The 144,179-nt window shown below is 40.7% G+C and overlaps 4 protein-coding genes across 11 annotated transcripts in view; 2 read left to right on the top strand and 2 right to left on the bottom strand.

Moving 5' to 3' along the window:
* Positions 1–15,063, bottom strand: part of LOC107311682 (p53 apoptosis effector related to PMP-22-like) — a 16,007-nt gene extending 944 nt beyond the window's left edge. Inside the window, exons 1-3 of the mRNA XM_015858428.3 lie at positions 14,723–15,063; positions 1,183–1,326; positions 1–931 (exon numbers count right to left, since the gene is read on the bottom strand). The exon at positions 1–931 is cut by the window's left edge and continues 944 nt beyond it. Of these exons, the coding sequence (XP_015713914.1) occupies positions 717–931; positions 1,183–1,326; positions 14,723–14,933 (570 nt within the window). The 5' untranslated portion in view covers positions 14,934–15,063 and the 3' untranslated portion in view covers positions 1–716. The remainder of the gene's footprint in view (positions 932–1,182; positions 1,327–14,722) is intronic.
* Positions 15,064–21,690: 6,627 nt separating this feature from the next.
* PERP (p53 apoptosis effector related to PMP22) lies at positions 21,691–31,858 on the bottom strand. The gene is made up of 3 exons (XM_015858420.3): positions 31,560–31,858; positions 24,657–24,800; positions 21,691–24,060 (listed from the first exon to the last, which is right to left on the bottom strand). The coding sequence occupies exons 1-3, from the start codon at positions 31,768–31,770 to the stop codon at positions 23,825–23,827; spliced, it is 591 nt and encodes a 196-aa protein (XP_015713906.1). The 5' UTR covers positions 31,771–31,858; the 3' UTR covers positions 21,691–23,824.
* Positions 31,859–52,955: 21,097 nt separating this feature from the next.
* Positions 52,956–130,152, top strand: ARFGEF3 (ARFGEF family member 3). Of its 8 annotated transcripts, XM_015858405.3 has the most exons (36): positions 52,956–53,260; positions 54,322–54,373; positions 68,453–68,534; positions 70,087–70,218; positions 82,050–82,118; positions 83,910–84,041; positions 86,629–86,751; positions 88,263–88,305; positions 89,295–89,373; positions 92,126–92,230; positions 94,249–94,573; positions 95,883–95,995; positions 96,734–97,644; positions 100,941–101,024; positions 102,319–102,485; positions 103,387–103,552; positions 105,057–105,164; positions 105,420–105,635; positions 105,890–106,000; positions 106,966–107,116; positions 107,561–107,875; positions 108,918–109,051; positions 110,092–110,237; positions 110,750–110,929; positions 111,623–111,767; positions 112,622–112,744; positions 113,644–113,747; positions 114,138–114,282; positions 114,804–114,932; positions 115,473–115,649; positions 116,221–116,335; positions 116,921–117,023; positions 117,611–117,742; positions 119,066–119,196; positions 122,246–123,470; positions 124,202–130,152. In XM_015858405.3, the coding sequence occupies exons 1-36, from the start codon at positions 53,176–53,178 to the stop codon at positions 124,391–124,393; spliced, it is 6,750 nt and encodes a 2,249-aa protein (XP_015713891.2). In that variant the 5' UTR covers positions 52,956–53,175; the 3' UTR covers positions 124,394–130,152. The 8 variants fall into 8 exon arrangements, with proteins under 8 accessions (XP_015713891.2, XP_085397712.1, XP_085397711.1 ...); XM_085541586.1 differs by lacking the exon at positions 83,910–84,041; XM_085541585.1 differs by lacking the exon at positions 86,629–86,751.
* A 5,593-nt stretch (positions 130,153–135,745) lies between these two features.
* SMIM28 (small integral membrane protein 28) lies at positions 135,746–143,265 on the top strand. Its single transcript, XM_032443274.2, has 2 exons — positions 135,746–136,428; positions 140,618–143,265. The coding sequence occupies exons 1-2, from the start codon at positions 136,318–136,320 to the stop codon at positions 141,014–141,016; spliced, it is 510 nt and encodes a 169-aa protein (XP_032299165.1). The 5' UTR covers positions 135,746–136,317; the 3' UTR covers positions 141,017–143,265.
* Positions 143,266–144,179: the final 914 nt, after the last annotated feature.

The raw sequence follows: 144,179 nt of genomic DNA, 5'->3' as shown, positions 1-144,179 counted from the left end.
GAAATCCCCTCCACCTTTGCCTCCTCTGTGCTGGCACCAACAACAGAATGCCAGAATTCTTAAGGGTGCCTGGATTACTGATGGTCTTATCTTACCGATGCTAACATCCAGGAATACTTACATTCCAAATGGATGGGTTAAAGTCAGGATGCTAGCTTGGGTAGTGAGTGTCTCCCTTGCCCTGTCCTTACTGTAGCCCTACAGCTTAAAGCAAAATTGGAAGTAAAATCATGAAGTGCTGTTTGACTAATTTGCTGCTCCGACAGTCGGTAGATTAAGGCATTTTGTTTCTTGAAAAATGCACAAAGTCTTCAGGTTAGAGAAAACTGAAACATATGGAATGGGATTTCTGTGGGCTGATTTTCTTCAGAAAGATGATAGGTGTTGTTTTGCTTACTGATAGGTTTTTTTCTGAATTTAACTGGAAATGTAAAAGCATATAATATTTACTGCAATCCATATGCACCCACATTCATGGGAATGAATGGGGAAACACAAGGATTTTGTAATTTTTAATATCAGTCTTCTAAGCAATCCACATCAGATACGAAGGTTCAGAAAATAGTAAATAACTTTATTGTAAAATGCCAATGCTGTTTTTCTGTATATATTTTTAAAGTTTCCAACTTTTTCTACTAGCATCTGATGATACTATTCTGGAAAATGTAGATGGTCTGTCAGATATCTCTTGAATACAAATATATTTTTCCTGGTGTTTACGGGGAAGAGTAAAAATATGTGGGCTTCACATTACCCAAGATTTGATCTTCATAGTTAGGAAGGCAGCAGAAGAAGAATCCCAAGCATATTTCCATAATGGCAGTGGTCCAGCCAAAGCCGTAGGCCCAGCTGAACATATTGATTCCTGTCATTTCAATTTCACTGGAGAACTTCACTGGATAAATGACCAGGCCCATGACGGAGAACACAGCTGAAGAAACAGGAGGGGAAAAGTGGATTAAGCTTGCACCCATCACACTGCTCACCTCCATAATAGTTGCAGCTAAATCCACTCATGTTTTGGAGGATTTGGAAATTGATCCACTGCCATGACAGATTTTATGTTATTTTACACTGAGTTCCAATGCATACTGATGGAGAACTGAGCATAGAAGCAGATAAGGAAAATACCAGTTCTAGTATATCTGCATGAGCTAAACTTTGCTTCACATATTGTCTTACCTGCAACAAAAAGCAATCCTCCAATCCCTCTTATGAAGTTGAACCGAAGTGTATCAATGGCAAACGCTATGATGGCCAGAGCAAAACAGATGACAAGGAGAATGAAGCCAACAAGGTATGTGGCAGCTGCAGCTCTTCCCCAAGCTGAAATCAGAGGGAAAGCATATTAGAAATAAAAAAAAGATGTGTTTTTCTCAGGCATATAATGAAAGGCTAATTTCAAACAAACACAAAAAGAAGAACATGAAGAAAAGCATGGTAACTTTCTTTCCTCTTTTAAAATTGTGTTTGTAAATAGAAAAAGCAGTTAATTTCTGCTGGGCATTTACAGACCTCACTCCCTCGCCTACACTGTGTGTTTGTAAGGTATTGGCTTACAATCAAATGCATACAACATTAATGCTGTAATATTACCACAGCACAAACAAGCCCGGTGATGGTTATAACTCAAATGTTCACTATGATCAGTTGTGGAATCAAGCTACTTGATATTTCTAGTATTCAAAAATCTACTAACCTGTCTGCTTCAATCATAAGACAATACTGAATGTGCCAAACACTGCCAGGCCACATTTTCAGTATGTGCTCCATCAGTGCTGTTCATGCTTCTGACATTAGAAGTACTGACCAGCAGCTGGACAGTCACCATTAGGCTGACAACAAAATAATAGATTTGATTTATTCACTTTCTAGTGCAACTATCTTCTCTGAACCACAGAATATACCATGTTGGAAGGGACCCAAAAGGATCATTGGGTCCAACCCATAATCACTTGGCATTTATTGAAAAAGATAATACCTAATTTATCTTTTGCATGGGAATTCAGGGTCTTCATTCCCTAGCATACCTAGTCTTGGGACTGTGGAAGAAAGAGCTACCCTGAATTTCTGCTATCAAAAGATTTCAAAAATAATCAGGTTGGAGTAGACAAAAGTCCAAGTTAACACTAACTTGCTGAACTGGAATGAAGAAACTTGTTTTGAGCATGTGTATTTATCCTTTCTCTTTGTCTGATGGATGGCTGAAAGATTTGCAGTTAGTGTAGCTGCTGGCCATTCAGTCTGATCTTTGGTCCAGGGGAGCTTGGAAAAGCTTTAAAACTAACAGCTTTAAAAACAAAAACTGTTGAAAAGATGGGAACAGAAAGATTTGTGTCTTTTCTGTGAAATGTGGCTGCTTGTTTCTGCTGCAATAGAAGCTCTTACCAAATCGGTAACATTTCAGGTTATATCATTTGCTAATTTCATAATGAATAGCCTTCCCTTTGCTTGTAATCCAACTTGTACTACATAGCGAGCAAAGGAAATGGCACTGATGACTCGGGACTCAAACAGAAGCCAATACTTTACAGCGTATTATCCTTGGTAATAGCAACTGCATTGGTCATAAAGTGGTAAATGATCGTGATGCAACTTCTCCCACACAGAAGATTGTCTCCAGGTCCAATGGAGCTTCCCTTATAGTCTTGTATCAAGATTTTTCCTTAGGTAGGCCTAAGGAGGTCACACAGTCATAGAGTTTAGGTTTATTGGGAGTTGAAAGGGACCCACAGAGATCACCATGTCCAACCCCTGTCTCCACACAGGACCACCCAAAATCCAAACCCTATGTCTGAGAGCACTGCTCAAACGCTTCTTGAACTCTGGCAGCTTGGGACCATGAGCTCTGCCCTGGGCAGCCTGTGCCATGCCCACCTCTCTCTGGTGAAGAACCTTTTCCTAACACCCAACTTGGCCCTCCCTTGACACAGCTCCAACAAGACAAGGCACCTCAGGTGCTCTTCTTGTCATATTCTCCAAACCCTTCAGCTTTTCTGTAGCCCATCTTTGGTTGCTCTCTAATATTTTTATGTCTTTCATGTATTGTGGCACCAAAACCTGCATCCAGTCCTGGAGGTGAGGTAAGACAGCGTAATGTTGAATGGGACAACCACTTACCTCACCTGGCTGGCAGTACTGATGCAACCCCTGGGTACAGTTGGCCCTTTTGGCTAGAGATTTTCCATCTTTACTTTTGTTTCCATTGACCCATCAAAACCAATTTATCTTTCTGTTTACTTTTCAAAATTCTTCTCTGCTCTATGACTTTTGCTCCATTCTAGCAATTGCACTACATTTTCTGTCTTATGTTATATGCCGTTTCTTCCTCTTGCCAAAGAGTTTCTATCTGCTGTAGATGACCTTTCAACAGTATTATTCTTCTTGTACACAGGCAGCTGCCTGAGAAAAAATGGAGGCAGCAAAGGTGTGCCTGTATCTTAGTACCTAGTTTGGTGTTTTAGCTCTAACTCTTTGGGGATTTTAGAGAATGCACAGAGGTATAGCACACAGGATGGAAAGGCAGGGTCTAGCTTGGAAGAGGAGCACCTCAGCTGACCTATTGAAGCCTTGCTTCCCATGAGTAGCTGATGACAATCAGCATCCAGCAGCTGGCAGCATTCACCAGGCTAAGGACTCAGAAAGGACCTGATGGCCGCATCAAAGTGTGGTGGTACCATGCCCATGCTGTCATCTCACTCCTCCTTTAGCCTTGCCCAGGTGTTTTTCGTGAAGTAGTATTACAAGTGCTGTGACTGTATGAAAGCAGATTGGGTGCATGCCCAGCCTGCAGGGCACTGGATATATTGCAAGAAGAGACATGTTTGCTACAGGATGCCTTCATACGACTCATTGCTTAATCGTGTAACAGCCAATTTCATGGTACTTTTAAAAAGAAAAAGAAAAAAATGTAGCTCAGAGTTGGAAGAAAACCAATATACAGCTCCTGTAAGGCAATAGGCTTCCACAGGAGAGCCACTGTTATAGGCTGTTGTTGGTATTTTTTTTTGAGGAACCCAACTTCATCTGTCTTTTTAAGCAGCAGTTTTTAGTAGTCTGAGACCACAGTGTACAAACACCTTAACTTCCTGAGGTAAAAGGTAGCAAAACTTTATGTGGGTACAACTGCAACTGTTTTTGTTTCTGAGGTATTTATTTTTCCTTGTGCCAGACAGAACTAGAGTACCTTAATGTCTTTACCAATATAAATAGTAATTACAATTCCTCAAAAATGCCAGAATTAGAAGAATTTCATTCATCAGAAAACACTAGTACAAATGGAGAATGTGCAATTCCAGCCATTACAATCACAAAAATGTCTTCTGCATCTCCAAAGTAGTCTCAAAGGCTTAGTAAACACCCTTCTCAAGGGTTTTTTCCAAGGCTGAAAAATACTTTGTTGAAAGTACATTTCAGAATAGGCGTTTTTATTAGGAATCACTTTTGAATGATCTTAGGAAATGATTTAATTGCAACCAAGCAGCTAAACTGTTCCCAAATATTGTCTTATTTTTCTTTAACATAATGCAAAAGTTAAAGCATGAATATATTTTATTAATAACCTCAAATCTTTTCTCATAAAAATGAGAAATCCAGATCACAGAATTATCATGGATGCTATGCCAACTCAACGAACATTTGACTCTAGAGGGAGAACAGTTGAAAGCTGAAAGTCCCCCTGTCATAAAATCAGAAATAGAGACAGAAGAAACAGAAGCTTAAATGACATCAAGCTTAATCAGTGAAAATATTCAGGAACTTGTGGGAACTGTTCTTATGTTCTCCACCTGTAAGTGATGGTCTGGCAGTTTAATAGTTAAAATGTGCTAGTTAGTTAGAAAAGAAATGTGTATTCATGTAAGTGTCCTGGAAAACCTGCAGGATACTGCAACACTTGCATGTTCATCCTACTTTGCCCTTATGGCCTCCTCTGTCAGCTGAAAAAATGCAAATAAACACTGTGAGAGAGTCTGTAGGTGACATGCCATCCTCTCAACGCTCTCTTTTAGCTGGCAATTTTCTGGGCAATTTTGTCTCACAGGAAAGGCCTTACAAGACCTTGCAATCCAACGTAGGTGAAACAACCACCCATTTTCATGCCCATCTCAAGCAGAGGAAAAAGTGCTTCTGTGTACAGTGTCTTGTGCATGAGTCAGTAATGACTCCTGAGAGTCCAAACAACCCACCACGAATGCAGCCATATGTGACTACTGGGAAATGAAAATAAGTGCCCTGCATCTTGCTGTGTGAGGAGAACCCCAGCTAATTTAGAGAACAGAAAGAGTCCACCAATGCCCAAGCAGAGCCTGCTTTAGCTTATGAGCAAGACAATTAGTTGAGACTGTTTAATAATAACACAGCTTTATTACAGTGCTATTAAAGCTAGGTTAGTTCAGGAGTAGCACGACTTCCTCTTGTATTCTTTCATCTAAACATATTCTAAATATCCTCTTGTTGACTGCAGCCATATGGAAGCTGACTGACTATAAGAAATCCAAGACTGTTTCCAATTCCCCGTCTCCCTGATTTCACATCCTTGTGCATTTTCTCAAAGTGCAAACACTGCTCACGGTTCACACATAAGGAAGCAAACTTCCTTGCTCAGCAGTAAGCTGAGTCAATACTTAGGACCACTAACTGCTGTTCTTAGCTTGCCATGTGTTTTGTGCTCCCAGCAGTGCCTTGAAAATAACATGTGAAGCCTACTTCACTCACGATAACAACAAAACCCTCTGATTTCACCATATATGTTTCAAGAATGTGAGAAAACGTTTACAGTGTTGTTCTCGTGTCTTTCTCGATGTGGTATCCCCAAGTGACACAAACCGCTGAGTGTCTCTGTTTGAGTCATATTTTCTGAAAGGAACCTTGGAAACTTCAGGAGTACTTCTAGTCAAACCAGTAAGGATATGTGTATTCAAATTTTCCTCCTAGCTTGAATCTAAATAGCATTAGAAAGAAAAACAGTTTGTTGTCAGCATGCAGAAATCAACAAATTATTGACGTATTCTTGCCAGCTGATCATGTTATCACATCAGCCTCTGCAATGATCTGTGCAGTTGAGGGATGAGAGTTTCAATACAAAGGAGAGGAAAAAAAGCAAGATTGCCTTGAAAACAACAACATTTACTTTGTTATCCCTCACAGCATCAGGGGAGGGAAACACTAATCCAGCTGTTCTAGCTCCAGTCTTACATAGCAATTCTCACAAGAAGTAAAATCTGCTATGTCGGTGATTCATCTCTGTGTTGTACGTAATGAGAATGCTTCTAGGCTGAGTTTGTAGAGCTCAACCTGTTTTATGACTGCCTGATTAAAGGGAAAGAGCATTATTTTGAAAACAAAGCTGAACTCACTCGGATTTCTCAACCCAATGTTTTTCATCAGGGTGTGGCAAACTCTGGACTCCTTGATTTGCTTCCATTGAAAGGATAAATTAAACTGTGTTTTCCTACTTTACATCTCCTCAACTTCCATCTTAAACTGACCCATCAAAGTCATTAATCCTAAACTGAGTTTATCAGCTGAAGGGTTGAGAACTGTTGTTGTATATATAAGCCACTGCCATACAGGACTCCGAGTTAAGTGGCGTGGTCAGAATTCTCTTTTAAAACTGCACGTCACAAAATCTTGTCTTCTGACAATTGTAATCAGGTAACCCGTAATAAGCAAACTATGAGAAAATTTGATGCTCTCTTTGAAAACGTTCTGCAAGCATTTGCTGATCACGAGCTAATTTTGAAATACTAGACTGTGTGTGTTTGTGTGCACAGCTAAAACTGAATCAGAAACTATTAAAAGTAGCTTCTTATGAATAAACAGTATATGCAGATAATTCACAAACAGAATAAAATGGGGAAAAAATTCAAAGGCTTGATTGGATGTGTGTTATTCTCTGAGCTTCTATATTCTGGTGCTCTTCATTAGTTCTGAATTGTTCTTAAAACAACTGATTTTTGAGTATGTTTCCCTAGGCAGGTCAGTACTGGTTGTTTTTCTTTGTTCTTTTGTGTGTGTGTTAAGTTTGAAGTGGAATACAAAATATGCAGTTTAGGTTCTTCTTTTTGATATCCTTTTTTGTGACTTTGCTCTTTCCCTCAGCATTACTTCAGAATTTATTGGCAGTCAATAAGAGTTTCTCATGTAATAACAGAGTATTATCTTATGATATGCAAGCTGTTTTTATGTGAGCAGGAATCAAATAAACCTTTAGCTTGCCACTACCTAGGAGTCAATCACTGTGGCAGAGAATGACCTACTTAGATTCACACTATGTAATTCCATTGCTAAAGTTTGTCAATGGTTAGCAGCAAGTCCATCATATAAATGGGAAAGAATTAGGGCTTCCAACTGCCATAAAATAACATCTTTAAATGAAAACAGTAAGGTAAATAACCTTCATGCGCAGATCAACTACCAGTAAAATACAATGTATATTAGCAGAAAGCAGAATATTAACCATAGCTTACAGCTAAAATAACACTTCAGTTCAGCTTGGTGGACTTTAACTCATTTAAAGCAAATAACTATTAACTTCCAACCACTGACTTTAATAATAAACATACACAGCCAACACCTGTGTTCAATGCTTTAGGTACTTCTGGAAACCTCTTCTCTTACTGAGGAAAGCAATCCAGTTTAGGAGCTATCCTGAATTGGATTTTGAGGCGAGGAGTAGTTAGACTTGAGGGAGTGGCTCAAATTAATCTCATCATAAGCCCAGACATGTACAAGCTTGACTTCAATGCTGGCTTCTGCAAATCCTATATTAATGAGGGCTTCTCCTCAGTGCTTACTTTGCGCTAGGGAGGCAGAAGAGGCAGAAGTGCTGTCATCAAAGGGATCACCGAGTGAGTAAGTTAGCTATTAAATTAATATGCACACTGTACCTCAAAATTAAAGGTTTGACCAGGGGAGAGACAGGGAATACCCCTAGCTCACATTATCTTCAGAAGCAGTTGCATACACTGCAAATACCTAGGGAGCTCTGTTAAATTTTATTCAGTTTAATACTACAATAGGTTTCCTCTTATTTTTCCTACTTATTTTAAACTAAGCCAGGATGACTTAAACTTGGATGCGTATATGGGGGTGGGCAAGGTCCAATAAACAATACAGGCAAATATAGTACATATGCATAGTAGTAAGATAAATCTGTTTCCTAACTGCTCTTGAGCTATAATATGGGTTAAAACATATAATGTGAGTTAAACGGAATAAACTTCTGTGACAACATATGCTATAAACTAGAACTTGGAATTGAAACAGGAGGGTGGAACCTTTCCAAAAAGCTCCTTTTAAGTTTGAATTTTCTCAGGGTCATTTGAGGCTGAAGAACATTGAATTTATATCTCATTTCTGTATGCACCAAGTATTGTTCTCCTTACTCTTGACCCCCATTTTTCACTGGACATGGTCAGAGACATCTGACAAAGACACAGACATCCTCACTCCACAAACCAATTTGAATTCTGGGAATATTTGACTGGTGAGAGAGATCTTGTGTTAGCGCTTAAGAAAGAAGAAATGTGGCATTAAAACATTCACTGACTGAACATGTTCAAAGTCACTCAGAACAATAAGAGCTGTCAGTGAGGAATCAAAATGTAAAAATAACAGTATTTAGAGAGGTTTGTTTCTTTTCCTGAGTAATTGCTTTCCTGCTTAAGTAATCTGGCTCTTTAATCCTATGGTAGAATTCATATTCAGCCTTACAGCTCTTAACACAATTCAGACTACCAAGAGAGTACTTTAGCCTTGTTACGTCAGATTACCTCAATAAACTAAAGGACATGCTGAGGAGAAACAAGAATATAGCCACGATTTTCAGCAGAGATGCCTTCTGTGTGTGTGAGTGAATGATATGCACTCCATGACTTCAGCTCCTGACTACTCAAAACACTGAAGATTTTTGCAAAGCCCTCAACACCAGCAGTTCAACTTCTCACAGGGAGATGAGAACCCTACACACAACTGATATTTTCCCACCCAATTTAACTGTAATTGTTAAAGTGCAGGCTGGATGATAAACAGTGGGGTGCCATCTGCAATTGCTTTCTGTAGAGTTAATTGCTGAAGAATATAACTACTACTTAAAAAGAGTCTGATTAAATGAATTTGCAGCTAAATATATAAAAGAACAAACCCTAAAATTACAAGGGAAAGCATGTTGACAATTGCAGAATTTCATTCACGAGGAATGAAAATAATCATGCTAATTAAATGCTCTAGGGTTGATTCCCTTCTTTACACCTCTATAGTAACAATGGAGTCTCTCAACAAACCGAGGAAAAAATGAAACTTGTTCTTTTGTTCTTCCATCAGAGTTCCTTAAATACTGCTGTTTATGTTTACATTCAATTAAGGCTGTATTCTCTAGCATTCTAAGTTTTGAATAACTATTGAATATTATAAGTTAATAAGTAACTAATCTTGTCATCATCTTTGTCACTGGCTAGTCCAAAGTAATTGGTAGGAAACTGGTGACTTATGAAGTGGTGTGCTGCCCTTCACACTGTCAGCAAAATACTCACAGTCACTGGATACAAATGTAACTGTTTCACACTCATGTGAAGTAGGAACAGCAAAAACATTTTGTTTTCATTTCCCCCTGTACCAGACCAGTGAAGACTTTACCCAGTAAATCAGATGACACACAGAGAATATAGCTGGCTCCAGCTCTCTCATGGCCTTCTTTGCACCGATCAGAAACCTCCCCTTTGTTTCCCATATTTAAGGGTATGTTGACAAATCTACCTGACTATAACTATCATCTAGAAGATTTTAAGTGCAGAACTTTGGCTTCAGGGAAAGTCTGCGACAATGGCGCTCTAACTTGAGACAGGCCCTGCTTCAAAGCACAAATATGTGCTTGCTTCACTCCTCTTCCTACATGCACACACCCAAGCAACAACTGGGCCAGGCAGCTTCTCCTCTCAGATCCTGCTGGGGTGGGCTGTGTCTCAGTCCAGCCCTCTGGAAATGTCCCTGTACCATTCTCCTCAGGGTGCCTGCTTGAGCCTGAACCAAGCAAAGGCTTCCCTGTGCCTGGCTGTCAGCCCTGATAGGCACGTGGAAGAAAGCAAAACAATTTTATGTAGGCAGAATGGCAATGGGGAAACTTCTGTCTGGTCTGTCCTGTGCCCTTGGTGTGATGAGTCACTGGCTGGAGAAGGTAATTTCCCAGAAGGAGATGTGGGGCCAGGCCATGTACCTCACCACTGTATCATTAGCTGGGGGAAGGTGGCAAGTAATTTCCACTCATGCATACTGCCTCTGGAATACTAAATGGGGCTTCAGTGTGACAAATGTTTCTCTGGACCCAAGAGCTCCATACAGGCAAAACAGAGAAGAAAATCTACTTACCAGTATGGTTCTTGTGAGACTACAGTAGAATATTTATTTCTTTGAGTGAATGCCTTTTGCAGCTTTCCTTTCTTCACTTATGCTGTAAACACAATCATCTGCTGCCATATTAGAACTAATGTTTTTCTACTATTATACTATATTAGCTACCCTATCTTGGAATATTGCACTAACATTCATAGCTCAAAATAATACTTTGTTACTCACTCTCTAGGAAGACAAGACAGAGAAAAGCGTCCTCTCCAGATGGAAAAGTCATTCAACCTTCTCCTACTCTCCACAAGCAATAGACTCCAAACATTGTAGGAAAAGGTTGGATACGATAATGTGAAAGTGATTGATGATCTGGATTTCATTTGTCATCATGCAAAAATGCCTTTTCCTAATGTTTTTCCAAGACTTCTATTTGCACCATCCAAATGAATCAACCACTTCAGAGGCCTGAGCTCACAGTTATTCTGAGGGCAGCATCTGCACACAGAAGGGCTGCAGAGCCAGGTAAAACATAAGATGGGACAAGTACCCTAAGTTTTTCATCTTATTGTGCATCATACTGAGACTAATAAAATCAGTTATTCCTCCCAACCAAGAACACACAAGTTTAAACATCTTTAGAGCCTGCAGTGGAACAGTACACTGAAAAATGGTCTCATGTCTGAGACACGCCTTGTACAAGAGAGGTCCTGTAGTCAAAAAATCAAGAAAAACAAAGGAGTGCCATGGCAGCTTCCATAAGGGACTTAACTTCTGCATTTTCTTTGCAAGCTCAGTCATGTCCCAAATGCTTACATTCCATATTGTGCCTGTTTCCAATCCATAAAGTCTTTGTCTTTGTAATGGTCTAATGCACAGAAGCTTAATGCACCAGTGAAGAGGTTACTCTGGCTTTCCAAAAAAGCACCATTGTGTAAGCCTCTTGTCTTCCCTGTGACGTCCTGAATTCTGTCAGCTTAAACAACAATTCAGGAGATTCCAAATGCTCCTAATGGTGCCACTGAAATGACAATGAAACTTTCAGCTTCCTTCCCTTCAAACACGACCAACCTCAAGGATGTTCGATTTTTTTTTCTTTGTCTAAGCCAAACAGCAGAGACACAGGGGAATTACAGACATTGTAGGTGGAAAATGTGATGTGAATTTGTGTGCTCTATCGAACAACTTACAAGTCCTTGATAATTATATCTACTTATAATGGAATGAAGATGTTTGTTGTGGATTAAGATATCTTACTGTCCGAGCCATGTTGGGCATATTCACTGACAGTCACTGTTGTAGACATGCACAGCAAGACTGAATTTCAGAATGTACCCAGCCTCGGAAGCTGTGAATAAAGCTCAGAGGAAAGCAAACAGGAACTGTGGGATAGAGGGGGGATGAAAGTATTAATCACTAGAAAATGTAAAACACTCCTGTCCTTGCCATTTACATCATGTCTTTTGTCTCTGTGCTCGGGAAGGCGTGTAATTACACTTTGTTTATCAAGCATGGTATTTAGCTTGGCACAAGAGAAAGATAAATATCCACAGAACATGACACTGAATGCTTGTTTTCTGTGACCTTGTGGATAAATGGAACTCCAGAATTATTAGAAACCTATGTTTCAGCAGCAAGGCATATAAAATCAGTCTTAATGCAAAACAAGTGAGATATATGCTTACAAGGTGTATGTTTCCAAGCAAGATGCTGTCACACAGCCTTGCCTTTTGAGTAGAATCCAAGATGAGCACCAGGCACTTGCATGCTGTGTGAGCAATGACAGGGCTCCCAGAAGAGATAATCTAACCCCACATGTACTGAGCAAGGATAGAAATACAGAGAGCAGAAGTGAATCTGAACACTCCCTTCCTCTGGAGATGAGCTGCCTGAAGGAAATCTGCCTAGAAAGCACCTCCATCCTCTCAGAGCCCAGAGCTGAGACCAGTTCTCAGAGACATGCAACTGGCTACATTTGCTTTTCAATTAAAAGAAAAAGAAACTGCAGTCCTTCCTTACTCTTCTGTGTTTCATCAAAGCATCCTGAAGTAGCAAAGAAAATGGTGTTTCCATATGCTACCTCCAGGTATCACCTGCACTGATAGCACACCCACATGAGAAGGGAAAGACATGGGTCCACTCCAGCCTGAGGGCTCAGTACAGATCTTCTTGTATTAGGTGCTGGTCCCCAGACAGTGGGTAGGAAAATCACATAGCCAGAAGAACAAGACACAAGAAGGACAACAGCTCTGCAGTATAGTGCCGCAGGCACAATGCTTGGATTAGGGGAAAGTAGGGACCTGCATCTGCAGGGCTGGAAAGGACCAGGACAGTGACTTTGCACCATGGCAAGCAGGTTTACAGTCTTCTCACCACTCCAGAGTAACCACACCTGCAACGGCCTAGATTTACTTTGGAAGGTCATCATCTTGAAAAGGGAAATTCACTGTCACTTGGTTTACATACATTTTTGTTTTTTACATCAAGCCTTGCCCTTTGTCCCATTGGCTAAATAACCATCTCAGCCATATTACCCTTTTCGACCTGGGATTTTTGTTTCAGGGAGATTTTTGAGTATCTGCCTGGGTTTTCTGGGTCTTTAGTAACCTTGATGAGGTGAAGTGGCAGATGCATTCCCATTGAGAGTGTGCTGCAGTCATGTAGCACATAACCAGCACTTCTAACTGTTTTAAAAGTGTCAGCTGACTCCTCAGAGAATGTGCTGGAGCATATTCTGGAGAAATGTACGTCTTAAGTCCAGCATGTTAGAAAAATAGGACTTACTGAAGTTGTAATTTGTGGTAACTCCGTAAGTGGTAGGATAGTCCAAACTGAAAAGGATGACCTACTTGGCTTTATATAGATGCTTCCCAGTGGGAAACTGTGCATACAGCTGCAGAATCTAAGCAGCATCTAGGCAGAATAAAAAAGGAAGTGAAATGCCAAACAACCATGTAGGACCTGGAAACATCTGTATTATCAAGAGAAGCATGGTGAAACTTCTGAAAAAGTTCTGCCTAGGTAAAACTGCCATTCATGACATAGACAGTGCCAACTGGACATCAGGACGAGGACTCACCTTTTGGTGATACTAACCAAGAAATGTCAGGCCTTTCTCCCTCTTTCCCCCCTGTAATTCACAGTCTGAGCACATATTTGGAGCTGGGCATCATCATTTCCTGCTCTCCAAACAGCAAGCTGCCTTAATCTATGCCCAGCCAAACAGTTGACATAGGAGCTCTGAGAACAGGACTGGGCAAGATGCTTGATGAAGCCATTTTTATCCTGGAGCCCTATATGCACACAAGCCTGCTACTGTTAACTCTTTACAGTTCAATTTTGGGCACAGGAGGTAAAGTTTGAACAAAGACAATAAAGTTTTAGAACAATTTTTAAAAGCTGTAATGAATAGCCTCTGAGACTGCTTCTGCAAGTGGTTTTACACTAATTTTCAGCCAAAGCAGCTGAGATTCTGAGCCTTAGAGAAAATGTTCTTCCTCAAAATTTCATAGAATCACTCAGGTTGGAAAAGACCTTAAGATCATTGAGTACAACCATACTATCCAAACTAACAGCTCTCTGCTAAATCATGTCCCTGAGCATTTGAATTAGTATCAGTATAAATCATAAGCTCGAATGTTTCTCCTAGCTCAGGCTATCAGCCAATAACTTATAACACATACCAGATAATACAGAAAACAACTAAGAAACAGTGCACAATTAGAATGATTTTTCTCTTGGCTTAGTCTCCCAGACACAGTGGTTTAAAGCTTTTCAAGTTGTCTCAACTTGTTTCATAGCACACAGCCTAAATTCAATGCAAGCATTTCTTTTCTCAGAGCTTTCTTTCATAATCACGAAAAGGTTCATTCACACGACCCACCTACTGGAGCAGCATTCTACAGGCTGACACTCCCTGGGGATATCTTTGTATCATCTTACATTTTTACTTCCCAACTTCTTCCTGACACTCAAGATTGCCTTACCCCACAGCCTGCTGCTTGGACATTTGTTCAGCGGTAGTTAAGTTCTGGAAAGTTGCGAATAGTGAGGAAAGGTTATTGTCTTCTTCTAAAAGAGGAAGAAAGTCTTAAATGCTCTAACAGTTCCTGCACTCATACACTACTACAATGTGTGTTTTTTGTACTACGCAAACCACGGTCTAAAGCAACCCGGCTTCCTTCTGCACAGAGGTGAGGACACGTGTTGTCTTTGTTCTGTTTCTTGAAAGCGTTGATGTATTTCAGCGCTGGTTCCCATTTCCCACAGCTTCTTAAACAAGGTCAGATATTAAGAGAAATGTTTGAGAGAGCTTAGAGGAGATGTGCTCAGAAAGGTGACCCACTGCTTCAGAGACCTCCCCACCACCCTTGCCAATGCTTACCATAACCCATGAGAGACTCGCAGTTCCATTCCCCACCCTGCGAAGGCCTTGTGCAGCTCTCCCATAGCGACGCTTGGTGCACATAGGGCAAGGTCTGTGACTCCAGCCAGCCCCTGCCCGCCAGTGCAATGATGCCAAAGATAACGCCAATGCCCAGGAGCAGGGGTAGGATCCATCTGCAGCGAGTGTAGTCAAGGCCGTACTTCACCATCTTGCTGGCGGAGCAGGGAGAGCGGAGTGTTACTGCCAAAGCACCAAGTAAAGGGTGCTTCTACAAAATGCCTTGAGTAGGAGCACCTTGCCAGCCAGCGTGCAGCTGTCTGAAAAAAAGCTTTTTAATCAGGACAGACACGAGAGGGAGGGAAGGAGTCAGCTCCACCTAAATTCAAATGAGTAAGAGCCACCGCTGAGCAATAACCAGTTGGGCCGGGGAAGGCTGCAAGGCTGGGTTTGTCTGTGGGATCCGCTCTGCTCTGCTGACTAGGTAACAAAGCAAATGCTGCTCACCCTTGGCACTTAACACTTTCCTTCCTGCCTCTCCCCAGCAGAAGGAGCGTGTCAGAGCTTCACTCCTGAATGAAGGAACCCGGGCAACTGTTTGCATTGGAGGGCAGTGGCTTCTTCTGAAACTTGCCATTTGCAGGTGGAAAGCTGCCTTTCTTGGACTCTGCTTAAAAATGAATGACAATCTTTGACAATCAATTAAAAAAAGAAATCCCCTAGCTTCTATTAAACAGAAACAAGAAAGAGCTTGTAAGTGCCTTCTCTATCATTTGTGGACATAGCTGCAGGGGAGAAAACATCATGAGAGTTAATCATTAAAAATACAGCATGGTAAAGGTATTGTGGGAGAATGAATACGAGGCTTTGGTTTGACTGTCCCTTGGGAAGTCTGCACGTGGATCCATCCATATACACGCTGCTCAGGGCCTGCCTCAGCCTGCCTGTGATGTGCTGGAAGTGCAACACAGAGATGAACCACGGCCTCCCTACAGGTTCAACTGTAAGGCAGTTCACAAGCAACACAGCCCACAAAGTTCTCCCTTTGAACTAATATGTGCCTCAGCCAAGTATTTTGGTTGCCTGTGAATCTGAAAGCAGCCACACCACTTGCAGACTGAAGCTGTTTTCTGTGAAATATGGTAAAGCAATGAGGATAAAAAGTGTCCTTTGGTCTCCTTGTGGATTTTGTCTGCCAGGTCTGCATCCAAGCCCAGACCTGATGTACTCATGGAGATCTGTAATTACACTGCAGCTTTCTTGGTGCAATGTGACATTTATACTAAATCACAAATTCCACATCATTTTTCTGAATTAATATTAATAAATTAGTAATGAACTAATATGAAGTAAATTCATAACTTACACTGAATTGATATGCTGTACAGGAGTGTGCACAAAAGGTCTTGAGCTTGCATAGACACAAACTGCGGCATCCACACCAGTGAGCTGCAGCTCAGTAAAGAAACATTAGCTCCATTGTGAAAGCAATTTGAATGTCAGTGTGACATCATGTCTTATCTACAAGTGGAGATAAATGATTAGCCTGGTGGTAGTTCAGCAGTGGTGTGGCTACTTTGCTCATCCAGCTGGTGCAGATCTGGCTAGCTGAGGCCTTATGGCAGTGGTTCCCTGCAGTACAGTTATGGTCCATGTTCTTGAGGTTGTGAAGAGTCCATAAAGGGGGTTTGACAGGTCTCTGTTAGAAAGGAGATGTCTTTACAGACTTGACATTTGAATTGGAGTGGCACTTAAAGCGAAAGCCAACTATCATGATATCTCAGCTGGTGTTTTGGGAAAGAAAGAAAGGACAATCTCAAGAGAAATGAGACTTTTTTTTTATAAAGGACGCTTTAGGGAGCCCTTGTGGTCTGTGTTTTTACAAGCCACAGATTCAGTTATCTTTAATGCTTAAAAGGTTGATTATCAGTTCTTACATGCTGCAGTGCATCTGTTTTTGTGCACAGAAATTTTATATTTACATTAAAACAGCTATTTGTAGCTCTGCCATAGTGCAACATTCTGGTGCCTGCAGCCTGTCCACATCTGTTTGTACATTCCTTCTGTTGCCACAGCTGAGGTAAAGATGATCACAAAATCTACAAAAGAGACAACGGAGGTTTGGATTTGGATGGTAGGTGGTTTCCAAATGATGATTTCAAAAGCACTCATGCATGTGGCAATAGAATGCTCAGTTGTCTATGTCTGGTCTCTTGTCAAGTCTCAATCTTTCAAGAGTAGTGTCAGTTTTCTATAAACTTGGCCTTTTTCTTTTCTTTTTTCTCAGAGAAAGCAACATTGCAGAATAAAATGATTTTCCCTTATTTATTGAGTGCTCAGCCATCTTCTATTTAGCCATTCATGACTGATGGATTTGTCATTACTTTTTGTCACAACATACCTTTGTTTGAAGGCATATTGTCCAAAAAGTTAACATCTGCAGGATGATACTGCAGAACGCAATTATCACACTGAAAGAAAGATGAGTAGTGTTCAGTCACAGAGGGTGTTCCCATGCCCTGCCCACCTTTGTCATCCTTAAGTATCTTAAAGTGACGAGCAATGCTCACGTTCAGTACAAGATTAATTTGTGACATATGGGACAAAAGAGATTAAGATGTATAAAAAGCTGGCAAAATGACGTATCACGTGTAATTCTGATACTCCTGTGGCAAACAGGGAAAAACGACTAAAACTTCCGTTGCATAGTCTGTGATTTGAAGTGATGGCTTGCCCATAACAGGCTTTGTATTTTGCATTGTATGAGCTGTGTGTAACCACATGGTTCTTTTGCTTTTCGATTGCATGTAGGTAGTCCCTCAGAGAAAACACCAGCATCATCTACTGAGACTTTAACTTCAGCATAGGAAGTTCCGCACAAGTGTGCAAAAGAACTTCTTTATGGTGAGGGTGACATAGCACTGGAACAGGCTGCCCAGGGAGGTGGTGGAGTCTCCTTCTCTGGAGATATTCAAGACCCGCCTGGTCGCCTACCTGTGTGACGTGGTGTAGGGAACCTGCTTTGGTAGGGGGGTTGGACTCGATGATCTCTAGAGGTCCCTTCCAAGCCCTACAATTCTGTGATTCTGTGAAAATTAAGACATACTAGCAGTGATAAAGTTGTTAGAGTATAGGACACTATCTGCACCTCAAAATATTCTTAACGAATTCTCACTACTATTGAAGTAATCAAGTAAGCAGTAAGATTTTGGTAATACAAAAAATTTAATATCCCTTTCAGCTGTGACACAGATGATTTTCTCAGTTGAAGGAGAAGCAAACAAAAGTCTGAGAGAACATTTCCATTTGTGTTTCATATAAAGTCATCTATATCTATGACTGTGGATTGACATGGACTCACGAGCCATGGGACATGTTCATGACTTTTACAGCAAGAGTATTTTCATTCTGTGGTATTCATACTTCCTATGAACAACTATCCAGACCTGTTTCTTTCAAAATCTTGATGAAATTATTTTATGATTCGTTCCCTCATGTTCTCTCTTATATCTGACAAGTTACCCTGAGCAACTGAAAAACATTTTCTGCATGAACTCTTACAAATCATATGGCAATTGTTTGTATTGTTATTGATCGATTCACAACCTTGGGTCCTTCTTTTCTGATAATGCCAATCTACTGTTACCCTTCAGAGACAAGTACATCTTGCCTTGCAAGCACAATTATTTATATAATATCAACTCATAGAGTGATGTAACTTGGCAAAATAATGGTTAGGCTAAAGCATCCCTTGTGGTCCTCTTTTTGCATCTTCTCTACACCAAGGCAATAGACATGGGTTCTGTTCTCAACATTCTCGGCCACCTAAATTTTAGGTGGTGCTGCATGTAGCCACAGGTTGGACAAGGTGATCCTTAAAGGTCCCTTCCAACTTGGGATATTCTATGATTCTGAGTCTTCATCCACAGTTACTTCCTACCAATGCTCTGCAGAGGTTGGATGAGTAAAGATTTCCTCTAGCACCAGCTGTTACAATCAATGGTGTCATGTAGAACAGCCACACAACTACAGCCAGGACCTAGGGATTTATAACTATGTGGAGGATCTGCAGATTCTTAGTGTGGTTGTCAGGAGTCAGCTCTTTTACATTAATAATTAAGTGATTGCTTTGGGGACAACAGCTTCCCTGTGGCAGACCAAGACAAACTAAATAGCTGTCCCAACTTAGTAGATGATAACTGTAACTCCTTGCAGATCATACAGGTCAGCTGCCTTAGGACAGAAGTAAAACCAGCGTCATACAGGTAATTCCCAGGTGCCACTCCCTTACTACTTACATTTCTCTGACAAAGAAATGGCTTCATTTACTGTGCCTTATGGGTCAGTGAGGAACAGCGCCTTACATTTCTGTAAGTACTCTGAGCCCCACAGATAGATAAGAAATGCATACCAAACATACTTTGAAGAGTTTCAGCTGTGAGCTTTCACTTCGAACTGTTTAGTCAAAAGTAGGGTTTTACTGAAACTAAAAATTTACATAGAAATGACCATTTCATTTTCAAGCACTCGATATGGAATGTCCTTGAGAAGCAGGCTGAAAAAGCTGGTCTGCTACCAGCATTTTCATATTTGCTCACTGTCTTCATACAAAATTCCTGTTATAGTTGTCTTGATCTGCATGTCAACCGCTCCAGACATGAACAGGCTCAAGCTCTTGGACTCACCATTTCCCACGTGAGATCTCATCTTGAACCTGTCTGAGCTCTCTCAGCTGTCTGTGTCTCAGGGAACTCTGATTTCCAATGTACACACCCAATGCTCTGCAATTTTCAGTACTTGCATTTCCATATTCACAAAGAGCGTTATGGAAAATAGTATGCATTGGCCTCATTGCCATAAATAAATAAAAGGCAAGAGTCATACCAATCCTTCTGGTAAATATTATCCAAAATCCATGAGAAATATTGTTCATGGAGAGGTTAACATTTATTATTTATGTCAGATAATGCATATTTCTTATCACACTTTATAATTTATTTATATTATTTGCATTTATATTATTTATGTTATAGAGCCCTAGACACTCCTGCATTTTTTCCACTACAATGTTTATTACAAATTCAGTCTCATAAAATTTCGACAATTCCTAAGACATCTAAATAAAATTGTATACAATAAAAAATAGAAATCTTTGGATGTTGAGCTCCATAGCCAGAAACAGCAAGGCCCACAGCTTTGGATACCAGCAAATTGCATACAAATGATGCTTACTGCACTGCTGCAGATCTACACAGGGGATGTATTGCTTCACATGCAAAACAGTTAGTGTATCCTTGGTCCATCAAACCTACACAAATGACTGCTGCACTTGTGCTGTGATGCTGGCGCATCCCAGGCACACTGAACCCAGATTTCATTACATCTGCACACATACTTGTTGCAGGAAACTCGGCCAGAAATTCCTGCCTTTGGGAAACATTTCATTATGCTTCATTCTGGTTGTAAGTATCAGCTTACAATTTCATTTCAAAATCTAGGCCGACTCACCCCCCAGCACTGAAAATCCCATGTTTTCAGATTACTATTCCTTATTGCCAGCAATCTCTACTGCTCTGTGTTGTGGCAGCAATACTCAGCTCTTTTGCCCGACACAAACATTCTTATGCATGATGGTTTCCACTGATGCACATCTGTGCTTGGTTCATCATTAATTTATAAATGCACAATGATCTCAGCAACTCTTTTTAATTCTTTTCTTTTTCCTTTCCCCCCTCCGCCCCTTTTCTTTTTTGGCAAGAAGTAAATGCCAGGTGAGTATTTCTTGAGAATTCCATCTCATCAAGCAATTGCCTACATGGTAACTCACCTGTTACGTCAATGAAAATACAAAATCACAGTGAGGTGTGGCAGGTGTTTCCCATGTCCGTGAGATTTAATTATTCCCCTCACCCCACTCAGGTGAGCTGATCTTCTTTTGCAGCCAGTCATGCTACTTGTTGAGTGCTCTTCACTCCTCTGAGAGAGTTGAGTGTTGGGCTGGAAGGGTAGATTGCAGCTTGGGAGTTAGTGTTTGGGTGTGTTTTTTTCCTCCACTTTTGTAGACTACAGACTACTGGGTAAGCAGGGGTAAAAGTGTCTTTGTGTTAAAAAGTGGATATTGTATGAACTAATTATTTTTAGGGTATTTGGGAAAATCTGAAGTAGGAAAGCAAGTATTTTCCTGATCTGGGTCTGTAAAACTAAGATAATAGAGGGGGGATGGGAAGGGAAGTTTGTAGGATCCAGAGTGGGTAGATGTGTTTTAAAATTAAGGTATTTAAGGAAAAAGGCAGCTAAAATATTATGAGGGTGATGAACCTGTCTTTCCAGAGATGAGAAGCCTCAGGTTGGTTTGCTGTAGCAGTGGCCAACACTGGGTTTGTGATCTGTATAAAGGCAGAGGGAGAGTTCTTTGTGACCAGTGCTTTCCATACAGGGCTATTTATGTGCTGTGCAAAATGTGAGGTTAGAAATGGGAAGGTTTCTAATCACGAGAGAAGTGCAGCTTTCCACTAAAAATGTTCAGTGGGTACTTCAACTTTGTCATCCTACTGACAGCGCTTGATCAGTGTATGAAAGTGACTTGTCAGCTTTAGTTACAAAGGACAAACTGACCACATGTGGGTTTTTCTGGGGCTTGTTGTTTTGGTTTTTTTTTTTCCCCTTTTGCACCATAACATGTGTAAAGTGTTTGGGGTTCCTCCTGAAGCTTTTAGGAGCTTTTGGCTTAGCAATGAGTTTTCTGTGCCAGGTGTGTCTGATGAAAGCAAGCAGATGTGTTTTGTAGAGCATACTCAAGCTTATTTGACTGGAAAATGCTGTTGTTGCATCCTGGATAGATACAGCCTTTTGAAGCCAACAGTTCATTGGTTTTTGGAGTTCATGTTAAGAGAAGAAAAGAATGGCTGTTTTCTGGAGTTCATGAAATGAATCCATGAAACAGAAACAACACAGAGTTTTTACACGTATTGATTAAAACAGTTTTAATTAAGCCACCATGGTTGAAAGGAGTGACGCATACATTAGTATCGCTTTAGATACATCTTAACTGCATAACATGCTGCTTATGCTTCCACCTATTATATTCAGTACCAAATTTATTCTACACTTGTGCTTCTTCTTATTTTATTTTTAATTTTTTTTTGAGACATAACAGTGCTTTTTAAGAAAAACATACCAAAGACTGAAGTTATGCTAAGTCCAATTTCTGTATCATTGTCATCCTTGTTAAGATGTCCATTTCCCTATGTCTTTTTGCCTTCTCAGCTTCAGCTGTGCAAGGACTTTCCAGACCTGAGATTCTCTCCAGTGATTCGCTGGAAAGGTGCTATCGGTATTTGTAACACAAACATCTATCCAGTAATACTCCTTCCTGTATTTACAGAAACAGCAGAGGGAGGCAGGAGGGGGAGAACAAAAAGACACATTTCTTACAGGTTGTCTTGTTCAGCAGGAGTTGCTAACACAGTTGATTCCATGTGCCATGTGTGACTGAGCATTTAACATAGTTCTGGAGCCTGGAGATATTTATGTTCTGTAAAATTATAAAATACAGGCCTGCAAGGGACCTTAATACATACACACATACAAAATGCAGAGTTATGAAATTAGAGAAGTGTTACGAAGTAGAATGTTAAACAAAGCACAATACCAAGACATACAGAGCATTAAAAAAAAGCTTAGTTCTAAATGCCTTAGTTTTACAGTATGCTGATTAGCACTTCCTATTTTGTATGTGTTTATGAATGGGCCCGTGCATTCTCTCCAAAGTACTGGGGTGACAATAAGGGGAAAGCAGCCCTGGAACACTGTGTTTAGCTTTTACCGCACCTGCAGCCCTCTTAGAAACCTGTCTCTGCCCCCACACCTGGCAGAGGAGCTGCCTTCTTCCCCAGCCTAGGAAAGCCCTGACAGAGATGACAGATCTCAAATAAATATCCATAAGCTGCTGCCAGTCCATAGCAGATGCAGATGTGGCTCTGTCTCACTGGAAAATTTACTTGGAGCCATTGGCTTCAAAAAGACAAGCTGGGAGCTCAGCAGGTTATTCCCCAAGATGTGTCTGTATGGGGTTTGCATACAGATATTGCTCGCAGGCTGCTTTTCTATTTATATCAGTTATCTCTAGTGACTTGCAAAGCATTCCCAGGTTTACTAGTCTGCCAGGCCACGCTGTCAATTATAGAAACTTCTGGAGGTTTTCAACATCACGTGTTAAGATTTCCTTCCAAGCCATGTCTGATAATTAAAACTGTGCAGTTTTAAAAGGGCAGATGTAAAGAGCAGTGTATGTATCTACTGGAAAGTATTTTTTAAACAAGCATCTCCCAAATACCATATAATAATGCGTGCAGTTCAACATCTGAAGATTTATTTGTTCTCTCTGTGACAAGGTATATTTAATTATGTATGTCTTTGTAGCACATCCTGCGGTGGTCACAAAAACTCCAATAAGTGTTCCGCTAGTCACTATTATACACATTGGCTCCATTTAACTGCAACAGATGGTGGAAAAAATAGACTTTATTTTTCCCTTAGTTCATAAACTCGATAGTCAACAATGGTCCAGTAACAGGAACAAGTAGTGATTCTTAGGCAGCATATGAATGTAAAAGACTCAGCGAAGTTCCTTCCTTGGGGCTGATTTTTGGCAAAAGAAAAAGCTTTCTTTGGAAGGGTTTTATTTTTTCCTAATTCTATGTAAAGCCATTTTGTCACAGGTGAAAAAATAAAAAACATGCAGGTCCCCCTGGTGGGTTGTTTAAAATCTCTCCTCCTTTCCAGCTTGAAAAGCTGTGCCTTTATTTGTGAGGATATGTCTGAATAAAAGAAGGATGACTTAGTTGGGAGGGAAAGGATTAAGTAAACCACCAAAACAGAACTGACATGAGAATATGTAAATAATACTTTAGGTTAAAGTTATTTGCTTACAGGTGCCAATGTTTTTTAATTTATTATTTTTTTAACCAGTGCTTGTAAGAAATATACTGCAGAAATAAGGTAGTTGGTTTTCTTTTTTCAGTCTCTTATAATCGCACCCACATTTGCAGCAAAGGTGCTCTTCTATTGCTTTGACAGTTGCTTGCAGTTGGATTTAACCTTTCAATTTAAGTATGGTGCTCTATCTGGGGAGGAGTAGTAATAGGTCGGCTTGATGTTTCCCAGGACTTCATCTTCCCAATTGGGCAGGCAGCAGAAGAAGAAAGCACAACCTATCACAACGACAGTGCTGGCCCAACCGAAACCATAGGCCCAGCTGAACATATTAGCTCCCATCAGTGGAATTTCTTCTGTGAATTTCACTGGATAGATGACCAACCCTATGATTTGGAATGCAGCTAAAGAAAACAAAGAAAGCCAAGAGTAAATGACAGTGAATGTTGTTATGTTCCCCACTGAAAAAAAGGCATCTTGAGAAAACTGTATTGCCCCCTCACGTACGTAACGATTAGCTCCAGTCCCATTCTTGCAGCAGTGTGTGATTCCTGGTCTGGGCAGGTCCCCAGCTGCCTAGTGGCAGCTACAGCTGGCATTGCTGCCTTGCTGAGAAACTCATCTGTGCCCAGAACAGCCCTATACCACAGCCAGGTGTCTGTCCTGGTGGGGCAGTCACCTCCTGCTTCTACCATACCCACAGCTTCTCCCTCCCTTGGGAAAGTGGGAGACCTGGGGCTCCCGGCTTCAAAGCCTTAGTATGTGACTTGCAGGGTCAAAGTTGTTTGCCCACATGCAATATTTTTGGGAACTCAGTGAAAGTTGCTGGAGCTTCCCTAACAATCATCCTCTCAGAGCATAAGTCAAATTTCTTGTTTTCCATGAAAATGACTCATAAACCAAAGACATATTATTTCACAAGGGAGGCTCCATCTAGCATGTTTTTCTGCTCATGCCTGTTTTACATCTAATACAACCTTATCTTTGCACCCAGCCTTACCAACAACAAAAAGCAAGCCTCCAATTCCTCGCACAAAGTTGAAGCGAAGTATTTCAATTGAGAATGCAATGACTGCGAGGGCAAAGCAGATGACCAGGATCACAAAGCCAACGAGGTATGTGGCAGCTGCTGCTCTCCCCCATCCTTGAAAAGAAAAGAGGAAAGGTGTCATGGGCAGCAGTGCACTGAGCCGTAGGTCACTGCTGGTCTTCTGTTTCGTTTAGTCATTCTTTGTTGAAATGCTTTGCTGTAAAAAGCAGGCTCTATGTCAAAGCAACACTGAATGTCTCCAAAGTGAGCTGCAGAGAAACATGATCATCAAAGAAGCAGCACCGAACTCTGCCTGCTAATCTGTCCTGCTGAAAAGAGAGACATAGCATAGGATGGTAATAACACCTCCAAACTCAGTATGCATGGGAGACCCACTGAACTCTGAGCAGACAGTGCACACAACCCCTCAGAATGCACTTTATCATTATCACTCCATTTTGATATGCAAATTTATGAAATCTTTTTCATGCACTGGAAAGTATGAGAGCAGACAAGAGAGTATAACTATAGAGAAAACTGATGGGAAATTATGATGTTGTCACCATACAGCTTCCTTTCTGCTTGCTTATGATGAGAACTTTGTAAGTGAATTAACATTAGCATGACCAAAAACAGGCACGGAGTAGTCGAGCTGAGACACTATGACAAAGAGAATGCTCTTGAAGATAAATATCTATTCACAGCCAAAACGACTTAGTAATAGGTAAAATATCATGGGTGGAGAAGTAGTGGAGTCAGAGGTAAAGTGGAAGAGTCCTCTGAATCATTATTTTGGGATTTGGTGGGGCTGAGCACTGCACAGAGTTCTTGGGAAACAGCCAGAAATTCAAATTTCATGGTATTGTGGGCTTGTGAAAGGTTCCCACTGTGGCAGACCTCATTCCCTTTAAAAATGAGCCAGGAGTCTGAGTGTGAATGCCACCTTTTACAGGTGTTTCCTGCCCTTGAGGCAGGACACCTACCCACAGGGGTAACCACATTGGTCCTCGGGTTCCAGTGAGCTGTCATCACAGCTCCCTTTCCAAGTCTACATAACACAGGTTCTGACTTTCACACATTCTGCAATAGGTAGGGGCCAGATCCTGAGATCCATTTAACACAGAAATAAAGGGAGCAGTGAGATCTAGGCCGGAGCATTTTCCAAATCTCCTTCATCAGAAGTAGTCTGTTCCAGCGTGACTGAAATGGTTCTGAAGAAACACTGTTTTTTTGCATAACCTCTATGTTAAGTCATTCCCCTGTAAAAGCTTAAAAATAAATAGTATGAGAGAACTTTTTCTAAAAATCTATAGTCTTTCACCTTAGCCCAATTTTCCCATGTGTTCTGCTGTTACATAAAAAGGAAAAGTATTAATTTGAGGCAGAGAATACAGTAAAGCTATCTCAGATACCTCCACTCCATACAGCAATTTACTGTTTGAAAGCAAAGCAGTATTTTATGGCTGTTTTCACTAGACCACTCTGATCTTGTTTCTCTCGCTCCCACTCAAAAATCAGAAATGAAACACTGCAGCTCCCTGCCAGAGAGTTTTCAGCCCCGAGCCCTCAGATGCCACCTCCTCCTGAATGAAGTCAAGCTGGAATGGAAAGGGTAAACAAAAAGCTTTTCTTGGAGCTACTTAAGACAGTAAAATCTTTTCAAACCAGTTCTTGTCAGCCTCCTGCAGCCAGTCCGGTGTGTTTTGTCTCCCTTCCCCAGGAGAGTGCTGCAGGGGGAGGAGGGAGGGAAGACACCCCACTGGCCTTTGGAGATGACAGTGGTGTCAGTAGTCCCATAACAGCTTTTCCATCAAAATATTATCTGACATGCCTAATGCAGGTTCTGGGCATCATCTCTGCAGAAGGATTTATTTAGGGATATGGAATGTAAAGGGATATATAGCCACTACACACAGCCAGCCTGGGAAAAGTAATTTGGACTAAACCAACTAGGAATGCTATTCACTGGTATCTCCTCTATTAGAAGAAAAACAATAACAAGGGCAACCAGGAACTCTTAGTTATCAAAGTGCTTTCCCCTACCGATGCATTATGTACACTGGCACAGTGCAGAGAGCCAGGCCTGGCATCTGTCTCATGCAGATTCAATTGCAAATCCAAAACTGCCAGCAAGCTGGATGCCTTGAAGTTTGCTACAGCACAAACAGGACTGCAAGAGATACAGGCTGCAAAGCCTCCTGTGCTATCTCTGCTCTTTCCAGGCTCTGTGTGCTTAGTTTACACGTATAACAAGCTTTGGGATACACATCAGCCCTGGTCCCACTCACAGTGGCTTATTTTTTTGTATCTGGCAGTATGAAAGTGATAGCCCACATAGCTACAAGAGGTATCTGATCAGGAACATTATCCTCAAACCCATCTTCTTTCAGATCTTCAGGAACAGGGCAGCAGCAGGCACCATCACTGTGACATTTACAGTGGTTTTTGTGCTCACACACTACAAAATTCAGTGCTGGTGAGCACATACCTCTCCTCCTCCCACTGGGTTATCTGCTCCAGCAGCACTTATCAGCACATAATACTGATAAGGCCTGATAAGATGAGCCGTTGGCGCTGGCCCCTGTGATGGATGGATCTGCTCAGGACACTGAAAGATAACAGCCGCAGAACAGCCAGCCCACCACATTAGCACTAAAGGGAATTCCAGGAAAAACAGGAATGTGTGGCTATATACAATGGAAGGGAAATCTCAAAAAACTTAACCCCATCATCCCCGAGCCTATTAAGATAGGCTTTCTGGATCTGTGTTCTCCAAAGAGCTGCTGTGCCTTTGCAGGCACCTGCCTCTCACCTGTGGCTGCTGTCTGCCAGGTGCAGAGGTAGGCACTGTGACTCTGCCTTAATTGTGGGAGAGATCCGCTCACAGCCTGAGAAGGACGGATCAGCCCCAACCTTTGGATGGCTTGTGCTCAGAGAACCTTGTAGAGTTAGCCGGGATTTATATATACCATAGAAATGAAAGAGTCTCTGGTCCCTTTATTTAATACAATTTCTAACTCAAAAGCAGGTACAAATATGACATCTGTCTATGAAATCAACCGACAATTCCAAAGTAATTTGGGTCTGTATATATAGAAAGTCAGAAGAATGAGAGAACAGCAGAGCCAAACAGTTTGAGGTATTTCTGTTACCCAGGTCAGCTTTACTCAATGAAGACTTGAGTTCTTTGCATCCAAGCAGCAGTGAAGCATTTAAAGAACATTTTGAGGAGGGGGGAAGAGGGGCAAATTGAAAAGATAAGAAAAAAAAAGCCTATATGAGAGCTATAATTGATGGAAAGGATTAAGAGTTTTATTATACAGCTTAATTAAGAATGACTATGCAAAAGAACAAAGCTGCAAATGTTAGCCTGCAAATAACTAAGAGAGCTCAGGATTACTTGAAGTTAATGGTGAGCATCATTAATAGGATGAAATTAAAAAGAAAACACAAACAATGACATACAAACACAGAAGTCTCAGTTTTAGCTGTACTTCCTGATTTTATTTGGCTCAGCCTCAGTTGGGCAGAGATGGGAGCTCTACAGGACATTTACATTGAGATTTCCCTGCAGAAATGAATGAAAGGACTGAGAAAATAGACTAGCAGGAAGATAAAGCACTATAGGATCTGAAGTAACAAACCCTTCTCATCTTGGTTCACTTATTTACCGAATTGGAAGCTGTTTTATCAGCTTGTGGATAACTGGAATCTTCGGGTAGAAGTTTTTACTATGACATGCTTAGTTGAGACAGACTTTTACTCTGTAGTTGTAATAGTTTTCTGTATATGAATGACAGTGGCAACTTTTCTTTGGTGTTGAGAGCTCACAGCATGGAAAGTCCAGAAAATATGCCTTTGTTGACAAAACAAAGGAGTAGCGGACTGCCAGCAAGAGAGCACTGCCAGAAATATTTTCTTGCTCTCATAACGCACAGATTTCCATGACGACATAAGCAGTGAAGGAAAAGTATGTGCACACCCATCAGGAGCCCAGGGCAGCCCAGAACTGAGGGTCTGCCTGAAGAGCCTGCTAGGAATTAACACTAGACATCCCAGCTCTCCCTTGGTTTTAGCAGTGTGGAAATTCCAATCGCTATACTACCAAAATGCTATATGAAAATCTGGTTGCAGCCTTTTGACTGCAAGTCAGGAGAGGCAAAATCCTGTTGGTTTCCAGTTTTTATTGCTTCCGTGCTGCTTGCAGTAAAGGTGTGCCTGCTTGCTGGCAGGAGTCAAGCCCATACTGCTGGTTGGGCTCTTGTGCTAGGGAGTTTCAAGACATGTCTGCTGGGTGTAGCCGGGCATGCCGACTGCTGCTTCTCTCTGTTAACATCTTTGGAGTGCCTTCACCTTGCACATTTATTTGCTAGGACACATCCTGCCAGTATAAATCAGACTAAACTATGCTTGAACAGAGGCGAGGGCATGGTGAATGTACCTGTAATGTTCCTCCTTTATTTACCTGGCCCCTTGGTGAAGGAGGCACATTCACACAATTCCACTAATGACCTGTGGTATCAAAGTCCAGTTGTTTGAGGCATGGGTACAGTAGCACAGCAGCAGGGAAACATGATTCACAGAGGCTGGCTCCTATTCCTAAGTCCCACCTCTTTTTCTTTTCTTTTTTTTCTTCCTTTCGGCTCTTACTGAAGATCCAGATGAATGCTTCCATTTTTCTAAGTCAGCTATTGTGTACTTAATGAATACCAACCAGCTGTTAGGAACGCAAGAAGGAGTTAACCACTTTTACTGCACAAGTACACACCCATCCCTCACTGTGACAACTCAAACCAAAGTCACCGAGACCAGGCGCTGAGGTCTTGGATGACGCTGTCGCCCACAAACACTGTCCCTAAACATATAGGATCATCACTGTAAAGACAAAGGTAACCGCCCTCTCCAGGAAACCACACAGCAAACAATCTTCCTCATATCTGATGGCTTACTGATATGTTTCAAACACGGTCACCACCACTGGGCCAAACAAAGTCATCTTGAGTCATACATTATGTAGTATGGCAGCTCTGTGTTGCAACGTGTTAATAAATACGCAGTTGCTGCCAGGCAGATACTTGCCAGATGCAAACCAGTAGAGATATCTAATAAAAATCCATTCCCCACCTCCCTACTGAAGGATATTCTACTTTTATTTTTCCCTTTTTATTTCTTCTATCTTATGTGGACTGTAAAATGTTCACTAAGAAGCAGTTCAGTGTAGGAGACATTCTTATTTGCAAAACTTTGTTCGTCTGTTCCTGCCACTCTTTCCCATTTAAAATAAGTGACCAAACTGCTTTTTCTCTCCCTCTCTCAGCATACATGCCTCAGCTCAATTAAGAATATGTCTAATGCGGCTTTCTACTAATGGGGACCACTCTGAAATTTTGTTTTCATCAGGAGGAGCAAGATGGTTAGTCTGAAGTAGTTAGCATATGCAAAACACAACTTGTGCATCTCAATTAATTTACTCCCCTGCAGCAGTGCTGTGAAGACCTGCTAGGCATTTCTTCCTTTGCAAATGCCCTCACCTACTTGGAGCCTGACTGCATTAGCATAGAAAAAAAGGAAACAAATCAAACCCAAACTCATATTTAACATCCTGTCTCTAGATGCAAATAGTCATTAAGCAGACAAGAGGTAAAGCCAAATTAGTCCAACTAAGCCAAAGATTTACATGAGCCTTGGTTTAAGGTTAAATAAGCAAAGTCAGGGATAGCATTCTCCTTTGACAGAACAGTTGAAAACTTCATAAAGTCACTCTTGCCCCAGAAGACACAAGGCCGAAACAAGGCACACACCCATCATCACTCATAGACGAGAGGCAGGGACACTACAGGAGAACGCAGACCTCAGCAGCTCTACTGCACAGGTGCTTCTTTATGCAACGCAGATTTCAGCCACTCTCCTGCATTAGGTTTTTGGCTCTGGGTAGTGGGACAACCAGATTTCTGCCACCTACAGTAAAGCCCACAGCAGTCACCATGCTGGTAAATGGTAGCAATGCTTTTGCAAAATGTTACGAATTTTACTGAGTCGCAATGACAAGTATGGTTCCAGGAGGAAGCCTCCCTGCCTCCCTTGTGCAGGCTGCAACCCTCCCTTCCAGCTTCCAGATGCAGTCCCCAAAGTACCCTCATCCAGGACGATAGGGCGGGTCTGTTTGTTTGTCCCAAAACGTTCTGTCTGTGAGAAAAACGAGATGCAAAACAGACCACAGCTAGGAAAAAAAAAAAATGATAAAAACAGAAAGTCCCTGAGAAAGTCAGACTGGGACTGTGTAGTAAGAATATTACACTGACAACGCCAGATATAAAGAAGTTGAGTAAGAAAGCCAAGGCACAGTCACTCCCTGATTTATGACTTTGTGCAGTAGAGAGGTATATACAGGAAGCTATATGTTTCCCATCTCCAAACTCAAGCTGCAGGTCGGGAGGTATTCCCTAGCCAGGCAGGGTTAAGGCCCCCCTCTCCCCTAGCAAGGAGGCAGCTTTGCTGTTGCCCAGGTTCAGGGAAACACAGTGCAAACTCTCCTGCAATGGGTCAGCGAGGGAGCTGCGTGCTGCAGGGTGAGGCTGCTGGCACTGCAGCGCACATAGAGCTGCTGAAAGCAGACTTATGGCCAGTTGGCTCTCTTCAGTTATAAAAGAAAATAAAAAGCAAGCCTTGTTCCTTACTCCTGATAGGAAAGATGCCTAAAGCACTCCGAGGTCCTGTTTCTTTGCCCAGCACTGGTTCTGTCTTGGAAAACCCCATCGCAGCCAGCAGCTACACTACCACAGAAGGGCTGACAGCCAGCCTTATCTCCCCTGAGGTGCAGCTGCCAGAGCACAGGGTCCCGGAGGGGCAGGGACAGGCGGGCTCCTCGCTTACCATAGTCCATGAGAGATTCACAGTTCCAGTTGAGGTCCTGCTCGCCCCGCGTGCAGCTCTCCCACAGCGAGGCTTGGTGCACATAGGGCTCCGACTCAGACTCCAGCCAGCCCCGGCCTGCCAATGCGATGATACCCATGATGATGGCCAGGCCCAGCAGCAGGGGCAAGAGCCAGCGGCACCGCCAGCAAGCGAGGCTGCACGCCACCATCCCGCCGGGCTGTTGGGGCACCTGTGAGCCCGAGCTGCTCGGGGAGGGAAGGGTGGGTGCCGCAAGGACGCTCCTCCAAGCAGAGTCTGGCTGTCTGGCTGTCGGATCTGAGTTTTAAAGCACGCTGGGAGGAGGGAGTCCCACCCACATTCCTGGGAGTGAGCGTGGCGGCGGCAACCTGTGGGGCTGGCGGAATGGAGAGCAGAGCATGAGGCTGGGTCTTGCTCCTCACTATGACCCTGCTCCCTCTATGCCAAGTGAATGTCCAGTTACGTTCCTGTCCCACACTTAACTCCTTATTAGCTGCTATCCTCCCGTGTCCAACTCCACTTCTTGATCATGGTTATGGTGTAGCCCTGTGTCCTTGCTTGTGAAAGCCCAGTCACAAGGAAAAAGCCACAACTGCCATGAGACCCCCAAACCTCCTGGATGGGCACCTCTAACACCAGGGTGTGTCACCATGCCTTATCCAAATGTCACTGTCCTAAAATACATAGTGCTGTATGTTGGTTAGGGGCATTCTCTCAATCAGATTCTTTCTGTCAGGTCTTCAGCACACATGAACCTTCTTTTAACCTTCATTTGTTACATGACCTCTGCATGGTACCCCTACATTATATCCTACAGATGCTCTCAAGTCTATCTGACTTTTTCCTCCCCTCTGCAGATGTTCTGTCAGCAACTGTAGCAAACAACAGCAAAAATTTCTGTTTCTCACTGTGTTTCACAAGTCCTGTCTTTTTGCATGGTATTTGGCTCATCTTTCTCCCCTCTGTTCATCGGACAAAGAAAGATCATCATTACCTAAACTCAATAACACTAATTATGGCAGCCACTTTAGGTACTAAACACTTATGGTATACCTTATTTCATGATGGAAATAGTCAATTCCTTGCTCAGTTTTTGGACAGCCTTAATGCAAATGAGAAGAAGAAATAAACGTGTTATTTGAGAATGAGAATATGACATTATTCACAAGGAAACTGTGCATCATGGCAGTAAGGTTAGCATTAAATGAATGTGTGGTTTTGAAATGCTTGATGGCTATTGTGCTCTGACGTTCAACCAGGCTGTGCCAGACACAATACAAGAGTGGTACTCAGGACCCCTATGCCCATGTATTTCCCCATTCCATGTCTGGAATTGCACCCCAAATATGAGAAAAATGAAGGTTTCCCCATTATATGGCACAGATGCTCATCCAATATTGCACTCACGGGAGAAAGACTTCTCCGCAGTAAGATGGACACATATCCCATTGTGTTAACCCTGTGTTATCCCGTTATCTAGCACCAATGGGAACTCTGTTCATATGGACAGATGTGCTGATCACATGGAATTCGTGCATTTTAGGCTTACAGTTGGTCACATCTTAAGAGCACCTTCAAGATTTCAACATAGAGGTTAGTAGGACAGCAAATGTTTGAGGTCTGAAGGGCTGAAAGAAATTATCGGGTATGGTGAATTACATGGAATTCTAGGAGGATGTGGACTGCAGCAAATGGGATTTTGTCACAGCTGTGTGGAATGTGTTCAAACTGACTGATGTCATAGAATCGCAGAATATCCTGAGTTGGAAGGGACTCATAATGATTACTGAGTCCAACCCCTGGCTCCATACAGGACCACTCAACGATCAAACCCTATGTCTGAGAGTGCTGTCCAAATGCCCCTTGAACTCCTACAGATTGGGCCTGTGCCCACTGCCCTGGGCAGCTTGTTCCATGCCCGCTGCCCTCTGGTAAAGAACCTTTTCCTAACACCCAACCTGACCCTCTCCTGATGCAGCTCCATGCCGTTCTAGTGAGGGGGTACAGTGAAATTCATTTGAGTGTTGTGATAATAAAAACACAACTACAAGATGGTATCACAATGAATAAGTTAAAAAAATCTCAGACAAGTTACCTCAAACCAGGTGAAATTTTACCAGGCCTCTCAGCATTCTCCTCAAAGTCCCCACCAGAAAAATCTATGAAGAAGGTATGTGTGTCTGGAAATAACGTATTTTTACATGATTCTTTGTGAGAAAAAATGGAATAGTGTGAACTTTTCGTTCTGTCAGTGACATTTGAGGTACATTATTTGTATTAAAAGTAGCTTTACAAGTTTATTTGCTTATTTTTTATATAGTGTGTGGCTTTCCGAAGAGTGCAAATGAAAAGCTGTAGCTATGGACAGATCCGTAATGGTTAGTGGAAACTGCAGAAAGGCATTTTTAAGTTGATGACTTTAAGATTATCCATTTCTGAATAGTGTGGAGAGACTAGTTAATTCCATGCCCACTGTTCAGATTTCATTCCAAACTGATAATTTTTGCTTGAACTACTCGCTTGCAAGCTTTACATGTCAACACATAATTTTTTGCATAGAGGAGAGGGAAGAATTAAGTTTTTAGCTCTAGAGAGGACTTTGTGTGCTCAGTGCTGAGAGACATTTTACCAGCAGCTCATTGCCAGCACTGAAGTCACCTCAGAAATAGGTACAGAAGCTGATTGCTTTAGCAGAAAACATAGGAGCTGTTGTCTGTTGCTGGAAGAGAAGGAAGGTTGAATTTCATCGATTTTGTGAGAAATAAGCAATGACACACTGCTCAGAAAATTGCTCACTTTGTTAGAAGGTCAGGCTTTAGAGAATTTCCCCAGCTCAGAAAGGCACATACAGCTGGTTGCTGTGTTTAATAATTGAATTAATAGGTTTCCTAAAACAGGGCATGCCCTGCAGTGGTATCCAGAGAGGCAAGTAGCCCACTGGGATGCTGGGGCAGTATGACCACACAGTGTCACACCATACTGAGCCCAACAAAGTCTTCCTTTGGCATCAACAGTCCTCATGGCTTGCCCACCACTCTCTGGTGACTGCATGAGGAGGGACATGAGCTCCTTCTTAGTAGTGAGCGTGGGGCTTTTTCAATGGAGATCCAAGATTGTCTTCATACCCACTTCCCTGTGCTTCATGTCTTGCCTTCTAGTGGCACTACCCTTTGTAGGCCAGCGGTTCCTGCAGTTGAGCACAGCATTACATTTACAGAGCAGCAGTAGCTTAAGGTGAAAATTCCCCTACAGTTCCTTGCATTTCTGGGTACTATTGATGGAAATGACAGTCCCTATGAGGAGGATATATACCAACATGCTATACAGATGACATGCAGGAAAAAACAACTGGAAAAATCCATCTGAAGTAAAGAGATAAGACACCAAAGACTTCCTTTCATGTGACCAAGGACCTAAAGCACAGAGAAGTCATCTGCATTCAGTTCCAGTGTTAATTTAATAATGAGAAAAGCTAGAAAACCAATAAACCAGTGCCTCCTGCTAGCAAAATAGGCAGTTCCAGCAGCATATGTAGTTTCTGTCACCTCCAGCTTGTGTAGCCAGCACAAACACAGGGACCAGATGGTAGTAGTCTGGGGGCTGCAAAAATATGTGCATGAAAAGCACGTAGCGCTATGATCATGAGGAGAAGATGCCCAGTATTTAATTACATGAACAGCCAATTGGAAAATCCAACTGAAGGTTTGCTTTACTACATGACTGAAGATGCCTGATTCTATTTGGGTATTTTGGATATGAACATAGTTACTGTTATTATGAAAATCTAAACCTCTGCTTCAAATTCTTTTACCATGGGGAAAAAAAAAAAAAAGAAAGAAAAAAAAAAAAAAAAAAGGAATTGTATACCTCTTACTTCTAGTTATTTATTATGCCAATAATTAGATCATTTAATAATCTCTGAGGCTCCATAGCTGTATTTTTCTCTTTGGTGAAACAAGGGATGTGCTTCTCGTGCAGACTGCTGCGCGTATAGTAAATCATTTACCACTGCCAGCAATTATTCACTGAGATATCAGAGAGAGCAAGGCAGTGCTGAGTGAAGGTCAGACATCGGCCCCAGCCCAGACGGGCACAGCAGGATTCTCATAGGTACAGCTTTGCAGAGGGTACGGGTGGGAACCTGCAGGCTGATTCCCAAGGGTGTGTGTTTGGGGGACATGGTGAGCAACAGAGAGCCAAGATCGTAGCTCAGCCCCCACATTGGCAGTCCTGGGGCAGGGCAGTGGTCTCCTTGGGGTCTCCCTGGGGCTGGAGCTCTCCTCTTTTTCCTATTTTACCTGAAGACATTTTTTTCTGTCCTGTTTACATCTTGTTTAAAGCCTTTAGGAAAAAAGTAATGTTCACAGACTGAACACCTGTTGTAAATCCAATTATTTTTTAATTCATGGGTGTTGTCCTTTTGCAGCGTCTTATGCTCACTTTCCGCAATGTTCAAGTGCCCTAATTCTGCATAATCTTTATTCAGGCATCACGGCAGTAAGACCTCTATTTAGACACTAATGAGCATAACCAAAACAAGGTAGTCACTCAAGCCATAAAACTGAATAGGGATGGGAGGTAGCGCAACCCCCATTGAACACTCCAGCAGTTTCCAAATCAAATTACTGCTTCCTTATCTGTGCTAAGACTTTGCCATTATTTGAATTTAAAAGCAATCTATTTTTTTCCTGACTTGCTTTTGTCAGGAGCTCTTGGTTGAATTCAGCTTATGTTAGAAACTCATCCAGCCCTGGATGTGCTCTTTGCAATTGATGTGCTGCTGAGACTGCTTCAAGTGCCATGCAGACATGTCAGGTTTTATGAGCAACACAAGAACATCAGCACGGCCTACAGAGGCTGACTAATTCTTTCTCATTCTAGCACATCCTTGTATAAATACAAAGAAGGTAAAGAGCCCTCCCTCTACTGCATGCATTGTACATGGTGGTGGTCATGAAGAGAGGTGCATGTGAGGGCACTGACTCAGCCACTGAAGTTTTCTGCATTTGAGTTGTGCAGAGATCTCTGTTCCATCTTGGAAGTGCACTGTATGAAATTCTGCCTCTAATGAAGGAAATGACAGGATCCCCCGTGGAAGAGATTTTAACCTAGAGCTCTATAGAGGCATCAAAATCACTTAGATCATGGTTGTACCATATCCGTTGAATGACCATCTTCATGCATGATGCTAAACAGTCATAACAGAGTCCTCAGTTTTGCCCATCTGACCCTGAAACCACTGCTTCAGAGATGGGAGCTGGGTATGACACGTGAGTCTTATATTCTCAAACTGAGAATAGTTCTTTTTTATCCACCCCCATCCCCAAGAAAACTCAAGGTAAGGTGTATTCTTATGCATGAGAGTTTGTAGGTTTTCATGGATTGTGCTTTGTGTGTTTGTTTGCTTATTTTTCCATTTTCTAGTTATTCACAGAGGTCCAGGGAAGGGTTACTAATTCTTGGAGAGCAGCATGATCATATTTGTTCTAAATTATGTGTTCACTTCAGATAAGTTGAGAGAATCTGTAGTTTAGAAAACCTAGAAGTGGAAATACTGTGTAGCTTGGCACGATCTATGGAGATACTGTCCACTTCTTGTGTCATTCTGAGAACTCTCCTCAGATGTGTTTAAGCAAGACCTGAGGCTCCTGCTGCCGTTCCAGCACTCTAACAGAAGAGGTGATGCACACACACCCACTGATGGCTGCGTTGCTCCAAACCTGGAGGAGCCATCGTTCCTGCTTCAGGCTCCAGTCGACTTTCACCCCATGGAGCAGCGTCCCGGGGACGGCTCTACCAGCAGGGGGCAGGAAACACCTCGGAAACTGGGGACATTTACAGAAGCTTGCTTTTACACTATATTTGCATTTCCTTGCTTCAATCTGTATTTCCCGTCTCGGTTCCACTCTCCTCTGTGTAAAGCCACCCACATCTCAAATCTGCTCACACAGGATTGCGGAAGATTGTCAGTTTTTTGCTCTTTTTAGCTCTTTTAAAATGATATCTTGTTTCCCAGCAGAGGCACCAGGGAGGAGCTTTTGGGATATATTTAATCTCCACGTGCATATGCAGAACCAGACAGGGTGCGTTTTGTTGCACGGCTCTACATTAAAGACCCTGATTAGCTTTTATAAATGACTCATGCAATAGCTGAGTCCACTGAAGCCTGATTTCCAAGTGACAATCTGGTCTTTAAGTACATGCTCAAATGAGCGATCACAAAACCAAATTAATAGTGCATGTGGACGTGGCACTGAATTCACTCAGCGTGCATGAACATCAGGATACTGAGTCATTATTTAAGGAGTATGTCAGGGGGGCTGTCTCTAATGCATCCTCTCCCAAGCCTTGTTAAAGCAGGAGCTGCTTCTGTGTTCCTCTCTGGCACTGACCCATTTTGCTGTTCTATTATGCAAAACAGTGGTTATAAATAATGCTGTTTTCTCTCCCACAGCACTGGACAGACAGAGAAATCTCTATTTGTTCCACTGCCAAATCTTCCTCAATTCAGCTTGGCCACACTTCGAGGATCATTTTTCCTTCGCAGAAACAGTGCTGTGCCTCTGATTTTAAAAGTATCTTTCTTGAGCATCTTGCTGTGATAGAATCAGAAGCAGCTGGATGCAGGTGGACAAAAAGGGATTTTGCAGAAGACAGTATCTGTAAACTACCAAAAATTTAGATGAAAAATAGATTTTAAATTACACATACATGCAGTTAAAACAACCACATACAATCAATAGTAACAGTTCTCAGTAGGAGAAGGCTGGGAGATGGGAAACAAGGAGAAAAGGGAGAAAACACTATGCTCAGGGTAAAGGTTTCTGTCTTGGTGCATTTCATTAGATCATGGAGTGGGACACTGCACGTTACTCTCAAGTGTTGGTGAGCATATTCTGTAAACACTTTTGCTCTTTGAAGTAGTAAACACTGAGCTGGAAGCTACAGATTTGAGTAGAAAAGAATGTAGATGAGGGATTTAGTTTAAATGCTGTCACCAATAATAAGAAAGCATTGATGATGTATGCTTATAGAGGAAGAGGGAAACGGCAGACAGGGGAAAAATACTCTCATCTTTCTGTTCCTCTCTTTCTGGTTTATACATCATATGGTAGTTAGCAATTAAATTGAAATATAACCTGCAGTGCAGTTTGATCAGTTGGAAAAGTGAGACCACGAGAGATTTCAAGTGATCACACAATAACAGATGGAGTAATAAAACCTGGGACAATAAGGGATATTTGCGGAACAAATGAAAGATCAACTTCCCTTCTGTTACAGAAGCAAGAAAATAGGCAAGTGTTAAAAAACAATCTAAAAGGCAAATTGATGAGAAGAGGAACATATGGCCAAGATGTAAAGTGTTAAATACACACAGAGGAAAATGTATGCTTTCGAAGCATCATTGCAGAATGATTGTTTCTAGCTTTTGCATTCTTTTCCTTGCCACCATTTTTGAAGAAACAGTTCCTTGGATCTTTGCAGTACAAAGTATGATGGTGTAGGTTAATCAAAAGCTTAAAGGAAAGCAAAACAGGCAGAGGAAAGAGGCTTTATCACTGCTGATCTTAATAAAAATGCTACCAAGATCTTTTTTTCTCTACACATGCTGCCATAAAGAGAGTGGTGCCACATACAGAAAGTGAATGCAATCAGAAACCGGAGGGGAGTCATCTCTGGTTTGGGCTCTGGTGCTATAATTTTCAGTTGCACCCACATAGTCATGTCCAGCGAATTCCATCATTCATATGGATGGAAAAAGAAGAAGAAACAATAATCATGGGAAACACTGATGAACTTCTCAAATACTGGCAACTCTTTCAGCTACCCAGAGTCTGATTTCAATAACACCAGGCACTCCTCTCACACTTTGAGACAAGCTGTTAGCCAGCCAGGCCCCGCTGAGCTCAGCAGGAGTGCCCTACATGTTAGACCTGTGAGTTATCCGCCAGCTGCAGGGACTGCAGAGGGTGGTGGAGCACCTCCCACCCATGTAACAGGCTCAGCAGCACAGATGGATGAATGTTCTCTGGGCCTCAGAGCTGGATTTCACCTTGTGCAGTTCTTTGCAACATCAAAAGTAGAACTGAACAGTACTGAGGTGAAGATCCTAAATTTAACAATAGTAACATCTTTTCCATATTACTATGTCTGTTTTACCTGTTTCTCTTCATGCTTTATTTCTGCTTTCTTCTGTCACTGTGGAAAAGATGAAAATAAGAAAATGAAATGGAGATATCCCTCCTTACAGCCTCATTTGAATAAATCACAGTGAATCTTGTCATTCCTGGTGGTACGAGGCTGACAACATGAAGACAACAACAGCGTGATTTTGCTTATCACCTGGGCACTGCTGCAAAGCACTGTAATCTGTATTCCTGGCAGCAACTTTTTCTGGGTTATGACTCATGCAGAGCCCTGCTTTTCCACTCCTGTTCAACCTGCTCTGACAAACAAGAGATCTGCAGGTAAATAAATAAATAGCCAGCTCTTGTCATCAACCAGAATATAATAAAGAAATTCAAGATACTAGTACATCTGTTGTGTGCCAGACACACCTGGATCCTGAATCCAACACCACACCTGTGCACTGACCAGGAGCCTTGTCCCCCTCCTGCTCTGAAGACCTAGAAAGAGTTCATCTTTTTCAGATCCTCTCATTTACAGTCATCTGCCTCTAGAGAGCAAGGAAGGGAGGCTTCTGGGGAAGAGTAGGTGGGGAGCTGAGAAGAGATGAAAAGACCAGATGATGCAAGCAGTAGGGTAATGCAAAGACAAGTCTGAGCAGTGGGTGAAAGCTTACCAACAGTAACACTATCACTGCACGCTGATTAAGATCTTTTCTATGATAAAGGTATGGTTTGGGGTTTGTAAGGGTTTCACTTTACTCCATTTGAAGGATAGCACATCTGCCTCTCAGCACAGTTAAAAGTAACCAAATGGAAAGTACGAGAGTGGGTGGAAGTGTATTCAGGTGAGGTGAGACTGCTCTTCAACTTATCGCAGTAGCAAAGTTGACTCTGCAGAGCTGTCAGAAGCTGAACTCCTGGTAGTGGACCAAGTAGTCCAATAGCATCTGGGTAACCTGGGCAGAGAGAATTAATACAGGGAGCATCCGGCAGCTGTGAGTCATGCATGGGTGCCCACTTTGTCTGTGCTGCATATTGTCTTGTCTTTTGGGCAGTTCAATGATGGAGCAAAATCTTGACATGATTCTAAATTCCTGACTACATGAATGCAGGAACTGCCTTTATGAGGCTCACAGGGAAAGGTCCTCAGTGTCTGCTTCAGATAACTAGGCACACTAATCACTACATGAATGTTCGGGGATGACACATTAGGATGCAGACAGCTTGACAACCAAGTGACTTAATCCTTTATGAAGATATTTTTATCAGGAGCCCATTAAAAAGCTGCCATAAATTCATCCCTTCGGCTGAACTGATGTATTAGCACCTCAGAATGTAGCAACAGCATTCCTTGAGCATTAGGCTTTTGTGCTCATCTTTTTGAAACACTTAGTTGGTTCTTCTCCCCCAGTCACTTCATGTTTGTTTTTGGTTTTGCCTCCCCCCCCTTTCTTTTTAAGTGGAAAAGATTTGTGTGTGTACACTAACAATACAGGAGTGAAGGTTTGCCCTTAGGCTGGTTTATTCTGCGGACATTAGGAACATTTGGGATCAGATTACATACTAGCAAGTAGGACAATGGCACTGCCATAATGAACCTGAGGCTAATTTATAGGCTGTGCAGCTGTGAATACATTAGCATGCAAATCATGAGCAGCCTCCACCTGTAAATAAAAGAACTTACCTTCACAAATAGATGGCTATCTCCAAAACATAGTAAGTATTATAAATTATAGATGCGTCAGATTTCAGCTTCCTTTGTATTCTTGTATATGTTTCTCTAAAGGAGAATTCAGTAATGCAGTGCACAGTACAGACAGTTATAATGTTTTCTACCCAGTGCTGTTATTACCTTTTGCTACTCCTTCATTTATAAGGAAAAGAGCCATTCTGATTCATCAGCAGCTTTGAATAATATGTTATTACGTGTTAGTACTCTGAAAAGCTAGGATGGCTGTGGCTCAGGAGTTCTCTGCCCACAGCTTTGCTTCAGACACAGCACTTCCTTAAGCTGTGTGTGGCTTTAGGCAAGTAATTTTAGCAATCTATGCCTTAATTTCTTTAGAGAAGAAATAAGAAATTGAACTCTGAACTCTGTTTAACCTGTGTTCTCTCTTTGAATAATATTTGGGGCAAAGCTGTTTACAGTCTGTGTATAAAGGACTGTGTATGTTGGTGCACTGGGCACTTCTGGCAGCAGAAATAACAAGTCTCTGTCATCCCTAGGCCTTAGTTGTATTTTTATAAGACATTTAGGAATTACCTCAGATCCCAAGGGAATAGAAATCGAAGGGGTTTTGTTTGTGGGTTTATGTGTGTGCATGTGCTCTTTGAAGGTCTGGGAGTTTTTTGAAACTTGATAAGAAGAACTAAATGAGGCAGCACTCATGTCATTGGCTCTGTCAAGTCCCAAACACACACAGTGCTGATGTCTGCATGAAAGCTTCCTGCCACTCCACACTTCTCAAACACATTTTTAATGATAGAAGAGCAAAAGCAGCAAAATTGAGGAACTCCTACAATTGTTCTCAGAATGCATTGCCTGGTGGAGGAGAGATCCCAAAGTATCACTTTCCTAAGGGAGAAGATCTACAGAGAACTGAAAGACAACTACAGAAGTGTTATATTCGGCTGCTCCTTTCTCCCTACAGTCACAATTCCTTGAGGTTCATTCCAGCTAAAGAAAAAGCCTCCTGGAAGTGAAATGAACTTCAGACAGAGGGAAAGCTCACTGACAGCTTATTTTATGGACATGTTCCACCAAGCTGAGCCCCTGACATCTGCTCTGTCCCCAATTGTAAATGTAAAAAAACCCAACAAAACAAAAAAAACAACCCCAAACCAAATCACAAGTGTAGCCAGGAAATAAAAGTGATTTATCTGCTTGTACGTGCTCCCCTGACAATGCAGCTTGCACTGAAGATGGTTATTCTCATGACTGAGAAACAAATCAGGAGAAAAACAGTTCACATGTAACACAGTAAATTTCCTTCGGAGCTGGAGATTTCTCGAAGCAAACCTCCACAAGGCTGTTCAACTGTACATATATGAAATTATGTGAGTTTTATGTAAAGGCTGCCCTTAAATATATTTTATGCTGTTTGCAGCTCGGGCAGTAAGGCACAATGGAGTGTGAATTATTTAAGGGATAATGCCCATGGTAGAGGAAAGCATAAAGCGATAAATGTTTTTCATATGTAACTGAGTACCACAGCAAGGCTGTGAGATATCTGAGGAGCACAGAAGGCATTCACTGAAAATGCGTCCCAGTGCCATGTTCAACGAGGAGAAAGTTAAACAAATATAAATGTGGGTTTCTGGTCTTGTAAGGATTTGAGAAACCTTTGCAGCTCCTTTTCTAGAGAATTGTCATCAGAAAGCACTGATTGCTGAGGTGAATAGATTAAAGGGGAAAGTAATCAGAAGTGTATATATATATGTGTGTGTGTGTGTGTATATAACTGATGAGACACATGTAGGTGTCAGTAAAGATGCATACATCCATAGGAAGCATACATCTTTCAATTTGAGACAAATCCTCATCTAGACATGCAGCTTTGTTACATGGCATTTTTGCTTCTTTTTGAACATAAAGAAAAAGGACACGAACCCTCCATGCAACATAACCTGAGTCACTATCATGCCTATATAAGGGCTTTCTCTCACTAAATATGATTGTAATCTAATGTCTTGCATTCGTGTGTGGAATGCAAATTACTGTAGAATTTGTTTCATTGCTAATTTAATGGGCAAAGATCATTAATGAAAAGATTAACAAGCAGTATGTCTATTCCTTGTATTTCTCTTCAATTTAATTAAGTTAATAAAATATAATTAACACCAAGGTGTTTTATTTTCTCTTTAGGTTATGAGACTACAGACTTTAAATTGTGGCATATATATGCTGCAGTGTAAAGCAGGATAGACCTAGTTCTTCTGTTGGTGTAACTCTACTGGATTATATTCTGTGACTTTAAATACCCTGTGTCAGACCAGAGCATCTGAGAAACTGATTCCTTATAGTACATTTCAGGGATGCGCATTGAATTTCCTTCTCAGAAGTGCATTTTGATCAATTATGAGACACATACAGAATACATACAGCCTTGCAAATACAGACACCAGCTATCCTGTGTAAAGCTGCAGTCTTTGGGAATGGAGGCAGAGAGGACAGAAATTACTTTTGCCCTCCCAAGAGAGTACATGCACTGAAGCATCCAGCAGCTGCACAAAATATGTGAAGTATGTTAACACATGTTGCTGGGGAAGGCTGCATGCTGAAGAGAAATCCTTTAATGGTGGTTGGCCTTTGTCTTGATTCATTGGTCAACAATTGCAAATCAATTTACAACATTTTGCACAAGGCTGAATCAAATCAAGTTCAGATTGAATATTAGGAAAAAATTCATCTCAGAAAGAGTGGCAATGCATTGAAACAGGCTGCCAAGGAAGGTGATGGAGTTACTGTCCCTGGAGGTGTTTGAGAAACACGTAGATGTGGCACTGAGGGACGTGTTTAGTGGGCATGGTGGGGACAGTTGAACTAGGTGATCTTAGAGGTCTTTTCCAATCGTAACGCTTCTATGATTCTGTGGTTCTATGAAATGGAGCTTAATTAAATGAGAAAGAATTATTTATATTTCATATGTGCTGCATTTGTGTATCTGTAAGCAACATGACTAAATTCTTTTATTATGATATCTGCATTGCTGTTCATAATGAGACAGCAATGTTCTGCTCTTCTGAACTATGAAGACCAGCTTTCCCTTGATGTGGGCAACCACTGGACTAATTTGTTCTTGAATGAAGAAATAATTAAAGTTAGGCACTTGGTATTTGTTATCATTCTCCAAACGGGTCAGAAATGCACCAGTAAATGAAATGAATGATATTGTTGTGGCTATATGAAACAAAGATTGTGTTTGTAAAACATAAGCATGTCTTCAGTTGGCTGGTGTTCAGGTGGGACAGTTTGAAGTTTACCCGGCAGCTGCCACAGTATGATCTCATTTTCATTAGCTTTGCCAAACAGTAACCAGGGCTGAAATCTTCCATCTGGTTAGGAGTGGGGGTGACTGCTCAGATTAGTTTCACTAGACAAAAGAAAGAAGATGTTTTGCCAGTGTCAACACGATGTGATAATCTTTCTATGAGAAGATGTGCTACCACTGTTAGTTGACATGAAGAATTAAAGTAAAATCTACATGAGGATTGTGAATTAGAGTTATGATTCTTGATGCATGTTTGAAAACTTGTCCAAATCTTGCCAAATTTCATAGTATCTGTCTACACAGGTTTTTATCAGCTGAAATTCTGGAGAGTCTTTTTATGCTTAAATATATTGTGAAGGACTAAATACAAATTTCCTTGTATTTGTAAGCCTGCACACCTGTGGGCTGTCATGAGTATGTGATGAAGATTTGCTTCTCTTGTACTCTAATGGTGTCCAGGTCAAGACCCAAACTAGACATAAATTGTCCTAAAAGGAGATTACTGAAGAAGCATGCAATTCTGCCCAGGTTAATCTAACCTAATTCAGAGTAGAACTGTCCCAGTTACTGGAGTATGTCATCTAACTTTAAGTATCTATGAAGGTATAGAATTGTTCTTCCTCTGAAAAAAGACAGAAGGGCTGTCTGAGATTAGTCATTGGCAAGGGGCAAGGCAGAGTAGCATTTATACAGGGCGAACTTTATCTGTTGTGGAGAGAAACATGGGACAGGAAGGCAAAGAGGATAGCTGAAAGTGTCTGTGCACAGAGAGGAGCTGTGATGAAGAAGCCATGGAAAAAGTGAGAAAAGAACAAAGAGGCTAGAACTGTGTGGAGGCATGAAACTGGATGAGTAACTAGACTTCATCATGATGCACAGGCTGTACCTCAGTGTTCTTTCAATAATTTTATTTTGGATCTATATTCTAACTAAATGCTAACAGTAGAGCATGAAGGTGGACAGAATTGCTAAGAGATGAAAAAGAAAAGAGGGCAGATTCATCATTACCTTTTGTTTAACTAGCTGTCAGGAAATCATAGTGTTATTAATTAAGAACATTATGAACTCAAACTAGAACTCAAATATTATGGTACATAACTGTACATTCATTGTTTTTTGAATTTTAGACAGGAGAATTTCCATGTTACAGTCTAATGTCTTCTCTTAAAATACGCCAATATACACAAAATTATTCTGAGGAATTAAACACTGAAAAGGCAAAAATTATCCTCAATTAAAAGAGCAGTTCTCCTCAGTCTGATGTCTGACTTCTTTGTCTTTCCTATCTCCCTATTCCCAGGTGTCCAAGAGACAAAAAGGGCAAATCAGTGTGGCTACTGTGCAGCAATGTAAGCACTTACAGATCAAATGACAGAGAGTATATTACAAAAGTAAAGGGCCAAGTCAGAAAAGGTCCTGTTTTTTCATATCAGTAAGACTTTAAATCAGAGAGTTCTGCTGGCTGCAATTGTGACAGTAACACGAGGTGAAAGAGTTCCATAGGTACAATCGTGTACCACTGCAATCAGTGAGACTTCCAATAGTAATGAAGCCAGGCTTCTGCTGTGTACAACTATGTTTAAGATCAAGCCAATTAAATAAATTCTGACAGTATAGTCATTGTTCTTTAAGGGGCCATCATTCTAATAATATCCAAGTCATCTGTTTTTATGTCTGGTTACCCTCAAGTACACAACAGATATGAAATAAACCAATTTGACTTCTATATACTGGAAGAATCTGTAGCCTTGTTCATTAGATCCCTATTTCCTCAAGATTTTTCATTTATATCTTCAGTGTAGCTGATCTGGAAGCTACAGAAATCACAGCATGGAAGTCTGCAATGACATCCTTTGAAATCCCCTTTCAAACTACATGTTAGTAAGCTCTGTCTTTCTGCTATGTTTCCCATTTAAATTGAAACCAATTTTCAAAAGCTTGTAGAAATTCACATTTGGATATCAGTAGCCTCCCTCAACCCTAAAAGGCCTTGTGCTTATGTGCCTGTTGTTGTAATAAGAGATTTTGTCAAAAGCCACTTAACATTGGATTTTCAGATCATGACTTCAAAGCAATTACTGTCTGTTCCAAGGAAACTGGAAGCTGAATGCTGTATTGCCTCAATTACAGTTCCAGAAAGGATATGCCAATAGTAATCTGAGCATTGACTTCATATTGGTTAATAGAAGTAGTGAAATATAAAAGGGCATCACTCAGTGTGAAATATAATGGGGCAGTTTACAGCAGCCTGCTGTCCTTAGTGTCCTATGAAGATCATCCAAGCCAGTCACTATGCTACACGTCCACTTAAAGATCAACCTTTCTGCAAATATGCAGATTTAAATGCCAAATTCAAGAATTCAGTCCTGAGCCCAGACACATGGCAGAGACAGATGTATAAACAATTGCCAGTCTTCTGATGCATGTTGGAAGTATTGAACATGCTTTACTTTGAGATAACAAGAAGTAGTGTCTGTGAGGATGAAAGCATCTGGGCTTAACAGCTCTTTTGGAAGAGATTTTGGAGCCCAAGGTTTACCTTCCTTGAAATAAATTTCTGTGAAGAAAAGTATACTAACTAGGAACTAAAGTATGTTCTGGAGCTAATCTTCTCTCTTAAATCAGAACACTTTGGGCAAATAAGCACTGTTAAATAACAGAGTCAAACCACATCTCTGAGCCTTCTGGGGCTAGCAAAGAGAAATAATGAACAAAATTATTGTGTTTAAGCTTTACATGTGAATAATATATGAATGCATAAAAAGAAGACTGATATGAATTTTGTCACTGCTGCATTGTAAAATGGGCAACTTCCCACTGAAACCAGGGGATTCGTTTTGAACTGATCTGCCTGTGGCAGAACAGAATCAGTAAATCAACACCATCAAATAAATTTCTACTTAATTTCTCTCTTTGTACTTCCATTTACTTGTCTCTATACTTAACAAACATGGGGATCTGTTTCAGAGGATTAAAAATAGTGACATGAAAATCTACTTATCCATTTTTTAAAATCACATTAGATAGAATCCTAACACAAACTGAGTTTTTCTAGAACTATTTCTAGTACTTCAACACATTTATTTACATGTTTAACACCGAGCAGAGTATGTAGATCACAACCCATTTCTGGCCTGGTAGAGGGATATATTTAGGTCTCTCTGACCTTTCTCAGCTGTGCTTCACAAGCATCTGGCAGATGTAGATGATATGAAGTCCTTGTTCCCTTGGAGTGAGAAAGATCTTTCTCAATCAAAGGCCTCAACTGTATGCAAACCCAAATAAGTTTGGAATTTTGAACAACCTACATTTCAAACAGCATCATGACAAATTATCAATTCAGTGTCTTTCTAGATACAGCTTCTGACAGTTTTTATTGAACATTTGAATATACTAAATATATGATGGCCAGATGGTACAATCCTTGCTTTTACATTCAACCAAATAATGTATTCTTGTTACCATTTAGAATAGAACCATAGAATATCCCAAGTTGGAAGGGACCTATAGTGGTCATTGACTCCCATTTTCATTTCTCTTTCCATAGATTAAGACTATGAGAACCCTCTGGATTAAAGCAAGAATAGTGAGATACAGCAAGTCTGAAATTTATATTCCAGGCAACTTTTCTAGGAACTTTTGTGATATTAAGTTTAACTCTATAGTTGCTCCTAATTTCCTTTCCTCTTAAAGCCTTTTAGTTTCCTTCCCCCTTTTTAGTAGAGTCTGACTGTATGGAAGATTGGTAATCACAGCCTGAACCTCTGATTAATCAACTGAGGCAAGTTTCAGATCAGCTGTGGGAGCACAGGTGAGGGTAATTCAGCTGTGCTCCTGGAAGGGGTGGAGCCTGACTCCACCTCCTCTAGACCTCATTTAAGGGCTGACCACCACTGAAGCAGCATCTCTTTGAGACTGCTCTTTGGTGGGGTCTGCTTCAGTGTTTTCCAGCAGACTGAAGGCCTCTATTAGGTGAGTCTTTCCTTTGAATAATCTTTTGGATACTTGTCACCACTTCTCTTGTACTATCTTTGTATCATTGTCACTGTACACTGACCAAAGAAGGAGCTTTAGTTCATATCTCCATGCTACCCTTTTCCCATGTATTTACTATTTTCTCTAAGCTCTTTAATTTCAAGGTAGAACAGAACTGGAATTGGTACAGAGAAGGGCAATTAGCATGACCAAAGCTGATATATGAAAAAATTAACAATTCTTTCCTGCAGAATGGAAAGAAAGCAGCTGAGAGAGCACATGATCAATGTGTAAGGAATAATAAATGGCATGGAGAAAGTGATAGGGAATACTTATGCAGCATTTCTCATAGTATGAATGTTTGGCAGCACTAACAGAAAAAAAGAAAAAAGCTAAAATGTTACAAAAATGTTTCTTTTGTTTGCGTGCCACTTATCTACAGAACTTGCTGCCAAAAAATGGCTGTGAAAGTCAAAAGGTTCAAAAGGATTCAATACATTCACAAAGAAAAATCTGCCAGGTACTGCTGAATACATACAGATAAAACCCCATCTCAGAAACTGCTTAGTCTGCAAATGAACAGAAATTGTGGGAGTTTACCTGAGGAGGGGGCAGTCTTTCCATTCTCTCCAAGAATACAGAACAAATCTGTCACAAATAAGTCTGTGGATAGTAAGGACATTGATTTGACCCAGAATGGCTGTTTTACATTTCTGTTACCCTTGTTGACTGCCTCTGCAATTCTGTGGGGAGATGAGAAGATTATGGTAGATTGAAGGCAGTTAGGGGGATTTTTTGCTTTTTATTTGTCTTTGCAGAAAGCACATCAACAAGGCCAGAGTCTCATTTCTGTCCTGGTATGGGTCTCGTGACTTCACTTTTGCTTCACTTGTTCTTTACAGAATAAACAGTGTATGGTTATATTGAAGAGACATTGCTGAATATATGCTAGCTTTGTTCACAGCTCCCAGTCCCTGCTCTCAGCAGCACCCTTTGTCACTGCACTTCACAGTACCTTTGCTCTGCAAGGTCATGCTGTGGAGGGTGCAGGAAGCAGCACCTGCTCAGGAACAACTTTATTGAGTATTCAGCCAGCCTCTAGTAACTGTGTAATCAAGCAAAAAATGACAGATGCCATCCTGTCATCAGTGACATAGTTACAATCTCTACAAGCAAAACTAGAAACAAAACCCAGCAAAGGTATTGTTTGCCAAGTCTTGCTGCCTTTCAGAAGTAAGGAAGGGTCATTTGGTGTCAGCTGTTTGGTACCTAGTTGATGCTAGCTAGCTCATGTTGCAGCTACGCTCATTTTACTGATTATTTTTGAGCAATATATGCAATATATATTTTAAGCAATATATGCAGCAAAAGCAAACCAGCACCACATATCCTTTTTTTTTACATATCCTTACTTGGCTGTAGTAGTATCAAGGCAAGCATATGCTGTTTCATAATTCTGCTTACAAGCCCAATGGAGCTGTACTAATATGATCCTACTGCTTCAAATATGTTGAGTATGTTGGTTTTATTCACACACTTCTAGGCTGTGTTCAGTCATGGATCTATCCTGGGATATAACCTGCATTCACACATTGCAAAAGATCAACAACATCACCAAATGAGTCTCAGAAATGTCCTGCATATCTGTCTGTGTTAGTAATATATAACTGCAACATCCTGCAGTTACAAGATCTGCATAGATTCTTCTGACTTCCAACTGCACAAAGCTGGAGCTTTGCAAGGAGTCAAAGACAGCTCTGTAGCTTCTACCACTGCAGAAGGTTGCTGGCTTTTGAGAGCCAGGCCATGGCAAAGGAGGACTTAGAGCTATAAGAGTGACCGTTCTCCCTACTCTGTAGCTGGACTTACAGATCTTGTGACATTCCATACCACCTTCCTTGGAAAGGAGCCCAAAGCACGTAAATAAATGTGACACCCTGTCTGCACAAAATGCATTTAAAACAAGAGTTTTAACAGGATATGGTTACTGAGTATTTATGCATTTACTGTAGATAAGAGACAAGGACTGATGAACTGTTGTTCAAGGAGATGACAAACCACATATGAATAGTGTCAGCAAACAGACTCATGGTATTCTGAAGTGAATTTGCTTGAGAAGATTCATTGTGGATTACTTGTTTTTCCATCTGCCTAATCTTATAGATATATCTTAAGATGCTCTAGAGAGCACCTGCAGTCCTCTCACTCTTTTGACAACTGTAAAGAAAAATGTTTAGAAGCAGCATGGGTAGATTAAGGGGAAAAAGCTTCAAGCTTAAAGAGGGTAGAATTAGGTTATATGTAAGGAAGAAGACTTTTACAGTGAGGCACTGGAACAGATTGCCCAAAGGTGTGGCTCAGTCCCTGGACACTTTCAAGGTGAGGCTGGATCAAGCCTGGGCAACCTAATTTAGCTGTGCACATCCCTGTTCACTGCAGGGGAGCTGCACTAGATGACCTTTAAATGTCCCTTCCAACTCTAAGGATTCTATGATTCTAAGTGCAAGTCTTGATTCAGCGACATCAGCATCCTCTCATGTGGATTTGAGCTGCAGAAGGTTTCCTGTAGAGACCTCAGTAAAATTAACTAGTGATTTTGTGTTGCATGTATCTAGAAAATAATCTAGAATTCAAAATTAACTTAATCAACTGCTTCCTGAAAATAACCAATTGGTTATTCACAATGGATAGACACATACATATTTATTAGTGTTCTATGGGTCCCAATGATCTGTGGCATTTTTGTCTGCATTAAAAAATATCTCAAACACTACCACAGTCATATTTCGTTTTATTTTGGGGGGTTTATGTGTTTGTTTGTTTTGATTTGGTTTTTGTCCCCTAGAAAAAAAAATTATGAAAGATCTAAAAAGATAGAAATTGACTCCCATGCTTATCCCACTACACACATCACAGAATAAAGAAGACAGACACGTAAGCAGGGAATAATTAATCTCCACTTCAGCCAGATCCTTGACTTAGAGCACCACAGTACATGGACATCCCTGGTTACTAGCCATTGCCGGCAGCTATTGCAGGTTGCTCATTCTAAGGAAGGTGGCAGAGCACAGCCAGAGATAAAGAAACTCTGGAAAACTACTTCCAGTTGTTCAGAGGCTGGTTTGCACCCTGGAATCTGAAATGTAATTGTTTTACTGCCACAGCATGTTTTTCTAATCCTTAAGTGCTGTAATTCTAAACATTCCCTGTCCATCTACAGACCTTGCTGGCATCATTATTAATCCTTTTCTTCAGACATAAGTTTTACACCCTGGCTTTAAAATGCACCTATGGATTATGCATTCATTATACTTCCTGACACAAGCAGGATCAGCCCTTGTAAGAATTTGGATAATGGACAGACTTTGAAAGCTCAGTCCCCTATGGGAAACGCTATGGCTGATTCACCACGTGCCAGTATTCTGTCTGGTGATTCACAATTGCTACTCTTCCAATTAGAGGTAGGAGACAACCACTAATACAGCCAGCTGCTGCACAGGCTGCCTCTCTGATTTGCTGTCTTTTTCTTTTCTTATCTTGTTTGTCCTCTTGCACCTTTTGGGAGAGTTTATTCTCCAGCAAGGCAGTGGCAATAACACAGTCAATTAACGTGAGGCAGTCAGAGAAAGGGCAAGCTGCGTTTCCTAGAGGTAAGGCAGGGAACAAGATGTTGAAGATGAGTTTTGCTGGGCAGAAAGCGTTCAGGGGCACAAGGAGGCAGATCTGAGCTAGCAGTGCAAGGGTTGATTGGCTGGCTGGCTGGGGACGGGGAAGCGTACGCTCTGGGCACAGGTGAAAGCAAACTGGCTGCCCCTCAGCATCCTCCAGCTGGGAAAATCAGTGCAGATCCTGGATCCTACTGGGCACGCGGCTATTTATTTCATTTCAGAGGTCGATAAGCCCTGAACACACGCCGCTAGGCAGGCCTGGCTGTCTCGCTCCGTGGCTCTGCGCCCTCGGCTGCCTCCCGGGGCTTGGCCGACGGCGAGACCCGTGCTTCAGCTCAGCAAAGCCGAGGCGGAGCCGCAGGGCACACCTGCGTCCTGCGGGATGGGGTCGCCGGTCGTCATGGCGACCGGCCGAGCCGCATCCTCCCCGACCCCGATACACCTCCCGGCCGTGGGCAGCTGCTGCCGCTTCTCCCCCCGGTGCCGGAGTAAGACCCCACGGCACCGCGAGCAGCGAGGCCGCAGCCGCCGGGCTCTGCTTGCGGCGGGCGGGGCCAGGCGCGGCCCCAGCCCGGCTGCGCCACAGGAGCCTGCCCGGGGTGGGAGGAGGATGAGGAGGAGGGACTCAACCGCGGCAACAACTGACGTGTCCCCGCCATGGAGCTCGGCGTGATTCATCAGCGGCGACAGGCAGGCTGCGGGGTGCCGCGCACCGTCCCCGCATAGGCACGGCCGCGGCGGGGACAGCTCCAGCGCCGCATCGCGCTGCTCTTCCATCTCCTCCATCTCTGCCCGCACCTGTGCCCCCGCGGCGACGCGACGGGAAGGCAAGATGGAAGAAATCCTTCGGAAGCTGCAGAAGGAGGCGTCGGGGAGCAAGCACAGGGCCATCAAGGAGAGCTGCACATGGGCCATCGGTAAGGGCGGGGGGCGTGGGCTGCTGGGGGCTCGGGTGGGCGCAGCGGAGTAGCGGGGCAGTGCGGGGCAGGCTCCGTACCGCCGACGGCAGCGAGACCTCGGCAAAAACTTGTTCTGCCGCCGGTAGGACCGGAGCGCCTCCAGCGGCTCGAGGGTCCGGGCGGCTCGGTGCTGTGATACGCGTTCAGCGGTCCGAGAGACGGTCGTGTGCCCCTCCGCCCCGCTCTCGGCGTTGGCTTCGTGGGTCTTCCGAGGCAGATAACGGTGTCAGTGGCAACCAGATACCTTCTGTGTGGGGGTTGTGTTGTCTCATCCCCTTCCCTCCTCTCCATTTAATAAATCACGGTAAACGAACGCCCTTAACTTATGCTTGTGTTCCTATTTCTGAAGCTGGATTACTGTTACTTTATATGTATTTTTCTGGATTCTGTGAGCTCTGTGATCCTTTCTGTATAATGGTATAGTTGCTAAAATAGGTTCGTTTGAGTGAATGTGAGGTTAGGTAAATTTCAGAGTCGGCTGGCTGTGATTTGAGGTTCTTTTGGCAATAACTGCTTAGAGCTCTGGTCAGTGTGACTGAAACATATATCAAGATTACTGTGCACCTTACATTGCTTTAGGTATTGAGAGATGGCAGATGAGATTGAGAGATTTGTTTTTATTGGTATACTGTTACAGCAGAGTCTGTGGTAGTCCATACCTGTTGCTGTCTCGTTACTGGCCTTTCAGTTTGGTGTTCTGTATATTGCTCCATGATTTGATGTGCTTGCACAGCAGCCATGCTGGCATCCTCTGTACTGTTCCAGTTTTGTGCTGCTGAAATGCTTGTATATGAAAGGGAATTTACTGAGGAAAAGCTATTATTTCATAGAATCAGAGAATCACAGAATTGTTGGTGCCTTCTCATTGATACCCAATGTCCTGGTAGATCTTTGGAGAACTGGAGCACTTGTGGCAGTTATTATGTCAGTAGGTGCAAGCTTTAGGATCATTGGTTTAGAGATTCTATTACTAGTGTGGAACATGGAGTTTTTTAAGTCTGTTTCCTTTTGTTATACAGAAACCTTGGATTCTCCTGATGCTGCTATCAAGATACCTCCATATCAGCTAAGGTAAGACTATACAGTGTTGAGACTGATAGAATGTGAGTATTTGGTAAATTAATGTAAAAATTCAACAACAAAAAAAGTGAGGTGGGTAGGAAGAGACTGAATCTGTGTTTTCATCAGTTCATATATACACACATCTTTAAGTTAACCCTAATGAATAATTTGTGTATATACTCTTGGCTTCCATACATGAATAAAATGTAAGAAAAATTGTAATGATGGGGTTAAGTATGTGTAGCTTTGTCTTTTCACTTAGAAAATAGGGCTGTTTTGTGGTCTGATACATTCTGCTTTCAGTATGGTGATGCTTCTCAGTTCTCTCTGTGTCTGTGTTTTCCTTTAAATCTAGATCAGTTCCTGTTTATTGAAAATAAATATTCTAGAAACATAATTGTATAGATGGGATGCTGTCTAGGAACTTAAATAATACAGTTCCTACGCATGCTCCCTCTAGCCTGCTGAATTATCTTGAGTATGCCTCATCCTTTTTTCTCATCCTTGTTTGGCCACCTATAAAGTGAAAGTGCTATTTAAGATCTCCTTTTAGAAATTGATGATGTGAAGAAAGTACACGGGCAAAATTATTTGGTACTATAGAATGAATTGGATTGGAAGGGACCTTAAAGATCATCCAGTTTCAACCACCTGGTCATAGGCAAGGTTACCATCCACTAAATGAGGCTGCTCAGGGCCCCATCCCACATGGCCCTGAACACCATAGCTGTCCCTTCCAATAGAACCACTAGGAAACATCAGATAAGAATAGCAAGTTCAGTGTTGAAAAAAGTAGGGTATATACTGCTTCACATAGCTTATAATTAAGATATGATACGCTTCCTTGTTGGAAAATGTTATGAATGCTAAAAAAGCTTGTGTTAGTTCAAAAAGCCTCTCAACAGATCTATGGAAGAAGTCAATTGAAATCTTTGATATTCCAAAGTACCCTTTCTTATTCAGAAGTATTTGGCAATACATAATTGAGCTTATAAGAGAGCACATAGTAGTGTTGCTATGAAGTTATCCTGTCCTGGATATCTTTCTGGACAGCAACAACTAATAACTGCAGACAAAGATGACTTTTTTTTTTTTTTTAACCACAATGATAATACCCTCCTGGGAGTATTTTTATTGCCCAGTTTCTCTCCACTGATCTTGGTATGGCTTTGCACAAGGAAAATTGGAATTGGTGAGCTCATTTTTTTCTAGAGCAGTCACCAAACAGGGAAGGAATAAGAGCGGTACGCTGGCTGACTTGGATGCCTATGTCCATAAGTGGCCTCCTGTCAATAAGGAATGGATGTAGCACAGATCTGACACAACCAATTCCAGATGCATATACTGACAACGCAGTTAGATGAGTAATTCCCAGGAGATCCATTAGATTGTTTACTGTGCAGTGTGGTTAGAGAAAATTTAGCTTTTTACCCTCCAATTTGCCAGCCTTTGTCTTTTATACAAGACATGTCTCTTTATTATAAGTACTGTTTTCATTCCATATGAATTAGCTGGCTGTTAGCTCATTTTTCACTTGCCTAATGCTTCTTTACAGATACGCCTGTTTTCTTCTTCTTTCAACGTTTTTATTGTTGTATTTGTTTAGTTTTAATGTAAAACCCTTTTTCTTTTTTTTTTCTTTTTAAAATAAAGCTAAAATCTTGACAAGTGTCAATGTGAAGGCAGTGAGTGGGATTTTTGTTGCTGTTTATCATTGCTTAAAAATTGAAAAGTACATTAGAGAATTGGAATAGCAGCTTTGGTAATGGGATCTTCAATATGGCACTGCTGCACAACACGTGACAGTCCCAGTACTCTGAGCTTAATCTTCAAGTTCCTGTTAGACTCCAGATGGACTCATCTTGGGCTGGAGTTTGCCTTTGTGATGTACCAGCGAAATGATGATAAAAGCTCATTTTTGCTAGTTATTTGTTAAAGAACAGCACTGTGACAGCTTGATTCCTAATGCCGTAAAAAGATAGGCTTGAAAATGAGGCATAGACCAGAAATACAACTAAGACTGATGTGTTATGGAGAGATCCTGACCATGCTCCTTAACTTTTTTTTCATCTTGAACAGCAGTGGATTGCATCATCTGCTTTAACACATACCAGCCTTTGGCTGCTTGTCCACTTTGAATCTTCCATTCACCCTTTCTACTATAACACTTCTGGATGTAGCAGTGAAGAGACTGGAATGTAGTCTGGAATATTCTGTGATAGTGTTGGTGGAAAAACAGTACACATCTTTAAGTGACCTAGTTCATAATCTGGATCTGAAATCCTTAGGTACAACATACTGGCAGTGCTAAGGGTAGATTGGAAAATAGTTCAGAAGAAAAATAAATAAATAAATTATATATATATATATATGTGTGTGTGTGTGTACATTTTATGTGTGTGTGTGTATATATATAAAATATTTATATATGATATATATTATATATAATATATATTAGTCCTATTTCAAGAGCAGAAGATAAATGAGTGTTTGGAGTACTCTTTGTGCAGAGGGGATGTTTAAGTTTGTTTAGCAGGAGGTATTTGAGTCATTAGAATATACTGAATACAAGAAAAATACATCAGTACTTCCCTGTGTTGTATTTTGGTAAGTTCACAAGTTGTAGCATATCTATACTGCATGGAAATGTGGGAGAGACATTCATGCCCATTTGAGGTAGATACTGGCTTAGTTCCAGACATAGCAAGTCTAGTAAATGCCCCAGACAGTGTTTTCTCCTTCTTCACAGCACAGTATTTGGTGTTAGTGCTTTTAATTGGAGAGGCTGCACTGTTACTTAAATTCTTGTTTTTCTGTTGAAATTGAGCAGTGATTTCTGCTCATGAGGAGACAGTATAAACTGTTACTCTTTCTGTACCTCTGCCCCTCCTCCTACCCCCCTGTTTTTTTTCCTTTAAGATATAAAGGGCCATTGGCTGCTTTTGAAACCACAGCTCTGAGTAAGTAGGGATTCTTCAAACTTATCTCTTGAGACAGTGGTCCTAATGTGAGAAGGGGGAAGATCAGTTTAGATGTTTTGTATGTGTTAAACCAGCTATGTACTTGTCCACACCATGATGTTAGGGCTGGCTTTTTTTTAGTCCTGGTTGGCTTGTGACTTGTCCGCAGGTTCTGCTTTAGTGCTCAGCCCGTTACTGAGCCATAGGGCAGGCTGGGCAATACTGTTTCCTGAAGTGTAGGTAGGTAGCTGGCTCAGCTGTAACATTTGTATCAGATTTGTTTCCAGCACCAACGATTTAAACAGCACATAACCTGCAGTGTTTGGGAGCACATGGGTTACTTTTTCCCCAAGGAAGTGCAATGATTGGACATTCAGTCTGGAATGTCATTCTTTAATTAGTTTAATAGAGATCTATTGGGCATATTTTCAGACGGCTAAATGAGACTGTTTTGCTGTTCAGCTTCCTTTGGTGTTAATTGGACTTATGAACTCAGTTGATGACCTTGAATATTAATTCTATGAGGGGCATGATATAAGTGATTCATTTCCTAAAGAGATTCAAATCTCCAACAAATATAGTCTTCCCTACTGAGTCCTGCCAGCTTTGCCTTGAGGTAGAGATATGCATGTGTTTTTCAGCACCTCAACTTGTGATCAGTGTTGAACAAAATGTTAAAGATTAGAGAGAAAAGTGGGATGAAAATGAGCTTGTCAGCTCAAGGCTTTGCCATTGATGCCTATACTGAATTTTTGAGAAGGGAGAGTCATGTAACTCCACCTGGGCCTGAATAGAATCACAGAATAGAACGAGTATCATAGAATGGCCTGGGTTGAAAAGACCACAATGATCATCTAGTATCAACCCCCTGCTATGTGCGGGGTTGCCAGCCACCAGACCAGCCTGCCCAGAGCCACATCCAGCCTCATTTTGAATGCCTCCAGGGATGGGGCATCCACAGCGTCCTTGGGACGATGGTGATGTTTATGTCTCTGATGAACAGGTGTTGTGAAAATTAAATATGTACTAAGTGCTTGAGGAGACTGGACGAATGACTTATAAGCAATGAATTAGATAAAAGGAACTGATCATGTGAAAGTTAGCTTAATGCTGTCTGCCAACCAACAGTTTTTTGCTATTGAGTTGTTTCACGTTTGTTTCACTGTTTTTCAACTGATAAGTTCCGTCCTAAGACCAAGCACCTACTCTGAGCTAGCCTCTTTTTGGCTAATTCCTGGCAAGGTTCTCCATTGCAGTTTTAAAGGCTTAAATGTATTTGGTGAAAGGTAACTCAACAGACACAAGGAAATGAGCATTTAAGAAGAACTGATGAAGGCAGATTAATATTCATGAAATTGGGATGTATATTCTTTTCTTCTGACCAAAATAATGACCAAATACATAGTCTGCCTTTTAGCTGGTTGTAGTAGAAGCATCGCCACAAACCTGAGTTTGATCATGGAGGAGTGTGATTGAGTGCAGAAATGCATAGGCAGGGCTCTTGATAGTATTGGTTTGTCTGTAGTATTAGTAGATAGTATTGGAGCTGTCTGTGCCAGCTCAGACTTTCCCCTGTGGATGTTTAAGTAATGGTTGTGAGACATGTTGATGAGTGAAGCATTTAGGCAATGTAAGTAATGCAGCTTGCGTTTCTTCTTCAAAGTAGATTCAGAAAAGCCTTCCAGATGCTTACTTTTCCCTTCAACATATTGATTGCAGGAAGTAATTAAATCGAATGAAGGTACAGGCTCGGGCCTTCAAGGTGCCTATTTTGTGTGCCTAATCAGGGAGATATAGACTGTGGCTTTCACAGGTGCTGAGTGTTTCTGTCAGAAGCAGTTTCTACATTTATTACTGTAGGTGCTTGCATCCCTCTGGTATTTCACATCAACCTCTTATTAGCCAGTATTTCTGTGGATTAGAGCTGAAGAGGTGAAGGGCTGGTGATTAGTAAGTTCTCCTGTAATAACTAGCTTATGTCCAGTTCTGTCTCTCCTGTTTGTGTCCAAGCACTCATCTTGGTGGTAGTTTTTAAGGGCCTTTGTGAAGAAATATTTGTAATTTCATCATTACATTTTTCTCTTACCTGCTTTATCTTGTACGTTGTTTCTTAGTTTCTTCTGGATGAGGATGGATAGGGAAGCTGATTAGTTGTTACGGTTATTTTCTAAGTTTGATCTAAAAACAAGATTATTATTTTTTAAAATACACTACAGAAGGTCTTCTTTCCATCCAGCATCCCTAATTTTCTTTGTTGTAATTACAAGGAGACTTTTAACTTACCTGTGTGTTGTTGAAAATTCTTAACTTCCAAGTTTTTAAGCAAACCTAAAATGGATGATGAATAGTGAACAAAGTTACTACTGCTTGTGTACTTATAAGAACAGTGCTGCTAAAATGTAAAGATTTACACGTGCTCATTATGGGGATATATAAACAGAGGGGAGGATCTATCAGGAATACAAGCAGACGTCACTTCTGACTTGAGAAGTATTTCATCAGTCATCTCTTATGGCTGGTAGAGAAGTGTGATAGTCTGTTGATTGTTCTGTTACCTGTTATGTGCTGTCCCGTCTGATCAGTTGACATTTTTTATAATGATTTTGTGAGTTACAAAGCAGATTATCTGAATTATATTTGTACATAAACATAGTTGCAATTCGGGGAGGGAGTAATGACTGTCGCTGAGGTTGGTTTTTGTTGTTTTGGGAGGGTGGGGGGGAATGGGTTGTTTTGAGCATATATCTGTCTTATTCTTTATTAAAAAACTGCTTCCTCTTCTTACTGCCACAACAACCTGGCATTAACTGTTCCTAGGTTTTCCTCTTGAAAGTGACTGCTGAGTACATGACTCATGCTGCTCAGCCACTACAGAGTTGCTTCCTGGAATTCAGCAAGTGCGTGATGAGTTGCCTCTGGACAAAAAATTCTACTGGCAGTGTGGATTGCTGAGCTGCATCTCCTGTACTGTCAGCTTACATGCTGGATCCAGAATTTGGGGGCATTTGTGTAGCCCAGGTTGTGTATATAAATGATGTATACGCTAATCTCGATTAAGAAGTTGCTTTCCTTGTCCTAATGCGTGTGTGACCAGGTGTTGAGAAAGGCAGTGCAGTGCTGTCTGATACAAGGTTTTGGTAAATCTCTATGTTTGTTAGGAGATCTGTGACTTGCCTTACCTCTTGTCTGATGAGCATATATTTCTCTCTCAACAGAGCTCTGCATCTGTTCTGGGATCGCAAAAGTGACATAATACCACTGGGAAGGGAAGGAGTGTATAGGGTCCATTTCCATTGGGCATGTCTGAATTCTTGTTAAAACATGATTCCAGGAATGCTGTAAGGCCCCTTGATCTAGTAGTCACTAAACACCTGTCAGCCAGGGTTATGGCTCTTAAAGGTAAGAAAGTTGCTGATGTGGGAGGAAGTTTTGAAAGATTATTTCTGTTAACTCTTAGGAATCACACAGTAGTTTGAGATGAAGGGGCCTTACAAGGTCATCTAGTCCAACTCCCTTGCACTGAACAGGGACATCCACAGCTTTTCTTTGTGTGCTGTGATATCGGTATGTTTGTTTTGTTTTTAAAGATACATGCTGTTTAAAAGCTTCTACTGTTTCATGAACCAGCTTTTTGCCCTTCCTGACATTCTTTGTAGCAGTGAAACTTTATATTCATCACTGCTTTGGCTCTTTGTTCTTTTTATGGATTTTCTTGAACGTCTGTTCTGGATTTGTGGCCAAAGCCTGCAGTTACTGTGGGATTTATGTAATCTATTCAGTATAGAAATAGTACTAATAAAAGATTAGAGCTGTCATAGTTTTGAGCATTTGTCCAATTTGTAACAACTGAAACATTGCCCTCAGGATGATAATGGGATAGCAGCATGTGTGTGTTAAACATCTGATCGTTCTGAGTACTTGCAAAGGAGAAGAAAGTGAGAAAATCAGGAGTCTGTTGGTTATTGCCCTAGATAATGAAACACGGCTGGGGGTGTGGAAGAAAAGTTGTGGCACTGAAACTGAGTGCACTGTTTTCCTTGATAAGCTTTCAGAATTGCAGGCTCAGGTAGTTCAGTGAGTGCTCTGCCCTTAGGTATTCTCTAAGAAGAGGTTCTCTGACCCTCACCTCATCCTTGTGCTTGTTTGAATGCTAATAAATAAGATCCACTAAAGGATACAGTTTATTTTATAATGAAATCATGTCATCAAATATAAGAACAGAATTAAGTGTCTCCCAAACCTCATATACAAAGGGCAATAATCTTTTTTTGGGGGGGGAGAGTGATGCTGTATCGCAGAGATCACGTATCTTAGGAGACTGGAAGCACCCTGATTATTATTTCAGCCTTGTCCACTCCAATATTGTGTTCAGTGTTGTTGTCTCTCTTCTTTCATGAAAGGTACACAGTGTGCTTATATTTGTTGGTTGTTTCTCTTTTTTCTTTTCCTATTGAGAATGGTATCAAGGTACTATCTGAGAACATTGTGTTGAAATCAAAATGTTATTAGCAAGTATAAGCAAAGAAGTGAATGACCTTAAAAGCACTGTCTAGCTGAGTAAGTTTTCAGCTATTTAATTACTATAGCTGGTATGAGTTCTATTGTCTCACCTGGGCAGGAGATTTAATTGTTTATGTTTGCCTTTTCCATGAGTAGACCTTTACTTCTGCCATTTGGGCAAATTCATTGGAAAATATGTAGATAATAAAACCCAACCTTTTAAATATCAAAGTATCTTCACTTATAATCTCATGTAACATTTCAGATTGAATAATTGTTGAAGTTCTAGCTAATGAACTATGTGAAGTCAAGTTTAGACATTGTCCCTTTTTTCTTTTTAACTCCATCATAGTTTCCTTTAGTATGCAACTCTTGCTTCACTCCAGAGACGTGTTCAGTTGGTTGCAGGGTGATTACACATTGTCTTGGTTTGTAAAGCAAAAGGAGAGTTCTCATCAGAAGGCTTCATCTTTTGTCTTTTATCCTATTGCTCTAAGATTTCTACAAATGCTATTGGAAATCTTGTATTTGAGTGGAAGAGTCTGTTGCAGTCATTTGATCTGCATCTGTGGATGTGAACCCCTGCACTTGTATGCTGCAAGCTCCAAACCTCTGTCTAAGCTTGGCTATTATTCTCTTTGTGAATGGGATATCCATATTTCTTCAGTAGGAAAAAATACATAACTTGAGTACAAGCAAGGATTTAGAATCAGTTTTCTTCACTAACAATTACTGTTTGAAAAAAACATGTTAATTTTCCATTCCTCCTCCAGGTTTTTAGTACTTCTGTTATGAACAATGAAGTTGTTCTTGGTCTTTTGTCAAGGTTCTTCAAGCAATCACAGGAAGAGAAGTGTTACAGATGTTTCTGCTTCGATATGCACATCTGTTCGTATTGACACTGCTGGAGCTTTATACAAATTAAATCACAGCTTTTCTATGGGGATAATATTTGTTTCTCTTTACTGTAAATACAGTAAATAAATAATGGTAACATCTGGGAGTATATCCAGAATTTTGAGAATTTACCTTTACCATTTATTTTTCTCATGGTAGGCCAGATTTTCTGCTTGATAAGTGAGGTTAATGGTGTTGCGTGCTGTGATTTTTCATTTTAAGCAGTCAGGACTAAGAAGCTCTTCTCAACTGTCAGTGTTACTCTGACTAAAAAATGTCAGACTCTGGCTATGGCTGTTCTGCTGCTTAGCAAACAGCTTATCAGAAAACGGCAACAACAGTGAATCAAGTCATTATCTGTTCTTTGACGGGCTTGTGAATTATTCTATGGAATGCAAATTGCACGCTGATAACTAAGGTTATCAGCCCTGAGGTTCTGAATTTTTCTTCTCCTATGTAATTTTCAGGGTGGAGATAATACAGAGTGATGTTTTATTTTTAATCTCCTTTTAATCCTTTTTCCAAAAGCTAATATGATTACACCATTTGAATGACGGGAAATAACTTCTATGGTGGTAACAGGTACTTTATTTGTAGTGCCCGTGCCCCTCAGTCAATACAGTGAAGGTTAGGAGAGCCCTGAGACTAATTCAGGCCCTCACAAGAAAGGGTTAAGAGTGCCTTTTCCTATTTTCATTCCAATTTTCATCATGAGATTGAATTAATGAGCCATTATTCTCTTCTTACTGAAGGCTTTTTCCAATACAATGAGGATAGAAAGACTTTTTTCTTATGATCTCTTATTTAAAACAGTCATCTGTTTTGTTCTGACCTTTTTGGCAGTCTGCTTTGACTGGCCTGTTGTATCATCACTTGTGACAGACCTGCAGGGAAAGAGGTGGGTTGATGAGTGATGGCAAACTCAGATGGTTAGAAAGGTCGTTTTAACCCAGTGTGCTGAATGTGACGGCTGTTTGTGTTCTCATGACTCATTCTGCAGTTTGTGAAGCTGATAGTGGTGGAGTGGAGTAGCTCAGGCAGGACCTACCTGTACTTCTCCAGATACTGGTTGTGTATTACTCACCTGTTCTTGTCACGGTCTTCCTGATTGACCATGGCCAGGCCTCTTGTGATTCATTCCCTTGCTGTGGAGGTCTAGTGGTAAGACTCCAGATGGCCTATGTAGGATCAGGTCTGAATGTTCATCCTTGGATCTCTCTGTTTATTCTGTTCTACGTGTTACAAGGTACGCACTTAAAATTGCTACTGTCTCTGATAAAGGAATGCCTGTTAGCGCAAATATTGTTCAAAGCCCTTATTTATTTATTGGGCTTCAGAGTCAGGGGAAGAGTGAGTGGCACTCTGTTTTCAAAAGAGGAGGCTACCTTCATGCTATACTCTTTTGTTCAATGCTTATGTGCTATACTAGATTTTAATGGGAACATTGGGGTTAGGAAACCTGCTTTGTTTCTCTGCAACTGCTTTGTCGTGAAAAATCATTATTCCAAGCCCTTCTTCTGGAGTAAATCTTGCCACATCTTTTACATGTACAACCTAAGAGGTAAAGAATGAAAAAATGTGCCCCTTTGTGTTCATATCCCCCTCTGTGTTGTACCTGACCCATCTCATTCAGATTTAAGATGGGACAAGCACCTATATGTATATGCACACTTGTGTGTATCAGTAAGGAAATTTGGGTGTTCCAGCGTGAAACTGATTTCTCTGTGGTAACATAAACAGAAAATATCTATACCTTTTATACCTTCTAAAGATTAAAATCCATCAGTGTGCACTAGTTTATTCTGAGAACTTCACATAAATAAAGTGTCTTACGTGTGTAGCATTATGCTAGCTGAATGTATTGTCAACTTGATGCAGTATTGCAGACAGTGGAGTAAGCAGTGTGATCCCATGGCAGGGCACCATGGGATCACTCAAAACAGGCTGCAATTGTAAAACAGTTACAAGGTGTAAGGGGAAGCCTCAATTGCTTTCTTAATTGTATTTCGAATTATGGTTTACATTATCCCTTGCGCAGTCTTATTGAAACTAGTTCTGAAAGGGTACACATTAACGAGGAGCAACTGTGTTCATTTACGTCATCTCCTATTTTGAGGATTGTTTTCCTCGTCCTTCTGTGTTCTCATACTAGCAGGTAATGGATTTGAAGAGCAGATCAAACTGAAGTGTGGGAGATAGTCAAGCTAATCAAACACTATGAGGTATCTCTGCAGGCTTTTTGTAGCTATAGCATGGAAATGCTGAAGGTTTTACAGACAGAGTGTATAACAAGAACAGGAAATGACACAGTGCAGTTTGTTTTCTTGAAAAATACAATGGGAACAGAGGCTGCAGCTACCTTAATTAGATTTTTGCAATTAAACATTTTTAGCAAGGATGAGAAGTTCTGCTAATTGAATCTGTTCTAATTTCCATCCCCCCTTTTTGTCATGTTTTGCTCTTCAGTTTCGGAAATATCTCAGGAAACAGTTCTTGTTGTTCTCTGCTGATTACAGTATGTGGTGACAGATGGCAGGCAACATGCTGATGTGCAGAGTAGCTACACGTAAGCCATAGGAACTCCCACCTGTCTTCATTATAATGAAACTTAACTGGATCCAGTCCAGTGACTTAGGACTGCGTTGACTTTCTCCTCTACTACCAGTCTTGTTCGCTTTAATACCAGAAGATTGCTGTGCATAAGTAATGCCCCCTAGTATTTATATACTATTGCAGTGAGCTGTAGAAAGTCTAAAAGAAATGTGATATTCTGTCCTGAAGAGGTGCAGGTCTAAATAACCATTAATTTTTAGCATTCCTGCAGTTGCTACTATACACTACTGAGATTTCTTTTTGTGTGTCTCTGGCTCTTTGAGTACCATTTAATGCATTTAATGTTTTGGCACCTGTCAATCTACTAATTTCAAACGTGAGTTTGCCCAGAGGGTAATATTGATGACTTTTAAAGAAGACTTGAATGCGCTTTGTGTTGGAGATGACTTTCTGGTTTAGAGACATGCCACAGCAGTGGTCACAATTTGCGTATGTGCTACGTGTGTTCCCAAGTCTGGGCAAAGCAGATATTAGATTCATAATTGATACTCAGTTCTATACTTGGCTGAAGGATCGCTGTCTGAACCCTGGACCAGATATTCTGACAGTTCCTGTATATCTCAGTGACTAAACTCTTGAGGAAATGTTTCCCAGATGCTCCATAGTTTTAGCTGTTTTAGATGTGAAACCTATGGGGATTTTAATGCTTAAAAAAAAATAAAAATAAAAAAAAAATCTAGCTAAAGTGATTCCAGAAGGATCCAAGAAAGAATCTTGTGAGAAAATTGGGCTTTGTGCCTGCCTATCTCTCAGAGCATTCTGAGTGCAGCAAATTGACTACCTTTTTGTTATAAACCTCTTTTGAGATGCACTTGGAGTCTACTCAGGAGTTCTTTAGAAATCTGTGCCATTCAGGGTTATTTTAAAGGCTGCTTTTGGTGTTATGCCAGATGGTCTTTTACAGGTTCCCATAACTGGGAAGAACTTGCAAGCACAGAAAGACTGCAGATTTGTCTCAAAAAGTCTTTGCCAAGTACAGAAGCTTACTAGATTGCTTAACTGAGCCATGTCTGTGACTCTAGTATTTATTTTTAAAGAGGAGGGGGCTGCACTTCAAGGAGTGCACAGCAGTTCCATGCTTCTCAAGGGTAGATTAATTATCTGTGCCCCTTTTTGAGCAAGCTGGAGGGGAAAAAAAGGAATGGTAAAAAGAAAGAGTTGGAATACCAACTGGACCCACCCAGTATGAAGTTGATTTTTGGAGTGGACATTCAGTCCCTGCTTTAAACAGGATCTACTGAAGGAGTTTCAAGCTGAGTTCCCCAAAGCTGAAGTAGCCAGTGTTTGGTAACCCAATCCTTATTTAGTCAAAAACAAAAAGGCAAGTTCAGGTTAGAGACCCTCCATTTTGGAGGGAGATTAGTAGGTTATGGGCAGACTGTGGCAAGGCATGATTTCTAGGTAGCTTTGGCAATTGTCTGAAACTGCAGCAATTACTTCTCTAAGCTACGACTTCTTAGTTATGAAGGGAGAACTTGCAAAAGAAGCAGATTGTACACCATGGCATAGTGTGTTTTAATCTATTAGAATTTGTTCCTTAAAAATTCTAAGAGAGTTGATCAATTTTATTTTTATATACTTCTTGACAGATAACTCAATGTTTGGTCAACTGAAACTAAGTGAATTCAGGTCAAAGGCAGCTCACAGGAAAGAAGAGTTAAAGAGGGAAAACACTTCATTTTGGTATTCTTAGAGATCAAACATTCTGTCTCTGCTTTGAGAATACCAGGCGTGTTCCAGATGGGCATTTAGGCAAGAAAATAACTGGATATTTTCTTTTCCTTCTGGCCCTCCATACAATTGCCTCTAAGAGTGGAAAATTCGTGCAGGTGATTCCAAAGGGGCTCTCTGGGGTATGATACGGACATTTGGAGAGCTAAGACTCTCAAGGGCTGGCACAGGATGGTTTGCTATATGCAAACCTTGTTATACAAGTGCAAAACTAGACTCTGTGGGTACAGATAAGTGTCATTATGATATATGACCTAATGAAGTGTTGCAGATCTTCAGGGAGACTGCAGTCAGACATGGGCTAAGTATCTCTGATTGGGAATGTGTTTCCTGCCAGTGAGCAAGATTAGCTTAAAAGGGTTTATGGTTGCTAAGTGTTCTCCAGATGCTGCAAACCCTCTCTGATGTAGAACAAGGAATAAAGAGTGAAGTCACAGCTCCAGGCAATATTGGTTTGGTCTCCAAACAAGAAAAATCCAGTGTCTGAGCAATTAGTGAAAAGCATCAAAACTACTGACCTGGGTCGGTGGTATATTTTAATATGCAAAAGTTTGTGTTGTTCTGTAATTGAAGTACAGTTTAATCATAGTTCTCGCACATGCTATTTCACACATAAGCATTTGTGTACACATTTCATAGAATCACCAACGTTGGAAAAGACCTCTAAGATCACCCAGTCCAACCATCCACCCATCACCAATAGTTCCCACTAAACTGCGTCCCTCAGTACAACATCTGAATGTTTCTTGAACACCTCCAAGGATGGTGACACCACCACCTTCCTTGCAGCCTGTTCTAGTGGCTGACCACTGTCTCAGAGAAGTAGTATTTCTTAATGTCCCACCAGAGTCCCCCCCTTAGCCGCCCCCTTTTTTTTTTCTCCACATGCTTGTGTCTACACTAGTTTTGGATGTGGGCCTCTAACATGATAGGACACACTGAACTGTGAAAGAGGCCATAGACCAAAACTTCACCAATAAGAAGTGGGATCTGAAGCTACATTTCTGGCAACCTGAATATTAAATAGAAGTCAAGTGACTGAAGTACTTACACTTACAATGCTGAGATGAAGAATCAGTAGTGGTCTGTGCATCTCCTTTTTGTGCTTTGCACATTCATTTATGCACACAGAAGGCTAACAATTGAGAAGTATTTTGTGAGATTTCAGCTTAAAAGTCATTCTTAAAAGTACGCGAGGACATATGCCAGCTTTCTTTAGAGGGGAAAAGTGCCTCGTGGAGTTGTTGTGAAGCTGTCTGTGTTTACTGTACACAATTACTATCTTATTGACAATGATACAGCGCTTCTGGAATATTGTTCTTTTCAATACTATTTTTAATTCCGTTGTTCCCATTCACATTTATTTGCTTATGTATTTTTACTTCAGGGAGAAGTGTCTCCTTCCTCTCCAACTGGCTTTGGAATCGAAGAGCATGAAGTTGGCCCAGCAGGCTCTTGCGGGGATGCAGGTATGGCTTAAGAGAGGGGGGGTGTTTATGTTGGTAGGTAGTGGGTGTCAAGGAAATCTAGGCCTTTCTTTTGAAAATCTTTTGAAAAATGCTACAGAAGATGTGTTTGTCTTCTAGTGGATGTAACAATGATGTTCATTTTTCTGTAACAGTGTTCAGAATTTAGGGTGAAATGAAGGCTGTTGATTTTGTAGAAGCTTGAGATGTTCTGCACGTAGGTGTGAGTTCCTGACTTTCAACATGAAATGGAGATGTAGTCTTCCTCATATGGTCCTGTGCCCTCTGTGTGGTCCTCCAAAAGCCATACCTTACAGCTGCTTATTTTCTTAGAAACTAGAGTGAAGTGATGAAGAAGTTAATAAAAGATCCAGAAGCTGTATTGTCTACTTACGGGGCTTTTTTCCACATTGTTTTCAATATCACTGGATTTGAATGTTTTTGATATTGCAGAAGAAAACAGCAGTATAGCATGAAAAACAAAAAGGCACTGTAGTAACAGCAAGAGTAAACAGTGTTTTATTCAGGTAGACAAAGAACATACAGGTATGAACTGGTTGCAAATAAATCAAGGACAGAATGTTAGAGGAAATTATTTTTAGAAACTTGTTGATTCTTATGGGAGAAGTGTGAAAATAACAGAAATTTTCTTGAAATGGGGCATGGTTAGCTCAGGGAAGTGAGAACATAACATGAAGAGCTCAGTTAAGTGTTGCTGCCTGTCAGCCCTACTTTCAAGCATGAAAATAGACTCTCACAAAAACCTAATGATAGTCTCTCATGTTCCACTAATACTTTTCATGTTGATTCCCTCAGTCTCACACATCTCTAGTTGCTGGAAGATGCTGGCTCTGATACTGGCTTTGTCAAGACAAAGAAAGTCTAATTAATCTGAACCATTTAGCCTGAAGGTCAATCAGTCTATATTGAACCCATTCTTGAGTACTGTATTTGGTACTCAATCCTACCTACATCACTCATTTGCTAGCAGTACTCTCCTCCTGAGGATTTGATAGCATTCATGATAAGTCAGTTTTAGAATGACACTAAACATGTCTTGTCAGTGGTCAGAAGTGCTATGTCCACTGTGCTTGTGTTCTGTGTCTTTCAGAATTAGTAGACAGTTGTATCTTTTGTCTCCAACCAAGCAGGGTACCTGCTAGCACTGGCCTGAGGTCTGGGCACTAACCTATTTGGGGATTTCATTATATTTTTTTCCACTTTGTATTGGAGGGATGGGAGGCATTACTTGGAGTGATTTGTGATCTCACACTGATTGCTGGTAACTGCTTTCTTCTGGCCACTCCAGAGGCAGGGTGGGAAAGACACTGCTAGAATAGTAGCTGGTTCAAAAGATACTAACTTTTCCTTCATTGTGGCTTGAATTTCCCAGTTTTTGCTGTACTTGCTTATATTACTGGATCACTTTGAATTTTGTATATAGAACATAGCGGCTGTAGTATCAACATTAGTAGGCTTTGTGTAGTAGTTAACAGCAGCATTAGTCAGAGGCAGTTTTGTGTTCAATCTGTGCGTTGCCATTTTCTCTCTGCAGAAGCTGCTGTCTGATGAGAGGTTTGTATCCGTGGAAACAGACTCTGATGAGAAACAGTTGCTTAATCAGATGCTGAATGCCGTCAAAGTGACTCCTTCGCTCAATGAAGATCTGCAGGTTGAAGTGATGAAGGTTAGTCTTTCCCACATGTCAGTTCTTGCAGCAGGGACTGGTATAACTGCTGGGATTAGCAAGCAAGTTAGATGTTGTCTTGGAAATCTTCACCATAGGAACAGTATTTGATTCCTTCCTTCCTGTTGGCAGACATTTGTTGTTTTCATTTCTGCTTGGTTTCTCCTGGGTAAACGAGAGATAGTTTGAAAGAACTGCGGCCATTACTGTTCACACAATCTGAAACAGGACCAACAATTCACTCCATGGTAATTCACATGTAAATGAGTTGCAGATTTGGAAGTCTGTATTTGGTACTGGTGCTCATGAGTTGGACTGTAGAGTTTTGTAATTTTGAAGTGTGTGGATAGGTACTTACTAGTTTGTGTTCCCTTTGTAAAATGCTAATGATGGAGTGTGATGTGTCTAAGCACCAAAATGGTCCTGGACTAATTCATCAGAGAGGTTATGTTCTGTATACTCAGGGAACATTTTCTACTCTAGAAATGCTTCAGCATTCTCCTCCTTGTGTGTTAGGAAGCCTAGGTGCCAGGAGGTATGGTTTTGGAAGGGGAGGTGCTGTGAATTTTCCTTGCCCGGTTGTTGGAGTTGGTATATTATAACTTGCTAGTACTGCCATGAAATTAGTGACTTCCAATACCTGCACTGCTCACATTGCACTGCAGTATGGTGGCAGCCGGTTCCACTTGTGTTTGGATATGAAGTTTGTACTTTGAGGTTTGATGTGCAATTGCTGTTGTTTTGTAGAGGAAATACTCTTCCGGTGGTCTCCTTGCATCTTCTCCATACCTAGTACTAATTTAAGTGTTTGAATGTGCTTATTTGACTGTCCTTTACTTTCAAGTCTAAGTGTCTTTATTTTTTGTGTGTGTGTGACATCCTTGTACTAAAGAATATATATTGCTTGTTCTGAAACTTCTTTGTACTAGCTGTACTCTGCCAGTGAGGCTGGTTGCTTGCCTGCAGCGTGCACTCTGTGCCAGAACATGCATAAGGTTGAGCCTAGAAAGAGAGGAGGATTATAGAATCATAGAATAGACTGGGTTGAAAAGGACCACAGTGATCATCTAGTTTCAACCCCCTTGCTATGTGCAGGGTCACTAACCACCAGACCAGGCTGCCCAGAGCCACATCCAGCCTGGCCTTGAATGTCTCCAGGGATGGGGCATCTACAACCTCCTTGGGCAACCTGTTCCAGTGTGTCACTACATTTTATGTAAGCAGGATTTTTCCTATAAACAGGCTTAACTTGAGGCATTCAGTTCTGCAGCTCTAACCCAGCATGCTTCTTTCCTGCCTGTGGTGAGGAAGGTGAAGGTTTACCTGGCAACACTTCTGAACTGGCACCTTCTACCCTGTTTGTTTGTTTGTTTTCTTCCTGAGTAGTACAGATTCAGGATCTTGATGTACATTGTTTCTTTGAAGCAATGATGCAATAAGCAAAATAAATATTTGCATACTGTTTTTAAAACAAACAACTACCACCACCAAAAGCAATGCTCACCTCCGATTTTGTGTAAAAGAGAGAGGGAAATATTGACTTCCTTCTGAGTGAAATTTTAATGTATAGATCCTTTCCTAAAGATCTGGATAGATGAAAGTTGAAAGTGGATATATGGTTAAAAATCAGATTTTGTCTTTACAGCCCAAGAACAATGCAAAACTTTTATTTTTATTATTTGAAAAAGACTGGAGGGCCAAAAGATTTAAACAGGATGTTTAATGCTCAGGAGACTTTATATCTGAGACTTACCTAAAGGCCAATTCAAGCAATAGATGCTTTTAGGTTATAACCTGAAGGTTGCAGATGCAGTTGCAACTGCATCTGGGAGTGGAGGTTTGGGATTCTGGTGAAGTCCTCAGGATTTCAAGCATCTTGTCTCAAAAATGTTTATTTTTATCCCTAGATCTGCTGTAAAGTGTTGTAAAGGCAGCTTGCAAGTACTCATTGAACAGGGTTATTCCATCCAGAGGAGCTCAAATATGTTTTTATGCATTGCAGATACTAGACGCTCCTGAATGTGAGGTCTGTATGAAACTGGGTCAGCAGTGATTCCAGCCTGGTTCTTTGTGGCTTGCTGCACAGTTGCAGTAGTCTCACAGGTACTGACGATGCAACCAAAAGCTTTTAGTTATGTAAAGCAAATTCTACAATTGAAGTACAGGAGTGTAAATCTCTCTGTAATTTGCTGGCATCCAAGCTCCTGAATCACTTCAAAGCTTATTTGAGAAATCATATCCAGAATATCTTCTGTTGTTCCCAGCAAGCGTTCACCAGAAATTCACACTTCCCTAATTATCCATAGCAAATGCTTTGAATATTTATCTATATGGCTCTTTGTCATTCATCTGTTTTGTAAATGAGTGTGAGGGGATTTGTGACCTTGGGAAACAGTGTAAAGTTTCTACATTCAGTTGTCTGCAAATAGGGATTGGTAGTAAAAGAAGGAACACAGGTTAGAGGCCCAAGTGCAGGTAGTTGCTTTGATATGCTTTTGGGAGCTACTAATTATTATTATTACTCAAATATTATGTAAAGACAATACATAATAATAAGTATTCAAGTATTATTTAAAAGAGGCAGCATTGGGCATAAGTGGAATAGGAGAACTGTAGTGATTGCTGTAAATGAATGAAAAGGAATACTGTCTGGATGTTTTCCTGCACTGAGGAAACTGAACAGTTGAGGCCCCTGCTGTAGAAATGAAACAGCACTCAGCAGTTTATGGCTAGGTACCAGATCCTCCTTATTTTTAAGAGTGAGTGTCATGACATGCTCCACAGATTCCTGTATTGGAGGACTGGAGGAATGGCATAGAGGCAGTGCTGAGGGCAAGGCTTGGAGACCAACTGAATTACATCTTGGGCAGACAGAGAAGATTAATACTGCCTAAATGCAGCTATCAAGTAATGCTCAAAGCCTTCTAAGACACTGTAACAGATTGCCTAAAGAGATTATGAATGCCCCCTCCCTGAAAGCATTCAAGGCCAGTCTGGATGGGTCTCTGAGCAACCTGGTTTAGAGGGAAGTGTCCCTGCCTATAGCAGGGTGTTGAAACTACATGATCTTAAAGGTCCCTTCCAACCCATGATGATATATCATCTTATGATTCATCTCACACAATATATCCTCTGTGATAGGTGGAACTGATTTTGTCCTTTCAATGAACTGTTTGGAAGTGGAATCTTATTTTGTGTAATAAGCAAATACTAAATTAAGCTGCAGGTTAGAGATTGCTGGCAATATCATTAGTTCTTCTGGTTATCAACCACAGATTGCATCTCTCTCTTAGGTGTTTCATTCAGAGCAATTCTGTGGGAGAAGGTTCCAGAGTAGTTACTCTAAAGTTCTTGCTTATCTTTTTGCAGAACACTGTTAGTATCAGTAAATACTGAGCAGTTCCTATATGAACAGTAGTAGTGTGCCCAAAAGTAGTTGCTGATCTTCTCTGTGAGGAAGGGGAAAAGGCTAAAACTTCCTGGCATGTTTTTGTGTTAGTAACAAACAAAGGCATACTGGCTGCCCTGGATTTCCCATATACTAATGAAGGTGTCAGTGGTATATGAGACTTGCATGCTGTTTAAGTGCCAAGCTTCACATGTCTTTAGAGTATCTCAATGGCTATGCTGTCTACATGTTCTCTGTACTTCTAATACGTTTTGACAGAGGTCAGTATTTTCACACTGAAAACTAAATTGAGTTTGTTTATGTGTTTTAAATCATGTTAAAAGATGCAAGGAAAGCAAGTAATCTGGAAAGTGTGATAGCAAAACAATGGACCTGATGCAAGGCCACCTTAGCATTTACCTTGCTGTTGCCATGATACTTCATTATCACACTGAAAAACCTCATATATGCTGAACCTGTTTTGCTTTCTCTATGCTCAGCTGACTATGTCAAGAGAATGGAAAATCACACGGTTGTATAGTACCTTGTTGATCTTCCTGTAATCCATCAGTAAGTTGATTGCAGATAAAAATGGAATAATATGTGTGTTTTTTACTTGCATATTTACATTATAGTATTTGTGTAAGCTAGGAAGGAAGAGCTATGTTGACCACTAATCAAATGTTATCAGTTTTATCAGTGATGCACAGAAGTGACTCAGTGATCTATAGATATATTTGCAGATTTATAGGCAAAACTTGGAGGTGGGAGAGAAGGGGGAGTAACTCACCCTTCACATTAGACCAATGATATGGCTCAGATGTAGGAATAATTTGGCTGTATGATATAGGGCTGCATTATAACTGAATGAAACACAAGGCTGTGTCTAGTGTTGAGGAGTAGGGATGTTTTGATGGCCTTAGCACTAGATGAGCAAGCAAGTAATCTGCAGCAGAAAGACTTTCTGGGTTTGGTATAACTGTGGGGTATGGAGGATCTTGGTTTCTTTTTTTGTTAGCTGCTTTTAAATTGTGGCTTCAGGTGCTTCAAAATGGCTGAAGTACTTCTGCTTTGTTTAATTAGTCCTTTGTTTGCCGGAGCACATGCAATATTGACAAAAGCACTACTGGGTAAGGCCAGATCAGCAGAGGAAAATGAAACTAATGGATATCCGAGCAATTTTCTTTTCCCTGTTTGATGTTTGGTATTTCTTCAGCTAGAGGAGCTAGAATTTAGCTTTGAACACAACTCTGGTGCCAAAGCTGGGGAAACATAGCATGATGGAAGAGGCTAGGGTAGAAAGAATCCAAAGCCATTGATTTTTTTATTTTTTTTTCCTTCTTTACACTGAAGTTACGGTAACTTCCATTTAGACTTTGACAGCTACCTTAACAATGCAGTGCTTCTTTCTGTCTGTTTATGTCTGTGATAGCATTTTTCTAAAATAACAAGAAAATACTAAAAAATAAAGGAGCTCAATGGGCAATTGCAAGATAATGGGTGAGTGGATGAGTCCTCATTCAGAAATAAGCTCACCACAAGCTCTGCACTGGCAGAAAACAAGAAAGGCATAGTTCAGCTTTGAAAATTTCTGGGAAGTTTAATTATATGGTATTTCTGCTGCTGTACTCGTGGTGATTTTTGAAATAGACTTGTGGATTTCCTGGAACCAGAATCTGTTCTTCCAGTTTTGCTTGAGGGAAGACTGTTCTAATCCCTGTATTTATTTATTACCCACAGTGAACAGCAATTTCATTTAGAAAATGTTAGTTTATTCCCAGTGACTCTTACTTGCATTTGTGTGGCTTAGGTGTACTATTTGCTGATGAGCATAATTCTTCTGTTTTTATTCTGTTGGCTTTCAGTGAACACTCAGCCAAAACTCCTTCTAAGCTTTGAATGAGATTTAATGAACCCTTGCTAAATATGCTGTGTTACAGCAATCTTTTCTCTGTACCTCTTCACTGATGCATTAATACAGCATTTGGGAGCTCTCCAGCAACAATACTAGATAGCTCTTTTTGGGACTTCAGTTCTTGGTTTTGGCTACAGTCAGAAATGAAATCTGGATTAGAGTTCTCTGATGAAAATTAGCTTCTGTAAGGGCAGGTGGAATGGATCAAATGGCTCTGCCTCTGAAATGCTGGTTTTAGATTAAATGTTTGTAATTATCTTATTCCAAGACAGGAGGGGAGAAGGGAAGAGGAGTTGTTCATTTTTTTTTCTTTGGCCATTTGCGATAGGGAAAAATTTACAATGCATTTTAAATGTAGATCTAAAGTATTTGATCTGAAATGTTGACTGAGCATAAGTCTAAAATCTTGGTCTCTCTGGATGGTTATATTTACATTGGATGCTGGCAAGTGAGCTGATTGACATAGTAAGCTCTCACAAATGTGGATATCTTCCCATTGTTTTAAGCTTAATATTTATGAAATATATCTCTCCACATATACCTTGATTTTTTGCTTGGTAGACTATAATTTGCACCTGTGTTATTTTTTCTTGACTTGTGCAGTCAGATGGACAGGATAGCTGGACTGAAACAACCTGGATTTAAGAATGTGTATGTAGACTAAGTTCTCTATACTGCCTCTTCTTGACATGGCACGTATAGATTCCAGGGCACATTTAAAAATGAACATTCATTGGTACAGCAGTAAAATTACAACTGGTGAATGTGAATCAGCTACCTAATTACTAATAGTTGCTGTTAATCAATACATTTTTGTAAATAATTTTGTGATTTCAGGCTATTTTTTCTCTCTTGATACATTTTGTGCATCGCATTATTGGGAACATCTTTCAACATCACTTGCAATACAAATTGCATTCTGCTCTCTTTATGAGCAGGGCAGGACCTGTTTCATATACAGCAAAAACTTAATGTCCACCTTTATTTTCATGCTTTAATGCAGGACTGGCTTAAAATGCATATTAATAAGAACAACAAAATAGTATAAAAAATGCTGAAAATTTGCAGATGAAATTTTCATTGGAATGTATTCATTATTTCTCGTAACAGTGGTGCCTGATGTGAGCAATATGCAATAACTGTTTTTAGTCCAGTCCATAATTCAGAGATGTGCTAAGTCTGCATCCGTATAGTGAGGAGTCTGCAAAAACCTGCATAATGTTGTGCACACAGGATTCTTGCCTGCAGTCAGTCCCGTCTTGTTATACTGGGGTTTTTAGTGGCTCCCCTGCTCAACCTTTCCATAATTTTAATTGTTGCAATGTAGGCCAACTGCAAATCCAGACTCTCTTGGGTTCACTTCTCTCTATTTTTTTTTAATTCTTAACTTTAGGTAATCAGGTTAATTCCAATGAACTGGGTTGTCTACCTTGTGTATTTCAACATAAGCTCATTCTTTCCTGAATTAATTAGGACTGTAGTGAATACCTAGTACTCGTAATTAAGATTGTGATATTCCTATAAAGTCACAACCCCTCCTCCCCCAGTTTTTAGGTGTCTGACCATCGTAGTCTTGAGTTAAATACCTGAGCTTTCTCCATAATGGTTACAAAAGAGTAGAAGGATAAGAGGGCAGGGTTTTGGCCTTTTGTGGTTATTCTTCCTTCAGTCTCATAATGGGTAAGACAAAGAGCAATAAATAAATAAAATGCATAGATTTTGCTGTCTGTGCAGGTTTATTTGTTATTTTGAGTGCTCGTGACTGTCATCTTTTGCATGAGTGCTGATTTTTAAGAAAAACTGTCTCAGAAAGAAGAAATGGGGGAACTTCAGCAATGCTGGAGTCTTATCACTGAGCTGTTCAGAGCCAGGTGACATATGCAAGCAGCGCGTCTCTGAGTCATACCTGCAGATTTCCCTGTGCTATATGGAAAGTAGTAGGTCTCCAGATCTGGAAAGCATGACTTAACTAACAGCTGTTCAGCTTAGAGGGGAAACACAAATTCCTACAGGCTTCAGTCTTAGATGTATACCAAGAAACTTGGGGATCACTTAGCTGTTAAGGAAGTAAACCACAGAGTTTGATCACAAAGCCAAGTACAGAAACCATTTAACTTTCATAAATTGCCATTTCATCTTTCCCCTGCAGCCAGCCATTATTGTTTACTGAAGATTATAGTGCTTCCACCCCCCCCCTTGTTTTTTCCCCCTGCTACTGATAGTCTTTTTCATCCCTCTACACTTTCCCCTTACCTCTTTTTCATTTTTTGCCTTATACATAATACTGCCTCTTCTATTTTAAAGCAGTTCCCCAGCACCACGAGCAAGCAGACCAAAAAGCACTTATTTCAATACTGAACTACTTGAATCTCTCTTTAAAATGTCATTCCTCATGAGTAAAGGAGCAGTAGAACTTTGTTTTCTTCAGTTGAACTGTCTTCTAGCTCATGAGGTAGTGCAGTATACCTAAATATGTTGTAACCTCTGAAGTGCAGGGAAATGCAATCCTAGCAGGGCTAGTCAGACATTTTTATTTTTAAAGAAAAACCTTACCTTCTCTTAGGTATTACAATTCTGAAGACAAAGTCACTGTCAGAACTGTTAAGCCAGTTAAATATCTGTTATGCAGTTGCTTTAAATAATTTCTTTTCTTTGTACAGCTATGCTACGTATGCAAAAGTTTCAGTTGGTTTCATAGCACCATAAATAGTGCTCAGCAGTAGTTCTGTTCTAGTCTAGCGAACTAATGAGCATGGTCATCTGGGAGCATTCAGCATGTCACCACTGATAATTTGTGAGGTTCTTCTATAGCAGATACAACCCTTTTGTTTGAAACCCTGGTGCATGCCTAGCGCTGAACATCAGTTTCTGGTGATAGCAAGGCCTTTCATGGGCTTACTGATTCGTGGGAGACACTGTCTCCTTTCTCTTCATAATTAAAAATTCTTGTGTTTCGTATGGTGATACATGATGACACCATGTGCACAAGTTCAATAATGCACTTCATTTCTTCAGCCCTTGTTTTCCTTCAGAGTCAAAGAATGTAACACAGCCATGTTAGTAGCTCTTCTGCCAAGTTCAAAGACATCTGCTGTTCTATTTTGCAGAAATACTGTATGACTGCTTTAAATGTCAAATTATTAAACAAGATGAGTAGTTCTGCATTGCTTTCTGTCTGTTTTCACTCTTCTGGGGGAGAAGGTTTTGAGAATCATTCAAGCATACATTGCATACAGTTTTGCTAGACTACATGTAAAATGAGTCAGGAAAGACTTATTGTATGGGTCCCATAAAGAGATTAGAAGTGGCTGCGAAACTTAGCTCTCTCAGATCTAAAGTGACTGCATGCATCCCAGCTAGAAGAGACACAGATGTGCAAAGGATGTTCACTAATGGGACTTTGCTGGAAGAATAAAATTGTCACTGGTGTATCAATATTGGACCTGCACACTTAAATGCAGTGAATTGATGAAGCGTCCTTTTGTCATTGTAGATTACAGTTGTTTTTAAGCTTTGTACCTTTGCCCTCCTTCGCTATCCTGGGCACAGTGCTTGCTTTCACACCTTGTTGAGTTCAGATAGGCTCTTCTGTGTGATGATTGCCTTTCACTACAAATATGTACTAAGCATTTGGGGAACTTGGCTGGCGGCTCACAACCTAATATGTTCCCTCTGTAAGAGATCTCTCTGAAACAGACATGGTAACATAAGCTAAAGTCCATCGCCGTTTAAATACTATAAGTCATTCTGTGTCTACTGACTTTCAGTATACCATTAGAAGCACTTTTTTTTTCATTCTTACCTACTGTGAAAAATGCTTGTGTGTGCAGTCTTGTACTATAATTGATATCCTGGGACTCCAGGGAGTGGGAATCGTATTTCTTGTTCTATGACAGGCAGAGCTTCAACAGTAATTAAAATTAATGTTTTCATTATGGGTAGGCCATTTACGGAAATCTGATCTCATCCAGGCATTTGCAAGATAATACAAGCTAGTTATAACATCCTAGAGGTTGTGTGATTTTGAAACTATCTCTACAGTTATCTAAGCTCCTCTACAAATAAAAGGTTGTTTTAGAGTCCATACCAATTAAGGCTTCACCACAGTAATGCAGAGCAGAAGCTCTCCATTTGTTTTGTAGTGAAGGTGGTGCTAGGAATTGCTTTGTAATAGTTTTTTCCCTTCTGCTACAATTGGTTGTGAAAACAAAGTGTCCATGCATAAGAAGGTCTCTTTTCTTAACTTCTTAAATATAGACTGCTTGAATTAGTATCAAGAGCAGTTAAGCAGCCTCTGGGATTGCACTGGATTTGCATTGGTAGTAGGGTAATGCAGTGGTGGCTTCTGTGTGAACGGCCTGGCAGCTGCCCTGTATCAGATAGGAGCCAGTTACAAAACAAGGCAGCTGCTGCCCCAAGCTGAGCTAGTGGGTGATGCTGGTTGTGCCTCACTGATAACGTATTTATCAATAGGGCAAAAAATGTTGCACAGCAGCTGTGAAAGGGAGGAGTGAGGTGTGAGGGAATGGCCCTGCAGCCTCCAAGGTCAGCACAGAAGGAGGGCAGGAGGTGCTCCAGGAGTGGAGCAGAAGGTCCTTGCAGCCCAGGAGAGGCCCACAGAGAAGTAGGATGTCCCCATGCAGACTATGGGCACCGCATGGAGATCTCTCCATGCAGCCATGGAGGAGCCTGAGGTGCAGCAGTGGACATGTCCTGAAGGAAATACGGAGAGCCCCATAAGAGCAGCCCAGGCTGGACCTGCAGCCTGTGGGAAGGAGCCCATGATGGGGAGTGGTTGGGGAAGCAACCTGTGTGGATTCATGTTGGAACAGTACCTGAAGGGTGGGCCCCGTAGTATGGGTCAGTGTTGGGGCAGTGCATGGAGAGCTGCAGCCTGTGGGAAATCCACACAGGATTGGTACAAGATGGACAGCATCCCAGGGGAAGGACCTCACTTGGAGCAGAGGCAAAGAGAGACCATGAAGAAGCTGTAGAGATAAAGCATTGCAGACTGACTGCAGCCTCCATTCCTTCTTCCCCTGCACTGCTTGGGGGAATTGAGTCTGGGGAGAAGAGAGGGAAGGTAGTTTGAATTTTGTGTTGTTTTTTTCCCCACTATCCTACTCTGTTACTGATTTGCAATCATTTAAATTAATTGACAGTAATTGGTGAGCAATCTCCCTGTCTTTACCCTGGCCATGAGGTTTTCATCACATATTCTCTCTGTCATGATGAGGAGGGGGAATGAGAGCAGCATGGTGGGCACCTGGGGGCCAGCCAAGGTTAACCCACCATAGGGATATACTGTCTGGCCAATCAGTGTTTGTAGTGCATTTGAATGATTAAAGGTTGTTTGTTTGTTTAATCCCATCTTTCATCCAGTAATGTCAGAAAACTGCTGTCATCCTGTTCCATTGAAATGGGAAAACATGAGTTAAGTGCCTGGAATGTAGCCAAGACTGTAAATGAGCTCTGCAGCAGTACTGATAGCAATCATAGCTGAGGGTAGTCTTGTGCGTGGTCAGAGACCATCTTCCAGATCTTAGAAACAATTTGTAAGGGAATATGGTAACAAGTGAAGTAAGCCAAGAATATGCAGAGTCTGGCAGATAACTTTGTATGTTTCTGTGATTTTGAAAACTGTAAAGAAGGTTGGCTTAGAAACTGTTTATCTCTAAAGCTAAATGCCAAATATGTAAAAGAGATGATAGGGATGATAGGACGCAAACGTTGTACTTCAGAAGAGTAGCATGTCCTTTTCATTTCTCGTTACCTCTAGCATTTGTCCAAATCTGTCAGCATCTACTTACAAAGAACTGAGTGAGAATCAGGGCTAGTTGTCATATACAAACTATATAAAGCTGCTGTTACATAATGGTTGGAACACTTCTGTCTGTAGAATCATCTTTCCTAATAGGAACAAGCCCCTGACTGGTGTTTTCTTTGCATTATAAAAACGCAATCAAATACATTGGGGATAAGGTGTGATGACCTTTAGTGCAGTACAGTTCTTCTTCTGGAAAAAGAATAATAATTATAAATAAATAAATAATTGCATGTATAATTGCATTTCTGTGGGTAGAAGCTTTTCATACTGCCTGTCAAAATGTGAAGAAGGTTATTTGTGTCCTACTGAAAAATGATGCTCTAATCTATGGGCAGTCACTTTGTACATGTAAGAGTACACAGATAATGCTCAGAGTTTCTCTTGTATGTAGAGTTCAGATTATCCTAAAATTATTCATTGCTTGTTTCCTAGTAATGGATTTTTTCCCCTGTGGTGCAAAATAATTGCCCAGAGGAAAACTCTCCCAGAGATTTAGTACTGAGGATTGTTCAGAGGCTTCCCCTTGCTTAAGAACCTTGATATTGCCAACCCCTTTATTCCAGTAGCATGGTGCTACAAAGCTTCTGACATCTACTCTAAGAATGGAAAGAGAGGTAGCTGAAAATGCATGAATGCGGAAGAGAAGCAGTAACAGGTGGAATTTAAATTTGCTTTCTTTCTTTCCTCTCTTTTGATTGAAGGTCTTGCTCTGTATAACATATACCTCCACGTTTGAGCTGAATGGGAGCTCAGTGTTGAAGATTGCTGAGGTAAGTGCCTTAGTTGTACCATTGTTGGAGCTATTTAATGTTTCCCCTCCAGATAGACTGTGTCTTCTGTGTGTATCCTGCCTGAATCTGAAGTAGTCCAAATCACAGCTGCCATCTTAAGGACTCATCCTGCTTTATATCTAGTACAAAATTATGCTGTTGTACAGTGCTGGTAGGCTTGCATGAGAAGGCACGTATTCTTGGTAGACTCACAGTGAAATTTGTGTATGCAAAGTCTTAGAGATGAGTTCCTTCTCAGTTTTTACCACTTGTGGGGGGAATTATTTTGTTTCAGTGGATGTTCTGCCCAGCTTATCCCTTGGTTTCTTTTTGCTATGTGAGGTTTCCAATTTAATGAGTTGTGTCTGTTTTTGGAAGTCTTTGTAAGCCCAACTGTCAAGGTTGCAGCAAAATTGAACTGAACTGGTACTTAGAGCCAGTCAGACTGTTTAAAGTTTTACTAAGTTTACTAAGCTCTCTCTAAGTTAACATCCCAAACAGAAGAAAACAGGTTGTTTCCTTGCTGCAGTTTTTCTCAGCAAACTTTCCAACATGCAGGGAATACTCTGATTGATTCAACTTAGTCCATCTCTGCTGCAAGTAAAGAACTCTGACTTAGACAAAATACTTGCTGGGAAAAGCATTTAATGGCTCTAAGCCCTTCTTTTTTCAGCACAGACCAGAGGAAGATGGTCAATCAGTAATGCTCTGTGTGCTATAAACTGTATCAGAAATCATATTTTCTGTTCTCTCTGTAAGTCTGGATAACAGTAGACCTGCTGTTTGTTTAAAACATCCTGAAAATATTTTTTTCATATATTGAAGTTGAGCCCATCTAATTTTGGTATTTGCAGTTCACTCCCAAAAAGTCCATCCCAGCTCTTAAAAATCCTTGCTAGTATAGTGATATGGGTTACCACAATTACACTTTCCTTTTTCTTTTGAAATGGGTAAGATCCCTGATGAGTGCTGATAAGATCTGCCATCAAAACAAACAGAACTTTTACATCCCGTAGGGAATTAGAATGAACCATAGTAGAGAACACAAATGTTTTTATTTGGTATGTTTGGAGGTACAGGTATTTTCCCTGAAATCTTTGAGAAAATATTGTTTCACTGAATGCTTACCTCTTTCTAATTAGCAAATCCCTTCAAGCGCACACATGCTTCCTCAGGTTCTTTTCAGCCAGGTTTTAGGTAAGGCAAAGACTTTATCAGTTGGACTCAATACAGATAATGATTTCTGAGTTCAGCGTTCGCTTAGACTTGCTCTAATGGAAAGATGGCAGAGAGGAGCTATGCACTCCACTGTCCCTGCTATATGGCATTTCTTTCCATGTCCCTTACTTTTCCTAGCCTGCCCTCTGTAGCAAAGCAGTAGCTACTGCAGAATTGGAAAGATGCTGCCTGTGTTACTGGTGGACCTCTATTTGGGGATTCACTGTGACAGACAGGGCTAACACTTGGTTGTTTTGCACTGTTTGGTCATTCTCAATTAATGTATACAAATCAATGGCACCATGAATCTTGATGTATATTTTCAGCCTAAATTTAATGAAGCATCCAACATGAAGAGTACTACATTATATAGTTTAAGTATTATTAGTAATGAAAACAGATTAAATCTTACTGTGTGCAACTTCTCATGCTTGCCTGTACCACTACAAGAAAGTGTAGTTTGTGTTCTGACTGTTGTCATGTGTGCGTTTGTTACTGCCATCTACATTTTGAAAGTTTGTTTTGTTTGATTCTGTTGTTTCATTAGCTAACCCTTCTGTGTTTTGCTCTTAGTTGTGTTTTGCATGCTATAGAGCTGGAAGTCCCCGAGTGCATGAAATGATCAAAATGTCCATTGCATACCTCCTTGGGGCCCTGAGCTCTCGAATTTTTACTGGCACTCCTTCATCAGTGGCTTTTCAAAAGGTACCTTGCCCAGCCATTTTAGAATGCATGCCTTCCATAAGATCAGAGCTCAAGTGGACAGTACTGCTGCTCCTTAGCAGACATGGGGAGGTGGGAAAAAAAAGATGATATCAACCATGCTCTTACCAGAAAGTCAGCCTATCTCTGAGAATGGCATTCCATCAATTAATTCAGGAACTCCAGAAAAAGAAGTCGAGAACAGTTGTTCCTCCCTGTCCAGCAGCTCAACAGCATTTGGAATGTTTTGGCCTCCCTGACTGTGGTTAATAGGATTTATGATTGTTTGTTCTCTGGAGTTTGGGTGGTAACTGAATGATGGGAATAGTTGGTCCTTTCTTTTAAATTACAAAATCACCTTCACACACAGATTGCTCTCAAGATCAATAAAATCTTTTGTTTTGGGAGGGGGTTGGAATCTTGAGGAAGAGCAATAAGAATTCAGACATACTGTTGATTCAGTCCCTTATATGGTGTTGTGTCAAGGCTGTTACTCATCTTGTAGCTTAAGAAATTACAGTGGTTACAACAGTTCAGTAGGAAACCTCCCGCCAGAAAAATCTGATTAAGGACAGAGAATGTAATTTGCAATGTCCTATTCCCTGGATCCCAGCTGTATTATGCTTTGGTAGCTATTTGTGTAATATCTTGAAGCAAGAATCCAGTAGAATCTTGGTCACAACACAGTGTCAAAAAACTGCCAACAGCTGAGCATGGATCTGGGAACTAGGTGATGCACTGATGTTCTTTCATTGCAGGCTTCTCACTGGGGTTCTCCCAGCTAAGGAGTCTTTAGGCCGATTGCCAGCATTTAAAAGGCAACCATTTATGTAATTTATGATATATCACAGTAGTATCTTCTGTAGGAAGAAGAACCATATAGAAGCTTCCAGATCATAGAATCATAGAATGACAAGGTTGGAAGGGACCTACAAGATCATCTAGTCCAACTGTCCTCCCATTACAGTAGCTACAGAAAAACACTAACCCATATTTCATAGCTCCCCATCCAGACGCCTCTTGAACACTGCCAGTGATGGTGACTCCACCACCTCCCTGGGCAGCCATTCCTGCACCTGACCACTCTCTGAGAGGAAAAAGTTCCTTCTTATGTCCAGTCTAAACCTCATCTGATACAACTTGTGGTTATTTCCTCGGGTCCTGTTTGTTGCCTGGGAGAAGAGGCCAAACCCCTCCTCATCACAACCTCTCTTCAGGGAAATCATAGAGTGCAATCAGGTCTCCCCTGAGCCTCCTCTTCTCCAGGCTAAGCCATCCCAGATGCTCCCTGAGCTGCTCCTCATAAGACTTGGGCTCCAGACCCATCACCAGTTTCTTTGCCCTTGTCTGGACACATTCTAGGGCCTCAATGTCTTTCTTGTAGTGAGGAGCCCAAAACTGAACACAATACTAAAGATGCGGCCTCACCAGGGCTGAGTACAAGGGGATGATTACCTCCCTGCTCCTGCTGGCCTCACTATTTCTTATAAAGGCCAGTATGCCGTTGGCCCTCTTGGCCACCCAGGCACACTGTTGGCTCGTGTTCAGCCGAGCATCGACCAACACCCCCAGGTCCCTTTCCTCTTCACAGTCATCCAGCCATTCAGCCCCAAGCCTATAGTGCTGCATGGGGTTATTGTGGCGAAAGTGCTGGACCCGGTGCTTGGCCTTGTTGAACCTCATCCCATTCATTTCAGCCCAGCAATCCAGCCTATTCAGATCCCTCTGAAGGGCTTCCCTACCCTCAGGCAGATCACCTCCCAACTTGGTGTCATCTGAAAGCTTACTGAGGGTACACTCAATCCCCTCATCCAGGTCATCAGTGAAGATATTAAACAAGATGGGCCCCAGTACCAACCCCTGGGGGACACGACTTATAATGGGTCGCCAGCTGGACTTAACTCCATTAACCACTGCCTGCTGGGCACAGCCCTCTAGCCATTTCCTTACCTAAATAAGGGTATACCTGTCCAGGCCATAGGCAGACAGTTTCCCCAGAGTACTGTGAGAGACCGTGTCAAAGGCCTTAAAGATGTCCAGGTGGGTAACATCAGTTGATCTTCCCTTGTAAACTAATATAATCACTGTGTCATAGAAGGCTACCAGATTCATAAGGCACTATTTGCCCTTCTGCTAATTACAGGAAAAAAAGGGGTGAATACTTATATGAGAAAAACCAACAACTTTTAAGGTTTGGCGTGTATTTACATTATACAAAATACAGACTTGTATAGTGGTAGTTACAAATAAGTCTCTAGAAAAGAACAAGCAAACTAACATTTAAAGTTATTTTAAGTGTGAGACAAGTGCCAGACTCTGTTGGGCTTGACAGAAGGGGAAGATTTTTGCCAATTTTGCCTTACCATTCCTGCAGCTGTGAGACTTATTGACTAATGAGCTGCATATTACTTCTTGGTGCTGTTTACTCAGTTACCCATATTGCTGAAAGCTTTTCATGTGCTAAAAAAGCAATGTGGAATAACAAGGAAGGCTGACTATCTGCATGCAAGAGATCTTGATATCCTCTTTAAGTGTGTTGCTGGTAAGTTACGGTTAATATCTACGTATTGCTATCTTGTTTCCTCATCAGGTTTGCATTGAGACATATGTATCTAGCTGTCACCAGCGGAGCATTAACACCGCTGTGCGGGCAACCCTCAGCCAAATGTTGAGTGACTTGACTTTACAGTTACGACAAAAGCAAGAAAATATGGTGAGCCTTCTGGCATCCATGACTGATTCCATATCTATAGATGTGTACCATTATATTTCTCTGAATGCAGTGCATCATACTGGCTTATTGTGCCTTATGGATTTGATTACAGACTTCCACAATTAATCCCGTTCAGAAACTTTGGGCTCTGACTTTGTGCCTGCCTCAGAGCAGTCTATCAGGAAGGCAACTCTCACATTGGCAGCCCTACTTGGCTGCATTTTGTTTTCATTCTGTTAAGCAGAAGAGACTTTGGTCTGACATCAGACTGCTTTGACTTTTTCCTTTTCTATTTTTTGTCTTGTTTGCTTGTTTACCTGAGATTTGTGGAAAACCTTCCACCAGAATATCCTGCGTTACAGATATTTACACCAACCAGACAAATTAGCTGTTGGAAGTGTAATTGAGTTTTTTATTGCTTCTCTTTTTTAATGAAGGTAATTTAATGAAATCTTTTGTCTGCTCAGCTGTTAGCAAAAATATTAGCTCTGTTTGTTGCATTATTAAAATCCACAAGAGCTGCTTGAGTGAAATCCCAGCACTTTGTCAGCAAAACTGTAAATGTTCTGGGTGTCAATGAAATGTCATTGGCCTCTTACATTTGTTTATGCTTGTTCATACATAAAGAAAAAAAAGTGCTATTTGTAAAGGTCAATAACTGTTAATTAGAAAACTTTGAGGACTGTCTTTGTGCAGATTATTTTCCCTGTATCTGTTTTGGGTTAATGTGACCACTTCTGTTTGGGATTGCTGGAGTAGATTGTTTTTATCCTAATAATTAACTGCAGAACTAAACTCATAAGTTTACTTGAAGTTATCTTCCCTGTGTGCTAACTAGGTTCATTTTACTAGCCATAATACTTAGGGAAAAAGAAAGAGAGAGAGAGAGAAAGGGAGAAAGGAAGGGAGAAAGGAAGAAAGGAAGATTGTTGTTTTAGAACTTGAATTTGGATTTGAAATCTAAATTGTGTTAGTTCTGCTCTAAATGCAGAGTAGGTAAAGATATGTGAAAACTGCATTGATAGGAGGAATCCTATACCAGAGCTGAGCCAAATGATATTAGAGGTCATTTCTACTTCCTGATAGTCATTAATTTGTGTACTGGCTCTGTGATATTAATGCTGATGGTGTGATAAACTCTCCAATACTCAGAGGATTTTGGTTTCTAAGTATCTTGTGAAGTCTGATCTGTGCTTTTTTCTCAGTTATTTGCACTGAGACCTACATGCCTAGTTATAACTGTGTTTTTGTAGATGTAGGAAATCCCCTAAGAATTTACAAATCCCTGTTCAGCTAAATGAGATTTGCATTTCTTAAATTTGAGTGTTTATTTAAAGATTTCTTGAGGTATTTTTGAAAATTTAATGCAAAAGCTTCAATTAAACAACAACAAAGAAATAAAGATAGAGGACATGGATTTGTATAAGAAAGCTCTGCTGCTAAAGCACTGCTTGTACAGTGGCTTTTCTACTACATGCACTGATTATACCACAACTGTCTTTCCTCAACAGACAATTGAAAATAATGAGGTCCTGCAGAAATTCAAGAGTCAAGGTATCGGTACAACTTTTTTAGTGATTCCTTCCAATCCAGCTTATTAAATCTTCACTTTCCATTTATCAGCACATGGCTGTTGAAATGACAGAAGTTCCATCTTCAGGATCTCTTACCTTCTTCATAGCTTGTTACTGTCTGTGTTGCATGTGGTAAGAACTGAAACAGCCTGTTAGCTCCTGATATTAACAGTAGTGTCTTCATTTGAGCCATGTTAACAGCATAGCTTTCCACAGAGTTATAAATAGTTGTTTCACAGTGCTAACTTATGTAATTAAGGTATTTCAGCGCTCTGGAGAATGAATTAGTAAGTGGATTCCCAGGTTGAAGCAGACTCATAGAGCAGGATGTAGAATCTGGAAATGGCCATGTTTACTGTATTTTGGGCCAGGGATGGCATTTGTATAATGGCAACTTTTAAAGCACATTACTAGCAAAGTTCATGCTTGCCAAATTATAACCTTACAAGAGAGAGTTTTTCTGCTCTCATTCTGTTTTACCATCCACTGCCTTTCTTGATTGTTCAAAATATTCCCTGCTTTTGAATTTTCTCACTGGATTTCTGCAGGAAGACTTGTGTGGATGATGGCTAAAATATTGAAAGTGAACAACAATCCCCTTTTAAGATCTCTGGATGAGAGACAAACTGTATGGAGAGCTGCAGAGATGTTTAGCTCCCCAGAGAAATACAGGAGCTAGTTCCTTTTTTATTGTTACTGTTTGCTTATTCTATTACCTGAATTGAATTTCAGCTAACCTTTTCTAAATGCACATAAGCATCAATGCTCTCTCTGGATTTAATACTACTGCTTTGTCATTGTATGGAGATCAGTTTCCAGGTTAGGAATTCTTCTTCTGTGTCCTGTCTGAACTTTGGCTGCCTTGCTTTTTGCTTATAAGCTTTGACCAACTCTGAAAGTCCATGCAGTGATTGAGGTTGTAATCCCACTGCAAATATGTAATGCCTCTCATCTTTGTCCTTTTTGGAGGTACTTCAGCTGAGTCTCTTTGTGATGATGTTGTATCTGTCCTCACTGTGCTCTGTGAGAAGCTCCAGTCTGTCATAAAGTGAGTTATTTCAGTTTATAATTTGAACTTGTTACCTTGAGATTGGGAGTTTCACTGATACATGTGATCATATTGTCATAGTTCTGACATTACTGCACACTGGAACAGGTGGCACAGGGAGGTCATGGATGCCCCATCCCTGGAGGCATTCAAGACAGGGGTGGATGTGACTCTGGGCAGCCTGGTCTGGTGGTTGGCGGCCCTGCATTTGGCGGGGGGGTTGAAACTAGATGATCATTCAACCCTGGCCATTCTATGATTATGGAACAAAACTGTGACCAAATTGTTTGAAAGAATTAGTATTATTGATAATGAATTAATTTAATTCTCACTTGAGATGAGAATGTAATTTCACTGTTTAGCATTGCTTAGCTTTAAAGAGCTTCCAAGAAATCTCATCTGTAGGTAACTTCCATATAGTAGTGAAGAGCTTGCTAAAGAACTTGCTGGGTGTCATGAAAGCAGTCATTGTAAAGAGAACAATTAGAGCATACACGGTGAATTATAATAAAAATTGTACTGTCTAGGTGAACGAAACACACTGAGGCAGACAGTGACAGAAAATCTAATTTTGTTTCAAATACATACATTCTTCACAGATTTCTTTACCTACCGTCATGCATAGATTGCTCTGACTGTAATGCCTATTCATTTCCATGGAAACTGCAACATGCACAAAGAGCACAGTAACACTATTTGGAGGAGAAAATTCTCAGCTACAGAAAGCTATTTTTCAACATGATCTCTGCCATTAGCTATGCATTTTTGTCAGTGATGGACAAGAATACTCATGCTGTTGTGACGGCATTGTTGCTAGGAAAATGTTGCCCACACAGCCCATCTTTCATCAACTTGAGTGGATGGAAGTCAAAGGGTGCCAAGTCTGGGCTATATGGTGGGTGTAGTAGGACAGCGTAGCCAGGATTGGCAGTTCACTCCACAGTTTTCAAACTGGTAGGGGGCCTGGCATTATCATGTTGCAAGAGAAAGGCTGTCTTCTCTGGCCTGATTCTGAAAATTCAAGCCTTCATCAGCTTTGACATCATCATGATGTAGTGGTCAGTTGATTGTTTGTCCAGGTTCTTAGAAATACTTAGAAGATCTCCCCTTTGCTTTCCCAAAAGATGGTTCACATCACCTTTACCCGCTGAGGGCTGCTTCTTGTATTTTCTCTTCAATGGGGAATTTGCATTGCCACTCCACAGACTGCCCTTTCGACTCTGTCTCATAGTGGTAATATCACAGGTTGTCACCAGTAATGATGTGATCCAGGAAACTTTCCCCTTCTGTATCACATTGGTTCAGTAGGTCCTGACAGCCTCGCATGTTGTGTTCTTTCTATTCCTGTCTGAGCATTTGTTTGACCCACTTCATGCAAAGTTGTTATGGGGATGGAGTTCACTACATGATGTTATGATGTGGAATACCAATGACCATAAAACCATGACAAAATCTTTTGACATTCCAACGTTTCTACCATTGTTTCCAATATAATGAAGCTGATATTCAACTCTGCACATAGCTTCCTGATCATAATCTGCCAGTTCATCTGGATGAGCTGATCAAGGTGCTTTTCACTTTATGGTGTGACAGCAGTGCACGGCCATCTGGAATGTGGTTTGTCTTATAACTTACTGTTGCCACTGCTGAAATGCACCACCCTCTACCTCCTCTGTTCTCCATAAACATTCAGCAAGTATTAATGAATATCAGTGGGTGCCATTTTTGCCACACATTGAAATGCAATGACAGACCTTTGCTTCCAACACCATTTTGTCACTTTCCCTCTGCTGCCATCTGTCACACAGAAAAAAAAAAAAAAAAAAAGGAATGGAATGGAATATTGGTGGGAGGTTTAAACCTCTTCTGCCATACCACCAGCATCCGCCTCTGATGTCATGGGCCAACATAATAAAATAGGAGGCATTACTTTCAAAGCAGCCCATATATGTCATGAAATACATTCCTCCAGCTCTCGTTTTGGACCAAAAAAGCATGGCACAAAACATTTAGTTTACAAAATGTAAGCTAGAATATGAGTGCTGTGGGAAGCTACCTCCTTATGGCACGCCTCAACTTCTCTCATCTGCTGAATCCTGCAGCTACTTCTGAGAATAGGTACAAGTACTTTGTATATTACAAGCACACTCATACCAAGTGCCTACAGGATCTTTCATGTTTTCCCTCTTTAAGCTCACTATGTGTTTGATTTGTGGAGTATAACTGACAAGGCTCTGAAAGGGAGCTGTGTGATCATGTAAGTTTTTGCCCATAGAAACCAACTTGCAACTGTTGTGGTTTTCATTAAGGAAAGACAAAAAATAGCCAGAAGAAAATAGTCTAAATGCCCTTCAGATTGCCCAAAGAAGTTGTTGATAATTCCAACATCTTCTGGTGGTCTCTTTTTAAGAGTTTCTTCTACTTCAAATTTTCAGATTAAATTTGAAAAATTATTGCTATTTTTCTTATCTTCTTTCACATCTATTTCTTATTCCTTACTATGAAGTCTCACAAATTATATCTGTTTTCCTTATGTTACCTACAAGAAGTAGTAGATTGCTGCACCTGAACTGTACAAATTAAATGGGGGTGATAAAAGCAATCATACCACTGTAAATCCATAGGAAGTAGCAAAATAAATCACTGCTGTAAATTGTGGTATGGTTTTCAAACAAACTAATGTAGATACTTGAAAATAAGTAAATAATCTTTGTTTTAATGTGACATGATTGGCATCTTTGCTTTTTGCCAGTGACAATCGACAACTTCAGCTTCTTTATTTGGAGTGCATCCTCTCCATGTTAAACAGCTCCTCTCCAAGCATGCACCAGCACAAAGGATTCACTGATCTAATATGGTGAGTATACATATAGTTAATTTATAAGTAACTGTATCAGGGCCTTTCCCCACCACCACCCATGCAAACAAACCTGCAGGAAATCATCAGATAAGAGCAGAACTTCCTATTAACTGTCTGTCAGTGTGTTCTATACTTCATACAGGATTTCACAGGACCTCAAGCTCAACTTTTTCCCTGTGATTTTAAAGTTGAATTGTAATGATTCTGGACCAGTTCTAAAGATACAGTGTACAGGAGGACTCAGAGCTTCCTTTGCTGTCCCAGAAAAAAAATTGCATAACCTGGTGCTCAGTGTCTGCAAGTCAGGAAGGTCTTCCAGGTTGATAACACTTGGCAGCATTGCATGCAGTCTCTGTACTGAAGCCTCTGGGAGCTCCTGTGTGAAATCAGCATTCTCCCTTTAATGGCATTTTGGAAGTTTCTTCCCTTGTTTCAAACAACCCCTTGTTTATGCTTCTGTGTCTGTTTTGGGGGTCATCCTGTAAGCAAGGTCACAGAAACGATCACAGCTAAAACGATCCTGTTTTATTTAAGTTTATGTTATTTTGATGATCCTGTTTACAAATCTGCAGAGATCTGTATTTGTGCATGTGTACTGTGAGGGCAAGCCACGAGGGACAGGACTTCTTAAACCCGCTTTGCTGCCAAGGAGTATGTATCCTCCAGGTACATGCTTAAGGTGAATAAAATTAACACAAGGAAGACATGAAATGGTTTATAGTAAGGGTGATGTCTGCAGTTTTTAGCAGCATAAGCATTCCCTAATCCATTAACTGTCTAGTGAAGTTGTGAGCCAGACTGATAATCGCCTTTGTTCTTTGGAAGATAAACAAGATTTAGTGCTCTGTTCATCTGTCAGAGTATTCTCCATAGTTTGATACGGAAGCACTTTGATGGGACTAATGTGGGGAATATATTGCTGTTTCTACCTGTACTCATGCCTGTTCTGAGGCAGTGAATTAATACATTTGGAATTGTCCCTAACTGGTTATGCTTTAAAGAAATGGAATAAGCAGACCCAACGTCATTGTCTGATATCTGTTTTTAAAAATGCTTTTCATACTGTGACTGTAGGAAGCTGAACAGTTTTAGCAAATGCTTTTAAGAGAAGCAGTGACAATTCTGGACAGTATGAAAAGCATGGGAAATAAGATGTTGTCATGAGGTTATCCCTGTGCACCCCCCTCCCCCCTTCTGAGGCATGTGGTTGAAAACTGGGTTCGGAATTGCTTTCTCATATAGCATGTGAATTTTTTAAGTTATGTTATTTCAGGTTAGAGTAAAATGGCAAGTGCCTGAAGGCAAGGCTGACACAACAGCTAAATGAGCAGAGGGCAGAATTGGTTTTGACTCTGCTACCGTGTGGTTGAGGAGGACAAAGAGGAAGAGAAGTGACTGACTGATGTGGAATCATTTGAACATTCCTGCAGAAAGACAATTTAAGGAAGGATGGTGTGTTTAGTGGCGTATGAGAATTTACACTGCATACTTGGAGTTACTGTAGAGGACTTTAATTGCATTCACAAAAGCCCTCAAAACAGTGGCCTATAGCTAGGGTAGCTTAGTGTCGCTCAGGCATGTTCAGAGCAGCAATGGAACATCAAGCTGTGAGGTTAGCGGAGATTGTTTTCTATTTAGTCAGTTGTTTGGTTTTTTTTTAAGTTCCTGAGCTGAACAGAAGAAACACTTGGCAGCAGAAACCTGGTGTTCCCACCTTGAGGTATGTTGCAGTTAATTAAAGAGGGAGGTGTGCTATTCTGTGGAGGACACAGCGTGGTGCAGCAATGGTGAACTTGCAAAATCAGTATCATGTTTATAAAGCCCCCAAATGTATTTCTCTATGTGCTAGCATGCTTATGCCTAGGAGTTTAAAAGAGACTGATGAAGTTTTGTTATTCAATCTAACCGCTGCTGTTCACTGATTAATAAACAGGAGTACGTGCTATGGGCTATTTTCATTCTGTTCCTGTGAGATGTTTCTAGTTACCATCTGCTGCTTTTTCTCTTTTTCTCAGGAAGCAACTGTGTCCAGCCCTAGTAGTAATCCTGGGAAATCCAATCCATGACAAAACTATCACCTCTGCGCACAGCAGTGTCGGTCTAGAAGCTGATTCACCTTCCTCAGGGGTCTCTGATCATGGCCGGGGTTCAGGCTGTTCATCCACAGCGCCTGCCCTTAGCGGGCCTGTTGCACGGACCATATACTATATTGCTGCAGAACTGGTTCGCCTGGTGGGGACAGTGGAATCAATGAAGCCTGTGCTGCAGTCTCTCTATCACCGGATATTGCTTTACCCACCACCTCAACACCGAGTTGAAGCCATCAAAATTATGAAAGAGGTAGGTTGTAAAATCCAGGTGCAAATCCATGCAAATAAAGCAAAATGTTAATTTAACAGTAAGCATTGCTGAGATGTGCATATTTGCCCATTCCATACAGCACACTAGTGGTGCTGTAGTTGCCCCTTTCTCAGTACAGTTTTTACATCAAAGCTACTCTGACAAATATTTTTAGTTTTACAAAATTGTAATAGCTATATTTGTCTCCATAATGCCAGCTGCTATGGCAGCTCCATGTTCACGCTTGGAGCGGGTCTTATCACTGAGTCATGACTGCTCTTTTGGATGAGATGCGGTGTAGTGATTCTGTTCTCAGCCCCTTTGGCATCTTTCCCCACTATCTGCTCTTGCTAGAAGACATTCATCCACACAGTGCAGTGTTCCTGACGTTAAGGGGAATGTATGCTTTGATTATGTACCAGGTTTTTGAAATATGATTTCCTTGAGCTGTATTAGAGTAGCCAAACAGAAGCTGCCAGTGTCACAAGTGGCTGTCAAGGCTGATCCTTTATGGCCTGTCACTCTGTACCTGTGGCAGTGCTTGTGAATCTTCTTCGAACAGCACATTTACATTGGCTGCATTTTTCTCATATTGCAGGCTGCAAAGCAGCTTCCATAATTTGTTTGAACAATGGCTTCTTTAGAGAGTTTTGCTCTAGCTTGTGTGTAGAGAGGCTGTTTAAGAGCCCTCCTAACACCAGACAACCATCCACAGGGTTGCTGTCAGAATGCCCAGTCGTTCTGGCACTTACTTTCCTATAATTTTAAACAATAACAAGATGACAATCTGCACTTCATTTTCAAGATGTTTTAGGAGAATATTAGTTTAATATTTTTCCCTTCAGGATCTATCTGTTATCTCTGCTCATTAATACACTTTCTCACTGAATCACTTCACAGAAGGAATCACTTTCCGTGTTTTTGCATGACTACCTTTTTCTAAGTGGGTGACTGAAGAGCAAAAGCCCCTTCAGTATATGATACAATATACTTGTCTACTTAGGCATTTGAGATTGTCTTGATTGCAGTTCAGTTGAAACATATTCAGTCAGTAATGTAAGGCACAAGAGGAGAATCTGTGTGATGTGTATTGCATATGCCATTTTTCTCTATAAGCATTTCTCTTTTTAAAAAGTGGAAAGATAGCTTTAATAAATAGAGCTTTAGCATGCTGTTTTAGTTTGCTGAGAGAACCTACAGTATGGCTGCTTCAAGTTCCGGCATTTGACCAAACTATGACTCATTTATTGTATTTAAATAACACTTAAATTACCCTCTGTTAAATTACTTACATTTCCTTTCCTTTCAGATACTTGGCAGTCCTCGGAGGCTTTGTGATTTGGCAGGGCCCTGCTCTTCTGAGTCAGAATCTAGGAAGAGGTCTATTTCTAAAAGGAAGTCCCATCTGGATCTTCTCAAGCTGTATGCTTTCTTTCTTCCTTTATTCTCTTAAACCTGTGTGCACAAGACACTTAAACAGTTTCACCTTCAGAAGCATACCCATGTATGAGCCAGGGTATCTCCCAAGTGAAATAAGCTGTGAAACAGTATGATGGGTAAAAACTGACTGATTTTTAGTGTCTGGGCTTGTTTGTGAAAGCAACCACCTTGAGGAGTTTACAAAAATACCCATTTAATTTGTTTTATGGCTGGAAATTCTTGGGTTTGGCTCCTAAAATTGCAGTGAAGTGATCATGCTTACTTGGTAGTATATTTACAAGATGAAGCCGAAGGAGGTAATCCAGAATTGAAACATTGCCAGATTGAGCACAAAGCATTCTTCATTCTCATAAAGAGCATATCTTATTGATTATTTTCAGGACATATAACTTAACTTCACATAGGGGAGGGAAGCACTGTTTGTTTTGTTTTTCAGTGTAAGTGCTTGTCTGTAAGGGAAAATGCACTATGCATGCCAGTAAAAATGCACAGTATGTATTTCCCTGGTTGGCACTCCCTTTGTAGATTGGTTGTATCCACACGGGAGAAGTAATTATTTGTTATAATTCTAGTTGTTTGGTTTTTGGTTTTTTTTTTCACAAGTAGTATTACAGGATAATTTCGTTTGTTTTTCCTAGTTCTGGAAGGATAGTGTTGGATGGTAATGACAGGCTCACTATGTATGCTGCATCACTTAGATAAACTCTGTTTTAATTGTAGTATCATGGATGGGATGACAGAAGCTTGCATCAAGGGTGGTATTGAAGCATGTTTTGCTTCAGTGTCCTGCGTATTCGCCCTGCTTGGAGCACTGGAAGAGCTAAGCCATGGCAGGGGTCTTAGTGAGGAACAGGTCCATCTGCTCCTCCGGCGCCTGGAAGAATTGAAGGATGGGACTGAGACAAGCAGGGACTCCATGGAGATCAATGATGCTGACTTCAGGTGGCAGAGGCGCATTCTATCCTCAGAAAATCCTGCCTGGGAATCAGGAAATGAGAAAAGTCCTGATATTAGCATTAGTGTTACAACAGACACTGGTCAGACCACTTTGGAAGGAGATATGGGGCAGACAACTCCAGAGGATAATCTGGAAAGTCAAAAAAACTCACTGCCATCTCCAGCTGGACACGAAAGCAAAGAGATTCATTATAGAGAACCAGAGTCAGAGACCATTGACCAGCCAGATGTTGTTCAGAGAAGCCACACCATAGTCTATCCAGACATAACTAACTTCTTATCAGTTGATTGCAAGACCCGGTCTTATGGATCCAGGTACAGTGAAAGTAACTTCAGTGTAGATGACCAGGATCTTTCTAGGACTGAGTTTGATTCATGTGACCAGTATTCCATGGCAGCAGAGAAGGACTCTGGCCGGTCAGATGTTTCAGACATAGGCTCTGACAATTGCTCCTTGGCTGATGAGGAGCAGACACCACGGGACTGTCCAGGTAGCAGGTCCTTACGTACTGCTGCTCTCTCTCTAAAGTTGCTGAAAAACCAGGAAGCAGACCAGCACAGCGCACAGCTCTTCATCCAGTCACTTGAAGCTCTTCTTCCACGGCTCATAGCTCTCCCCAGCATAGAGGAGGTGGATGCAGCACTGCAGAACTTCTCTTCAGCTTTTTGCTCAGGTTTGCAAGCAAATATTTACTGTCCAACCAACATGCGCGTTCTAAGAGCACTGTACACAGATTCTCTTGTAGGAGCTTATCTTCAGAGAACATACCCAGAATAAGAAGGTTTGTGCTCTACAAAGCACATTCCTCTGCCATAACAGGTTTCTTTTAGAGTGGGGCAAATTGAATTTGCAGGTTAATTCACTGACACTTAACAGACTCTGGATTATGTCCTCAATCAATAGTAAAATATTTTCTGTAGTGTGATACTTCTTCACAGGCTTGTGAAGATCTGTTGAGAAAATTTGCATGTGCTGACATTAAGGAGAAGCTGCCCATTAGCATAAAACTGGGGATGTGGGGAGAACTGTTACCTGTTTTGAAAGGCATTTGAGTAGCTTAGTATGTTACCTCAGTACTATTAGTAATGCCAAGCCTTGCAGAGAAAATGATAGAAATCCCACTACAGTAAGATACTAAAAAGAAAAGAGGATCAACTCCTCTTTCTCACGCCTTTTTTTTTTCATATATTGCAATTTATCATGACAGGAAATTGAAAGCTCAAGTTCAGAGCAACTGAAAAATAGTTAGAAGATCTTACCTTGTAAGAGGTAGAATGTCTACTCTTCTCTCAGGGTTAGACTTGGGATTTTGACTTGGTCAATCAAACAAAAAAAAGACTTTGCAAAAGCAAGTTTGTCCTGTTGATAGTGTAACTAAATATGCACATATTATTAGAGAGGTTTCTTCTTCCTGGCAGTGGCAAAGGTGGAAATGTTCATGAAAATATATTTCTCTGTTTCTTAAATTTAATTTACCACAATTGCCTTTTCCATCACTTCTCTCCTAATCATTGCTTCATTCATTTGTGCTCTCATACACATTATTCATACAGAGTCAGAAGGGATGCCTCCGCTATAATACAGCAGAATTTTGATATGAAGCTGGGTGAATGTGTAAACACCACACATAAGCTGATATTCTTGATATTCTATTTAAATGCTGCCCAAATAAGCCTAATTCAGATTGATAGTAATAAGGCGTTCGTAAGAAAGGAGTTGTCTTTAAAAGGTAATTGATTTCATTCTGAATCGAGGTGCTCTAAAGCATTCTTCCTATCAAAAAGAATTTGTTTTCCTGTAAAATAATGAAACTATAGCATAAGTCCAGGGTTAGAACTCTAATTCTTGTGTGCCTTGTTAGCTCATATGTAGATGAGCATACAACATCTTTCTCCTAATCTTTTGTCTAACAGATCTCTGTAGAAGGTTCTGAAGTGTTGGAAGAGGTATACCTATCAGACTTCCAGATTTTAAAGCTAAATATGACTTTTGTTGTCATTCAGTATGACTAATACAGTGAAAAAGGTGGAAGGATAGTAGTCCCTTTTTGCATTAAGTCCATATTTTCTGGTTTGTACATTTCTCTTAAAAAGATAGTCTTAGACTCAGACTGCTGAGTTGAAGAAGATCCTTCACATTTCTAAGAAAGCCAACCTTGTGACATGATGTATCTTAGTGTTTTCTTAGGGCATTCCCCTTCCTTTTGTACACAAGGTCTATGCTATTCATGTTTCAGTAGGACATCTGGAATGGGGTTCAGTAGAACTGAAACAGTTTTTCAATGCATACCTCTGATCTTAAGCAAAACTCCATCAATATTTCTGAGGTGAAGACTTGTACAGGTGAGAAGCATGAGTCTGAAGACCTATTTAAAATATGTCCATGGGTAGGAACTCTCTCCTGGAGAGCTTCTGAGACACCAATTCTGACTCTGAAGGAAATATTAAATTAATATTTCACAACTCCTTTGTTAGCACCAGAAATTCAAGGCATAAAGTAGGTGATGAAGTTGAAGGAACCCATCTGACTCCTTGGATGTATAGCATCTATTCATGTATAATTCTTGAGAACTACATTTGGAAATTTGTTTAACAGTTAAGGTTTAAGTTGAGAAGAAGAGACAGATGAAGTTCTGAGACCAAACCTCCCAGAAATAGTATTTTTGTTTCTAAGTCTTTATTTGGGTGCTTTGGTTCATTCATTAATTTTTCTTATGCTGGGGAGCAGTGAGATAAGTTAGTATAGAGTTTAGCAGTCTTTCCTACCAGCTAGATCCTTAAGCAGCATCATAACATTGTTGTGTTTTTGTAGGTCTGAAAAACAATGAAAAGATGTAGGAAGTTGAGGTGCTGGCACAGGAATTTAAGCATGGAACCTAGTCAGAATTTAAAGGAAAGTAAGATTTGAAAGTCAGTTGGTTAAAAGCTGGTTATAATGTACCTTCAGAAAACTCTCCCTTGCTTGTTGCTAAATAAAATCAATGCTAAAAAGATCCTAGTGACAATGGACTGTGACATCCATCTAAAAAATACTAATTTATCTAGAAATCATCACTATTGGCTTGAACAAATCATTTGCATTTTGCGTGGGCTCTCTTTGTCCTTGCCAATTTAAATGAACTGTCTCTGTTAGGGCAGGGTGCTAACCTCACTGTTTGCTATGGCTGGCAGATTTTTATGACTAAAATTAATGATCGATATTCTCTTAATTTGGACATCACTGTTCTCATGAATTACTGTTTCAAGGAAATAATTCTAATAGTTGTGTGCCATTGTGTTAATAATCATAGCAAGCATTTTAGCACCAGATTTTGATTGCACAGCATTCAGTGGCAAGGTTTTTGTTTTGTTAAGCATCAGTGTGAGTTGCTTATCCATCAGATCATCCTCTCCTTTTGAGAGAGTGAGCTTCTGTCAAATGTAGTTAGTTGTTTTCTGATATTTTAGGGGAAGTTAGGGGTCAGATTTTTTCCAAACACACAATACACGCCCTATTTGTACCAGCCTCTTTTATCTGCATCTGTACACAAGCATGCTTTTATAAGCAGTTTACCCACATTTTCATTTACGTAACGCTCTACATTGAGTTGATATTACTCTAGCTAATTCTAGGTCCAGAAGTATCTTATTTCAGATACCATGCTTCAAATTAGTATGTACTAGCTATATCAAGATCATGATCCAGCACTCAGCAAAGTGTGAAGATACATCTTTAACTAGCGATGGAGTCACTGGAGCTACTTATAGGCCTACTGTTAAGCACAGGGTTATGATTTTGGGACTAGCTAAAGATTCTTTGTTAACATTCACCATCAGAAACTTACCACAAACACGTGGAAATCCGTGTTGACATAATGTGTGGCCAGCCCTATCACCCCTCTTCCACAAAGGTTGCTCCCTTGAAAGAGTTGTTCATTTTTTAGACCCATCCTGGAACAGTTACTTTCTCTCTAAATCCGCCCTCAAACAGTTATTCACCTTATCCACGCCCCCAAAGTGACGTCAGTGGAAAGTCCGAGAAGGCAGCAGCACAGAACTTTCAAACCCTCACGAGGCAAGAAAAACATTTGCTTCTTTTCTGTGTGTGGATTTTTATTATTTTTTTTTTTTTAATTTTTTAATGTTGATGATTTGTTGTATTTTGTCTAAGAAAAGGCATGAGATTTGTGGTGGGAGGAATATGTTCACAGTCAGCCCCCTTCAGCAGTTAACTAAGCAACGCAGCTGTGCTTCTTCATGTAACCAACCTTGGAAGGTCTCTCTTTTGTTTCATTACAAATATTCATCTAGGAGAAAATTTACTCCTTAATTTCCCCTAACCGACATTATACGAATGGATTTCACATTTGATGTGAAAACCATGAAATATTGTGGTTCATGGTGGGACGGAGTTAAACATGTCTGGATTTTTCATGGCTCAGACAATAGCTCAAAGGAATTTGGTGAAGCTTTGCTCATACTTAGTTTATTAGGACAGCTAGCTTGGAGGAAAATGTATGTACGGCCATCCTACCTAGGAAGAGATTACACCATACAGTCATGCCCAGTGGTACAGCTTCATACAGATAGTGTTTTCAAGAGTACTGAGTGCTTACAGATGATGGCTTGTGGGACTGACAAGTGCTCAACTGTCTAAAAAGCAGGTGTTGTTATGACCTAAATGGGGCTTGGAGTTGTAACAGTTTCCCAGCCAGCTTGACTCCAAATATTTGTAAACCTATAGGTCATGAAAAGAACAATGCCTTGACAACACTGATGTTGCAGTGGCAACACTGCACTTGGCAGGGGGTTTGGAACTGGATAGGCTTTAAGGTCCCTTCCAACATAGGCCATTCTTTGATTACAGCCTGACCCTGCAAGGTGCTGAGCACTCCAGTCCCCATCCAGCAGCTCATTTAGCTGGAGTAGGTTTACTGGGACTTTAAAAGGTCTGCGTCCCTTATTAGCACCATCTGTGCCAAGTATGCTCAGTTTCCTGGAAGTACAAAGGCTTTACCTCTGCCCCTACACATCTCACCTTTCTGGTTAGCACTGCAGATGTATCCTGCCCTTTGCTTTGTACCTGGCAGACATCCTAATGAATACTGGTGCTCCGTATGTGTTTCCAATTAAGCGTATTGCTTTGCTGGACTGTGACTGGACTGTTCAGCGTGCTGCAGGACTGCATTATGGATGGACTGTTTAGTTCTCCACTCCCTACTCTAGTACATAAATAGAGCAACTTCTGCTGATGATTCATTAACTATTCTAGCAATCTGTTGCTGCTGGAATGCTAGGGTTAGTTTCTGATCTTTTTTTCCAGGCAAAATCTGTGTAAAATGTGAGAGCTCACATGGTGTTTTTGTTAGGTATGATGCACTCACCAGGATTTGAAGGAAACCCAAATTTCAGCTTCCAAACTCTGATGAATGCAGACAGTCTCTACATGGTCTCTCATTATACTCTGCTGCTAAACCTGAAATTGGCCAACTCAGATTACTACAGGAAGAAGCCTCCCCAAGCCCCTGTGTTGCTGGTGAGTTGGTGAATACGGAGAAAATGTCTGAAAAGAGGCTGTTTCATTTCCTTTCACATAAAGCAGTGCACCTGTAAGTGTCCTTCATGATACTTGCTAAGCAGAGAAATAATAATTGCAAATTAAGCAAGCTACTTATAAATTTTGCATGATAAATGTCATGAATCTGAATTACACAGCTTCTCTGTAATTCAGGGAAAAATGAATGCTGCTTACTGATTATCATTAAAGAAGTCATTTTGATGGATGCTGCATCTTTGTAACAAAGCTTCGCTACCATTGTGTGATATATTATGTATTGTTTGTCCCTACTATAAAGGTGTGTACCTTCATCTTGCAACTACTTTTGAGCATAGTAACAGATGTCTTGCTTAGTACCAGCTTTGCATTTATACAGATGAAGGCATGAGTTGTTTGAGAGAGAGATAATTAGGTTTTAATGCCTAAGTTTACTGAAGATAGTTCAGATGTTGATCAGTTGGACCGCAGTTTGTCTGTGACAGCTGTTAAACACAAAAGGGCCTGACTGCTGGACAAGCAACATTAGGCACCACAATTTTTTTTTTTTAATGGAGTTGAGATCCTACCCCCACCTTGTAGAAATTGTAATAGATCAACTTGTGCCTTTGTCACTGTATGAGAACTGGCAGTATTATTTGTGTCTTGGATGATTTTCAATAAGAGAAGGGAAAGCTCTTAATTCATGTCACTCTCCAACGAGAAGGATGTTCGTGTCATTTTCAACCACAGAGATGTGCTGTGATTCTCTGTTAGTTCTTAGTTTTATATAACTTCGTTTCTACTCCTGCATCATCTTATACTCAGGAATGGATCTAGTGCTAGAAACTCATGCTGTAGAACTTACTGTTGTCTTACGTCTGGCTTTTGTGGTTGCCTGCAGAAAGAGTTCATGAAGCAGGTCCAGTCCAGTGGAGTGCTGATGATATTTTCCCAAGCCTGGGTTGAAGAACTTTACCACCAGGTACTGGAAAGGAACATGCTAGGGGAAGCTGGATACTGGGGAAGTCCTGAAGAACACAGCCTTCCACTTATCACCATGCTAACTGGTTAGTACAACATCGTGATGGCAGGAACTAGCTTCTGATCATGTCTAAAGCAAACTACAATAACACTCTGCTTCAGTCCATTACATACCAAACTGTGTAATCAGTCAATGAGTGATGTTTCACTCATGTGCAGCTAAAGGACTCAGTGGTGGCAGATACCCAAGTGCTTGTTGTGGGTCAGACAGGAAACTTTATAGCCTGGGTTTAAAAACAAAGAAATCCCCTGAAACTTACTAGTAGTCTTGATTGTCCATGATCAGCATAACCTAAAACTGAATAGACTGGGATGTCTTGTTTGCTCAACGTGTCTGTTATTGTCTGTGTGGTGGCAGTGTCCCAAAGTCACAATTATTATCAGGATCCATATGAGTAGGAAGTTCTTATTGCCAACAGAAGAATGCTTGTTAATTAAGATAAGCAGTCTGAGGATACATTTCAGTGTATGCTTAAAGGAGAGTTTTGCATATTCTGGCCGGAGGAATACAGAAAAATGTTTGACTCCTGACAGTATGGTGGGGACAGGAAGGATTTGTATACTGAACCAGAGCATATTTTAATTCTCTCAATTTCAGCGACAGCAGGTTTGGTACCTGTTATTGGTGAATGGTAAGACTGCTGTTTTCTTGATGTTGTAACAGAGCCATTTCCGTATGCCTTTGGTACAAATATAAATAGTGAAATCTGGTCTTGGAAGCTGTCCACAGGTTGGCCCCCCTCTGGTTCTAATTTGTGCAATGCTAGAGTTATGCCAAATGGCAGCAGCGAGAAGCTGAAAACCCAGAGCACCTCTAACAAGCACTGAAAAACAATTCTTAGCTTCATTTGAGGAGGGGAAAAAAAATCATATATGATCTGCCGAAAGGCAACAGGATGTCAATGATAATGTAGTGATATAAAATACGGTGTCTTTCTGAACGCACATACTATACGTTTGCAAATAGATAATTAGAACAATGTATGTATGGAGTACTGCTTCAGCTGAGCCATTAACTTGTAATCAAAGAACAATGTTCTGAGAGGGTTTTGCTGACTGTGTTGAGATCAGTGTTTCCTTTAAATATTGTATGATAAATGGTCAGTTGGGAAGCTGAAATAAACAATTTTGGAAAAATAATAGCTATGTGGAAAAGAGACAGATGAGCTTCTAGGGAGCAAATCAGTCCAGTGTCCTTAATATTGAACTCCATGATGCAAACTAGTCTTGTGTTGGAAATAACGTTGTGTTTCTTTTGTTGATGTTGAACCTGCATAGGTCTAGTCCCCTAACAAGTCCATTTAGAACATAGGATCCCAGTATCTAGGGGACTGTGACATATGGGAACACACAGTTATAGGATTTAGCAAAATTTGAAAGGAAATACACAGAAATGCAGAAACTGTGCATACCTGAGAAATCAGGAATACTAAAACCTGCTTGAGCAAGGAGCCAGTAAGAGATGCTTGCTTTTTGCCATCTGTCTGTTGAGTGGTAAGTAATCTGCTGTTTTCTTTAATATTCTGGCAGACATTGACGGCTTGGGAAGCAGTACAGTTGGTGGCCAGTTGATGGCATCTGCTTCAGCTCAATCTCCTCTTTCCCAGAATCAGAAGACAGATGATTGTGTTGTTGCAGGTATTGAGAATATATTGTAAGCACAAGTGTATCTACCAATGGTGAATTGCTCTGTAGCATAAACACACTTGGGTTTAAGAACAGCAGTTTAAGACTTGAAGGAAGTGTATCAGTGTATCCTGCATATGAATCAGTTGGATGGTCCAGCATGCAGGGTACATTTATGACTTCTTTTTTTGCACTCTTTAACAATTGATAATAGAAGTGCTGTTATGTCATTTTCCAGTAGCAGTAGTAATGCATTTCTCACTCCAGGAGTTGCTTTTGCCCGATACCTCTTAATTGGCTGTTGGAAGAACCTGATTGACACTTTGTCCACACCGCTGACTGGTCGCATGGCAGGCAGCTCCAAGGGGCTGGCATTCATCTTGGGAGCAGAAGGAGCCAAAGAGCAGAACCAAAAGGAGAAGGACTCCATATGTGTGAGCCTGGATGGACTGAGGAGGGCAGCCCGCCTGAGCTGTGCCCTAGGTACTGCTGTGTTTTGTGTTGTCGTGGCACATTCACATCAATAGGATGATAACTTTCCCTTAATGAGTTTGGAAGAGAAAAGCAGAGTTCTTTTCTAGTCTGAGACGATCAAGGAACCTGTAGAACTTCCCATAGAACTCACCTTACCTACAACATAAACTTATACATCCATTTTGTCTTGACTCAACCTGTCATTCAGATTGCATGGGTTTAGGGAGGAAAATCTAGTTAAGCATTCTGCTGTTCCTTTACAGGAGTTGCTGCTAACTGTGCATCTGCTCTCGCCCAAATGGCTGCTGCATCCTGTGTCCAAGAAGAGAAAGAGGAAAAAGAAATCCAAGAGCCCAGTGACACTATAGCTCAAGGTATCGTGTGATTAAATGATTTACCTTGTCTACATCAGCAGAGATGTAGCTGGAAGGTACTTTGCTATACACAAAACAGCAACAGGAGATGTCACCATTACTTTTTTATAGGCGTAGGGGAAATAAGCCTAGAGGCTTTAATAAATGTCTTGCTGTCATAGGTTCTTAACAATATGCCATGTTAAATGTAATTTATATGGAACTGAAGACACCTTAACAACAAGGTGATTTTTGTTGTGTGTTTTTTTTTTTTTAATGTGTACTTCCTAAGTTTTGTGTTACTCATACAATCAGGGGGCATCAGAAAAACAGTATTTTGTAGCTGTGTTGTGTGATAACATAAGCTGAACTTGCGTCCCTCTACGTGACTTGTCTTGAATCATGTTAAAGGAAGATGGAATGGTAATTGAAAAAAAAAAGTGGTATAACAGATAAAATGTTCTGCACCCCTGTGTGGAAATTCCACACCCAGTGAAAGTCAGTCAAGTCTTTGATGTTTGGTTGAAGATCAGGTAACATCTGATTTCTAATGACAAGAAACCCATAACAAAATATACAGTTGCACTGATCATCCTACTTGGCACTGGAATTTGGTGTTTCAGTAGAGAAAACAAGCCTGAGGTCTGAAGCTATCTTTTGACCTCTCAATTTAAATGAATTGAGTTGGCCAGGCAGCATAAAAGCAAAAAGGAGGCAGTGTGGCCAGAGGCAAACAGACCTGTTTTATGGAAGTTTGGAAAGTTTCAGAATTTGTGTCAATTCCTATACAGCTGGAAAAATTTTTGGGAGATTTTCATGAAAGAGAAGATCCAAATGCTTGTAGTTGAGATTAGGGTTAGTTTTGCCTGAATTCCAACTTCTTTTGTAGCTTTCAGGCTGGATACCTTTATCACCACCATATGCAGAAGCAAATGTTTGTTTGAAAGCTGGATAAAGCAATGTTCTTTTTGGTTTTTGTGCTGCAGTGAAACAGAAGGTGGAGCAGAAACTGGAGCAGATGGGGAAAGTGCAGGGAGTCTGCCTACACACTGCTCATGTTTTGTGTATGGATGCAGTCCTGAATGTGGGTCTGGAGATGGGAAGCCACAATCAAGACTGCTGGCCTCATGTGTTCAGGTACTTAACAGCTTTCCCGAAAGAAACTATTTACAACATCTTGCCACAAAGTCTGATACAAAGGACTTCATATATTCTGAGTGTCTTCTCTATAGCCAGTAATAGAGTGAATTAACTGTAGATATCTGTAAAAGAAAAATCACATCTTTCCACCTCAGTTTAGAGATAAAATCAATGCTTAGAAAATTCAGTGCTGCCAGAAGACTGTGTCCTGAAATCTAAATTGCCGTTCAGGTTCCTCAGCTAGGCTGTTTGCTATCTGCAGGTAGGGGAGGCCAAAAGGACGTAAGACACCAGCCTGTCTGTGATGTGTCTGAGAGTTCTACTTACACTATGCTTCTGACTTGAGTACAGACTCAAGCATTTCTTCAGTGAGTCCTCTGATTTAGGGACGCAAGTTCTGTTGTTCTGTGGCATTACTCCATCTTTTCCTTCTGTTCTCAGGGTGTGTGAGTACATCAGCACTCTGGAGCACACCCACTTCAGTGACGGAACCTCCCAGCCCTGCCTTACCATCACCCAGTCACAGCAGGCACCTGGAGGTCCACACTCAGACACTGAGCTGGGAGAGGCTCCTCAGGAACAGACCCCTGAGCAGGAGACCACCCTCAGCAGCAATCCTGTAATTCAGCCAGTATCCATCCAGGAACTTGTCAAGGAGAGCAGTAAGGGCAGAGCTTTTGATTTCCGTGGAGGCAGCCTGCTGTGTGGGACCAGTGCTGCCAAGGCTGTTCTCACACTCTCCACACAAGCTGACAGGTAAAAGCAGAAGAACTAGATTCTCTGTTCCTAAAACAAGACCAAAATGGACCTTTCTGTGATGCAGTGGGCCCTGATCTTTACATCTGTTATAGCCACTTGCTTCAGTTGAACTTCACAAGGGAGCTAAATGTCACAGCCAGCAGCTCTTAAAAGACTTGGTTTTCTCTAACATGGCTGCACTTGCTCTGCTTTTTGGAAGCGCTGGGCTGGGTATGTCTGAATCTGCCAATAAATCACATGCATCCTAGAAGTGGTAGTTTTATTGCTTGCAAGTAAATTAATCTATTGTGTTTGCTCATTAAAGCAGACAATAAAAAAAATAGGTGTTGTGTCTTGACAGGAAGGGACTGAGTCGCAAGACCAGTGTCAGTTGGAAAGCAGTTGCTACTATCAGAAAAACAGGAAGTTTTCCATGAAAGGCAGAATCAGGAAATCACGGCTGTGTTATCTTCTGACTGTACCATGTGAAATTTCTTTGTGGTTCTATGGAAACTTGCCTCTAACCTGTGCAAAATTTTGCTGCTTTAAGGGTACAGGTTTAACTCTTAAATCTTAAGGGCTCATCGCAGTTGAAAATAATGGCTTTGTTTATATGCCAACAAAGCAATTCAGATACAGCAGCTTTAGATCTAAGACTTAAATTGATTTCTTTCTCATGTTAAGGGGCTTTCCAGATGGAGCAAACTGCTATAGTCAGTGAAACTCTGATCATGTAAGTTGGGAGGGCTGAGCATATTAGTTTTTGTAATTATTGTTTATGGAATTAAGATTCAGTTAAGGGGCAGTAGCGATTCCTTGAAAAAAGTGCCTTTTTGTTGTAGTGCTGCATTTGTATCTTGGAAGGGTTCTGTCTGGTCCTACTGTGTTCTACTTCCCACCATCCAATTAATAATACTTCTGGATCAAAGTCTTCCTGTGTGTGTGTGTTGCCAGAGGCAATGCACAGCAGTTATGTACATGTAAAGGTTTTCCTCATACAAACATGTTTAAGTCTCCATATCATGAATTTTTCAGTTGATTTCTATTCTTTTATTCACAGGCTCTTTGAAGATGCTGCTGATAAGTTAAATTTGATGGCACTGGCAGGCTTCCTTTACCAGCTCAAGAAGGCTTCTCAGGCCCAGCTTTTCCATTCTGTCACAGATACAGTTGATTACTCCTTAGCAATGCCAGGTAGAAAAAAAACAAACAAAAAACACAGACTTATTTATCTCACTTACAACTGCACTGCTTGCAAGATTAGCTTTATGTCCTTATGGTTTAACTTTTTCCCCTTGAAATTTCCAGGGTATAAAGAAAACAATATTTATTCTAATAAGAATAGTACCACAAAGTCTTTGGAAAAGACGGAGAACTTTTTTTAGACAAGGACCACATCTACCCCTGTTGTGAGACGCTTCAGAGGACATTTGCTTAGAGCTGTTCATAAAATGAATGATAACAGATGTAGCACACAGTTGAAAAATGAAAAAATTGGCTGTGGGAGTTGTCTGCTTACTCTTCCCCAGAGAAGTGAAGTATATACCTTACAGTGCTAAACCTTAATAATGACATTAACGTTAAGATAGGTCAATTAATTGCATATATATATATATTTACATTGAAAGTGGCATACCTGTATTTTAAAATAGCATATTTCTAATGAGCCAATGAAGTGTATTTTCAAATGTTGTAAGAGGAAAGGAAGTTGAGTTGTTTTCAGTAGGAAGTAAAAGTGTTAGTGGCTATAAAACCCATGATCCTTTTCTTAAATCCTCTGCTTTGCACTTACCACAATTGTGTGGTAATAAGTACAAAGAAAAGCGAAATAATCTGCAGTCTATATTCTTTCCTGTAGATGTCACCAAAGGTTTTTACAACTGCTATTTTGGTTCTCAGTATCAATTGTTTACCTCCTTGCTTAACTTGTCTGTTCTTATCCATACTGGATATCATAATTGAATTATAATGCATTGTTTTCTGAGTCCTTATGTCTTAAAAACGTTCCCAAAAATCTTCACTCAAAGCAAAATGAAATGTTTTTATTGCATTGTTCATAAAGCTTGGGTCTATCTCCTGTTCTTTCACCTATGCAGGTATAAACTTTCCCACTGATTTCTTTCTGGCTGATTTTATTAGTTTCAAACCTGATTTATGTTTCTCTTTAGACATCCAGAGATGGAGGAGTGGTTATTTGTTTACTCTTCTGTTTATTTTGTTTTACTCCCTTGTAGGAGAAGTAAAATCCACCCAGGACAGGAGAAGCGCGCTTCACTTGTTCCGACTCGGTGATGCCATGCTCAGAATTGTGAGGAGTAAATCCCGCCCACTGCTCCACCTTATGCGCTGCTGGAGCCTGGTGGCACCTCACCTGGTGGAGGTAGGATTGGGGAGAAAATGGGAATGTGTGCATGGGATGGCAAAGCTGAAACAACTGAAGAAGTCTTAATGGTCTTGAAAGGTGTGACAGCCCTTAACTTTCGTCCTGTTTGGTCTGTTCTCTTCATTTTTAAGTTCCATAAATGGCCTAATATAAGTGTGATCAAATGCCATTTCTTATCAAATATGACATATATATGTAAAAACTTTTAAAAGGGAAAAACGGTCACCTGGTAGCAACAAAATCTAGTAGTTTACATGAGATCTGTTCTATGGGGTTTATTGTTTAATTTATTTTTCAGTGTCTGCTCCTTCAATTTTCATCAAATCTTTAGGCATCTGTGAGACCCCTAGCAGCTCATCGTCTCAGTCACCCAATTCCATAGCAGTACTTTCCCATTTTCTTTGCAATGGGCTTCCCAGTTACAGTCATGATGATGCTCTCATTAGGGTTCAGCATCATGAAGTGCTTTCGTGTTCAGGCAAAGTCTTATATTCTTCCTCTCCCTGCAGGCTGCCTGTCACAAGGAGAGACACGTATCTCGGAAAGCTGTCTCCTTCATCCATGACATCCTTACCGAAGTGCTGGCGGACTGGAATGAGCCTTCTCATTTTCACTTTAATGAGTCACTTTTCCGCCCCTTTGAGCGTATCATGCAGCTAGAGCTATGTGATGAGGATGTGCAAGACCAGGCAAGTCAGCCCTGATTAGGGTGTGTGTGTCTGACCTACCATGCCCGTAAGAAGGATGGTCACCAGAGTGCACTTAGTCCACTTGAATATTTCCCAAACACCCTTCAAATGGTGTTCTTCAATTATCTTCAGGAATTCGGGAGGGCCTGGCCTACCTAAATCAGCTTTATGATAGCATGCAGATATCTTTATGTGCTTCAAAAGAACCTTGACACGTTGCTGTCCAGTTTAGCTTACTGTAAAGCAGTTACGAAATGGTATGTGTGTGGCCCTGTTCTTCGGTCAGGTCTTCCCTCAGACACAGACCCAAATGTGATTTTTGAACCTACCAAATTATTGTTTTATTTCCCAAGATTCTAGTACACCAGGTATTAGAACAGTACCTTTAGAGAATAATTTTGTACGGTACAGAAGCACTGTGTTTTCAGAACTCTGCCTCTGTCCACATACCTGTTCATTGCTTAGGCTTGTTCTTTAGCAGAAGTGATTAAAGTGATTTAATTCAATTATCTTACCAAAAAAAAAAAAAAAAAGAAAAAAAAAGAAAAAAAAAGAAAAAAAAAGTCTAGATTTTGAAATCCAGACAAAAAAGTATATCTAGAAATGTGTTTAAACCTTCCTCATTCCTTCTGCAGGTCCAGCTTTGTATCAGTTCTGGTTTTATTCTTTGAGCCTTTCCTACACTGTTTGCAGGTGGTCACCTCCATAGGAGAGCTGGTGGAAATGTGTTCTACCCAGATCCAGTCAGGATGGAGACCCCTGTTCAGTGCCCTGGAAACAGTTCACAGTGGCAATAAGTCAGAGGTTAAAGAGTACCTTGTAGGAGAATACTCTATGGGTAAGGTCTTAAGCACTGACTGTTTTGTGTGTGCTTTTGTTTCCCAATCTAATACCTTGAGGCCCCAAGAAATAACTCAAGACATTTTAAATGCCTGACCTGAATAGATGCTCTGAAACAGTATCACTCACAATGGCACTGTAATACTCTAGGACTGTACTGAAGTATCTGATTTATTAGGTTGGGAGTGAAAGTCCAGGCAGGTACTTGTCCAAGCACTGAAACAGAGGGATTGTAATTATTGTTACAAATCATGTTTATTTTTACAATTGATCCCACCTGTCTCTGTAATGATTGCTAGTACGGAAGCTGAGTAGAAAGGACAAATAATAAATTTTACAAGTTATTCATGAGGGATATGGTTTGCCTCCTGAATTTTGTCATTCAGATCTGTTATGATCAGTGGCAAAATGCAAGTGAATACAGCTTTTGAAGGCTGATTAACTACTTAGGGAAAACAAAGCTTTTTTGTCACTGTATCAGAAGAGTCAGAATAGTTTTCAGTCTGACTGATGTGTTGTCTTGACAGTTAGGACTAAGCTGACACCAAACAAAAGTGTTTATTCAACTGAGTTTGAGTGCATGTACCTGCTCTTACCATTTGGGCACTGGTAAGCTGGTATTTTTAATAGATATTATGAAGAAAGGAGTCAGCATTACTTTCAGTGTAGGGATACACAAGTTGGCTTGGGAGCAAAAGAGGAGAAAGCATGTTAGTTTTTTTTCTTCTGGAGCATTTCTGTCTCTGCCCAGAACTGAACTGATCCTACAGATTCAGTTAAATTGTTGAGAAACTGTTAGAAATTCATCTTTATGGGGCATGGGGAAAAGTCCTCATCTTGTTATTTCCACAGGGAAACGCCAGGCCCCAGTGTTTGATGTCTTTGAAGCATTTCTAAACACAGACAGCATCCAGGTCTTTGCCAATGCCGCCACCAGTTATATTATGTGCCTTATGAAGTTTGTGAAAGGACTGGGTAAATACTTTCATTTTCCTTGTATTTTGTTAACCTATGTTATGTCAAACTTGATTCTGCCAAAAATGAGAATCCTGCTTTGTAATACAGAGTATAGTAGGGAAAAGAGATGCAAGAATTAAGTCCAAAATGCTTTTAAGAAACAAAAAAACATGGCAATGCTGAAAACATGCCGAAATTTGATTGAGATCGTGTGCGTTAATTTTTCTGTTGTGTTGCTGAGGACAGCAGAGACTGGATGTGTCAAGTCACAGTGTAATCATTGGGTTTCACCAAACTTCAGAATAGAGGAGAGCACTGCTGGGTCATTCTACTCACAAGTTCCTTTGCTTGCCTTGATTGTTGCAGTTTAACACTTTTCATCAAACTGTGAAATTGGTGTATTCTTCCCACATGTGAATTGCAAAATTTCTAGTAAGCAGTGAAGTTTCTTTTTTTTCCTTTACTTATATGAGTACAACTTAGGCCAAAGAATCCACAGAAGTATTAAGGTTTTTAAGTACCTAACTGCAATTATTCCTTTCCTATTAAGTTATTTCAACATTTATATCAACAGGGGGCAGAATTCAGCTCGTAATGACAGACTGAAGCTGTAATTATTATTACGAAAGCAGAACAAACTTGCTTGTCCAGTACAAGCAAGGAGAACTTGCATCCCTTCTGTAGATATGCTGTCATATTTCTTTAAGTTTCTTACTTTCGTGAGATAAGTTTCTCCCACTTGTGGTTACACATCAAAAAGCGAGACATGGGAATCATTCAGTTGTCATCTAATAAGATCAGACAAAGGATGATTTCTGCATTCTGTTCAGGCACTGGAATACAGCTGCATGAAAAACAAAAACTAATCCTGTTTGTTTCTCTTCTGTCCCTCCCAATGCTGCCTTTCCCATCCTTAGGGGAAGTAGATTGTAAGGAGATGGGTGACTGTGTGCCAGGATCAGGATCAGCATCTACAGACTTGTGCCTTCCCGCGCTTGATTACCTCAGGAGATGTTCTCAGGTATAGTGATCAATCTTGCACAGGTACTAACATGGCCTAGGAGACAGTCCTGACCTCAGGACTTTGCATCGCTGGTTGGGTAATGTGCATGAATGCAATAGAATTTGCTACAGGGCTGCTGGTAAGAGGCTGCACTGCCAGATAGAGATTGGCAAGCTGAAGGATCTTCTTGTGTTCTGAGCCAGCTAACAGCAGGAAAACTGAGGTGGTAACACACTCAGAACTGAATGGTATGTGGGGGAAAAAACATTCAAAACCTAACAGTAGCACATCTGGAATGACATAAATTCTTACTTGAACAGTTACTGTAAAACAGAGCTCAAAGTAGTAACACTTCTCTTACGTATTTTTTTCTCTTTCATTTTATTTATTTATTTATTCATTTTTTAGTTGCTAGCCAAAATCTACAAAATGCCCTTGAAACCCATTTTCCTCAGTGGCCGGCTGGTTAATATACCCCGGAGAGTGCAGGAGCAGTCAGCCAGCAGTGAGGATGGGATTGAGTGCATCCTTTCTGACTTTGATGACGACACCGGTAAGTGCACTGAAAGCAGGAAATGTAAGATTAATCAATTGTTTCTGTTATATGTCACTGTAAAATTTTGCCAGCTACTAAAAGCAAAAAGGAGGGGAAATCTTCATAGAGTTTATTGTGTCTGTTGTCTGTATACACACACAGCTTAGAGTTCTCCAAAAAAGTGGTCAGGAACTGAAACAAGCTGTCCACGGAGGTGGTTGAATCACCATTCCTAGAGGTGTTTAAGAAACATTTAGATGCTGTACTAAAGAACGTGGTTTGGTGGGCAAGTATATTGATGGTAGGTGGATGGTTGGTTTGGATGATCTTGGAGGTGTTATCCAACCTTGGTGATTCTGTGATTCTATGAAAAGTCAGTTCCAAGATCTTGCAGAACTTTTTAGCCTACTTTGCCTTAGGGTGGTGTAATGTATTTTCATTGTGTCTTTCTTAGTTTCCATTGCTTTCTGAGGACGTGTTCCACCTGTGGTCAGTGCAGTATCACACTGCTTTTTTAAACTTTGTTTCCTTACTTGTAGGCCTTATCAATGTCTGGATTATTCTGCTGGAAGAATTAACAACTGCCATATCCAACTGTCCCCGCCAGCACCAACCTCCAACTCTAGATCTGCTCTTTGAATTGCTGCGGGATGTTGCCAAGACACCTGGTAATTACAGGATAAACTGTGAGCTACTGGAGCCCTGGCCTGTCCCTCCTAGAATCCTAACACGTCTATAAACTGTAATACTCTTCATGCTAGAGCTGCACAGACGTGCTCAAATACAATGGAGTTTTCTCAGAATGGGATTTGTGGTTCCAGTTAGTTAGCCTGTTGTTCTATGGTGACAGAAGGCACGTTGTAGAAGTATGCTGAAGTCCTGCATGCACAAATAAAGAGGTGCGGTATTCTGGCAGTGTCCTGGCTAGAGAAAACATTTGATTGAACTGATGAAGTTATACAGTCCTGTAGACCTCCTGAACAGCACAGGAGATTTACAGTATAGTAAACATTCATGTACTCAGAAGTAAAACTAAACTCACACTGAAATCTACAACTGCACCTCTCTCTTAACCTATAAAAAAGAATTTCAGAACCTGCCTTCTCTAGAATCCCCTCTGGCCTCAAGCTTGGAATGAATTAAGAAATGTATTTTAAATGTAGGCTGTGTAAGCAAAAATATACAACCATCACTGTGTTTATTTTAAGGCCCAGGATTTGGCATTTATGCAGTTGTACATCTTCTGCTTCCTACGATGTCCCTTTGGCTCCATCGCAGCCATGGTGACCATTCCTATTGGGACGTGGCATCTGCTAATTTCAAGCATGCCATTGGCCTTTCTTGTGAACTTGTAGTGGAGCACATTCAAAACTTCATACATTCAGGTATGTCCTAACACTATCGAATCTCCTGACAGTTGTTTGATGGCATGTTACTGAATAGCTACCTTGGGAGGTGGTTTCTTTGCTTTTTGGTTGCTCAAGTGCAAAACAACACAGGGAGGGTTAAGAATTTCTGTTTGTTTTCTTTCCTAATAAGAAATAGAAAAAAATACGACTTGAAAGAGACTTGTGGGGGTTATTTAGTCCATGCTGTTGCTCAGACAAGGGCTAACTTCAAATTAAGTAAGTCATCACAGTGTTTATTACACTTTCCAAAAGAAGACAACGGGACTTTGATCTTAAGGAACTATAACATTCAGAAACAGAAGCTAACAGAATTTCTCTAGTACAACTGAAGTCTAGATATTTTAAATTGTTAACCTCAAAAGGACTGTTCTCATTTCAATAGGGTGGGATGCATGTTTCAAAACTGAACTCTACTGCTATCTACCTGCATAAAAAGAACCGTTTTTGCAAAGTCTCTGAATTGCAGTAAGCGTAGCAAGACTGTCTTTAACTACAATGCAAATGTAATGACGCTAAAGAAAAACCAGTCTGTGTCTTCTCCTCACAGATATCGGTTATGAAAATATGATCAATACTATGCTAAAAGATCTTTTCAAGTTGCTGGTCGCCTGTGTAGCAGAACCAACAGAAATTATTTCCAGAGTTGGCTGCTCTTGTATCAGGTAACAATCTCTTTCTACTATGTTAGCATATTCAAAATAAAAGATGTCTTTGAAGTACTTGTGGACAGATTAAGCTGGCTGGCATCTCGGAAGAAAAGTGCCATATATCTCTAGTGTAGGCTTATCAGCCTTTTTCTTTTTTCTAAGTGTTTTCTGTCTGCTTCAGAACCTGTAGTTTTAGACACTGCTATGTGTGTCATTCCTGTAGAAAATACTTGTACAATATATATATACAGTTATTAATCCTTAGGAAAGATAATTAAGGGGTTTTCTGTGGGAATTTGAGCATAGTGGATATCTTTACAGTCTTCAGTTTATTGCAGTCATGGTCAAAATAAACTCTCCATTATATACTTATAGATCATATGGTTTTTCTTTGGGAGAGGTGATTGTTTAAGGAGGAAGGCAAATGCAGTCAGAAATTCAGTGTTATATATATTTAAAAAAAAAAAGGGTCAGGATAACAGGTATTAATTCTTAGGATTCTAAATATCATTAGCTGGTTACTAAATGGACCTTTTCTTTAGTTTTCAACCTTCTCCCATTATTTCTTACTGTAACGTTTTCCTGTGTCCCTACTTTTAGGTATGTATTAGTGACAGCAGGACCTGTTTTTACTGAAGAGATGTGGAGGCTCGCATGTTGTGCCTTGCAGGATGCATTCTCTGCCACTCTGGAGCCAGTAAAGGTAAACTGCCTTTTTGCTGACAGTCAAAACTAATTATAGGCACTAACTTTTGACAAGTTGTCTCTCTCACACTCACATACACACACATGGTTTTGGATACAGAGTCTGGAAAATAAGATTGTTGTAGTTTTTGTTGTTTATTAATTTAATCACAACGAAAGGCATTGGATCAACAACAGAGACTGAAATCTTTTTTTAAAGTATTTTAGAGACAACAGCGGTTACTAACTTTAAATTGCCCCACCAGTGAGAAAGATGATCCTTACCTTTTCTTCCATTTCTTCTCACTTGGTTAAAAGTAGACAGAAGACAAAGCTGCTTACTTGATCATGCTGCTGCATGCTCCATATAGATTGTTTTTCAACTTACCACCACATGACAGAAAGTTTCCTTTAATTCACCAGTATATAAGTTGCTGTAATGCATTTGCATCAAATACACTGAGTACTGAATAGCAGGTGGTTCATTGAAAGTACTGGGAGAGATCCCTCCCTCTATGAATTTTGTATTGCACATGAACAGGTTCAACATTTCTACAACCACTGATTTAACACACAGTGAAAGTCTGATGTTGTGTTTCTCTATAGAACCTATTGGGCTATTTCCACAGTGGTTCTGAAAGCTTTAGTGGAGACGCCTGTGAAGTGAAGGTGGCAGCCCCCTCCCTCTCGCCGAGTGCTGAGGCTGAATATTGGAGAATCAGAGCAATGGCACAACAGGTACAGACTGATATTTCAGGGAAAGGTGGAGAAGGCTTTAAACTTGGGGCTTTTCTTTCAGTACATTTTTAGCACAGCAAATCGAATGAGACTTCCTCATCACTAGGTTATCATTTATCTAACAGTAATAGTGAGAAAAAGTAATGAAGACTAGAAACAAATACATTAGGACTTACCCTGTAAGTGGGCATTAGGGGAAATGCTTGGCATTTGATCAGGACTACAAGCCTGTTGTGTAGTATAGCTTTAAAAAAGGCAATTCTAGCATAAATAAGTGGAAACATTTCTGCCAGAGAAAGGGAAATAGAATATGAATGAATACTCATCTAGAACATCGTGTGCATTTCTGACTATTTTGTTAAAGAGCGATAAATTCAAACGGCAAGAAAAATCAATTAGAACAGAGACTGTGATATTACACTGCAATAACTGGGTTTATTCAACTCCTCAAATCAGAGCTTGAAGAGGACTATACTTTTTTTGTGCATTTATGAGCACACGAGTATAGATTGAAGAGAAGGTTATTGAGAATTAGAAGATAGTGATGATTTTTAAATCATTAGTTCAGTGTCAACATTAAATCCTAATTGACAAAGAAGTCTGTGAGAAAACCTTCTCAGGGTTTTTCTATCTACAGTGAATGTTGTTCATTTTGAGAAAGTGTTTGTATGAAACAAGTTCCTTGAATATACAGCAAACTGGACTTAATGACCTGCAGTCATTATTTGGCAGTTTCTGCATGGGTAAGCAGCTGGATTAAAAGAGCCGACAGATGTTTGGTGTCAATTTCTGACTTAATCATATCCTGATGCAGCTTGAAAATTTGAGATGCCTCAGATGTTCAGGATTTGTGATCACAAACAACATAGCAGGGAAAGATTTTATTTTGAATAGAAAGTGTGTTTTAAAACTAAATCTCTAGGGAGGCAAAGCTCATAAAGTAGGAAATTGAGCAGTTAGGCCTCTCTAGGAGACACCCCTGAGAGGCATTTGCCTGATTTGACACATCCACTAAACTATGAAACAAAGCTACAGCAACTGAGAGTTGTTTCCCTGCTCCTCTCCCAAGAAAGTACAAATTAGGGGTCCAGTGTCTCCTTGCAGCTGAAAACCATCCTTCCAATAAGAAACCTTTCTAGGAGGAATGGGCTGTGTAAGCAGGTCTTTGCTATACATGGTACTTATAGGTAGTAGCTTCCTATCATCACTGTAAAATAAGTTGTCATAGATCTTTCACAATTCACGAAATTCTGCTGTCAGGCCCTCCATGGATCCACTGCACATGACAAACCTAATTGTTTTATGTAATTTGTCATTTTCTAGGTCTTCATGCTGGAGACTCAGTGCTCCCCAAAGACCCCTAGCAACAAGGAAGGGTTCGAACATGCCCAGTCATGTGTGCTCGTCATTGACCTGCCACCAGATAAGAAACCAAATGGGCATACCCAGAGAAGGTAAAAAAATTATCTATCTTCTCAGGAAAACACTATTATATTAAAAGTAAGGTAAAATTATTGTCAGGTTGGTGGAGATAGGAACAGAGGCTGTGCCTCTCTACAAGTCTCCTTTAAAAAACTTCTAATAGATAGTAAGAGTTGGTAGGTTACAAGTACCTAAAGGAGGTCATGCAAATCTTTAAAGGAAAGGAAAGTAAGTAGATGAAACTAGGAAAAGAATTCTCATAGGAAATAAATATTAGGAAAACCTTTGTCATATTGAGATTCTTTTTTTAAAGGAGTAAAAATACCAGCTTGAAGAAAGCTTTCAAGGTGCTGTTATATTTGTAGGGATACCTAGCAGAAGAAATAATTTCTGCTACACTTACTGGTCTTTTAAATTCAGTATTATTGGATGAAGAAGGTTGAAGAAGGCTAATGGGTAATCTGGAGCAGTTTAAAGAGGCTACATGAAAATCTGCAAAGCTGTCAGCATATGAGTCAAGGGAATTTCTGTTTTTGCTTGGCACTTTTTATTTTTAAAGAAAACCTTTTATATTTTACCACCTCAGAAAACTACATGTCTGCATGACTTTTAGTCTTATCCTGCAAAAGGAAATGTCTTTTTGCTTGCACTTGGTTGTTTGAACAAACGTGATAGTATCACAGGGCCAAGAATTAGTGCTGCATTCAGGGTTTGTATTTGTATTGCAAGGTATTTAGTACATGACATAAAATAGTCTTATACCAGATAGCAAACCTGGAACACTTCAGGCATTCTTATTCAAAACTGAATGACTCATTCAAAACTAAACTATTGCATGTAACCAGGAGTCAGAATATGACGGCCCTTCCAGGGATGGTCAGGCAGAAAGACCACACAACCAAGAAGTTAGTCTTTAAACAAATAAAGCTTGCAATTAATACAAACTCTGAATGATCTCATACTGCTTTGTCTAACAACTGCAAAAAGCATATTCCCTGATGGGGAAATATTACCCCAGCAATACTCATTTTTCACCAAATCAGGGCTGAAAAGTGGACAGCATGTCACTGCTTTTCATATTACTTGCTAGCAGCATAGTAATATGCTAGTCTTGCATGCTAGTAACTATGGCCTTTGAAGTTTTACTTTAACCTTAGTGGAGTTTTCTCTTCTCCCTTTTGATTTGTTTCCCTGGTGCTGCATCCGTTTCACAGGAAGCTGGGGTAAGGGAGCTCTTCTTCTTCCTAAAAGTAATGATACACTTCAGGTCCAAACTTCAGTCAGAATAAGAAAATAGTGTCCGTAGCCATCTTTGGCATCATGTTTTCACCTATAGTTCTGTTCTAGTTTTGGGGGGTTTTTTGTTTTTGTTTTTTGTTGTTTTTTAAAATTGAGTAGTACTTTAAAATTGGCCTTGTAAATTGCCTTAATAGCTACTATAAAGAAAGCAGATCTCGTTCATACTGCTTCTGCTTTTGGAATGGGGTTAGTCTCTTGAAATCAAGTACACTTTTAACTCTATTATATGTGCTTTTAAGAGCTTTTCTGAGTCAGAACCTCTAATGATTCTTACAGCAGAAAGCTACTTCCCCACAAGGAGCTCCAATGTATGTATTAATAATCAAGATTGTAACACTGTCAGATAATAAGACTTAATTTTAACCACCATATCAGCACTGACAGCTACAGCTATATTAAGTAAGCGAGCTGACATAGATAAGCTAACCGTTGAAGCACTGTTCTTTCTCACCTATAGCTTCTGTATATGTCAGGCCCTCAAAAGTCTCAGAACTGTCTTTTTTAGTTATTGTTTTTTTCTTTCCTTTTTAAATAAGGACCATTTGTTTGGCTTTACAAATCAATTAACACAAGACCTCTAAAATTCTTTTTCCTTAAATTGAGCATATTATGTTACATGACAGTTTACTTCAAACGTTGACCTAAAACTTCAGTATTGCAAGCGAAGTGAAAAGTCTTTTCCTCAGCTTGTAATAATGCTTCCTAAACTGTGATCCCTCATAGTTCCCTAATTTGAAACAAGTATGTATCACGCATCAACTCTATTTAAAATACCACAGCTTTAATCTGATGCAGACTTGTTTACAATTACTAACTTACTTAAGATGGGCTTCACAGTTTATAATTTTTAATCTGCAAGATGCCAATGTCTTGTTTTAACTATAATCCACCCCTTCTTCATAACCTCCCTGCCTGTAAGCCTGCCGATATTATTTATTAGTGAATTACCTGAAAACTTCAAATGTGCAAATAAAATATCAGTGAGATCTAGAACAGAGAATTTGCCCAGTATTACATATAAGAAACAGGGCTAGGACCTCAGTATTCAAGTTGAAGTCTCAGGAGCAAATATTCATAAGGACTTTAAGCTTCTTTGCATGTTTCATTGCACTGCTGATGATTTTGAAGATTATTTTTTTTATTGGTTGGTTCTCTCTGCATTTTATTTTTAAGATATACCACTGGCATTATTGGAAATGGAGAGCAAATGGCAAACCAGCTTAAGTCTCAACTTGTCGTGGCAAAGTTGAAGTTTGCTGAAATGCCAGTGAAGGAGTTTTAAGAATGATTCTTAGCTTTGAGTTCAGTAACAGCAAAAATAGAAAATGTACTTGTCCAAGGGTAAAAGTGCTACATAATTTATATGTTAACAAATTCCTTAATTATAGCAGTCTGAAAATACTGAGTACCTGTAGCTATAGTATTATATATATATATAATTTATATATAATATATATTTCACCTAATATATATTATATATTTTACTTATTTTATATATATATAGTAGAGCTTTTTTTTAATACTGCCTCTACAAAGTTCCATTAATGCTCTTGCTGTGGTCAGTTATTTTATTTAACTCATGAAAGCATCTTCTAGGAAGGCTGAAAGACTGTTCTAGATAAGTTCACCTTTGTTCAGTTCTTTGTAACAAGGCTCTAAAACTTTGGCCTTTTACACCATCCTTCATGTTAGATTCTAAAGTATGAAATGCTCCCATGCTTCTAGTAAAAATATAACATACAATTATATATTTGTTTTCCTTCCTATACTTGGTTTACCAAGTATTCCTTTCAGGACAATAGTGGTGAGCTTGCTGTCACACCAAGTACTGCTCCAGAATTTATATGACATCTTACTGGAAGAATTTGTCAAAGGCCCTTCTAACTTAGAGGAGAAAATGACAATACAAGTACCAGAAAACAAGTTGGCTGGTTTTCTCAGGTACATCTCCATGCAAAACTTGGCTGTCATCTTTGACTTACTGCTGGACTCCTATAGAACAGCCAGAGAGTTTGACACCAGGCCTGGGTTGAAGTGCTTACTAAAAAAAGTGTCTGGCATTAGTGGAGCTGCCAACTTGTATCGCCAGTCAGCAATGAGTTTCAATATTTACTTCCATGCTTTGATTTGTGCTATCCTGACAAACCAGGAGAACATCACTGCAGAGCAAGTGAAGAGGATCCTCTTTGAGGACGATGAGAGAAGCACTGACTCATCACAGCAGTGCTCTTCAGAAGATGAAGACATTTTTGAAGAAACTGCCCAGGTCAGTCCCCCTCGGGGAAAAGAGAAGAGACAGTGGAGGGCTCGAATACCATCTCTGAGTGTACAGCCTGTCAGCAATGCAGACTGGGGATGGCTGATCAAGCGGCTTCATAAGCTCTGCATGGAACTGTGCAATAACTATATCCAGATGCACCTAGACCTGGAGAATAACATAGAGGAGCCTCCAGCATTCAAAGGAGACCCATTCTTCATTTTACCATCCTTTCATTCAGAAACCTCCACCCCATCAACTGGAGGGCAGTCTGGGAAGGACACTCCATCAGAAGATGACCGGAGTCAAACAAGGGACCAACTGGGAGACAGCCTAACACCACGAAGTGGAGAAATGCTGCTACTGCCCCCACTCTCAAGTCCTAAACCAGAGAAAAAAGAACAAACCAGGAAAAAAGAATGGTGGGAGAGTGCTGGCAACAAGATCTACACCATAGCCGCTGACAAAACCATCTCTAAATTCATGACCGAATACAAAAAAAGAAAGCAGCAGCAGTCTGTGACATCCTTCACCAAAGAGATAAAAGTGGAAAAGAAAGGGGAGCTTCTGGGCTCCAGAGGGCAGGACTCACCCATACTCCAGAGGCCACAACATCTTATAGACCAAGGTCAAATGAGGCATTCATTCAGTGCTGGCCCAGAGATCCTGAGACAAGAGAAGAGACCACGCTCAGGATCCACAGTCAGCTCCTTGAATATATCTGTTAGAGATGCAGAAGCCCAGATACAGGTAGGACACTTAAAGAATGCTAATAATGGAAATAATTTAAAACGTGCCTATAGTATTTTTCTGTTGCTTTTATCACAATAATTATAGTCTCTTCATAAGATGTCTTCCTTACCTAAAAAAATCATCATGATGAGGACTGAATATTTCGGCAGTTGGCACTGGTAAAAACCTCATTCTGTTCCATCAAAAGAAAATCAGTCTTATGAGGAGGTGTTATCAGGCATATACCAGTACAGCTTCTAAGAGTTTTTATTTGACTGAGGCCAAAGCTGCACTTTCCTAAAAACAACCAACAATGAAGTCTTTTGCTTACTGCTATGGACCTCAGGCTACTTAGGGCTTTCGAAAATGTGGAGGTACTTGTTGTAATGCTTTTTATTTAAGAAGCTTTTTGTTAATTCCAAAGCAGAAATACTGGGCTCTGTTGCTAAATAGGAACTTATTTCATGTCTGAGGAAGCAAATCAGTAAAAGCATTAAATCTTTACTCACTTTGGGATGAAATAATAGGTGATGAAGAATGATACATAAATTACAAAGTCAAACAGTAATATACAGTACAGAATTATGCAGACAGTTAACATTAAATTAATATGCTGGTATTACTGAGCCCTCTTCATAAAGCTGCAGTGATAAGATACCTTTTTTTTTTCTGCCTCATCTAAGAGAATTCTCTATATAGAAGGGTATTCTAAAGAGTCTTTTTTCTTTTTGTATCTATTCTGTTTGTAGGCATGGACCAACATGGTGCTGACAGTTCTCAACCAGATTCAGGCCCTGCCAGACCAAACTTTCACAGCCCTCCAGCCAGCAGTGTTCCCATGTATCAGCCAGCTGACTTGCCATGTGACTGATATCCGTGTCCGTCAGGCAGTACGGGAATGGCTGGGAAGAGTGGGCCGTGTGTATGATATCATCATTTAAACTAGCTGTGCTCTGTTGCAAAGGGGAAAAGACAAACAAGATATATAACAAAGAGGTATTTGGGGTTCATTAACTGCCTATTTGTTGGTGATAAATTAAGAAACAATGAGCTTGTTGATGTATTTCCCCTATCCACTTGAGACTGTGTGTTTCTCACTCATACTAGCAGAGGAGGTGAAGCATGAATGTGTCCGGGGGGGTCTGGAATGACCCCAGAATCTGCCAGTAAATCAGGCTGGTAACTGAAGTCAAAATACATTTCAGTAAACTTCATTTTAATTCAAATTCACAACAGTGGGAGCCACATCAAACTCTAGGTGAACATCCACACTTCTAAATTGCTATGAATGGAACCATCAAGCCAAGCAAGCAAGACCTAAAAATAACTAAAAAGGTGACACTTGTTCAGAGTAACTTTTTCCATTCAGAAATTAGCACGAGAGGAATAACCAAATAAAGATTACTGCAATCCTACATGCCTTGCTAAGCAAAGAAAGTTGAAATTTATTTTGCTCTGAGAAGAGCCTTTGAAATTTGGTCATATTCAGGGAACTAGTGAGTGATTACTGAAGTATCCTAGGTCTTGATCTGGTGAACCAAGCTCAGGCTGTTCCTCCTTTCATTACCCTTGTGGAATAATGCTTGGAGGGGGGAAAACAAAAAGGCACTGTCAACCTGCCTTCTCTACAGCACCACCCTTGCTACTTCAGCTATGACCACAGGCGATCATTTTTCCACATGTATAATTTATTTCCCCAAAAGGCTACAGGGAAGTTTGTTTTGCTGTTTCTTTTGAAGCTAGAGGGGAAAGCACACCACAGAGCAAAGCTACAGCCAGCCTACATGCCAGTATCCAGCACTCACAACAAAGTGAAGTGTTCCTCTAGTTCAAACAACACTACAGTTAAGCTGACTTTAGCATCCACTAGAACTACTGTAGCCAGGACACTAAACTTCGCTTATCACTCTACATTGAAATTAATCAAGATGGAAAATAGTCTGAAAAGAACGTAACTGACTTTTCTGTTTCTTTCCCCTTTCTCATCTGCTGCAGTAAACAGGGAGGGAACAGAGCCTTGTACAGATACATTTTCCCTCTGTGCAGTACTTCTATATAAGGACTACTACCATCTGCCAATATTATTAACAGGGGGAGAAGTGGAAGGATTGACTACTGTATTGAAAATACATATGTAATGATGTTCACACTGGACCCAGCGAAGGGTTACTTTGCTTAACAAATTATGTCACAGCCCCTGGGCCCTGTACTCATGTACTACATCATTTGTTGATGTTTAAATAATTCATCAGAACTAATTTAATCTGGGGTGATTCCTTAATGATGTTCTCCCAAGACTTTGAAAACGTGCATACCAACTAAATATACAGCTTCGGTCCATGCATCTTCAAAAAATGTCATCTTTTTATATCAGTCCTGGACTTTGCACAACTAACTGTTTTTAACATCTTGAACCTAAAAAAATAGAGGGTCAAAAAAAGACGTGCTGAATAGCCATCACCCTACCTGATATGTTTACTAAGAGTCTGCCACTGTCATCCTGCCTTTGCCCTCCATCATCCACTCCTCATTTGCCAACTGCTAGATTTTTGTGTGGGGAATACTATTCTGCACTGTCAGTCACACTGTTTCTCTTACTGTCAGAACTTCACTTGCAGAATTATTCCAGGAACGCCAAAAATTCCATAAAAACAACTCGTTCTTACCACAGGCACTGACTTCATAAAAAAGTAACTTGATAATATTATCAATGGTCAGTTTTCCCAACAGATGGAGTACTTCCTTGTGGGCAGGTGAGATTATATACCAAGTTCTTAGCAATTTCTGTTGCCATGGCTTTCTTAAACATCTTTAGGTTGGGTAAAAAAGTGGTTGGTTATATTTTGTTAATCTTTTTGTTTGGCATCTATATGGAACTGCTTTTAAAGCAGGACATTAATTAGGCAGCAGCCAGAATCAGAGTGAACACCTGTATGCAAGGATAGTCAAACTATTTTCATTATACAGTCATTTCAGGGATTGAGATCTTCACTGTGCTTACCTAAAACTGAAGCAAATCCTTGATTTACGTTGGAGAAGTAAAACTGATAGCAGTACCATGGGAGCCACTCAGGATTCCAGAAAGGGGGACTGTTATCTAGGAAACACCGTGGCTACATGTTACCAGTAAATTAGAAAGAGAAGCTCTAGGGATGAAAATGCCTGCCCCCAGCCAAGCACCTGAACACAGCTCAGCCCAGTGTTACCCGCTTAGCTAGCTGCTCAACCAAAGCACTGCTATATTGCAATGCATTTTAAACTTCTCCTTCCAAATTATGCACTAAGTGCCCATTGTCACCCTCAGTGCCTCTCCTTGTCCATACCCCTCCCTTAGGAAACCATATGAGGACATAAGTAACTGCATCACTCCAGAAATATCATGTAAAAGGATGGGAGGAGTACAAAGGACTCTTAGTAGCAGCAGGCTTTAGGTGAGCGGTGTTTCAGGAGCTATTAATCTGAGAGCAACACATGGAGTTGGTTCATCAGGTTATTTTTTGCTAATTTAGCCATAGACATTAGCAAGCCCCAAAATAGTAAAACGCTGAGTGTGAAGACACCATTTGATAGGCCCATGTGCTCTGTCCCATTCATACTTTGGACTGCTTGGCCTAAAGCTGCTGGCACAGGGTTTGCAGGCCTCACAGTGCAAGCTTCCTACCCAGAGAAGGAACTTGCACAGAATGGTCCCAGAGCAGAGTATTGGCACTACACCCTAGCTCTGACCACCCCAAACACATCCAGCAGCGCAAAGGAGCCCTCCATGCACCTTTCTCCCATAACACATTCAGATTCTTACTTATAGCCCTGTAGCCCACAGTGCAAGGTAACAGCAGCATAGAACCAACTACTGTTGAATCAGAACATTTATCTCCTGGTTAATGTTCTTTCATCCGGATGTTAAGATATAATTCTCTCCTAGGATAGACACTTACTTGACAATAAATGACTTCATTCAACATCCAGAAAAAATTATTGGGGAAAGAGTTACATAGACCTGGGCAGAACTTCTCTTGTAAAACACCAAATACAGGACATTTTGTCTCATCACAGATAAAACAGTACACTTCTTCCGGAGTAAAGCTCGGTTTCTGTTGAGGACAGACAGTTTTCACCTGTGGTTTGATCCAGCAAGGTACTTTTCCTTTGAGCTTCAAGTTCTGCTTAATTTTACTGTAAAATTCACTGATGAGTCTTCATTTGTCCAAGAGTTAATTCCCCACCTCGAGGTATCCCACGTTACCATATATAATCTCAATTTGCTCTGAATTTTGTATCTCAGTGCAGGACCAGTATGAAACCTGAGCATCAAACAGAGTAACAAGTAGAGCGGTCCAGCTGCATATGCTGTCTGCGTTTGCCATCTCCTGCTACTGCTTAGGCCCACCTCTCAGACTGCCTAAGCTATAGTTCTTAGTGGGAATATTGATTCTCTGGACTCAGTTCTTGAATCCTTCAAGTCCTGCATACAATTCAACAAGTTCTCAGGAAGGGGAAAGTCCTGTAGAGTTCCTGCTATTGCTTTCTCTGTTGTGGTCCTTTATACACCTCATTCCTAAAAATCCACAAGAGCCAGCACACATTCCAGTGCACCACAGTACACCCAGGCTAGAACTAGAACCTTCACTCTCACACAGATCCATTTTTAATGTGCAAGAAGTCAACCACAGCAAACCTTTATTTCTAACCACCAGCTCTTGTGTACAACCTTGTAGCTGGAAACTGAGCATGCATCATTTAAGTATTTTTGCTTTTAGCAGTCTGTTCTAGAAATGCTATTACTCAGTGATAAACTGATTTTAATTCAACAAATTCAACAAAACCAACTCCTTCTTTCCCGTGTCTTATTTCTGTAGGAGTATTATAAGATTATGCCTAAGCAAGCAATTTGAACAATACTCTGGTTATAATCACTTCTGAGTAGATCTGTTCATAGTGGTAAGCATGGCACGTGAAATTAGACAGAGATTGTCGATTGCTTTTTCCTCAATTTCTGATAATTCCACAGTTCTTTGAAGAAATGATACAATGCCATCCATTTAAAAAAATATACATATACCTTCTCCTTCAGTAAAAAAGGACCAATTTACCACAGCACAGAAGCACAAGTGTTGGATTTTATGCAATGTAGATAACATCTGGCAGCTATTGACCCCTCTTCTCTGAGCCTCCCCATTTTGAGCAGAGCTTCTGTAGGGATACAACATAAGGGTCTATCAGCAGCCCTCACCAGCGACATGCCTGGGTCTCCAGGAAGTAATATAAGTTGCATGGAAGAAATCTCACCTCCTCTTTGTGTTGTTTCCCCTACTGCCCCTTTATATGTGATACCAACTACAGTTTCATTTCATACTAAACAGTTTTGGACAAGCATGACAGGCTGGCTATTTAAAAAGAAAATAACAAAGCACCTAGTGTAAGTATGCACAATTCTTTTCACTTAATGCTGAGAGGTCCAAGTTAAGTTAAGAACCAGAAGCAGAGGGAAGGAGAACTGCCCTAATTTTGACTGTGAATATCAGTGGAGCTACACTGCATGATCCTGGATTAACACAATAATGAGCTTGCCTGTGGGACCAGATCCCTCAAATCCTCTTTAGTTTTGGCAAATTCACAAGCAAAGGTTTGCTTCCTCTCCCCCTGCCACATCAGTTCAGGGAACTGGGGCTATGGAAGGCATTTTTTGTTAAGAAAAATTGGCAAGAGTATCTATCTCAGTTCTTGCAACTCAACATCCCACTTACCAAAAGGTAGTTATGTACTCCCATCCATGGAGCAATAAGGCCTTATTTCCTTTTCACACCTTGGCTTAGCATAGTCTGCAGGGAAATACTGTGCTTCCCCAGAAAGCAAAGGGAAGCAGGAGAGCTTCAGGGACAAATAAATACAACCTCCCCAGTCAGGCCACGGCTCCTGAGCACCCAGCTCAGTGGAAGAAAGCACGATTTGATACCAAAGGGAGAGCAGCCAGGTAGGGCCAAGCTATGTCTTAGCAGAGCCCTGCACTGCACACCATTTCAAGGAGCTGATGGGAGCAAGCGGTGTGAAAGTACAAAGTGACTGCAGGGAGCACCGTCTTTTAGTTCCCCTCACCTTCCCTTTCCCCACATCCATTTTTGTCATTATTTACGACACCCCAAACTTCCATGGGCCCTCTGACCAGAGCTGAAAACTGATAGAAAGCCAAAGGGAGTAGACACTCCATTTTGCCAAAGAAATGATTATTCCTATTCCAAAATAAAAAAGCAAATTCTATCTCCATGATAATGACTACCATAGAAAGCATTTTACTACAAAGCATTATTCCCAGGATTTCATCTCTATAGCTGTATATTCAGGAGGAGCCACTAATGTTTTTAAGAGAGACTGTAAACGTCTAGAGTTCTTACACTGGATTTACCTTCTACAGAGTTCATACCTAGCTGCAGTTCCCCAGTTTCATTCATGTTTCCTCCCTCTACCTTTCTCCTATTCTTTAGTAAAACCCCTTCCTATATCTGCTGCGTTCTGTTGTGCTGCTTCGTTTGGTTCTTCAGTGTCCATTGGTCGGGAAGTCACTGTAAGCTGGCTTGCAAATTGTATTTTGTGTATATTTTGTTCAGACTGAATTCTGAAATGGAAATATTTTAAAACAAAACAAAAAAATTATAAACTATTTATGTTGCTTGTGTTGTAGAATAAAGAAGCAAATGCAAAATAATCTGGTGTTTGTTTTGTCTAAAGGTAGTTATTCTGCAAGGGGTTTGCAAGCCAGACACTCTCCACCCATATTTCCCTCTCACACAGTGTATAAATGGCACTCAAATTGTTCCCACTCTAGAAGTGCATAACAACAGCAAGAATGATAGAATGCTTCCCTCCTTGTCTGGGCTATGCGAGGGCACCCTCTGCCACCCAAATCCCTCATTCTCATCCAACTTGGATTAGTAATTTCTCCTGTTTAGTTTAAAGGAATCATTACATGAAAGCAGGTCCTGCCCAACCACCACGCAGACTTTCAAATGCAAACAAAATAAACATAAAAAGCAATTATCTACCAGGACTTCAAAAGAGAAGGGTTACAGTGCTTCCTGAAAGCAGAAGTGCTTCGGTGACAAGACAGAAGTCCATGTAACATTTAGGGTACACTGCTATGCAACTAGGGCTTTCTATAGGGTCTTGAGGGTGAAAATTCTTCTGCCAGCTGTCTCACTGAAGCTTACTGCCATCTCCAGGCATGGCCTTGTGGAATCAGAGCTTGATCCTACACGGCCAGATTCCTGTTGTTACTCCATCCTGCTAACTACATTAGAGCCATTAAGGGGCATCTCTGCTCATGCAAACATCTAACCTCTGTCCTTAAGAACAGATATTTCCTTTGACTATCCTCATCATAATATTACTCCCAGCAGTGACTTAAGCACTGAAGTAACACAAGCTCTGGCCTTCAGAGTCTGTTACACAAGAACCCTATCAGCAGGAAGAGATGTATTAGAGCAGATTACAAAGCAACTAAATGAAGCTGTGACGCTTTAATAATCTAACAGCAATTTCTGGCAAAACAAGAGTGTTAAATCCCAACAGTCTGATCTAATTTCATTCCAGGAAACTACCTTCTGCTGTTCTACTGTGTGCAGTCTAGCAAGAGACAGTCACCCTAAAGACTCAGAGGAGGAAAAACTGCCATCAAGCCATACAGATTCACGCATTCCCTCAGTAGCTTTGGTAAAGCTCTCCTTTCTCTGCCACTACAAGATGTGCCAAAGATTGATCTTTCTTTTGGTCCACTGAACACGCCCAAGAAGGAGGTAGAAATAAAAGATAGAACCAGGCTTGAGTACTGCCAGTTGAAACACACGAAACAGGTGATCTCCAATTTCTGAGCTTTTGGCAGAGAAGGTAGCCATCAGGATGAACCTCAAACATCTAATATCACTGTAAACAAACACAAGTTGAACTCATTGTCCAAATGTCTGATAGAGTGTCCTAGAACAGTGAACTCAGCATCCAGGTTTCAAAACCCAATAGAACCCCAAATAGATGAAAGCCAGGCTGAATATACCATTTTCTGGCTCCTCATTAAAAATAAATAAGTAGAATCGTGGCAATTAAACCATTTGTTTTGTTCTGCTTTGTTTTGGCTTGAAATGTTTTGGGGGAGTTTCTTTGTTGAGGGGAGTTGTTTTGAAACTGGTAGGTAAGTAGAGACCACACCTATGGATCGTCATCCCAAAGAAAACATGGTGAAGCTCTTCGTTGTGATTAGCAGCAGTATCTATCGAAGTGTCTCAACATCATCTCCCACCGCAGCCAAATAAAATGACTAAAAATAGATTAGAATATTTATTCAAGGTAATGTTTCTCAATCATTTCCTTAACTACACTTCTGACTGTTATATTACATTTCAGGCTTTTTGTACTTCAAATCAGAATCTCCTTTGTGCCGGAGACTATGAGGAGACCAACAGACCAAAAACAAAACTGGATAAGATGCTGTGTTTAAATCTGTCCCTTTAAGAATGCCCAGGAGGTCAGAAACAGACAAACCTTCAAGCTTGGAAAAATGAGAATGTCAAACATAATGAGAAAGTGAAAAATGGTTTTGTAAATGCACTGCAGTAACTTGTGTAAGGAGAGGAGGGTGATGAGGCTCTTGGTTGATTTGAGCCCTTACCTGCAAAAGCAATTAATCTTCTCTTGATAAAACATGGGAAATTGTTTCTGTGTAGAAATGCAATGATTGGGCATAAAAGCAAGGAAGAAGTTTGTGTGCCCTGATAAAATGTTCTTTCAAAGTTCCAGCTGTAGGGGTGTTCATCAGAGCAGATCTTACATCTCCCTCTCACACAATCCCTTTTAAAAGGACACTAAATAATTGAAGATCTCAGTGCGGGCTCCTGTGACCAGTCCCAAACCCAGGAGAGTAAAGATTATTAGTTTGCAGAGCCAATTGCAGGGGAAAGAAGAAAAGAAATGAAAGTTAAAATCTAGTTTGCTACTACATTTTTTTCTTGCAAACTTCCAATCAAATCATAGAATCACAGAATGGCCTGGGTTGAAAAGGAGCTCAAAAGATCATCCTTGTTTCACCCCTCCTGCTATGTGCAGGGTCACCAACCAATAACAACTGCAAGTGGGAAAATAAAACTTTTGCTTTGTCTTTAGATTTGTCACCTTTCTATATATGATTTTCTTCACGTATTTCAGTTCTATAGCAAACTTTAACATACAGGCTACAGGGGGCTGTGCACCTTCCCCATAAGCTGTAAGTAGGAATCTTCAGGCTCAGAACAGATTCAGCTTCAGGATACAATCTCCAGATTGAAACAGTGCATGTATTATTGCACAGTGTGCACAATACTTGAAACCAAAATGCATGTTATTTCAAGCAAAGCACCGTTCCAGTTCACTTAAATGGAAAGCACAAAATTGCCAAAAGCCTTTCATCTGATTCTCTGATAAATAATGCACTCTTCAATTCAGAAAGTTTCACATGGATTCAGAAGTCTGTGGATTGGAATTATTTTCTCCCTGGAGAGCCTTTCCTTGATAGCAGGGCACAAGGTCAAACACTTGTCTCCCACACGGAGGGGATCTGCAGCCTCAAGAAAGCAATTTAATCATAAAAGGGGGTTAAGGAAAAGCAGGTTTCAGTGTCTTCACAGACCCTGAAGTCCACTTACTATTGGGCATGAGCCAGCAGTGTGTACTTGTTGGAAGGCCAATAGTAACCTGGGCTGCAACAGAAGCCCCATCTGGAGTACTGCGTTTATGCCTGGAGCCCCCACTAAAGAAAGGATGCAGAGCTGTTGGAGCAGGTGCAGAGGAGGGCCACGAAGATGTTCAGAAAGCTGGAGCACCTCTCCTATGAAGACAGGTTGAAGGAGTTGGGCTTATTCAACATGGGGAAGACTCCTAGCAGACTTCACTGTGACCTCCCAGTACCTGAATGGAGCTTAGAAGGAGGAGGGAGATCAGTATTTTACAGAATTCAATTGTGACAAGACAAGGGGTATGGGTTTAAACTAAAAGAGGAGATCTAGGGTAGATGTTTGGAAGAAATTCTTTGTTCAGAGGATGATGAAGCACAGTGATTCTATGATCCTATCCCAGCCCTGGAGGCTCTCAAGGCCAGGTTGGATAAGGGCCCTGGGAAGCCTGATTCCATGGGTGGCAGCCTTGCCACAGGTGGTTGTGGCTGGGTGGGTTTTAAGGTCCTCTCCAACCCAAGCCATTCTGTGATTTAGGGCAAAATGGACATTCTGCTCCCTACTAATATCAGAGGCAATACAGCATAGAGTTACACCCTATGTCTCAGCACATTGGAAAAATAAATTATTTATGATCAGATCTTCACTCTGAGAGCTGGGAAGGTGCCCACTTTCTGCACCAGCTTCCTGAGAAAGTCTCTCCCTGCTTGAACATTAGAAGTAGCATTAGCAACACTAACTGATAATTATCAACACCCTTTGATAAATCTTTACAAAGCTTTAATCACTCAGGTGGTACCATTCCACCCCAACTATTTTCTCCAGGTTGACAGGATCAGTCAAAACGAGTCAAGGAATTATTTCAAAGAACAAAGGCAGGAGGGAAATACAAACAAACAAAGACTGTTTGGTGCATGCTGAATTCTGAAGAGCTCCCAAGTTCTGCCTCTCCCATGCATCAAAGCATCAAGCCTGGCACCTGGTTGAGAGGCTTGGACTAAAGGATGCTCCTCCCCCCATTCTCCACAGGAAAGCATGCCCAAGCTATGGAGACATCTACGAACTCTATGAGAAATAGGTCTTAAGTGATCCACAGAGTTGCTAGAATCCTGCTTGATGTGTTACTGCGGCTTCAACATGGAGTGGCAGCGCTTCACTTTTGCACAAGCAGATCTATACAGATGCTGTGTATTACACAACCTGCAGACCCCTTGCAGCTGAAAGACTTTGGCTCTAGCACTCTCTGTAACCTTCCTAACAGATCCATTGATTATAAAGCCAAAGAGACAACCATCATTCTATATTCAAATTACCTGCATGACAAAGGTCACCATGTTTCCCCAAATTTCTACTTGGCCTCAGCTCTACAGTTAAATCACTCTTGAAGATGTTCCAAAGGCAAAGAATTCACAGCACTGGGTAAGTAAGGTCAGTTAGTCCTTGAGGTGCACACCTTATTTTGGCTAAAATTCATCAAACAGGGCAATGATACCATAAAGCAGACATCATCTTTCTCCTCTCCTCATTATTCACAGCAGTCCCAAAGCAAATTTACAATAGGTTTTAAAAATAGCTTTCTTTATCTTAGGGGTTGTATTAAGACCCTAATTAAGATGGTATATGAACATCTCATGCTTGCACGTCAGGTGACAGATTTAAATCACAGGTCTCCTGAAGGAATTTATTTTAACACTGCAGTTTGAGAGGGATAGTTGTCATTGCTGCTTCCACACAGAGTCCTGGGACACCAAGCAAGGGAATTTTTATGTCTCAGTGTGACCTGTTGAGTCAGGACCCAACTGCTCAGAAGAGATAGCAGTTCACACTTGGGCTGCCCCGACTGCTACGAACAAGGTCTACTGTTTTCTGGGACCAGTGACCTCAAAAGAACAGGGGAAGAAAAGTCCAAACAGGAAATACAATTTAAGAATCTTGACCCCCTGATTTTGTATTATCAAACCTGAACAGAAATTTTGCTTTAACAGACTGACCTTGAGACACCATACAAGACACACTGCAGTTGTAATGGGTATTATCCACAGCCTCCCTCTGCTCAGAGGAAAAAAGGAAAAGACAATAAGAGTAATGAAGCTTTGGAACAAGTTGCCCAGAGAGGTGGTGGATGCCCTATCCCCAGAGACATTCAAGGTCAGGCTGAAGGGGTTCTTAGCATCCTGATCCAGCTGTAGGCACCCCTGTTCATTGCAAAGGCTTTGGACCAGGTGAACTTTAAAGGTCTCTTCCAATTTAATTTTATGATTCTATGAACTTCTTTCTCAGTAAGAGTTAAACCCTGAGCCAACTCGGATTAAATATCGCTCCTATTAGAGGTTAATATACATCCCTGACATTTTATTTGCTTGAAGAACACAACAAAGGCTTCCCACTCAGAACAACCTCCACTTAATAACTCACATCCTAGAAACCAGTAAGTGAGCCCTGAGTCAAGCACACTGACAACTCACTACTGGAAGCGTTTGTATGCTCACAGTGACCGAAGCTGCTCTGGCAGCCTTCTCTCTCTGGATTTACCATTAACATTTGCATTCTCACTCTGCTAAATAATTCAGCATAGCATTTAGCCTTCTATCCTTGTCTCTCTACACACCAGATGCTCTCACAGTTTACTGTAGGCACCAGCCACAGGGAACAAAAACCTGCCTAGATCTTTGGAGGCTTTTGCTCTCTGTAACAGAAAGGGAACTTTCACTCTTGGTATAGGGGCTTTTTATTATTATTTTGTTGGAAAAGCATTCGTTAGATCCCTATATAGGCGGTTATTTATCTGCATGGAGTCAGGACCATGTGGTCTCAGCTTCACATGCAAATTCCCTTTTTAATAATCCTAATGCGGGGAGCCCTCCAATCAGAGCACTATCAGCCACGGGCGCCCTGATACCTGATGCCAGCTTTACTGGTAATGTAGGCCACTGAAGCAAATCCAGGGAGATTGACTTGGAAGTGAAGAGAGAAGAGGAGATCCGCCTGCTTGGCTTCCTGACACGGGGGTTTCTATTTGTTTTCTCCCTCTGCTCTGGACTCAGAAAGGGACACAATTCCTGTACAGTCATTATCGGAGAGCAGCCCAGCAGGGTCAAGGCTGAGAGAAGAGGACACAGCCACAAGCAGTGAAGCAAGGTGGAGGAGTGAAGACAGAAGAGCAGGTGGATGAAAGCATGAGGTTACTCCTGGGCAGCAGCTGGAAGAAATTTGGACATGCTGACAGGGGAAACTACGACTGGCTGAACACTGAACCAGGTGGGCCACTTCTGGAAACAGAGCTCCAGGTCTGTACCTGCCGGCGTCTGTGGAACCTCTCTTTGACTTTACATGAGTGTATACATTTGTACAGTGCCTCAGTGTATAGCACAGAGTCAGTGTGGGGGTATTGAGCTATCAAGGCAGTAATGCTCAATTACATAGAGTAAAACGCTTGTATATATTGTTGTGGTTTTAAATGCATCAGTGGTGAAGGAAAAATCATTAGAAGAGAAATCTTGCTAGAGTGGCTGCTAAATAAGTTTCTTTAAAGCAGAATGCATTGTGCTATTCCTTGATTTCCTTTCTTTTAAATACATGTTTATGCTTTGGCTCTTACCCCATGAAGCATTTCTGCAGATGTTAAGAGTGAGTATCAGGCGACGATGAACTCTTGTTCTCTAAGCTGCGCGCTGATTACTTCTGAGAGAGGATCACAGGCAGGCGAGTGGGAGGAGGGGGGAGTAGCTGTCAGAATGGAAAACACAGCCTGCCTGCGTGTGTTTCTGTGTGCTTTTGGGTAGGGCTTCTCCAAGGGGAAACTAATTTCAGGTACACGTGCACCCCTAGTAAACAACCATGCCAAGCAGCACTTGTAAGTACACTGGCCATGCTACTTAGCTATCAAGTGTACTGCTGTAAAAGAGAAGAGAAGGCGTGTAGGGGGTACCAAAACTGGAGGAAAAGCAGCTTTAAAACAACTCTGTGATTTTAAGAGTCTACCTCATCAGTAAGACTATCTGCGTATGAATTTCAGAATTACCTCTTCCCTGATTCAATTTCAAATGCCTTATCAAAAACATTAGTATGAACACAAACTCTATTTAAAAAAAAAAAAAAAAAATCATTTCAATAATGTTTTAAGAACTCTAGCAAATCATTAGCAATGAATTTTAGCACCAGCCACTTCGATGGAAGTTTAGATAAGTCAAATCCACCTTCCTTTTTCTATCTTTATAAGAAAGCTTCCTTTAAACTCATGTTTTCCCTTACAAGGTCCTTCCCTTCTAAAGCAGGTACCAGGTTTCCTTTGTCTAAATGTATGTTCAGGTCTAACCTCACTCAATTCATTATGGAAACACCATACAACTCATCTGTGCTCTCCATTTCATTCCTTTACCAACAGGCCATGAGTAAGAGCTCATCTTAACTCATATGGGTCACATAATCTGTAAGCCAGCAACTGTACATGCTCAGCACAGTAAAAAAAATGTAGGCAGGCAGATTAGCAATGAAAGGCTTTACTATTTCTGTGCTGTGCTCAGTGTTTTGGAATACCGACCCTTTGCTTCACTCCTCACAAAGGTGTAAATTAAAAGAATTAATAGGGCAGGAAGTCACGCACAATGCCGAGACCATCCAACTAAAAATCAGTTCTAGAAAAAACACCCAGGTCTTTTTAGAAAGTTAATCCCTTCTACTGTTGCACACTTTCCTGCCTTACTCTCATTATGCGGGCTATTTTCCTTGTGTTTTTGTAGCTTAACTCATGCTGGTAGTCCAAATCTTACTGTTGTCAATTACAAAATCCACAGTAGCTACTCACGGTAACGCAGGCAGAGCATTTTCAGTTATTGAAGACACAGCTTCATTTCAAAGGCATTCTGTTTTCCAGTTCCAGCACTTATTTTCCACCGTATATACTGGCCCACTGTTTATTTTTTAGCTTTAGAACTTCAGAAAAAAAACCTGTTTAGTTTCATTATAGTTTTTGTTATATGTATCATGGCTATAAAATTGTCCTAAATTTTATGTCAAGATCTCTGCAGCATTTTTCAGAAACAGGCACAAAATCGCAACAGAAGTACTGGGGTCTACACCGCTCAGTTTTTTCCCCACTTCTTTAGTAGATGTATCTAAGCACAACAAGCTACTTATCAGCTGCAGTGAAAGTTTCTTGAACCACATCTCAGTGTAAAACCAGACTGAAAAATGTTTGGCAGGAGACTATCACCATGGACAGTAACTCACTGTGCTTCATGCTTAAGGTCCTGAGCATCCGTAAATTCACCTCCAGTCCTTCAGTCCATTCCCATCTGCTTGCCATGCTATATATTCTCCACATTTCAGTCCCTATGTGAAGCCATGTCCCAGACCAGGCAGCACCAGGCAATTGTAACATCAGGCTGTGCTTCTATCAGCACAGGAACGAAATGACAACAGTCATTTATTCAAAATTGCACTTATTTTCAGTGCAATTCACAGAGCCACAAAGGTTGGAAAAGAATTCAACAACCACCTAGTCCAACCACCAGCCCATCCCCACCATGCCCACTAACCACATCCTTTATTGCCAGATCTACACATTTCTCAAATGCCCCGAGGTACGGTGCCTTCACCACCTCCCTGGGCAGCCTGTTCCTTTGCATTATTCCTCCTGAGAAGAATTTTTACCTAATATCCAACCTGAGAAAGGAAAAAAACTCATTCATAGAGATGACACATATGTCTGGAATCAGGACTCAGTATACCTAGTATACCTTTTACTACTCTCAAGTATCAAACACTTATTTAGGACAGTAGGTAAGACTGCCAACCACAACAGCACACAATTCACAGATATTATAAAATAAGTATTTGAAACTGATTGACAGGTTGCTTCCTATAAATTAAACCTCAAATTTAGACCTGAAAAATGTGCTCTTCACTGATAATGAAAATTGCTATCCCATAAAAGCTCATCTCTTTCAAATATCCATTAAGAAAGTACTGCTAACACAACGGACTCAGGAAATCTCAATATCCATAGTACACAAACTAAAACCATTTTCTTCTCACTTCTCACATGTGGTGTTTTAAGAACCTCATGTAGTAAAAACATCTGGAAGCAAACTTTTTAAAGAAAATCTCCCACATTTACTAAATATCTTAATGTCTGCCTTAGAATAACAGCTAAAATGTTTTCTTTAAACTTCTTATAGCTCATTTGATGGTGAGGTAAGACAACAGCTTGTACTGCCAGAAGCTCATTAATAAGAAACGATCAGTAAATACGAGATAATTCTTTAGTATGCATTTCTGCAGCTAAAAGGCAGCAGAGGAAAAAAAGCTTGATAGCTAATCCATGATAGTTTGGATGCATTTTAAAATGACTTTAATGGGCTTATCCTCAGACCCACAACAACTCAGAGGGAAAAACAAAATGGCAGAAGTCTGCTCTGTTTTGCTGCTACAAGTAAAAACTGATTTATGTTCTTTTTCCTAAGTATGACCACATACAAATAATTCAATAATATGACTATGAAATGAAGAGGTAACAAATGCATGGCAGATAATCAGTTGAATATAGGTTACAGCTTATTTATGTGGCTACCAGAACAACCACAGTTCTTGAAGGGTGAGCAGTGAAATTTTTCATAGACTCTAGACCAAACAAGCTCCAGTTAACAAAAGCTAAAGCTGGATAGACTTAGACTGGAAATAAGATCTACTCAATTTTAAAACTGAAACAAATACAGAAGAAGAAAACGTGTCACTGAAAAAAACCAACCCATAGCTTAGAACTTCTGACATGACCCAAAAGCGTGGTGCAGAGGTCTTTTGTCTAGACTTTCAAACAGGGAAAATAAATGATTCTGGGATAGCTGACAGAACAGGCTCAAGGAAGAGCCCTAGTTCTGGCTGTCCCAACAAACCAAGTTCTATTGCGGCTGGCTTGTAAGGATGGAACAGCCAAAGACCAGGCATTGCTGGTGGTTAGTACTGGTGGAAGGGGCAGCTGTTATAATGTTTGTTCTTTAAAGTTAACAGTAGAGACTTCCAAACAGAAATGACAAAATCTAGTGGATGACTAGCCCTTCTCCTCTTCAATTCAGTGCTGTCTCAAGATTTAAAAGCTTAACCAGCCTCTCACACAGAGAACAGGTCCCAGCTAATCCAAGAGTAATAACAACACATACCAAAATACACATAGTTCCAGGCTGTTGGTATTCTTCCCCCACTCACAAGAGTATTTTCCTAGAAACCCAGCTCTCTTAGCTACTTTGTCATTTATATTGTCTCTTGTTGTCAAAGTATTTTGTTTTAATATACCAGCAAATAGGATTTGGCAAACCACCAGCCTGCAAAATGCATTGCATTAGTGGCACTAATGCAGACAGAAAATAATTTGGGAATGAAACTGCTTGGTCATTGTTGGGGGAACGTGCTGTTTTTTTCTTCTCTGTGATTAAGAGGTCTCCATGCATCCAACACACTACCTATTTGCTTCTGTTACAGAGTAGACAACAGATAAGTTCAACCAAAGATGACATAGAACCATTTCTGTGCATCATTTTGCCTGCCACCATGATGCTCTTCCTGGCATTCCTGCTGCTCTTCCTGTACCGCCGCTGCCAGCGCCCCATCCCACAAGGGCAGATCTTCAGCATTGACCTCCCTGAGGCCCTGCCTGAGCATGATGTGTCCAATTTCCTTTCTGTGCTGCCATGGAACAGCGAGCAGAGTTTTCACTATTCCACTCTGCTCCCAGATGCCACATTCCTGTCCTTATGCTTGCCTCCATCCTACGAGGAGGCCACTACAAAGACTGCCTTGGATGAGGCTCACGTTGAGCTCCCTCCAGACCCAGTGCCTCCTTATGAAGAGAGCACACTGCCATCCAGCAGCACCAGATAAGCTTCCTACGGAAGTACTTTAGCTGAAGCATGCTGCCCCTCAAGGCACAAATATGGATCTGCTATGGCCTTTAAAATTAGCACAAATAATCCAAATGAGGTAAAACAAATGAACTATGAAGGAACAAAATTAAAGGAACAAGGAATTGGAATTTCCTAGAACACGGTGAAGAGTATCTTCCATCTGTAGCAAGGCTAAACACCTCATCAGTTCTAGACTGGTAACGGAGGAATCTGAGAGGACAGAGTATGTTGTACAAGGATTAGACTTACAGATGGATGAGAATCTGCTCAATCCCAAAGAGACATAACAACATTGATGGCTGGACTTGATGGTCTTGAAGATCTTTTCCAGCCTAGATGACTCTATGATAAATTATACTACAAATTTAACAGTTGCAAAAAGGGCTTTTAGCACGAATCTGTGCCAGTTTGGCTTTTTCTACTTTATGTGCTTATTTTTCATTGAGTTCCTGAAAAGCTGATTTATTAAGTCAGCATGTCCTAACATCGCATCATTCTTCAGTGCTCTGGAACAGTCGATCACAGCACTCAGGAAAACAAATAAACTCTAAGGAAATTTTCCAGCTGTCCCCAAAAGTACAACCACGCACCATTCCTGAAAGCTGACTTCTACCACGACTGAATGGTGAAAGCAACCAGAGAAGACCAGATCATTCTGGATGAGGAAGACTCCAACACCATCACACACAAACATGTGCACTTGGTACAAGACAAGGCTTACCAGATCCCAAAGTTCTCGGCTACTGGCTTGACTTATTTGCCAATGTACAGATCTAAAACAATAAATCCTGCAACCTTTTAGGTACCATGTGCAAAAGAAAATAGGGGGGCGGGGGGGAGAAATAAATCTAATGCTCAAAGAAAAAAATCCAGTTGGTGTTTCAAAACAGCATTGCATTCGCTTTGCCACAAGAGAGAAGTAAATACCATTTAAACGGGTTCTTGAGAGGGCTTGCACATCCTTACTTTTAGAGAGTGACGTGTCTCTAATTCCTTCTTTCAGAACAGCACTTTCACCATGCTGACAGATGCTCTTGTTGACTGATAAAATTCAGCCTCCATTGTTTCAAATGTGGCATATTTTGCCTTAAAATATCAGATATGTTCTGAAATCAGTTACTCTGTTCTTCAGCAGTTTATCCTTGTCATTTTAGTGCCTGAAAGCTACCCTGGACTCAGTTTTCTAAGTTGCTCTCCTGTTATCTTAATTACAAGTCAAATAAATTCTTGAGTGATATTTCCAGTGATCAAAACTGATGTGCTAATTCTAGAACTAGCCAAGAATTGCTATTCCTTCCAAGAAAACTGAGCAATCATCTCCCACATAGTATTTATTGGGTAACTCAAAGCCTGCCTTAGAAAAACAGTTTGTTCACATTACTAGAGATAAATTAAGAACAGATAATTGCTCACATTCAAATTAACAGCAATATATATCCCATTACTTCATTTCCTTTTTCTAATAGACTACTTTTAATTTCATCTAGAATTAGTGTCTCGTTTTAAATAAACGATTTAAACATTGTTTTATCTGGTCTTGCATGGTAATTGTCCCTAGTGGGTTTCAACCTACCCAGCATCTCATTCTTAAATCTCCACTTCAAATCAAAGGTCCAGCTGATAAATTACTCTCCACAGTGTAGCAGCTACCACTGATCATGTCAACCTGTGGCACACCCAGCAGTAACCATAGTGTCATTGTCACTGCTACTGTTTGATCACATCCTCTGCAGCAAACATAGCTCACTGTCCAAAAGGAACTCATGCTCAGCTCCACTAATCTGAAAGAGAAAGGCTTAAAGCACACCATCTCAAAAAGAGCCATTGGAGTTTCAGCTTTAGACAAGATGACTGAAACATTAAATTTTCAAGTACAGAAAAAGTAACTGCAAACAGAAGAAAACAACCCTTCATACTTCATGCCTGCAGCAGTCTGGACTGGTTCCAGAAAGCTTAAGTTGCATGAAAAAAAAAATAAATAAATAGAAAAATCTAAAAGCAAACTACAATCTAAAAGAGCAGCAAAGCACTGGGAGCAACATCTCTGGTCATAGTAAGAAGTCAAGCAACCATCTGTCAGCAGTGAAGGATGCTAGTTGGAGCAAGGAATGCTTAGAAGTCATCCCGGGCCTTTCCCTGCTCCTATATCACAAGGCTGTGTAAAAATAAAGTCTGTTCATGGTTTCTAAGTTTTATAAGAAAATAAACATCTCTTTGAAAACCAGACACCATGAATTTTCACATACATACATAGATCACTGTAAGTCTGTACTATATAATGGCAAGGTGCTTATAATTTTTTTGTTTAAATCCAATGAAGGTTAGAGCTTATTAAAATATCAAAACCTGCTAACACACACACCATCTTCTGAGCTGTAGGCTCACTGTGACAGGCAGGGTAACACTGCTCTGGTGTTTTACTAAGACAGCGCCAACAGCCAGCAATGCGATTGCGTATATCCTAAATCTAAACAACAAGCTGTTGTAAGAAACTATGGAGTAGTAGAGGCACCCTTTCACTAAAAAGGCTTTCAAAGGCTTAGAGGGCAATCTCTATGCCTGACCTCTCTGGGAGAGCAGTCAGAGTCCCTTACTGCCCACTGCTTTGTGAGCAGAGATGCACACACACTGCATGTGGATGAAAGCCTTGCGCTCAAAATGCATTAGGGGAAAAGAGCACCAATATTTTTTACAAAATTGTTTTATTAAATATGCACTGAAAGCATACAGCCCACACCTCCCACAATAACGTAATGGTTTTATATTAATAGAATATACTAAGCATAGTAGATGCTCATAAAATGAAGTATTCAATAAAACTGATTCATGCTTACCTACAGACCGAACATCTGGCACCTATTCATTGCTATGCTACCATAACTAGCTCATGACTCATCTGTACTTGCCAGTTGTGAAAGGTGTTTTCAAAGCAGCACAGTCACTGCTTGGTCTTCTGAAATAACTATTTTTTACTCTCTATCTAGAACACAATCATTGTCACTGATGTGCAAAGGGAGAAGCATTTAAGTGTACACCTACCCCTGAAGAGAGATGCTCATTTGTAACAAGTATTTTGACTAGTAATTCAGCCCTGGTTTCAGTGAAGTGGAAGAAAATGAAAAAGAAATGCACAACATCAA

This window comes from Coturnix japonica, chromosome 3, assembly GCF_054131305.1.
Source record: "Coturnix japonica strain WE chromosome 3, WE-NBRP24, whole genome shotgun sequence".
Taxonomy (NCBI): Eukaryota; Metazoa; Chordata; class Aves; order Galliformes; family Phasianidae; genus Coturnix; species Coturnix japonica.
The sequence above is the reverse complement of the archived record's forward strand: the minus strand, read 5'-3'. Positions and strand labels throughout refer to the sequence as shown.

What these genes read in the sequence shown, in the direction of transcription:
- PERP (XM_015858420.3), bottom strand. Translation starts at nt 31,770, where the DNA reads ATGGTGGCGTGCAGCCTCGCTTGCTGGCGGTGCCGCTGGCTCTTGCCC. An exon ending in TGAATCTCTCATGGACTATG is followed by an intron (nt 24,801 to 31,559) that starts GTAAGCGAGGAG and finishes TTTCTTTTCAAG; the next exon opens with GATGGGGGAGAGCAGCAGCT. An exon ending in AGGCTTGCTTTTTGTTGTTG is followed by an intron (nt 24,061 to 24,656) that starts GTAAGGCTGGGT and finishes TGTTTTCTTTAG; the next exon opens with CTGCATTCCAAATCATAGGG.
- ARFGEF3 (XM_015858405.3), top strand. Translation starts at nt 53,176, where the DNA reads ATGGAAGAAATCCTTCGGAAGCTGCAGAAGGAGGCGTCGGGGAGCAAG. An exon ending in TGCTGGCCTCATGTGTTCAG is followed by an intron (nt 107,117 to 107,560) that starts GTACTTAACAGC and finishes TTCTGTTCTCAG; the next exon opens with GGTGTGTGAGTACATCAGCA. An exon ending in ATGAGGATGTGCAAGACCAG is followed by an intron (nt 110,930 to 111,622) that starts GCAAGTCAGCCC and finishes CACTGTTTGCAG; the next exon opens with GTGGTCACCTCCATAGGAGA.
- SMIM28 (XM_032443274.2), top strand. Translation starts at nt 136,318, where the DNA reads ATGAGGTTACTCCTGGGCAGCAGCTGGAAGAAATTTGGACATGCTGAC. An exon ending in TTCTGGAAACAGAGCTCCAG is followed by an intron (nt 136,429 to 140,617) that starts GTCTGTACCTGC and finishes CTTCTGTTACAG; the next exon opens with AGTAGACAACAGATAAGTTC.